Source organism: Vigna unguiculata, chromosome 3 (genome assembly GCF_037176805.1).
Source record: "Vigna unguiculata cultivar grain cowpea cultivar isolate G323 ecotype 2 chromosome 3, ASM3717680v1, whole genome shotgun sequence".
Classification (NCBI taxonomy): Eukaryota; Viridiplantae; Streptophyta; class Magnoliopsida; order Fabales; family Fabaceae; genus Vigna; species Vigna unguiculata.
The window spans coordinates 65891471-66035649 of NC_140794.1; the positions used below are offsets into that span (position 1 = coordinate 65891471).

Consider the following 144179-nt stretch of genomic DNA (forward strand, 5'->3'; position numbering starts at 1 on the left):
CAACCCTTCTCTCTGTCCATACAGTTTTTAGGTCACCATGCTCCACGCATAATAATATTAATTATATCATTAATTAAACTAATAGAATACGTAATATTAATTGATTAAAATAAAAAATTACTGAAGATAATTTTAAAAAATAAAACCAAACACAGTCCTTTAAATAAAACAGCAGATTTCGTTTTCATTTTGGCGAAACAAAGTAAATAACGCCATTCCATTCCACTCTCCAGCATATTCCAGAGCAAATACGAATCCCAATCACAGCTTAACCAGCACCAATCACAAAGAAGTAAAACATTACGCGATTTTATTTTAAATTCACCAAATATACTAATAACATTTTTATATTATTACTGAAAATCGATCGAAAACTATCAACTTTGGTAAGATTCCCTTCTCATTTAATAATTCCCGAATCGATAAATTGAAATTAAAAAAAAAGGAAAAAAAAATAATGTTATTATTAGGGTTTATGAATCGACGGTATATTATGGATACAATTTCTTTTACTTAGTAGTAAAATATAAGAAGGTTATTTGAATATAGAAAAGCTTATCATATTTATGGAAGCAAATAGTGAGAGCAATAAAGTAAAATATATATAAGCTCTTAAAAAAAAGTGATTATTATTATTTTGATTTGTGAGTGACACTAGAGAGAGAAGAGAGAGAAGGAGTATTAGAGGATGGAGAGAGCGCATTTGAGTAGGAACAACTGAGATTGCAGAAACTCAGCATCGTGTTGGAGAGAGAGAGAGAGACGGAAATGCATTTTGTGAACACTGGAGCTTCTCCTGAGTCTCAATCTCAATCTCAATAATAACAACAATATAAACAGTAATAATCCCTTAGAAATCAAAACGACGCGTCACTGAGTTTGATGTGTATGTGTGTTTCGTCGTTTCCACTTGCTGCTGTTGTTGTTATTGTTGTTGATTAGCCTCACTTGTTCGTTCGTTCGTTCTTTCGCGACCACACGTAACCGTTGGATTTCGTTGATGGCTTCGACCACCACCTCCTCCCTCTGCACGTGGCTCGTCGCGGCTTGCATGTCAGTCACGTGCGACGCCGACCGCAGCAGAACCCCTCAGGCAATGTTCCGCTCCTCCAAGAAGTCCCGCACTTCTCAATTCAATGTTTCCTCTCTTTCTGGATCCGCTCATTCTGGTATTTCATTTTATTCAAATCTTGCCTTTCGATTTTATCGCGATTTCTCAGATTCTTGATTCTTGCCTCAATCTTTAACGTTGAATCTGGCTCTGCTTTCTTCAACTCAACCCTGTGTTTTTAATTTTTATTTTTTTTATTGTTTGTTAGAGTTTGTGTTTTCGTTTTGGATCTTTGTTTTTGTTTTTTAATTAAGTGGGGCTGTTGGCGTATTTGATTCCGGTTTAATTTTCGAAGAGTGTTTGGTACCTGCTTTTGTTGCTTCGTTGGTTGAGGGAAATTATTTGGTTAGGTTAGCACTGGATACTCGCGCGTCACTTCACTAATTTGCCTCTAGTATTTGTCGTACGGGCACGCGTGAAAACCATTCCCAATCTCGTAATTATGTTTTTTATTGTCATTGCAATTTCATGGTGATTGTTCATCGTGTGTGTTTGTTTGTGTAAGAAAGTATTACTTTAAATATGACTAGGCAGTTATGGGTTTTTCTTTTCTCTTTTTTCTTTTTTTCTTTTTCCTGAAATGCCAGTAGCGGTGAAGTGTTCATGTGCCAAAAGTTGAAAGTATCGCCCAATGTATGGGCACCTCTTTGGTTTGTTTTTCTTTGGGCGCTTTTCATGCTTCTGAGTGAAACATTATGACGTGTTTTTAAGTAATGCCTTTATAATATTGGTTTTGGTATGTTAAAACACAAGGGGACAATGAACGAGTCTTTGTTATTATGGTATGAATGGAAAATAAATGAATTTTAGGAGAAACTGCATGTCAAATGGTCTGGCTTCTTGTTCTTTTGTATTTTAAACGCACTTGAGTTTAGACATGTTTATGTCTATGCTGATTCATATAGGGATGGGCTGGTTCAGCGATCTCTTTATTATTATTATTATTATTTAAAATTCTAAACATCGGATGGAAATTTAGGCCTGCTTCTATATGATGATGTTTAATAACATTTTTGTAATACAGTTCACTCAAAACCTAACGAGTATTTATTCTTTGCTGGTGGTTGTATTTCTTGCCTAACATTCATATGCACCTTTAGGATTAAGGTTTCTTGACAATTAGAAGATACATATTTTCAAGTGGTAGGCATCTACTTTCTTGAATGGTAGGCATTTACTGGTGATGTAGATAGAAGGGATCCAAATTTTTAACATTAGTTTATGTCCCATGATCCATATGTCATCTTATAATTGTGAATTTCAAGGTAAAACAATGGCTGTAGCTTTGCAACCTGCCCAAGAGGTCACAACAATAAAAAAACCTCCTACGAAGCAAAGGCGAGTAGTTGTGACAGGATTGGGAGTGGTTACACCACTTGGGCATGATCCAGATATCTTCTACAATAATTTGCTCGATGGTGTTAGTGGCATAAGCGAGATTGAAACATTTGATTGTGCAGAATATCCAACAGTAGGTTGCATTTTACTCAAATTGTATTGTTGTCTCCTTCAGATTTTGTTCTCAAATATTATCTGTTTGCAGAGAATTGCTGGTGAAATCAAGTCTTTCTCAACTGATGGCTGGGTAGCACCAAAGCTTTCAAAGAGAATGGATAAATTTATGCTCTATATGCTGACAGCTGGTAAAAAAGCCTTGGTTGATGCTGGAATTACTGAAGACTTAATGGATCAGTTAAATAAAGAAAAGTGTGGAGTTCTGATTGGCTCGGCAATGGGTGGCATGAAGGTTGAGATTCAATACTGGATATTAGTTTACTTTTGTAAATTCAATTGTATGATTTTTATGTAGAAGCAGCATAACATCTTTAAGGCATTGTGACCCCTGCTGGTGTTGTGTATTAACAGGTTTTCAATGATGCCATTGAAGCTTTACGGATCTCATATAAGAAGATGAATCCTTTTTGCGTACCTTTTGCAACAACAAATATGGGTTCTGCCATGCTTGCTATGGATCTGGTCTGTTTAAAAGATCTTTGGGCGCACTGTCTTGACTCTTTTTGTCATAGGCTTGCTCTTTTTTACATGCACATTATCCGAAGCTTTCAAGGAATGACTTCTTTTATGGATTGCAGGGATGGATGGGCCCTAATTATTCTATTTCTACTGCTTGTGCTACAAGTAACTTTTGTATATTGAATGCAGCAAACCATATCATCAGGGGTGAAGCTGTAAGTATTTTTGCTATTTTAAATTTCCCATATTATCCCTTACTTTTTCTTTTTGGGACAAAAAAAAATGGTTTAGTGGTGCTCTCATCATGTGGCAACGTCTTAACAAATTTAGTAAACATGAAATTTGTCTGCAGGATGTGATGCTTTGTGGTGGCTCAGATGCTGCTATTATACCAATTGGTATTGTTTTGTTACTCTTTCTTTCATGGCTTGTGTGAAATTATCTTGCCATGAATGCAAAATATTAATCCAGCAATCATTGGTGTAGGTTTGGGAGGCTTTGTGGCCTGCAGGGCACTCTCACAGAGGAATACCGATCCTACCAAAGCTTCACGCCCTTGGGACATTGTAATACTCTAACTTTACTAAAACTGCGGTAACATTGCAATGGTTCACGAGTTCATCAATCAAACCTTGGATTGCAAAATAAAATAAAATGAAATTTAATTACATTGTGTTCGGCTGCTAATAAGTACTAACAATTCTATACAATAGCTGAGCTGTGTTGAAGCTTTATCAGAAACAGCAAGGACACTTTAATTTTTATTTTTTAGTTTTATTTTTTTCTTTTATTTTTAAACTTTTATAACAATACAATTGAAATACCATAATAATTTGATGGAGTTTAACATTTTATTATTGTCTATAATTATTTTTTAATTTGAAAACAACAGCCATCTTTTGTAATTTAAGATCTCTAGTTTATGCTGATTTAAGGGAATCATCGTTTCAAATATGCAAAAATGATGAGATGAGACAGCCTTTCTACCCAATGAGGATTCATTACCCTCTATAATTTTTACCAGCCTACTTTTTTCCAATTATGATATATAGAGAATTGGTTGAATATCCTTTGCTTTTTAAAAAACTTGTATTCTTGGAGTTTGTGTATGCAAGTTTATGCATTTCTTCTTGATGTGCACTTTCGTTACTGACCATCGGCTTGTGGTTATGATTTCACAGAACCGTGATGGATTTGTCATGGGAGAAGGGGCGGGAGTTTTGCTCTTAGAAGAACTGGAGCATGCTAAGGTACAAAACAAGCTATTCTTCAAACTTGTCATTACCAATCCTACTACTAATTCTCTCCCAATCTTTATTTGACGTTCATATTAATAGAAATTTAAATGCATCTATCACCTTTTGCGTATAATTTTCTTTTTTAAATTGCAGAAAAGAGGTGCAAACATATATGCCGAATTCCTTGGTGGAAGTTTCACCTGTGATGCATATCATGTGACTGAGCCACGTCCTGATGGTAAAACGTTAAATGCTTAAAGCTATTCGTGTTCATATAATCTTTATGACAACTTTGAAGTAAGACATGCTCACACACGTGTTTTCATAAAGAGTTCACAACTTAAATTTTTGTAGGATATTTTCCTCTTAGTTGAAAAATTCTTGCTTAACTGATGCGAGTTATTTTGTGATAATTATAGTATAAAAGCTTAAAGGTCTGTCTATGTATATATCTTTAGGCTAGCTTTTATGGATTCATGCTATGTTTCGGCACTTTCACTCGTATGGATGCCTAAACTGCTAATTCTGAAGTATTTCAGTTTGAATTATTTAAATGAGTGCTTTAAATGTGAATCTGCTGATGTTCTGTTTGTTCATGCCATGCTCTTAAAAAAATGAGGGAGTGGAAGTGGAAATGAATTTAGCTTGTATTCGCAGGGGCTTTTCTATTAATTAGTCTGTGAACCGCATAACTGAAGTTTGTAGATAGCTGATTGAAAGTGACTATCATTTGTCATTTGGTGTCTAATTGCAGTCCGCAGTGACCACTGTATCTAATTCTTGTAACTCATGTTTTGAAGAAAATAATTGTATGTATGATTTTCTGTATTAAGATTTATCCTTTATAAACCATGCTATTCATTTCTGTTGTTACAAATTTTCAGCGTGATTGAAACGGTCATTAATCTGTCTTCGTATCTCCAAACTTTGGAATGTAATTACTCACTCTGATCATGACAATCCCAGAATAGTGAAAGATTAAATGTATCCTGCCTAATTTTCTGTGGTTCTGGAGTTAGATTTAGCTTTTTAGGGTCATGTTGATATACCTTCTAAATAATTATGATTTTTTCTTAGAATAAATGATCGTAGTCGTGTCCCTGCAGATCATTCCAGACTCATGGTTGCACTTGTTTTATTTGTTCCATCTTAAACAGGGGCCGGCGTTATACTTTGCATTGAAAAGGCATTAGCTCAGTCTGGAGTATCAAAAGAGGATGTGAATTACATAAATGCACATGCCACATCCACACCAGCTGGAGATCTTAAAGAGTACCAAGCTCTAATACATTGTTTTGGTAAAAACCCCGAGGTAAGTTTCGTTTTGGTTTAATTACTCCTTTGATTCTTATACCCTTTTAATCTAAACTTAACCTTTTAATCTATTTTAGTCCCTATGATTTTGTACTATAGGGACTAAAATGAATTGGGTAGGGACTACAACATGTAAGTTTTAAGTGAAGGAATGAAAATGTAAAGATTGAGCAAGTATAGGGATCAAAGTAGTAAAATAACGGTTCTCTTTACATGATAGTATTGCTATTTTTCTCATTGGAGCCCATTGAAAGGTAATTATGATTTCCTGTCTTAATTAATGCTGTTATTTATCATATACAGTTAAAAGTGAATTCTACAAAATCCATGATTGGTCATCTACTAGGGGCAGCTGGCGGTGTGGAAGCTGTAGCCACAGTACAGGTTAAAACTAGTAATCACTTGTGCAGTAGCTCAGTTTTCAACACCAAGTATATTTTAAAGATTTACCTTTCCTGAATGCAGGCAATTAGGACAGGGTGGGTTCATCCCAATATCAACCTAGAAAACCCAGATACAGGAGTGGTATGTCTATTGCAACAACCTTTTACTAAAATTACGTTGTGACATTATTTATTATACAATTATCTAATTTGGTGAAATGAAAAACAAAGGATGCCAAAGTGCTTGTTGGGTCAAAGAAAGAGAGAGTGGATATCAAGGCAGCCTTATCAAATTCATTTGGTTTTGGGGGTCACAATTCTTCAATCATATTTGCACCCTTCAAGTGAAACAGATTTTATAGGGAACTACTTTGTTATTTATCATAAGGTAAGGTTTATATCTGAGGTTATGTTTTTTGTTGTGACTGTGGTCCAGAGTTAAGATTGTGTTTTTGTGTGGTTGCAGTTGGTGAGTACCGAGAGAGTTATTGCATACTAACTGGAGCGTTTGGTTGGGTGAGGAGAGAAAAAAATGTTTGTTGGTGTGCCTAAAGAACGAGAGATTATCTATCTGGTGCTCTTCTGGTGGGAGAGAGTGAGTGAGTCACTATCTATCCTATCTTTTGATGGCTATAAAATCCTATCTTTACCATGCATGGCTACAGTAGGAGTTGACCCACTTTTGATGTAACCGTTTAACAACCATTTTTATGGGATACACTCTTCTTTTCTTTCATTCCCATGTACAAACAAATAGACCCAATTTCACTGCCTGGGCATTCGCCAATAACCATTTCTATTTATTTTTTACTTTTACATTTTTAAGGATTTTTAGATATCATGACATCACATGTCGTTTTCTATTCATTCAGTCTACTTGTAGGATATAATTAATAGATTATTATTTTACTGATAATTTTTTTTAAAAAAATTCAAGTTAATATTTTTATTTAAATATATTTTTAGAGTTTGAAAGAAAAGGATCAAAGGTTAAAAAATTCTATGGTTATAAAGTTGTGACAAAAAATTATATCAATTATTTAAGACCTTACTAAACTTTGAAAAAGTTCGTGACGCACTCTTTATCGTCTTCTTTTTTATACAGTCTTTCGTTGTGTGATCTTTTTGTGTAATTATATCATTAGTCTGTTATTTAATTTTTATAATTTCAAAAATGCAGTTATATAATTCAAACGAAAATATTAAAGATACTATTCTATATATTTTGTAGAAATTGGAAACAAACACATGTTTCATACCATTCACAAGATTGAGTTGACGTGAAGGAAAAGTCAACGTACTGTCCCAAAACCATTAAACCTAGTGCAGAGAGCATCACTTCGGGATTCCTTAGGTTAGGTTGAAGAAACTATTTCTACCACAAACAACCACCACCAATATAAACCATAGATCAATAATTTCATCATCAATTTTATGTTCAAACCATAGATACAGCATCTTTAGAAACAATAAATAAATAAGTAATTTCTGTAATGAGCAGAGGTGCCTAATTTCAGATAGGCTGTTGCTTCCTACACCCCCATCAAATTCTTCCTCCACCAATTAAAAAAGGCTTTCGGAAAAAAAAAATTCGGTGATTAGAACAGGGTGATTGCTTTCCAGAAAAAGAAAAATTCCAGAATTGTTTATTGTGTTGGTTCCAGAAAATAAATTTCGAAAGTGGAAGGGTGTTGGGAGAAATTTTATAGGTGTAGGAAGGAAGCAATGGCCAAATATTAATGGGTGTCTTTGTAACACTGTATTGACTATTTTGACGAAATTTAATCTAATTTTGCAAGGATCGCTACTTAATCTTTTTGATCATTTTTTTTTTAAAATTACTAAAATATTAAACTTTTGCGTAAAAAATAATTAGCTCCGCTTCATTAAGTTCTAAACCTTACAAAATCACTTAAATTTTATCAATTCCAACTAAACTTGGCTTTCAAAATTATAAAATGATTTCTTATTAAATCTATTGAAAGTGTTATTGATTTTAGGCAGAAGATAATTTAAAGGCAGAAGATAATTTAATAATATTTGTCTTCAAAAACAAAGACATCATTCGTTTAAAAACAGAAACCGAAGGCAATAAAATTGTATGCAATCATTTTTTCGTAAATTTCTTCAGACATTAATCTTGTTTGCTGTACCACTGGCTCAGCGAGTAATCCATAATAAGTATAATACTAAATAATATTTTCCAGTCAAAATAAGCAACATGTTATACACGTTCGAAAATCCGTCATACTATCATTCTTTCACATTAATTGTTTTTGATGAGGTAGAAATGGATCTCTTAAATAAATATATTGTACTAGAACACAATATTTCAAACCACCTTAAAAGGTAAATTTTAAATTACACGAAAAGGGTAAATTGTAAATTACTTCGATACTCATGTAACAACAAATATCCTTTTCATTAAAAATATTCTTAACATCCTAACATCTACGTGCCCAGAACAACAACGAAAAGCAGGAAGTGAATGCATGAGACAATCATGGATGCTGAAAGGAAAGTTGGATGGATCATAAATTTTAACTTAATTTGGAATGCTAACATCTTTCATTAGACTACAAGCAATCGAGCAATTGTAACACGACTTATCGTAAAAATATAAGATTTCTTTTGTGAATTAAAAAGATAAAAATATTATTATGAATAATTCCACACTCAGCCTGGCCTATTGTAAAACAATGAGAATAATACAATTTGTATCAAAGAAAACAGCAACCCCAAAACCTGCTTCTCTTTCTCATCAAATAAAGAATAAAACACAAAACAACACTGGTTTTAAGTTAACTGATATACATCACAGGGAGCTTCAAAATTGAAATAATGCGAATGAATGCATTACGATTATCAAAAAATCAACCTACGATCATGCGGCCTTTTTATTTCCTTTGGTGCCTTTGTTTGGAGTCCTTTTTCGCTTCAAATTGTGTAGGGAAAGTGCACCAGAGGCACTTTTTCCTTCAAGTTTCTTTGTCATCTTTACAACACTAGCCATACCTTTTCTTGCGGCGGCCCGCTGCTGCGGCCGCCGACTCATCATTTTCCGATCAAGCGGCCAATATGCATACGGCTCAAGTTTGTCTTTCTTCTTAACATCTCCACCTGCCTTTTTACTACCATATTCCTTCCCTGTGTAGGCCCAACCAGAATCTAATGTTTTTCTCCGTTTCTGGCCTTTAGTTCCAGACTTTGCAGATATGTGACTATCTGGTTCACTCCTTGAATCAAAATCATCATCCTCACGCTTTTTCTTCCTCCCTTCCCCTTCCTCACGGATAATCAGCCGTCCTTCTGAATCTATCTCCATCTCATCATCTATCCTGGACTTTCTTTTCAGATGCTCTGATGTTTTAAGAGCTGACCTTGTTTTCTGCCGATCAAGCAGATCGAGTGGCTCGTCATCAGATTCGTCAGACAAGTGCTCCGGCAAATTCTTCCTCAGCCTCATATTGGACCTAGATATCGGTCATAATTGATTTTCAGATCGAAAGCTTCTGGCTTAGGATAGGTTCTATATTACTTATCTTAGATGGTTAAGAGTGGAGATGGCAAAAAAAATTCAATATACGGCAAAAATCTTACATTGAATACTAAACGGGTACCTTTAACAGATACAATAAGTAGAGAGATTAATTCTTTTCAAACTTGTATTGTGCAGTTCAACTTATATAAATTTCTTTTTCATAAAAAACTAAATTTATTTGTACTAATATTTTATTAAGCAATTTATTTGGTTTATAATTTAAGGTTAAATTTTATTCGAGTTTATACGTAAGAGAATTACTTCTTAATAAACTTATTTAAAATTAAAAAAAAAAATTGGGTATCCATGAGTACTTTTTATGCCGGTATACTTGTTCGGTGTCATAAGACATCTCAAAATATTCTTACCCAGTTTATGAACTATCTATTGATAAAGAAAAAAGAAAAAAGAAAATGGGAAAATAGGTCCCCTTTAATTATAACGAAACTCAAATGAAGCAGCAAGTCATTAGAAGAATGAAAAAGTTAAAAGTTACCTAAATGAAGATGCTGATGATTTCGGATGTAAGGAAGCTTTGCCACCTCTAGAATTCAAGTGCTCTGCTTCGCTATTGCCACTATCCCCATCAAAATCTGAAAAAATCTTTGTATGATTCCACATGCTTTGCCTGAAAAGTAAATAAATTATTGGTTTTATGAAACGACTATTGACGTGTATTGCAATTTAAACATTGCACGAAATTCACAACAACAGAAGACTAATCATGCAACTCAACTTCAACTAAAACCTAACTATCAGAAAAAACTCATTTAACAGGTACTTTTTTTAGAGGTACCAAAAGTATGTCATTTTAAAATGATTGTCCATCTTATAAAGAGGATTGCTGGTGGATCAATCATAAAATCTTTAGAGTCCAAATTTAATTTATGGACACAAAAACTACAAGTTTTCGTGAGTTAGATACAACAAGACCTTGGTTATGAGTTCTACTCTAGCACTTCTTTTGCCATTTGTTTGCTTTTCTCACTGTTGTCAGCTCACCGACACATTTCTGCCCTTTTGTTTTCTTACAGCAGATGTTATCAACTTATCACTGACACTATGGCGGTCATAAATTTGGGTATTTTTATTTTGAAAATTTATATATGTACTGTATAACTTACACTCTTTATATCTAAACTTCAGTATAGTGGCCCATTTAGGGTGAACTTCACTACTATTTGGGATTAAATAACCATGCAAAAAGATCTGTATATACATGCATGTAAAATGCTAAAGAACAAGAAAGAAAGGGATTGGATATTCAGTATGGGATTTAAAATGTCTTCTTTCTAATAATGCAAATAAATACATATTGTTACCTGGATGTAGTTGCTTTTGAAAAATGAGATTTAGTTTCTTCAGATTTAACACTTCGATTTCTCTCTTTCCGCTCCTTGATCTGTTAAAAAAGGATTCAAATTTCAGGGAAACTTCTATCATAAATTATTGCCAGAATGACATTCAACCAACCTTGCATATATTGGAAAGAAGTTTAATATGTTCTTCAGGCATGACAGCTTTAACAGCCTCCAGCCCACACTTCGAGACAAGCATTCCCAAAAGAAGTTTAACCTGAAAACAGTGGGAATACCACAGTTTACAATATGGACAATAGTAGTTTCAATTGTGAAAATGCGGTCACCAAAACAAAACCCAAAAAAAAAAGGTAATCCAGAAAAAATCAAGTGAGACGCAAAACCACCTTTGCCTTGAAATGATTTTTTGAGTTGTCTTGCCACTTCAACAAACCTTCCACCATGCTTTTCAAGTGAGTTTGCAACCCTTCAGCTTGTGATTTGGCTACTAATACCTTTAAAAAACCAAGATTGGCCTACAGAGTGATGTGACCAAGCACATTTCATTAGTGGTTCTAGAAAATAATATAGGCAGCAATGCATTTAACTTACTAAAATGGACAATGAAACAAACCTTGATTATCTCTCTATTATTACTCCGCAACAGAGCGAGTGTGCCAGGGAGCAATTTCAAAGCAGTTAAAACAAGATCAGAGAACTCATAAGCCAAACGGGCTAAACCTTTGGCTGCGGCACTTATCATATGCGGAGTTTCACCAGCAAAGTGTCCAGCAACCTGAGCTCACAAAACCATGAGATCAAATTACTCCATGTGGGTAAAACATATAGATCGTACAGTATTCAATAATTAAGTTTAAATGTTCTAAAATCAGGCCAAATTGGTTTACATCAATTATTCAATGAAGATTAAAAAACAACTTTAAACTGGATATTTACCATCTGAAAAAAATTATTCAAGTTTTCTCTGTTTCCACCTCTCTCCTCATCCCCAAAGGCATGGGCAATTTCAACAAGAATCTCATAAGCCCTGTTCCTGGTTTTTTTGTTTGCCTGCAAGGGTACTCTTTAAATTTAGTAACAAACTTCAAGAAGTAAAGCTATGAAGCTACAGTGAGCAAAAGTAGTGCCCATGCCGAGCATCTTGTGATTCTTCGTCCACAGAATAATGCACACAACAGTTCAAATCACACAAAATAATCACTGCTTATTTCCAATCAGACGCGACGAATAGTAAGCATTGCATTGTATGAGTATATGTATAGATGGTCAAAACAACAAAAGATATACTAAAGATCTACAGACAAAAAGCAATAGGTTAAATACGTAGAAAACAATAGATAAACAACAAACACAAGTAGAATTTAAAGTATGAATTTCAAACACTATAAACAATGAAAACAGAGGCTTTAGGGACTTCTATATTTAAGAAAGGAACCACATCATGGACAAAATTTATCGGAACATTAAGCAACAACAGCTCATGAGTCATGAACAATTAATAGTAGTTTCCAGAATAGAAACTAAAACTGTACTACTAAAAACTTTCCACAATTAATATGACACTACCTCTTTAAGAGCAAGTATAATTTCTGTCAGGAAAATATCTCGCCAGTGCTCCAGGTTATCCTACAGGAAGTACAAAGTTTCAGATTATTTCTACATATACAAGAGTACAAATCAATAGTATACGAAAAACATAGAAGCAACAGTCCAGTATGGAATACCTTTGACTTTGAGACATGAACAACCAAGAAATAAAGGCAATCAAGTCTATGTCGTTTGGCAGAAAAGTGACATGGAAGAATATCAACCATAGTTCCAAGCAGCTCCTCAAACTTTAATGAAACAAAACTATCTGAGCTCTGTCAAGAATGATCCAAAGAGAAAACTGTAAGCAGAAATATTTACCAACATGACACTAGCTCTACAGTAAAATCATCAACTTCTAAAATTAAAATGTGGTGCTCCAAGAACTCTACAGTAATGACACTTTGATGATCCCTTAAAGATAAAGATTAGAGAATTAAGCAAATTAAATGAACCCAATCAACTACAGATCCTGATAATATGCATATACATGGAACCAGTTATGGAAGAGTATTTTAGCAAGGAAATAGTACCAAGAATACTGAAACGAAAACATTGCATTAAAATGGAATTAATTTGAAACTTCTACGGTGACTGGAAAATTAAATAAAACGAAGCAGAAAAATACCTTAAGAATGATTGAAAGTACTTTGTATGCCTTCTTCTGCATGACACCTTCAACATCCTGTAAAATAATAATAAATATAAACATCCTTTCCTGTTAGAAAAAGGCAATAGGAAAATTCCTTACAGCGCTTTATATCAGTCATACCTGAAATGCTGGCTTTATTGCTTCAAATAATAGAGCAATATCTTCAGCATCTAAACCAGGCAACAGTGAAACTGCCAAATCAAGAAGCTGTGCCCTGGGATAAAAAAAATATATATGAAATAAATGCAGAAACTCAAGAAATAAAATAATTAAGTAAAATAGACATGTGACGACTAAAATAAAGTTTACAACTTCGTGAAAAATCACAAGGAAAGGTGGAAGAAATAAATGATTATAAGCACCTTAAAATTGATAGAGACAAATTGTTTGATGCATCATCAATCTGCATAGAATTAGAACTTGTGGAGGTTCCTACTTTTCTGGCTTTTTGAGTGTATTTATAAAGCTTCACCATTTTTTCCTTGAACAAATTCCTTACGTCTGCTTTATCTGCTATAGAAGCTACATCACCAATTGTACACTGTACATGAAAGCAAGACCAACATTATTAACTTGTTGTACATGTTAAATGCAAAAAGAAGAGAATCAATTCAATTCTGAACTCTTGAGAAATGAAGATGCCACAAAAATTAGTCTGTTCTTGGAATGATACAGTATACCATGGAAAATTCTTCTTCTTTCCCATAACTTACCTATATATATGTGAGTGCGTGTGTGACAATATTCTACGTACTATTTTTTGGGGGGGAGAGGGAGCATTCCAGGGGAATACTTTACTGGAAATATTGCCCCGTACATCAAAGACAACACTTAGAATTCAAAGTAGCTATCTTTCAATTTAAAAAGGTCTAAGAAATGGAAATGGAAATGGTAACCCACACAATAAAATATTGAAAGAATACATTAAATTCTAAAAATCACAATCATTCTTCTAAACAGAGTAAATTACATTAATTACCCGAGGTTTCAAACAACAAATAAAGGTGACTGTAAATAAGGAGAGTTTGCGTAATATCACAAAAATTAGGAGAGGCTAGTGTAATTAATTCTTATAATTAACATCTGTGAGCCCTAGTTGTCTCAAGATTCTTCAGCTAACCTATCTATACAATATCAACCTACCAGAAGTAAATTACATGCTTTGTTATTATTTTATTAGGTATTGAATTTTTTACCAACTGGCTCGTGAAAGAGTTGTCCTATCTCCATTACATTAACAATTGAAGAGCTGAAACTTGAAAATGCACTTCTACATTAAGTAGCACGGATACTAACAAGAACACTGGACACGACACGGACGCGGACACTTTGACACACGTAGTCTCCAAAATCTAGGACACGGGAACATGGATCTATATAATAGATCATTATGCATTTACATCCTCAAAATCATCAATAAACAAGATTAGTCAAATACAATAATCTAAACACATTGTTAGTTAACACAAAAATGAATATAATCTATTTCTCTAATATCCAAAAAGCAACAAGCAGTTATCGTCATGGTAGTCAAAATCGAGATTCTACTCAAGATCGGAAAGGAAAATATAAATCGGAAGATCGTAAGATCCTACAAATTTTATTGTCACTCAAACTTCATAAATAATAAATAAATTTTATAATAAGAGAAAATTTATTTTCTAAATCTTTTTGAAGAGTAGATTTTTTACTTTAATAAGAGAAAGGAAATAAAGGAGTTATTATCTCACTAATTGATTTTCTTAACGTTAGATGTGTGATAGAGAGGGAGATAGTAACTTTTTAAATAAAAGTTACTTTTACCTGCAGCTATGATTTTACTGTGCAGTTTTACTTCTGAGTGGGCTTTTAAAATTGGGCTTGTTAGGTTAGAAAGTGCTATTGTCCCTGCAAAGCTTACTGTTGCCATTGCGAAGCCTATTGTTGCTGCTGCCACTGTGATGCAGAGTTGGTGTCGTTGCCACGATGCGAAGCTCCTGTCGTTGACGCTGCGATGCGAAACTCGTGCCGTTGCCGCTACGAGTTGTAAAGTTGGTGGTGCTGCTGCGATTAGCACCGTCACGATTGGAAGGGACCGCATCGCCGGAATCGCTGCTCCCAACCGAGTTGGGATTTACAACAGCGATCCAACACAATCCAACACAACGGCGATTTTCAAGGATTGTGTTGGATCGCCGTTGTAAATCGCAACTCGGCTGGGAGCGGCGATTCCGGCGATACGGTCCCTTCCAATCGTGACGGTGCTAATCGCACCAGCACCACCAACTTTACAACTCGTAGCGGCAACGGCACGAGCTTCGCATCGCGGCGTCAACGGCACGAGCTTCGCATCGCGGCAACAGCACCAACTCTGCATCACAGTGGCAGCAGCAACAGTAGGCTTCGCAGCAGCAGCGGCAACAGTAAGCTTTGCAGGGACAGTAGCACTTTTTAACCTAATTTCCAAAAACCCTAAATTTCTAACCTAACAAGCCCAATTTTAAAAGCCCACTCAGAAGTAAAACTGCAAAGTAAACTGCACAGTAAAATCATAGCTGCAAGTAAAAGTAACTTTTATTTAAAAAGTTACTATCTCCCTCTCTATCACACATCTAACGTTAAGAAAATCAATCAGTGGGACAATAACTCCTTTATTTCCTTTCTCTTATTAAATTAAAAAATCTACTCTTCAAAAAGATTTAGAAAATAAATTTTCTCTTATTATAAAATTTATTTATGAATTTTGAGTGACAATAAAATTTGTAGGATCTTACGATCTATGTTACGATCTTCCGATTTACGATTTATATTTTCCTTTCCGATCTTGAGTAGAATCTCGATTTTGACTACCATGGAAAGGAGTGCCCATGTTCACACACACATATATGCTTAAACCATGACTTAACCTTAGTGTCCAGTCACATAAAAGAATTCATACAATAATATATACAGAAAAGTGTCTGAAGCAAAAAAAAAGGTTGAGATAATTTCTTTGACAACTATCTACATAAACTGTCTGCATCTGTGCTACTCCAACATACTGATTGACTCAGGGCAATAAGTGTCTAGAACAATTTATAGATAATAAGTAAACCTAATGAACATTACATAGCAAAATCTGTATCAAATATGGAGTTGCAGTGAAGCTTAATTAAAACATGTCTTGTGGATAATAAAGGATTAATATCAATCACATAACTAGGCAATAAAAATCAAGGATGAAAAACGAAAATAGAGAACGCCAACATATACAGAACACAAAATTCTAACTATATGTTGTGTTAGGCAAGATTTACATTCTATTCAACTATAGTAAATTGCAGAACCATTCCTAATTATTTAAATTGCAGTACCTGCAAACAACCACCATCGTCTTTCGTAGATTTAAGGAATACATCAGATAAATCTTTCAACCAGTTCTTTGCAGATGATTTCAGAACATATAAATTTTCTCTTGCAACCTGTGGTGAATAATGAACTTGTTCCTTGGCCATATCCTCACCAATACAACCCTTGTGTTCTAAGTCCACAATATTGTTTTGCTGAATCAGAAGTCGCAAACTAGTGCATATTATTCCCCGAATATCAGGTTCTTCTTTCAGCTTACTACGCAAATGTTTCTCAAGATTCATGAAACTTGTAGCAGTGTCTGAAGGATAATTGCAAAATGAAGGCAGCAAAGACCACAACGAGTATGCAATTGCATCTGCATTCCTTGATGATACCATCAACCCTTGCTTCTCAAGCTGCAAATGCATAAATAAGTTAACAATACGATTTAATATGACACAGCACCTTTATATATAAAAAAAAGAAATACCTTTTGAGCCTTCTCCCTCATACGCTTAATCATAACCAGAATTTCTTCAGAAAAATAATTTAAAGGTGCACCAACAATATAATGTTTTAGAATTGGAAAAAGCCAGACATTTGCATCAGATAAATCTTCAGCTTCCAAATTCAGAGGTACAAGGGACAACAGAGTTGCAGGTCCCATTGCCACTAGAGCTGCTCCAAAGCATTCATGCAGCTGCAATCATAAAATGGAAAAATATCAGTAACAATCATAGCACAGAAAAAATAAAAAGATCAGACAAGTTCCACATCCCCAAAATCATAATATTGATTAACGAACCAAGAAAAAGTAATGAGCTAAACTTCCTAAAAAATTATTGAACATAAAAAAACTCAATTGTACAGCTTTGAGCAACTACACTGTACAAGTACTCGAAGATATTTAGAGAAATAAAACAGTGAATTATATTCATCGTTACAGTTTTACCACTGTATATATAGAATACGAAGAGTCAAGGTACACTCCTAACCCTAATCCTAAAGATGGGTTCCCATACATGAATAATAATAAAATACAAAAAACATTACATTTCAACACAAGTTAAACACATGCATCATGCATCAACAACATTAAATGTCCCGGTAGATTACATTTAGCAACGCCATTTAGCAACGCATAAACACAGATTTGTGACCTAGAACACCAGGGTTCACAATCAATACCTAATTGCTTTTGAATCTTCAAAATCATCATAATATAATTAAAAATACATGCAAAATTGTATGCTCTGTATAAACATGGCTAACGAAAAAAAAAAAAAGATAACCAAGAGGAGACCTGTTTCCTAAATGGAAAATCTTCATCTGGAAGCTTCTGCACTTCTTCCATGTTCTTTAGTATCCCTCTCATAAAATAAGGCGAATGGTTTCCTGAATTGAACGTGATCTCATATATTAGCATCAAGCCATCCATACCAAGCTTTCTTTATCAGATAATATTACAAAGAGACGGTAAGTAAGAAGCTAATAAAGAAATCATGAAATGAGACCAAATCAAGTTTTACAAAACTTAATCAAACTGCATAAAATAATGCATGTCACCAATGGCCAACAAAAAAATTAATAGTTAAAAAATCAAATATATAGCATATGTGGATTAGCTATGAATAATATTATTTATAATCAATTTTTGTTACAATCTGTTATAAAAATAATTTTTTTGTTTGGATAATGTTATCTCACAAGAGATTATAAGATAGTCTATTTCAATAAACAAAATGTCTAATAAATCACATCTATCATAGTTAAGTTAAAAAAAAACATCAAATTATTTGTCATAATTTGTTTTGTATTATAAATAATTTACGGTTAGAGATAAAATAGAAAAACAAATAGTTAGCAAGAAAATCACCTATTAGATTTTAATAATAAGCTTGAAGATTTTGCATGCAATAAAATAGATTTTTACTTTAGCTCCCCAAAATAATATCATTCAAATTCGCACCTAATTTCTGAAACATAGCTGAAACAACTTGGAATACTCTATCCCAGACTGCAGTGTAGTGATAATCAAGCAAGCTCTCGACAGTTGCACAAATTTTTTCAATGATGGTTGGTGCTGATCTCCTTGATTCTTTGTTTTCACTCAAACTGATCTGTTCCACTCCCTGTTTAATCAAACTTTCATCAATACAAGAACTTATCATGCTCTTGAGCGCATCGGTGGCTGCATGTATAGCCTCTTCATGTTCAGATGCCAAAATATCTGCATTTTTCAGAATAATGAGTATACCACTTTCACAATTGCCTTCTGACAACATCAACAAAATCCAAAAGCACAGCAGAATTCACAACATATTACCTTTAAGTGTATTAAAGACAATGGGGAGCTTAACAACACATATTTGCCGGTTAAGAGAATAAACTTTATTCATTCCAGCATCAAGCAAGCGAGCAGTAAATGTTAATCTGTCTCCAGACATTTTATTTGATTCGATAGAACGGGCCAATGTGTTTAACAACTCAAGTAGCGCTTCAGGGGAAACTTCTGACAATGGATAGTGACAAAGAAAACTCAGACCATCTGTAATGCGCCTTGTAACAAGGGGTTGATGCAGATCCAAGAGATATTTGAAGTAATTAAGAATGCTGGTCTTAGATTTCCGTGACAAAAAAGGAAGACATTCTTTCAAGGCATCAAGAATATACAGAATCTGCTGAGCTTCCTTAGTTCCTTCACCAGTATTTGCATTTGCCCCACCAACAAGCAATATAAACCTTTCAAGTAGGTTTGTGACTCCCTCGCTTGCAGATGCCAATAGTGAAGAATTTTGGAAGTTTAACAAGACGTCACAGTGACACAAATGTGATTGCTTTCTGACCTGTGGATAGATATAGTTAGCACAAAGATTCAAGCATATCACAATACAGCAAACATTGTATTCCTTAGTCAGCACCCAAAGAAGTCATATAGAAAACAAATAAAAAGTAATGTGACCATCCTTCAAAATATCAGCCTAGTTAGACAACCACTGTTCCCCAGAATTTGACTCCCATTCTCCCTTTTCAAATTACTTGTGCTGATTGTATTGGATTTATACTCCAGTAAAGGATTGATTCATCTGGGAGGTAAGTTTTTTTCCTCTGACAGACCTTGTGTTCTTTACTTCATAATATGCTTTAGGTCCTCCCTTTTTATTTTGCAATTTTAAATATTTCTTGTTATGGCTATTAGGTGCGAGCAATTTGTAGTCATGCTTGTATCAGAAATCTTTGAAGGCAAAAGGCTGCTGAAGAGGTATTTTAATGGCTAGTGTTTTTTAGGGGAGGAAATTAAACAGATTCATGTTCTCTCTCTCTCTAAACAAAGCTGTAAAGTCACAGCAGCAAAAACAATTGCAAGAATCCAAGCAATCAAACTCTGCTTCCTGGAGCATAGTTTCCTGTTATGATAATAGTTATAAATAACATATGAGCTCATAGTGCTGCTGACAAAGGTTATTTGTTTGTCAATTACTCAATGTACTATTATAAACACTCAAATTTATAATTGTACGACAAAATTTTAGTTTACAACGCTCTGGGCTCTCCATCAATTATCTTAAGATGATATATGACCCTCTTTAAGTGGGAAATTTAGGATCTACCATACTTTGTTAAGAGACCCTCATACGCAGAAACTTCCAAATCAAAAACCAAAATAAACCACTAATACTTTTTTATGTTCTTTTCTTCATGTGGCTGCAAGTTCGAACATACAATCTAATATAAATCACCAGGTCCTATAGCAAGTGACTTTAACAAGTAATTCTTTTCAGTCATTATAAGAGTTATCAGAAACCACACTTCCTCTGTCATCACTGAATAGCCCTCAATCACCACAGCCATCTCACTAGACCTGACCTGTTTTCCTTATGTTTTCGAAACTTCTAAAAAATGTCATGATAGCGAAGATCACCCACAATTCCAATGCAAAGAACATACATTTAATTAAAAGAAAAAAACAACGCCGAAGGCATTAGATGGCATAAAATATTAGATGAATTAACGTTTATATGATCTGAGGTTAAATTAACAAGGATGAGCAAAGACACCTATTCCTGAGATTGAATTAACTAGAATGATAATGTGTTGGAGAGTGATCAGTTACTAATAATTTTCACCCCGGCAAACAGAACGTGTAAAGAAAGTAATTGCATGCTAATTAAAATAATTTCAGAAGCAAATGGTCACACATGAATTTATCTTATTGGCCACTTTTTAATATTCATGTTATAATTCCAAAAACCTTACAGGAATGCCTATAACATACTCCATAGTCAGATTTTAAAAGATGAATAAGTACCTTTGGTCTTGCATCCGTCAGGAACCCTAACAAGACATTGAACAAGGGAGACACGTCAGACCAGTCCACGCTTTCCTTAACTATCAACAAATGCGAGAGGCACTTCAATCCGGAAACAATTGCGCTCTCCGATGCGGACGAAGATCGGAGAACTCGCAGAAGGCTCTCCGACAATGGCTGTCCCTGTAGACTCTCCTTCTTCAACAGGACGCGGGGGACTCTGGGGATGGCAAGTGAGAGAACGGTGAGAAGGGCGTCGATGATGTGGCGGGAGGGATTGGATTCAGACGTGAATTTGTCAAGGGAAAGTCGTGCAGCACAGAAGTAGGCAAACGGAGTGGAGGGTTTGTTGTTGTCTTTGAGCTCCTGCGACATGGCGCCGATGACAGCACAGAGGTGCTGGTGGTTTTCCTCGGTGGAGTTTCCAAAACGAGAGATGATTGAATTGCACAGATCATCGTTGCCTTCATCTGTGCCAAATGCAGGTACCTCCATTTCAATGCCTTCCATGGTGGATGAGGTGATAAAACCCTAGAAAACTAGCTCCCAAGGTTTATAATCAGTGTAAGCACCCAGAGAAAAGAAAATACCTAAACTGAATCATTGTATTGTTAATATTACGCGGCAAATATTGGGCCTATAGGCCCATTCCACTTCATGGATTCGCTCTCCATTTTAGTCTTTTATTAAATATTATTATTATTAACATTTTCCTTAAAATATAAACAAAATTTATTATGTTGATCTTTTATTATTATTATTATTATTATTATTATTATTATAATAAAAAGGGTTAAATATATTTTGGTTCCTCAAGTTTTACTCAAATTTGAAATTTATCTCTTCTCGAAAATGCGTGAATTTAGTCATTTTAACCAAATTTTGTTATATTTATTTGACGTTTCAAACACATTTCATGATAGTATTTGAATTATTTATACCGTTTGACACATTTTCGCTTCAATGTTAACTCAAATATTATCATAAAATGCGAATAAAATTTTAAATAAACTTAACAAAAATTGGTAAGAAAGACTAAATTCACGCATTTCTAAAAATAAAAGACTAAATTGGTATAAAGTTTCGAAGAGGAACTAATTCCGAAATGTACTGAAACTTGAGGGACTAAAAACATATTTAACCCTAATAAAAAATAAAAATATTTATGATTATTAAAAAATATATATTAAATTTTAAAAAATAACATTTTATTATAAATAGTTAATTAAATTTTAAAAAATAATTAAAAAATATAAAATAATAAAATAAATTGTATTAATAAAGATAAAATTAGTAATTTAATATGTGTTCCAAAATTTATTATAAAGTATAAAGTGATTGTTTTTTATTAATAGTTATAGATATAATGTTACCACTCTAAAATTATTTAATAATAATAACTAGTAAAAAAATTTGTGTATTTTATATATTTCTCAAAAATAATAACAATAATTGCATTAGAAGATAATCTGGGATTACACTGTAGTTAATTTTAATGTTTGAATAATTCATTTTCATTTATATCATTTTAATTTTAAATAAAATAAAAACAATTAATATGTATTTCTTTTATGTATAATGTATTGTTATAAAAAGAATATAAGATATGATATTATTTAAGAATATCAATGTGGTGCCCAAGAATAATAACAATTATAACAATGTCAAGAGTTTATATATGACTTTTGATGAAAAAAAAAATTCAAATTCAAACTCAATATGGAAAGAAGAAAAAAAGTAAAATTATACTTTGAATCATATTTTCTTTATTTTTATCATTTATTTAATTATCTGATTTAATATGTATCATTAATTTTTTAAAATAAAAAGATAATGATACATTAATTAATATCATATCAATAAATAAATAAAAGACGAGAGGAAAAAAAAGTTGAATCATATTATCATTTTCCTTTAATAAAATAATCATACATAATAAGAATGGATCCTAGCAAGTTATGAACACTCTCAAGTTCAAACAGCAAAAGAATTCAAGTTTTTCCACCCATTCTCCGTATTATAATATGAGGAAAATGAAAAATTGTTGACTGGGAGGAGAGGAAGAACTAGTGGTGTATCAACACATTAACTTTTAATGTATACTGTCATGTTAACAAATTATTTAACGTCATTAGAACTTTATTAGTTTATTCATTAATAAAGTTTGGTTTGAGATTAAAGTGATTTAAAATATAAAATTAAAATAAAATTTAATTTTATAAAAAAGTTTAGATACTAAAAATATATTTAATTTTGATAAATAACAAACAAATAGAATTTATCAATAATATAGAACATTGATAGATAATAATAATGATGATATAATGAATGTCTCGTGAATTAAAAAATCTGTAAATAAAATCTTTGTTAAGGTGAAATATTTCCAATAGCTTAGAATTTCTGATGGTTTTGTTTTGTACTATAATCTCTCAATAAATTACCTTTTAAAAAAACAATATTTTCAATTATATATTTAACAAGATATATCATACAAAGCATGAACACTATTGTAGTAAACATTAAAAAAAATTAATTATTAAATAGTCTATAAAGAACGTGTAGACTTATATAGAGTAAAAATTTATATTTATTGTAATTGGTAAATATTTTATATACTTTTTTTTTTATTTTGTAGTTTTGTTTTAAATAAATGTGAGGATTAATATTTTTATCGATTTGAACATATAACTGGAAAAAAATTTGAAAAATGAAAAATTAAAGAAGTTGATAGAAAAAAAAAATAAAGATAAAGTCAAGTTCATAATGGAGTCAAATTTCAGCTTTAAAGTCAATCGTATCATTATTGGTTGAAAATTTTGAGATTGAGTATACAAATTTTGAGATTAAGTGTGAGAATTATGAGATTCTGATAAAACATTTGAAAAGTAATTTTGGGGACCATTGAGAGGGAGTTCACACGTTTGAGATTTTACACATAGGTTTTGGAGAAAATAAGTTTCTCACATAATGGACAGGTGGAGGTTACTTTTGTATTTTCATGGCTTTTCAACATAATTTCTTCACTTTTGTATAGTCTCTTCTTCCTCTTTTATTCATGTGTAACTAAATTATTTTTTAATGGGGTTAGTCAGCATGTGGCATCGCTAGTCAATCTAAATATTCTCCCATGCATAGCTAGTCAGCACTTACGAGTATAGTATTAATAGTGTCACATGTGCCACATTTATGTATAGATCTCGCATCCATACAACACAACTCACGTGACTAAACTTTCATATATTTGCATGAAAGTATGCATGAAACGCTCTATCTACTCACAAAAGTTGCGGGTTAAATAATTTATTAGCTTAAGACCATCTAATTATTTACTATGAAAGTTGGGAGCTGGAGCAGGTTAGAAAAACTAGCCAAAATAAAATAATAATAATTAGGTGGGCAATGTAATTAATTATTACACATTTTACATTAATAAGAAAAAACTGAGTCAAGCCACGTTATATTAGTAACAGTATAATTCACACGGTCATTTAGATTTACACACATCACGTAGCAAAAAACCAATACCAAAACTTATACTGCAAACAGATCCTAACTACATATTCCGGTGCGTGCGTGTTTGGAAGAAAAAACGCTTAAACGTGGTTTCTACCTTCTAACCTCTTTCCAAACACACTCTTAATATTCACACCTAAGTACCGTGATGAACGGACAGGATCAGTTCCCGGAATTGGCGCGAGGCTTCCCCTTGACGCTATCAGCGAGGCGGCTGATGAGGTAAAGCGCGTTGCTGGTGAACATGGAGACGTCGGTGACTCTTTGCTTGAGCTCCAACTTGATATTCCCGGCGGCGGCGGCGACAGCGTTAAAGCCGGAGATGCAAGTGTCGCCGTTGGTGAGGGCGGCGCTGGTCCAGGTCTGGACGTTGCTCATCTGCCACTGGAAGGTTTCGTCGCGGAGGTGCTGCAACTCGTTCAGCGTCTTGCTCAACTCAATCACCGAATCGGATATCTGCTGCACGCAGTCACTCACCGCAACCCGCTGCCTCAGTTCGAAACCCTGCGATGCGGCTTTTAGCGTCCCAAGGTAGACGGAGAGACCGCGCGTACGGGCCAGGCTAGCTCTGACGGCCGCCTGGGCCAGGTCGAGGGGCTTGGCGGCGGGGTTGGAAAGGTTGGAGAGGGTTTGGACGCAGAGAGCGGGGTACCTGGCCTGCGCACATGATGTACGAAGTGGATCTGGTGGTGGCCTTGCGACGGCGGCGCGTGGTGGAGACAACAAGAGGAGGAAGAGCGTGAAGGCAAGAGTGGAAATTGGTTGCGTTTGCATGTTTGTTATGTATGGAAAAGAAAACAAATAGGAGAAGGAGGAATGGAGTGTTAAGTGGTTTTGTAGAAGATGGGTGGCGATGTGTAGGGAAAACCAAGGTGGTATTTATAGGGCAAACTCGAATGATCTCAGAGTCAATGCTATGTATTCTAGCAGTTTCTCCCAATATTTATTAGGTATTACATACAATGTGTTTATTTTCATACAATATAAATTTCTACTTTCTTTATTAATGAATAAAATTTATATTTAAGTGTACAAATTATATATTACAATTATAATTCAATTATTGTATAACTTATTTTAACTAAAAATGTGTTAATAAAGTAATAAAAAACGAATTAAGTAGATGAAAAGGATAATGTTGCAAAGAATCTAATAATTTTGAGGGAAATTTACCACAATAATACTGAATATTTAAAATATTCGATTCAAAGAACGATGAAGGTAAGAAGATTTTACTCTTCGTGTTAGTGTAATTTACGATATGTAAACAAATTTACATTACATTTTTAGCCACGTCATGGTATTTCTTTTTTTGTAAAGATCTATCCAAAATATTTTATATAAGTTCAATCCACACAGTATTAAAACTATTCTTAACCCAGTCAATAAATTTATAAATTTTTATATGATGTTTAATTGTCTCATTTTCACTTAATGTAAAATTTTTACTCACAATTTTTCCATCAATTTATTATATGTTTTTCATGGCATTATTAAAACCATTTTCATCAATCCCTTTTATTGAATTATAAAAAAAAAACATTTCTACAAGTGTGGTTTCTTTGCCATTTTTACAATAAATATGCTACTTGATGATGTCACAAATTAATTATTTAAAAAATAATTTGTAAATAAATTTATGTTATACTGAATTAATTATACAGAATAATTTTTTATACATTGTTAGTGTAATTTCATACAGAATACAGAATTTTATACATTTGCAAATAAATTAATGCATTTTTCGGTCACTGTTAATTAGTTAAAGTCACCTTAAATACATTCTTAAAAATTTTCACATACAAAATAACTATTTTTGCTAAAACAAACTCATTGTATTTCTATATGAAAGACAATAATCTCAATACAGGTTGAAATTAATTAAAAAGATGTAGAGAGACTAACATATAAATTACTTTTTCTTTGCTGAAAAAACGAGCCTTGTAATTTATTATTATAAAACTAACCATAGAAAACAATCTTATTGTGTACGAAAATGTATGTTTTAGGACACAAACTTTAATCGTTGTTAATTACAATGAGATGCTTTCTTCACGAAAAGTAATACACGAACACGACATTACCTTAATGTTTAATATTTTTATACTATATATTTTAATAATGGCTATACATAAAGTATTCATTAATTTTCTATATTTATATCTAAGCCGTAATTAGTTTGGCATATTATTTAAAAGAGTAATAATTCGTCAAAGTTGCATTAATAGATTTATAAATTATGTGACGTGATAACAAAATATAATAAAAGTAAACAAAATCAAAATATTCATAAATCATTCTTTTTATTTAAAATTAAATTACATCACAAAAAATGTCATTTTGTTAACCGAAACAAAACTAATTTACAATTATTCCGAATCATTTTCCTTTAACAAAATGTAAATTGTTAGCATAAACAAAAAATATTCACAGCTATAGTTTGATTTATTGAATTAACATTTGATGTATTGATATATCAACAATTTTCATTAACGAAATCACTTATTAATAAATTATATCACATCATTAACAACATAGGCACACAATACTTACATATTAGAAAATTAATTATACTGATAGAGGACAATCCAAAAGTGCGAACAAAATCACTTTCAATAAGTGTTTCCGCCATAAAACACCTAAAAGAAACAGATAACAAATAAAACATATTTATTGCTTAATTGTCTGTATATAATTTATCTTTCTGATAATAAAATGATTTTTTATTGCAAAATGTAATTATCTTTGTCTCTTTTCTTTTTATGAATAGAGATTTTAAAAGTATATACTATAGACACAGAGGAAACAACATAGTTTTCAATGTTTTATTTTATTGTAAAGAAAACGTATACCAGTCTTCATTTTTTTATTTATTTGAACTATGGAGACATATGCCGTCAAGTTGTTAACGTAGGTCGGTGCCGGTTTATCGTTAACATGAAGGTTACATAAAAAAAGTACCTCTTACAATTTGATAAAACAAAAAGTAATGATTTAAAAATACATTTTTAAATGTTATTTTTTTTTCTTTTTTAGAATAAAAAATATAAAGTATTTATTATATTTAAAAAAAAAACTTGTTTTAAAAAAATGTTAAACCTTAAACTTGGATATTATGATATATTTGAATTTTATGCGTATTTTAAAAATTAAAAACTTTTTTTAAACTTTATACACTATGTAATATTTTATATTATTTAATTAATATCGATTCAACCACCATTCAATTAGTAAGTCTTGAATTGATGGTTTAATTAATTTAATGGCTTACTGGATTCTAAAATATAAATGATTATTGTTAGCACATTCTTTTCGTATATTATATTATGTATATTAATTATGTTTTTGTTCTGTATCAAGTAATTAAGATATAAATAATTATAATGATGGTAATAAGTTATAATAATGTAGAAATGACGTGGATAGGTGTTTCTACGCTGAATTTTTGTATTGATTCTTCAAAATAAACCGATGATACTAATTTTATTATTTTAAAATATATTAAAAAAATTAATTTATTAACATCAATATATTTTTAATACTCAACGGATGATAAAAAAAAAAAAACTCAGGAAAAATTCTAAACTTGAAATAAAATAGTTTTACCCTCTAATGTATTGATTAGTGATATTTTTTCACAAACCTGTCGCCACATACGAGTTAAAATCATATCAAATTAAATCAGGATTCCATTGCTATAACATATATATGTTGGATAGAAATTTTTTTCCTATTTATTACTTTGTTTTATAAAGATTCTAGTGAAGAACTTGATCGACACTTTACCAAACAAATTCCTTCTCTTGAAAAAGAAAAAAAATAACTTCTCGATTATATGCAACCGATCAATATCTAGGTTCTACGTAAGTGATAAATTTCCTTTTATTTACGTAAATTCATATTAAAGTTGACCTAAGATGACAGTTAGATAGTAATGTTTAATTAGTGTCAAAGTAAGATAAAAATAAAACATAACACGTGAGTAATCAACTGAATAATAGGGATATGAAAACAAATTATTTAAGAAAATGAACTGTTGAGACACCCTTCAACTTGCATGGTTTTTTTAACAGGAAGCATAAGTGCAACTAACATTTAATTATAAAAAATTGTGGGATATAAAAACAAAACTTAAAAAGAGTGTCACGTGGATGCTATATATTTGAATATAGTTTTAAATCGATGCCCGTATTTTTTTTTATGAACTCTACTGAAAATCATTTTTAATGTTCTTATTATATATTCATTTTTTTTTCAGTACAAATTAAAAACCAAATAAACTTTTGATATTTTAAAATTATTAAACTTATTCATTTTTTTGTTTATTCGATATTTATATGAATTTGTTAGTATTTGATTTGTGTAAAAAGTTGGCTTTTGTTGCTTTCGTTGTTTTTTTTTTTCAACAAAAACTAAAGAAGGTCAACGATTTTTGAGTCTCACGAAATAAATGCAGTGTGCCAGCTAAAAGACAGTCCTGATGCCAAGTGGTAGATGGTCAACAGAGATTAGTACATTTTAAAAAAATTATTGAGATTAATATTATGTTAATTATTTTCTTAAATTCCTTAAATATCGGAAGATTTGTTATATATTCTCAAAAACACACTTTCTTCCACGTGTTTACTTCAAGTCAAGAGAGTTCATCGAGAAAAGAGTGCTTAATGTTGATTTTAATATTATTTTGAATAATTAAATTAATAAATGTAAACTCAAATCATTTAAATATTCCATGTCTTTGAAAGAAGAATAAATTAACATAGCTAATGTATATCCTTACTATTGAATCATAATTTTTCAGACAATAACTTATTACGTTAACATTGTAGTTGTTGAAATTAACGGGAGTTTCCCAATACCCTATCCAAAATATTTATAAGTTTTAGTTTTTGTACATTTAGCTTATAGTTTATAAGGCTTGGTTAGTTTATACATTTATAAGTTGATTTTAACGCATATTTATGCGAGAAAAATAAACAAAAATCATAATATTTTATTGAGTTTTATTTGATATTTATTGGTTTTGTAATAGAAGCATCAGTTTATTTATGTTGTATTACAATTTTTACTTGATAATATCAACGTTAGAACATTCAATGTGTATTCATGGTTAGCCACACTAACTTCTATTATGTTTTTTAAGTTATATTCAGGTTTTGTTGGTGTCTAGTATTTCAAATGGAGACAAATTATTTTTTTTCTTTTTTAAATGATTGAGATTAATATTAAGAGTGTTCCAAATATAACGATTTAAGTTATATTTTAATAGTAAACATAGTAAACGTTCATGATGTCCATGATACAACGACCTATCAATTAGATAGGAAAAATGTAAATAAATTTGACATTTTAATCATAATTTCCTCTTATACTAAACATTTTTATTTATTAATTGCATAGTAAAAAGAAAAAAAAAGTAATTACATTTCGAATTGTATAATTAAAAAAATTACATGTTAATTAATTATGTATTTTTAATAAACTAAATACAAAACAAGTCAATCACACCCCTAATAGTAAGCCATAACAATAGATTTATTAATATATTCTTAATCAATATGTAAAAATTAGGATTAAGGATTCCATTCACACAAGGATACAATTTATCAAGTTTATTTTTGTGACAAGTGTGTACTTTTATAATAATATACTAAGTGAGAAGTAATTGCTTTCATCAACTTTGGAGGAGTAACTTACTTAGTTTGGTCAAGTCATGCATCAACTATTAACTTAATAGTTTATGGTCTTTCAAATAATGTATTTATGATCGAACAATTTACAACCTTCAAATGGGTGTTTATATATATAGTTCAACCATCTACCACTATAGTCCAATTAATGGTTGATAAGTTTTTTATCATTTAAAAAATTCTTTAAAGGTCAAACTTTAAATAAATAAGTTTCAAAATTACCTTTTGTCAGTAATTAAACTTATTTGACGAAAATAATTTGTTTATAAATAAAATATTAACATAAATAATTTTTAAAAAATATTTTCAAAATTCATCAAAAGTTTTTCTTTTAATTTATAAAGTGAATTAAAAAAATGAACGAAATTACAAAAAAATCTCCTTGGACAAGGACTACCATAATTTGTTTGTCATATATGGTAAAAATTCTACTTTTATAGTTAAATACAATTTAAATTAAATATTTTGTTTTATGCATATACTATATACCTTGGTAGTAAGGATTCCAATAAAAGTGCAATACAAATTAACTATTTTGTTAGATATATTAAGTTATATAGAATTCAATTAAATCATAGTATATATAATATATAAATTTCATTTTATAGTTAGTTTATGTGGTTGACTAATTAGTGTCTAATTAACTTTGTAAGAATATATTAGAACATGTCTATCAAAGTTTAGTATTTATTATGGAAACATACGTCATTAGATCACTATTGAACTAATAATATTATCTACTTTCATATTAAAGATTGTTTTTCGGATAAATGTATTAGACAAAATTTAAATCGATAAAAAATATAATCAAATCATATTACAAATAAATGTACACATCATACAATACAAATTGAATTAAATCTAAATGATATTTTGATAAATTTATAGGATAAATGCAACAATTGAGATGAGGATAAATGAAGCAAGTCCATTGTGGGGGTATACTTCATACAAATTGCATCATCAAACTGCGTGCATTTCTTATCATAATGGTACTTGGTTAATTTTAGAGTATTTTTTTAATTACCATTTATGATAACTCTTAGATGAAGTAGAAGTGACTCTTGCAAAATTTTGTGAATATAATATATATAGTTGAAGTCCACAGAATATTGTTGAAAGAGTTATATATATATATATATATATATATATATATATATATATATATATATATATATATATATATATATATATATATATATATATATATATATATATATATATATAAATTTTGTAAAGGAATTATATTTACCTTTTATACAAAATTGTAAGATTAAACAACATCCAAAATTTTCAAATCCTTTGTAGTATTTTTTGCAGTGGTTCTAATTTCAATTTGAAAATATTTTTCTAATGAAATTATTGTGCTAATAAGTTGTTAATTTAGGTTCTGGTTTATAGAGTATAATATATAATAGTTTAATTTATTTATCTTTCATGAGAAATAATTTTTATATATTTATCATAAGTTTGGTATGTTTTCTCGTGCTTTATATTTATATTTATATTTATATTTATATTTATATTTTATTTTATTTATATTTGTCTGTGATAAAAAATAATTAATAATTTTAAAATATTAAATTATGAACGTAGCTCCTATATCAAATTTTATAATAATATCTAATGTAATTTTATTTTGGAAGATATTATCATTCTTATCAAATATTATAAGATCTAAAATTTAACTTTTAGACTTATGTATTCCACATCAATCTTCAAGGAATAAGGTACCTATTTTGGTCAACTCTTCCATCAAGACCAAATAACATTTGGTGAACTCTAAGATAACTACCAACTCAATTATGTAGTAGTTTACCTCTTTCAAACATGTATTTGTTACAATAAAATAATTTACAACTTTTCAAAAGAGCTACTCATAGTTGAACAATCTACTAGTCCAATTAAAGTATGATTGATTAAATTTTTATTATTTAAAATTTATTTTAAAAGGTCAAACTTAAAATAAAAAATTTAGAAAGTAAAAATTATTTTTCTTACAATAATTATATATATATATATATATATATATATATATAAGTTTTATTTTATAAGTTAGTTTATGTTTGCCTAGTGTCTAATAGTAAACATTGTAAAATAATATATGTAGTAATAAAGTTTACAAGATATATTATGGTATCATATATTGGATTATTATTGAACTATAATCATATTCATCTAGTTTCGATTAGAGATAAAAAATAAGTGTTGAAAATTTCAGATCATTTAAAGATGTTAGTAAATTATAATTCATGTTTTTCAGATCATTGACTTAAATTTAAATTATCTCTTAAATTTAATAGGATGATTGTAGCAATTGATACAAAAACAAATGAAACATCAAGTTGCTTGCATTTATAGTAAGAATGGTACTTCATCAAATTAAGAGTATTTTTTTTAGATTGTGATTATGTAGTTGAAGTCCACACAATATAACATTATTTACAAAATTGACACTTTTTTTATATATGTAAACACAACCTCTGTGTGATAATTTTCTTAAAGAATATATTTTGTTTTAATAGTCATCTTGTTTCAGAGAATTTGCCACATCACCCAAATTTATAATTATTTTAGTGATTACTATCTACATCAATAATAGAAGAAAACAAAATCGCATTTTATTATTCAAACATTTATTGACATGGTTGCTGATTGCGGGAAAGATAATTTACAATACAGTGAAAATAATAGGAAACTAGGGTCTGTTTGTTTAAATCTCAAATTCAATGAAAGTAAAGAGAAGTGTCATTTAAGATAAAAAAGGTGTTTGTTTTTAATAAAATACTACCTATCATTTTGGGCCTAAGAGCAAGAGTGAGTTGGGCCTACCATTCGTACTACAACTATACCTATGTCACAACATTGATTGGATATATAACAAGAAAAAAAAATTGGTGGTCAATTATCTATCATTTCATTTCAGAAAATAATTATTTTTGTAACTAAAACTAAGTTATATATATATATATATATATATATATTAAAAATAAGAAAAAAAATTTATATGAAATTTATTTTATAAATTAAGTGACGTGATAAATAATCTAAACTTATAGAAAGTTAAATTAGTTTAATTTTATTGTGCTTTCGTGAAACTACTTTTAAAAAAATGATCCAAAAAAAGAATCGTATACAGTTGATAAAATGAAACAATTTCGTTAAGAGTAAAAAAACCTTTGTTACTTAACTTTACTTTGATTTTTGTTTTTATTTAAAAGTGATTGTCTTAAAAATATTAAACATGCCTTGTGGGCCAAATGACAATTCCCTTCCACTGCCAGATGAATTAGTGGCTGTGGTGTGGGAGTTAACATGTGTGGTTGGACAAACGAGTTTCTATAAAAATAAAAATAAAAATAATAAAATTTTCTAACATTATATATAAATTAGTTACAACTTATAAAGAAGTTAATTTAATTTAAGTTTATATATTGACTAAAAGATTGGTCGGAAGAAATGGATGGGATGTATAAAACAAAAGATGAAGAAGGATGTGGTGACATCAGTGTTTTAAAACAAAATATATGTTATCTTAAATTTCATGTAACATAAAACAATATGGAAAAGACACATATAATTAAAAGTACAGAATCGGTGGAATTTGTCGTTAAATGGTTGTTGTTATGTGTGTATTTGGAGCTATGCCTCCTCCAACATTCTCCAACCTCTTTCTGCTTAATAATTTTGTTTCATGGTCTGTGTGACAGAGATCGCTCCCACATAACCATTACCTCACAAACTCACTAACTAAAATAATATTAACTATATAACTATTATTATAGGTACAACGTATATATACTATTTTATTAAAAGCTCTATATATATAGTTAAATTCTTCTAAAAATTAATGATTTTCTTTTGTGATCACGTCACTTTAAAAGTCAATAAATTGTTGAGGATTGATAATAAAAGTGAATTATAATTTTAGATGATTTTTCTTTGCACCAGTTTAAAATTGGTTTTATCGATCTTATCGTTCTAAAGTAATAAGACAGTAAAAATACGAAATTTAAATTTTAACTACAATTAAAAATGACATGAGCTTGTGATTAATTAATGCTTTTATATATATATATATATATATATATATATATATATATAATATTATGTTACTTTATTTATATAGTTCAACAAGTAGTTTCTAAAGACTATTAATAAAGTTTTATATTTAAAAAAATAATAGTTCATTGCTCTATTTTATTTTAAAATGTAAATATACATGACTCTTATCACCTGATTTGCTTATACATTTAAAAAAAATAATAATGATACAAATAATTGATTCTATAGTTACAAATTTAGTTATTAATTTATAAATTAAAAATTATCGATAATTAAAATAGTTACAAAAAATTATAATTAATCTTTAAATTTGTAACAAAAATAATTTGTATTATGAATTAATATATAAATTTGTCAATAATATTAATTATTAAAGTTTTGACTATCGAAAAAATTGTCTTTAATTAAAAAATTAATTTCTAAACATATTTCTTATCATTAAAATTAGTTAATATTTAAGAATTTTCTTGTAATAATAGATATATTATTTATATATTTTCATACTAAAAATGATATAATAGTATTTGGTAATTAAATTAATAAATATTCTTAAAGTGTGATATACGTGTTTGGACCATGTTTAGAAAAGTTTTTTCATAAAAATTAATGAGAGAAAAATTAAATAAAATTAAAATTAGTCTATGGACAAATTAAATTTTAAGTAAATCAAGTGGAAGATTTCAATTAGCGGTTTTGCATAAATTATTATTCAATTTGTTTTAGTGATTAGTTTGCCTATATATATATATATATATATATATATATATATATATATATATATATATATATATATATATATATATATATATATATATTTTGTATCTGCTTTCTCGTGTTTATAAGTATTTGCTGAAGTTGTATTTTCGAAATAAATCATTTAAAAGATTAGCATACTCTAAAATATAATTTCTTTAAATAAAATTGATTTGTGATTTAATTTTATCTATTTTTACAAAAATCCTATAAGTGATTTTTTGCAAAATTATATCATCTGAATAAATCAGAATTAAAGTGTAAGTGAAGCCTATTTCAGGGTTCTGAACTGATTTTATCATTATGTAAATAAGTAAGATAACAAAACTTCTGAATGAATAGCTTAAGTGCAATTATTGTATGTGTTGGTATATTCTCAAAATGATTGAGAATATTACTCAATTTGCGGTGGAATCCTATTACCAACCACAACAACTTGACCTAGTTACCACTTCAATCTTTCGTATACTTCTCACACTCATTAATGAAACCCATTATTTTTTAGTGAATGAGAATTTAAACTTTTTTTTGGCTGTGCTATTTTTAGATGAATAAACAAATATAATTAAGATAGTATTGAAAATTAGAAGTGAAGTTTAAGTCTAACTCAATTTTTAGGTAGTCTGTTTAGTGGTAGTGGATGAAACTGAATGTCTGTCAAATGAAGTTCTTTAGAATAGACTCTAACTTGTTTCTGATACCAGGTTAAAAATGAGATTTAAGTCTAATCCAACCTTACAACCTTACAATCCACTTATAAGATAAGGTTTACACCCCACTTTTATATATATATATATATATATATATATATATATATATATATAATGAAATTGTCTTATGTCTGATTTATTATGTGGACTTCCAACATATAAAATGAAAACAAAAAATACGTAAATGTACATGTTAACCAACATTGATATTTCCTCGGGATGAAAATTAATAGTGGGTTTATTTTATGTATAACATCTAGAATGATTAAGTAGAGAACTTTACTCTTTTTAATTTGTATAGAAAATTAATTTGATTTGTGTGGTTGATGGATGGAGAAGAGGAATGTATACCTTTATTTATCTCTTTTTGAGTTTTATAAAATCGATCAAATTACATAATTTTCGTCATTTTTACCTTTATTTTATTTCTTACGTACTTATATGTTACAAAATACTTAACCGTTAAAATATTTTTTAAATTTTGTTATTCTTTTTGAATAAAAGGTCATTCTGGTATATATTGGCGTCAATTTGATATTTTAAGACAATAAAATACTTATTCAATTCTTTAATGTATGTCAACATTTGTAATAAATTTTCTGAAATCATTTTATTATTAAATCGCAGTGTTTAAAGATCAATTCAATACTAAATTCTTTTTCGTAAAAACTAATTTAACCTTAGCTTATACTGTTTAAAAAACAACTTATACTTCTTTATCCATTCTAGGAAGTAACTTAAAAAACTTTGTTTGCTTAAAACTAATTCGTCACTACTTTATATATACATCAGAAATAAACAAGTCCTTTGGCTGTAACTTCTTAAAAAAACATAACACGAAGTAAACTGGTTTTTAACATTTGTGTTTCAAATAACCATACACTATTTCATACCCATAATTTTCCAAACCACTACACTCCTATCATATATACATATTCTGAATTATATAATAATAATAATAATTCAGCAGCACCATCTACACTAATATCTAATATTCTATGCTGATGTTATTACCAGATAAGAACACAGTGTGTGCTGTGTTTTCTGCTACCAAAACTGAACCCACCATCCCAAAACCGCACAACGCCGCCGTTAAGCGCCGCTAAATCTTGACACGTGTACCACCCTTTCTCGTTTTCTCCCATTCTCATCCTTAACAATCTTTCCCAGCTCTCCCACCATTCTCCTCCTCCGTCAATCTCCACCCACTCCTCCGTCACCGTCTCCTCGCCCTCGCATTCTCTCTCACTCTCGTAGTACAACCTAAACTTCCCCTTCCTCACTCCGTCAACGTCGACGTCAGGCCCATTACCAACCACGGTCGGGCTGGGAACACACGCTGGCGCCGTGGCAGCAAGCGGGTCGGACTCATCCAGAATGGGGTGATCCGGCGGTGGGAGGAATTCGGACTTGGGTGGTGGGTTCCTCCAGAAGGTAACGGCGAGCCAGGTCCAAAAATTGTTGAGGAGAGTGATGAAACCGAATGTGAGGTAGTTGAAGGCTTGAGCCTCAAGAGGAGAAACAACCTTGCTCATGGTGGTGGCTTATTGTGTGAGAGAGAAGGTTGAGGTTAAGACGAAAGAGAAATGTGGTGAAGATTGATTATTATTATATGAGATAAATGGTTGGAGAATGGGATCTTACATAAGATGCTCCGAATCGACACCTAAGATGCTTCTTCAATTATGGTACAGTACATCCCATCACACATCTCAAAATTATCAAAATAATAGCAATCAAATAACGACACCGTCGACTGTCACAGTGACGTGTGTGTAGTGAAATATTTCATGGTATGTTTACTGGGCGAACATTTCGAGGTATAATAACATAACATTTACTCTTTTTTTCTTCTTCTCGGAGACAGGGTCTTGCTGACCAGCATAGATATTGAATTTTATAAAGTGTGATATTAAATAAAATTTGATTTAATAATTATTAATATAGTTTTATTTTTTTTAAAAATAAAAAATGTCTATAAATATTATACATGTATATTTAATATTTTATTTAATGTTCATAAATAAAAATAAAAAATTAATTAAATAATAAAATAACTATATTTTAATGTTGCTAAAAAATAAATATAATTAAATATAAGAAATTTTAAATTAATCAACAAAAAAATAGTATGAAACATCTAAAAATTAAAAAAAGAACAACATAAAAAAGTATAAATTAACAGAAAAACCAACAAAAAAAATTAGTGTTAAACATCTAAAAATGTTAAAAAAAAGAGAACAATTAAAGTGTTTATTTGAGACTTAATTAATTTTTTTTTAGTAGAGACCTTAAATATTTCAAAGTTTTTGTTTTGCAACAGTAGTAAGTTATTTTCTAAAAATTTAAAAGAGTATTTTTGTCTTTATAAAATTTATTATGTACATTTATAATATTTTAATTATTGTATTTAATGATTGCAGCTTTCAATATAAAAATGATGATACCAAAGCACATTTATTATTTTTTAACCAGTGCCCTTAGGGTATTGTTACGGCACTGATTATGGATAATTAATATATATTGGATCTCATAAAAGTACATAAATAAGTGTAATATTAAATAAAATCTGACCTAATAACCATTAATGCAACTTTATTTTCTTTAAAAGATAAAAATGTCCATAAATATTGTACACATGCATTTAATATTTTATTTAATGTTCATAAATAAAAGTTAAAAACTAATTAAATAATAAAATAACTATATTTTAATGTTGTTAAAAATTAAATATAAGTTTAAATTAACAGAAAAATCAATAAAATAATAGTGTTAAATATTTAAAAATTAAAAAAACATAAGAAAGTATAAATTAACAGAAAAATCAACAAAAAAATTAGTATTGAATATCTAAAATTGTTACAAAAAAAAGTACATTTAAAGTGTCAATTTGAGACTTAATTAAATTTTTTTTTAGTAGAGATCTTAAAAATTCCAAAATTCTTGTTTTGTAACAGTGAGTTATTATCTAAAAATTTAAAAAGTCATTTTTGTTTTTATAAAATTTATTATGTGCATTTATATTATTTTAATTATTATATTTTAATATAAAAATACTCAAACACATTTATTATTTCTTACCCAATTTCATAGGGATACTGATAGGCATTTTCCTTAATATTAAATCTCTCTGTTCAATTTTTCTGGTTCTCTAACATTTTCCAAGAAAACATCTTTTCGTGTTAATGTGTAAAGAGAATAATAAAAGCAAGCTTTCAGTTTCTTCAAATTAATCTCTTCATTTTTTCTTGTAACAAAATGAATGACATTTATTATTTGTGAATTAACAAATTAAAAATTATAAAATACTTAACACAATGTCTTGTAATTAAGGAACAATGAAGTATTTTCAGAAATACTTTAATAACTTTTGGATTAATTAATTGCATTTTTATTAATTTGCATGATTTTTGTGCTTTATACTTTTTATGACAACTTCCTCGTTAAATTAATTGCCGATTAGTATATGGATGGAGTTTATGATATGTATAACAGAGGGACCAAATTCAAGTACATCTCTACAGTTGAATTACTAATTAATATATTCTAAATCATAGTAAATACTAATTTCTAATTTATAAAAAAAATATTTCACCTAATTTACTCTTGTATGTAACTTAATGCCTACTCCTAAAAATAACAATACTAACATGAATTATAATCCACATCCAATACATTAGATAATAACACATTCAAAACTCGTAAATCTTACTTTGGAATAAAATTATCAGAACATATGAAATATATTTTGGAATAGGATTTATGGGACAAACATTTTAAAACACATACAATGACTTATGAAACGAGTTTTTCATAACACCCCGCATGAAATACATTTGGGAAAGAGCTTTTTAAATACATGCAATGCATTTTAGAAAGAAATTTTCATAATGAGATTTTTTCATGTTTTCTTTCTTTGTTTTCCTCTACAACTTTCTCATCTTTTCTTCCTCTGATTATGATAGAAGCAGTAACGTAACAGTGGTGTGATAACAGTGATTTACTGCGATTGATGAAGAATAGCTGTGGGGGGGGTGCCGGAAGCAATGTCCTTTATGATTAGTTGTATTCCACCCAACCTGCTGCACTAAATTGGGCCATCATTACATTAGCCCAGTGTTGACAAAAGAATTACATAACTTTATTTCCTAATTAATTTATATTTTTTATTTATAAATTTTCAATTATTTATTATAATTTATTCATTATTTTATTTTATTTTTAATTTTGTTTAATTTATTTCTAATAATTAAAAAACCATAAAATTAAATAAAAACACATAAATATACAAAATAAATACATTAATTAATAAAATAAAAAAAAAACATAAAAACTAAAAGTAACTTAAATATAATTATAAAATGAGCGATGAAGGTTGTTAGAGAAAACAGAAAACTGAGAAGAAGTGTGAGGGCTGCAAGTCAGTGAGGTATTAAAGTCCACTATAAAATTCTATTTGTTACACGAAAAACAATCTGTATGTTATTTATTGAAATAGATATTTGTCATCACTTTACATGGACAAAACACTGTCTAATTTAATTTAAAAACGAATTTTAAGTTTTTATAGTAGTTTAGAGAGAAATACAACTTTTTTATTACAAGTACATTTTAACCAATAACAATAATTTGAGAGGAACACTATTTAAACAACAAATAACTAATAAAACATAATAATTTTCACTATTACTTCATAAAAATATTGTTACATAGCATCTACTATTTTGTATGCATTCAATTTGTAATCTTCTACCAATTGATTAAACAACATTTTTGTATTTTCAAAATTAAAACACATTTGAATTCAATTTTATTCTGATTTATACGGTAGATGTATATAGGGATGCAATTCAGGGCAGGTCAGACGGGCTGGCCCGTAGGTTCGCAAAAAAAACTTGGGACAGGCTGGGATGTTGAACCCTTTGGTCCGTAATGGCCCACCCCACATAGGCTTGCAGTTTGCCCGAGCTAAAGGCGGGGCGGGGGCTGACCCGCTGGCCCGCTTACAAAATTATATATTCTCATTTTTTTAGTTCTCACATCATTCACTATGTTGGTTTTCTAAGTTCCTTTTATTTTTATTTTTATTTATTTATTATTATTATTATTATTATTATTAGGTTTATGTTTATGTATAATCATTGTATATAAGATAATAATTTTAGTTATTGAATATGGAATATCTTTTTATGCATTTTTTAAATACATGTCTTGTAAAGTGACATGTTACTATTGTACTGTAGCTATAATTTTCGTTGTTATTTTTCTTATCTTTAATTAGGTAAACTAATTGAAATTATTTCGATAGAAAATGAATATCAATTATTATGAAAAAATAAAAAAGTTATTTTACTCAACAAAATTTTTTTTTCGCTCATTACAAATGCGGGCCAACCCGCAGGGCGGAACATGTAAGAAAAATTAACCAATATTAAACTGCAAAACGAACTAAAACGGACTGGACTAACCCACTTTGTCATTCCTAAATGTATAACTGATTAAAACGATAAATTAGTTAATGCTTCCTATCATAGAATATGATATTTAGCAACAAGATTAGTGGGATTTATTTTTCTATAAAGCTCATAAATTATCGGCCGTTATTATTGCAAATAAAAAACAGTCATGATTTTTATTAATTTAGGCTCAATATGTTGAAAAGTCACATATTTTTATATATTGATGCAGTGTGAATTCATAATGTCAATTTGGAGAAAATTTCTTCATAAACACCTATAAAACAAGAGGAAAAATAAATGTAATTGTTACATAACTTAAACAGTTTGTGTGCATTAAAAACAATATTTTAAATAGTTAACGTAAAACCTTATAGAGTTTAACTTGTACATAAATTCATGATAAAAAAGATAATTTGTTTTTATTTTTATTTTTCTTTAAAGGTACTAGAAGTATAACTTTTATAACTTCATAAAAAAAACTTTTTTCTTCTTATTTTTTATTACTAAATAAAGCTTTTTCCAAAGGAAATTTACATATATAGTAAATCACAGATTATTACCTTAGTTTGCCCGTGCACACTCCATAGCTAAATCAAGACCAGATTTTTTGAAACCAACCACTATCACCTTGCACCAATGACTGTACAAATTAAAAAATAAAATAAAATAAAATAGTTCAAAACACGTTCGAATAAAGTTGGTAGAACCAACCAACGTACATGGCTACAGGCAACATATTATAATTCTTCTCTGAGAAGCACTACATATTACAGAATATTGGCCAAGGCTAATTTAATGTCCAATTTGATAAATACGTTCATGAAAAATATAAAATGGGAGATATATCGAAATGGAGGAAGAAAATGGTTGTTAAGATCGTTCAAAAGAAGTTGCTAATTGTGCATGAGTACTATATACACGTTTAGTATAATTTAATTAAAACAATGGGTATGAAGAGGAGTGGTTTTGTTTTGTGCTGACCATGCAAAATTTTCAAGTGGAGTTCAAGTTTAGGGACTTGGTTCTTGCAAGCAATTCATTTATAGGCGATGAAGTCAACCCAAAGCAGTGGCACTAATTAAACAATTTTGTCTACTATTTAGATTTTCATTTTAGTTGTCCGTTGTCCAATTGTGGTTCATCATTCTTCCATCGATCGGTGTACTTGCTAAAAAGATTCCGATGCTTAAATCAATAATGATTTGATCTATAATAATAATTAATGTTGTAATAAATGTCAGAAAAGTTTCAATAACATACATTTGACTTCTATTTATAGTTTTTTACATGAACTCGTGATTAAAGTTGGCCTAATTATGACCCAATTACTTTTTAAACTTGATTACGAACTTGTTTACAATAATTACAAAGCTACTTGTTTACTCCCGTGCCGCACGTTACACAAGCGTGGTCGTCGGTCAATCAACGTTACACATGTCTTCATAATCTCCAAAGTGTAGTGATACATGTCAAACATCACTTGAACGGTCAATGTCGCACATATCTTCATATGTCGAGCATCGTAACTTGAACGATGAGGGAACATTTGGAAAGTCATACCAACCGGTTGACAGTTGACCAACCGACCAGCCCATACAGTAAAAAACACAATTCTATTAGAGATGGAAAATAAACCCGCCCCTGTGGGTATTGCCCGAATCCGTCCCCATTTTGACGGAGAATTCCCGCATTGACTGAGTATGGGTATGGGTATGAGAAATCTCCGACTTTTTCAATTGGGTATGGGGATGGGTATGTGGATGTACATATCACCGCTATAATACCCGTCCCCGTCATATCTCCATCCCGTTTAAATTATTAAAATATTCACAATTAATTAAGTAACTATATATATATATATATATATATATATATATATATATACTTTCTATTTTTTATTTCTTCTAATTATTTGGTTTGTCATGAAACTCATTCGCATCTCTAATATATTTTTCATCTTATCATAACCTTTAAGTAATTATGTTAAAATAATGCATGTCAATTAAAAAATATTTATGTCTCACATTTGAATATTTCTATTATTTTTTAATATATTTTTTTATTGTATATTTTTTCTTTCATGTGAGAATATTTAATACTCTCAATTTAAGTGTTTAATAGTATAAATCTTTCATTTAATAGGTAGTATAAGAAAATATCTTTACTTATTATTAATAAGTTTTGTTTCATTGAAGAACTTTTTTGTTTCTCTTAAATAATTTTCGTTATTTCTCAAACATTGAGAGTATATATGTTGATATTTGAAAAGTTTTCTTAGATCTCTAAGTTATTTTTCATCTTATCATACGGTTAATTATACATTCATTTTTTTAAAGATTTCTTTCAATAGTCTCTCAAATTGTTTCTAAGACACACATTTGTTAATTTTTTAATATTTTTATTTGTTGTTTATTTTCATCATGTAGAATACTATTTCGATATATTTTATCTAATTATTTTTTATTTTCTAACTCATTATCAATCATACTGTAATATTTTCACTATAATTGTATAAATAACTTTTATTTACTACAATATAAAAATTTAATATAATTTTCGTGAATATTTTTTTTATCACCATTCAACATATATTGGAGTTCAAAAGATACAAGATCTAATTCAAAATTCTATTATTATCTTTATTATTTGTTATTTGCATCATTTTGATCAAGTGATGCATTATAACTTTTATTAGTGTATAAAAAAGAGATTCATTAGAATTTAAAAAATTGAGTAAACAAACATTTAAAATATATTTTAATTTGAATATTTATTTTTCTTTTATATTTTTAAAAAAATATTTTTAAATTTTATCAACTAGGTTTCATTAATGTGTGCAAATTTAATAAATGTTTTGGGTTCTCATAAAATTTTATTTGGTATTCTAATTTAAAATGTAAATAATTATAATTTATTTAAAAGTATTTGATATCGAAGAAACAATCATCCTCCTAATATTAAATATTTGATAATATAATGTTTCCTTTACCGTAATTTTTATTATTATATAAAAATTAAGTAAAATTAATATTGAAGTAGTGAAACAGGTATGGGTACGAGATTATACTCGTTATCCGGTTGGGGATGAGGATGAGACAAAAGTTTGATACCCATTGGGTTTGGGTATGAGGATGATGATGAATTTTTCTATGGGGATGGATATGTGATACTGAAACTCGTCCCCGCCTCGCCTGGTTGCCATCCATAGAGAATAATATTAATAAATTCAGACTTTATTATTGGTAATATGTCTAGGGTGTCAAAGTGAGTCAACCTTGCTCACATGGGTTGGCTCACCACGGGTTGAGGTAGAAAGAGGTCAACTCAACCCGACTCACTTTTTGGTGAGACAGAAATTTTGCAATCCGGTCTGACCCACTACAGGTAGATTAGTGGTTGACTCACTTATGAATGTTTTTTCTTTTTGTAATTTATTTTATATATTTATTGAATTACAATGAGAGTAAATTGACTTAATTTATTTTTTATAATAGTGGAATCAAAATGTTCACCTATTCTCGAAATATTATTATAAAGATATAGTTAAAGATTAAAGTATCAACGTACAAACAAATTAATTAAACATTCAAACTATTCAAATTATTGAGCAACATTCTAACATTTAAAAATATAATATGAAATTGTGAACCTATATAATTAGAAGTAGTAAATCATTATAAAAAAAATGTTGGTGGGTTAAGTGAGTCAAGTTCAATTCAACTCACTCTTGAAAAAATTGAATTTTTCAAAACCCAACTCTCGAACCCGTGTGAGCCAGATTGACTCACGGGTTGAAACTCATTTTGACATATCTATATATCTCCCTATAAATAGTTTCAGGAAGACCCATAAAAATTATTAAGTTTATTGTATTAAGATGTGAGAAATTTAAGCTTTCCATATCACATTTTTCTTTTAAGATAATTTTAAAGAAAGAAAATAAAAAAGAAATCAGGTTTAAAATACAAAAATATAGAAAAATAAAAGAGATGGGATACAAACATCAACCTTTTTCTCTTATTGACATGTAATGAAAGAAAAATAAATCTTTCTAATTATCTTTTACTAATCTAAAATCATTCATTTTGTATTAAAAAATCATGCCAAGTAAAAACACAAACGATAACTGTACAAATGAAAACATGCGCTCGCATATATATATATATATATATATATATATATTAAACATTTAATATTTATTTAAGTCGATATTTTGATATAAAAAGTTTGATTCAAACTTTATTGAGATGTAGATTTATGAAGCTTTATGAGTTATATTACAATATAGAATATTAAAGATCATATATTAGGGTATCAAATATTATGAGTGTCAGCAATTTTTAAGAATTGTGAAAATATAAGAGATGTGAGATATAAGGGATATATTACAGGAGGAACTTGCTATTTTATGGTTAAAGTATTTTTTTGTCCTAATTTTCATCAAGTTTTGTCAAATTAGTTCTAATTTTGTTTTTGCGCTCAAATATAGGTCCAAATTTTTGTTAATTTTGTTCAATTTGGTCATTTTTTGCTAATACCGTTTAAATAATTAACGACATGAACAGTGACTGCCATGTGTCACTTCATTTTTTTTTTTAATTTTAATTTTTTTAAATGTCCACTTGTTAATTCAGCGATTGCCATATGTTAGAGTGAATGTTTTATATTCAATTTGGTCCTTATATTCATTTTTTTTGTTTAATTTAGTTTCAATTTTTTTTAACCTGAACCAATTTTGTTTCTCTCCAAATTGATACAAAATTTAATTTTTATATTAAAATTCACATTTTTTTATTAAATATTTTTACTAAATTTTTTAAAATTCACATCATTATAACTTTTATATAAAAATTAACTTTGATCCCAATTTTGAGAGGGATAAAATTTCTCAATTTTAAACAAAATTTAAATTAAATTGAACAAAAATAACAAATATAGGGACTAGATTGAATGTAAAACATTGACTCTGACACGTGGTATGCTTGGGTTGACATGTGGACATTTAAAAAAATTGAAAAAAACCTAAAACAAATTAAAAAAATAGTAAAAAAAAAACATGAACTTGGTAGTCACTATTCATTATTGTCAATGATTTAAACAATGTTAGCAAAAAAGGAACAAATTGAATAAAATTGAAAAAACAATGAGACCTATTTGAGCACAAAAACAAAATTAAGACTCATTTGACAAAACTTGACAAAAATTGGAACCAAAAAGGTATTTTTAATCCTAATTTATTTTATTCATATGACTGAGTTGAAAAATTATCCTTATTTATCATCATATCAGTTGAATCAAGTTAAAAGTGTATTCTTCACCCTTCATCGCATCTTACAAAATGGTCAATCGACACCCAACTTTGTTTATCGGCACTTCTAATGGGATCTTGACACGTGCATTGAGTTTCTACGAGTAACAAATTAATTAAAGGGTTAAGTATGTTTTTAGTCCCTGAACTTTGACCCAAAATTGGAATTTCTCCCTGTCCGAAACTTCAATATATTTTGGTCCCTAAACTTTAAAAATGAATGAATATAGTCCTTTTAACTCAATTACGTTAACTTTTTTTAAAATGTCGAACATATTTCTCAGTAGATATTGAACCAAGAATGTGTCAAACAGTGTAAAACACTCTAATACTAATATGAAAAGTGTTCGACACGTCAAAAAAAGTTAATATAATTGTGTTAAAAGGACTATATTCATTCATTTCTAAAGTTTAGGGACTACAATGTATCGAAGTTTCTGACAGGGACGAATTCCAATTTTGAGTCAAAGTTCGGGGACTAAAAACATACTTAACCCTTAATTAAAATATTGATCACTCAAAGTTTCGACTTCACAGGATCAAAAGTTATTTCACAAAATACAGTTGTAATATGGCACAAAAGTTTAATCCAGAGATAAACAATACAAATATTCTCAAGACTCCTACTTTTAGCTGGCTTGATTGCAACAACTACATCAAGTTAAAAAGAATAAAAAGTATACAATTATATTTAAGTATTATCATAATAAAATAAAATAAAATAATAGATTATATATATATATATATATATATATTATAGATTATAGATTAATATTAACAATTCTCGTATCAATTGCTTCAATCGAAAGAAATTTCTCATAACTAAAGATAATACAAATTTATTTAAGATCAACAATGTTCTAAAAAAGATTAAATGGATTAGCCTTATTATATATAAAAAAAGAAATATTAAATGAAATTAATTATAACAATTTAATAAATAATTCTTTATAAAAAAAAGCTCCAAAAATAAATTTAAAATAAAATAGTTCAATTTTTAAGTTTGTTTTAAACCTCCCAAACTTTTGAGCCACCATGAAACTAAATATCTTAAAAAAAAAATTGTTTTAGATGTGGAGGCCTAACATATACTTAAAAATTTTGTCCAGTCTTTATTTCTTCATTCTAGTTGTCCGTTCAATCCAACTATGTTCCTCTGGGTTCTCCTACCGATTGGTGTACTTGCTAAAGAGGTTACCATGCTTAAGTAAATAATGGTTCGATCGACAATAGTAATTAATGCTATAATAAATGCGAAAGAAAAGTTTCAACAAACATACCTTTGAATTCTATTTATAATTTTCTACATGGGTCCGTGATTAGGGTTGACCTAATCATGATCCAATTGATTTTTAAACTCGTTTCCAAACTGTTTACGATAATTACGAAACTGTTTGTTTACTCTTGTCGCCGTTCGGCATTGCTCTCGTGTGGCACGTTACGGTCACTCGACGTTACACATGTCTTCATAATCTCGAAAATGATCGCCACATCGTAGTGATACATGTCGAACATGACTTGAATGGCCAACGGCCGGTTGATGTCACACATATCTTCATATGTCAAGCATCGTAACTTGAATGGTTGACGATTGATCAATATCGTACATATCTTCATATATTGAGTATAGTAACTTGAACGATGAGGGGACATTTGGAAAGTCACACCAATTGGTCGACAATTGACCAGTTGACCGAACCATACAATAAAAAACTCACAATATTATTACCTTGAAACTTTATTTTGAGATCAATATTAACAAATTCAGACTTTATCATTGCTAAGTTGACTCCCTATAAATAGTTTCAAGATAACCCATAAAAATTATTAAGTTTATTGTATCAAGATATGAGAAATATAAGGTTTCCATATCACATCTTCTTTTTAAGATAATTTTAAAGAAAGAAAATAAAAAAGAAATCAGGTTGGATAAAATACAAAAAATAGAAAAATAAAAGAGGTGGGATAGAAACATCAACCCATAACAAAAAAAGTCCACCTTTTTCTCTTATTGACATGTAATGAAAGAAAAATAAAACTTTTTAATTATTTTTTATTAATCTAAATCATTCATTTTGTATTACATAAATTTAGAAAATCATGCTACACAAAACACAACTATACAAAAGAAAAAATACATGCGCTCATATATATATATATATATATATATATATATAATATTCGCTTAAGTTTATATTTTAATATTAGAAGTTTGATGTGGACTTTATTGGAATGTGGACTTATTAAGTTTTATGAGTCATATTACAATATAAAATAGTAAGGATCATATAATTACAGTATCAAATATTATGAATGTCAAAAATTTATAGGAATTGTGAAAATATGAGATATATGAGTATAAGAGATATATGACATAAGGAATTTGTTATTTTATTTTAGTCATATGAGTGAGTTGAAAAATTATCCTTATTAATCATCATATCAGTCAAATCAAGTTAAGGGTGTGTTCTTCACGCTTCGTCGCATCTTACAAAATGATCAATTGACAATTACATGTGAACAAATTGAAAATAGTTACTTTATCTGATTTTTTTGAAAATAAAGTTACAAAATTATTGATATGAGATTTTTCTCTTTTTAAATATAAATTTAAACGGGATGTGAACTTAAATGGATGTAAACTTAAGTAAATGCTTAGTGTATATAAAATAATAAATTTTATTACTATATCAATGATAACCTTTTTGCTATATGATAAAAAATAAGGGTTAAATATGTTTTTGGTCCCTTAACTTTCAGTGAATTTTGGAATTAGTCCATTTCGAAACTTTGGACCAATTTAGTCCTTCATCTTTCGAAATGCATGAATTTAGTCATTTTAATCAAATTTTCTTAAGTTTATTTGACATTCAAACACGTTTCATAATAGTATTTGACTTAACATTAAAGAAAAAATGTGTCAAACAGTATAAACAACTCAAATACAATCCTAAAATACATACGAAACATCAAATAAATCTACCAAAATTTGATTAAAAAAAAACTAAATTTACGTATTTCGAAAGATAAATGACTAAATTGGTCTAAAGTTTCAAAATAGATTAATTTCAAAATTCACTAAAAGTTAAGAGACAAAAAACATATTTAACCCAAAAAGTAATAATACATTTTCGATTATTTTGTTGCAAGCATACAACTAAAAAAATATGCATGTTTAGTATCACATCAAATAAATTTAAAAGTACTTTTATCCATGAACAGGAGAAGTCTGGCGCTGTCCCTGTCATTTTGGAAAGAAACTAATGTACATAGAAATGGTTGAATCTTAAAGAACACTAAATGTCATTAATTCTGAATTTTCAGGTTTGGAGACTAAGGAAGATGGAAGGAAATTAGACCTCACTCATAGAACATAGCATTCCAATGACTCTTAATTAGGACAGTGTATACCTACTTTCCCTTGTCGTTTTCATTTTTTTTCATACACTTATTTTTCGACTGAAATAGAAAGTTGGCCACATAAAAGTTTACACAATTTTAAATTTATACAAATTGTTGACATAAGAAAAACACTGGATATATGGTTCAATTAAGATACATCCAACTTTGTTTCCAGAGAAAAATCTTTAATGCCAGTTCTAATGGGATCTTGATCACTCAAAGTTTCGACTTCACAGGATCAAAAGTTATTTCACAAAATACAGTTGTAATATACACAGAAGTTTAATCCAGAGATAAACAATAAAAATATTCTTAAGACTCTTAGCTGGCTTGGTTGCAACAACTATATCAAGTTAAAAAGAATGAAATGAAAAAGTATACAATTATATTTAAGTATTATTAGAATAAAATAAAATAAAACTATATACTATACATACATATTATAATTAATTACTTAATCGTATCAATTGAAATTTTAAAATATTTGTAGTAACTTTTGTCGTACTATTATGTGTTAATAGAGAAATAAAATAAACACAAAAAAATATAGACAACACATTCATATCTTTTGGTCCCGAGTACATCCACAACCAGTGGCGGAACTTGGACTAAAATTGTAGGGGGGCCAAATTAGATTTGTTATATATAATTTTTCTTTAGAAGAAAAACCATTCATTTTTTTTTCTTCATTTCCTCTTCTTAAAACAAACACACATAATAGTAAAATTCAAAAAAATATTACTATCATTTGCTATTATATCATGATACCAATTCATGAATATCATTTTAGACAAGTCATTCGTATCTCATCAATTTGATTTGGTGGTATTGTCAAATTTGATGTCGTTTTTCCCAGATCACGTTATAATGAATTGTTAAATTCATTATATGTAACTCTAAGAACTTTAGATATTTGTTTTATATTGTCTTAAATTATTGGTTCTTATTAAATTTCTCAACTTTAGTTAACGTAAATGCATTTCTTTTTCATCTTCATCACAAACCTTCCTTTTTGAAAAAAAGGAATCAATTTTTTTACTTTTTATCATAATCTTTCTAATATAAATTTATCACCTTTTACCTATTTAAAAAAATAAAATTTATATTCACAAATCACAATTATCACAATGCAAAACATAACAAAACTCATACTACTTTAATTAAATAAGCTATACTGTATAAATTCAAAACTTGAAAAAAATTTTACCATAGGCAGCGAAAAATACAAAATCCCTAAATTTCATAATTAAGGGTTATAATAATTTAAGAAAAATTATAATTAGGGTTCATACCAATTTCATAAAAGAATCCCTAAAATTATAATTAGGGTTTATATTAATTTGGGATAAACTTAATTTGGAAGAAACATCCTAAAAAGAATCATAAACTAACATACATACATCATAATAAGATACTAACATTAATTTGTGAGAGATCATGCAAGAATGTATACATGAATCTCAATCTATGTGTTTCCAACCTCTATTTTCCAACCTATCTATTTGTATTTATCTCTCTTCATACACTTTCATGATAATTTACACGGTGGAAAGATCTTATAGTCAGAAAAAAAAAACCCTAATCTCTTTTATAAATTAATGTCTCTATTAATTTATTTTATTTTATCTTTTATTATAATTTTCCATAATATAATTTTAATATAAATAATATATAATATAATTTTAAAAAATATATAAATATATATAAAAAAAATTCAAAAAAAAATGCCTGTCCTGTCCTAGTTCCGCCCTTGTCCACAACACTTTTATTATAAGAGTATTAATAAATAAGAAAAGTCAAATATAAATTTGAAGTGCCTTTTACTCGGGGCAAGAAACATGAACTTAGAGTCCATTATATAGTCACTAAGACCAATTTCCTTAGTTATTCTAGACGATGTAAAACTTTTCAAAACATATTATTATCACCATCTCAACATATTTTACATATAAGATCATTTAAGATAAAATATTATATTTTGATTGGGCTCAAACCTAATACCGTATCACGTTGGAAAGACTTTCAAAAGAACAAAAAATCATTAAAAGAAAAAAAAAAGCAAAATACAATGGTTTCAATCAAATAAAGTAACGTAGAACATCTGTGTGAATTTTAAAATATATGTTATGTTGACATCAAAATCCCATTAATAATTTGTCATGGAAATTTATTAAAATAAAAACTAAAATTAAAGAATACGAAAGCATGAAACCATGTCAATTCCTTAATAAAAATTACATTTCACGAAATATAGATAAATTATATTTATTATGAAAAAATTATATACATTTCACGAAATATAGATAAATTATATTTATTATGAAAAAAATTAAATAAATATACGAAGATAAAACATTAAATCATTTATATTATTCTCTATGAAACAAAGTTAAATTATTTAACTTATCAACACAATGATTTCCTTTACGAAAAATATGAGTAACTTTAAATTGTATATACTTACAAAAATGCAAACACCGATGACATCTCTATCTAAGACTTCAAGAAATCACTCGTTATTAAAAAAAAATGACACACTAAGGAAGAATTATTTTCCAACCAAAGTTGTTGAAAGTCCTCCCTCCTAGCATGCTTCAAAGTATAAATGGTCCCCCATAAACTCAGCATAAATAAAAGTCTATACCCAAAAAAAAAAGGATAAACTACCCACATATTCATTCTGACTTTTTCTAAAAATATTGATACATTAAATCAAACTAGAACAACCCGTAGTTGCATCATCAATATTCACTTCAAGTCAATTGATAGATGAAACATGTTATATTACGTCCAAAAATGAAACCACCTGGTTTTAATCCATACTTCTCCTATGGAAGTTTCCACGTAAGTTAGGACTCAATAAACTTTGAAATTCCACACCTCTATTATTGCTCATTGAATATTATAACAAAAAAAAAAAACCTATGCTTGTAGAAACCATTCAGAATCGTGAAAAACTTACATGGAAATTTACCATTGGAGATAACATGAGGCAGAGAAGAGTCTTAAGCCTTCTGGTCTCTAGTGGATGAACTAAAATGATCTTGTTGAGAAGAACATGAAAAAAGTCAATCCCCAAATCCAATAATGGGGAACTGTCCAATGCAAAGTCCTTGCTATCATGGTGTAAGCTTCTCCTTTAGGTCCTTCAAAACATTACACCAACAACTTTGTTATGCATGTTGAAATTGAACAAAAAAAAAATGGAGATTATCTTAATTAATTATTATAAGCAAAAATAATATGAACGGTTAAATTAGTAAAAGAAACAGAGACAACCAAATTTAAATATAAATAATTGAAAAAATGTTAAGAAATAGATTTTAAGGCTAATTCAAGCCCTATAGAACCATAAGGTGATGTTTGCACTCACTTTTATTTATATATATATATATATATATATATATATATATATATATATATATTAAATTGGTCTTATCTCTAGTTAATATGAAACTTCTAACATATTTCTTCACGCTGAAGTATATACATCTCGAACATAAGAATTGATATTAATGGATAATCCGATAATAGCTTTATAATGAATGAAATAATATGTTCAACAAACAATTAATCTTGTTAAAATAAGTTCTAACAATAATTTTGATACTATATTAAACATCGTAATCTTCCATGATAAGTAAAAGTATCGGTCCAAAGTTTACTAAAGAACAGTTATATACGTATCTGTCTTGAATGTTAGTATAAAACATGAGTTATTATTAATGTTTTGAATTCAAAGAGAGCTTATTTTAAGATTTCCCCTAGGTTCTAGATTGATGTTCTAGTGCAAGAACTTTAATCGGAATGTGTGCATTTGATTTTGAAATAAGAAGTTAAAATATTGTACTTGTGAGGAGGAGGAAATTAATATAGTTTATAAAGAAACTTGGTGACAAAATATTTTAAATTTCAGTGTTTATAATTGATAAGGAATAACATAGCATGGACAACTTTATTATTATTATCATTATTTCTTTTTTCTTTTCGTGATGACTTTTATGTTATATTAACTACTCACAGGAACATAACTTAAAACAAATCACTAAATTTTTGGTAAATTTACCAATATCACTTTGGCTTAGAGTTTATTTCATTTAAATAAAATACACTTAGCCAAACTCTAAAAAGAGGTGTTTCAATTGTGTTATCTATTTTTATGTTCCATAGGTCATGAGAATATGAAATCTCTAATATATATTGACAAAAGATGGTATATGTACGTACTAAAGTTGTATAAAAAATAATTAATATGACTTTGTAATCTTATGAAGAGGTGTTGATAGATAAATATTTGATTTTGGAAATAAAATGAGACAAATAATATAATTGACGTGTGATAGTAGTTTTTAGAAAAGTAATCCTACTTTATATAAATATATAAGAAATGTTGAATTATAAAATATATGAACGTATTGTTCATACTTTAATGATAATTATAATCATATATGAATAAAGATATCAAAGTGGTATAAGTGTATGAAGATTTAAATTATCTAGTTAAGTTAAGTAGTCACCTTAAATTAATAAATATATGTAAGAGACTATCATGTTATATATATTGATTATTATAAAGATCAAATATAAATAATAAAAATATATATTTTTTTGATAAATAATTTAAGAACCAGATGTTTCATAAAATACATGACAAGTGTTGATCCCATATGTTAATATTTAATATTTTATTTTGAAATTTGTCAAACGTATTAGCTATTGATATGATTTTTGTGAGCTGGAACACAAAAAAATGGACTATTTTTTATTTGTATATCAATCATGTATATTTGTGTTTGATATATATCAATCATGTATTATTATTTTTTTCAGTATTTGCTCTAAAAATATATATTTTTTATTTTTTATATAAATGAACTATATAATTCCAGCTCGATGGTGTTTCAACTTTTTTTTATGTTGGTAATTTAGATGGGAGATGTCTCATATTTATTACCACTTTATATATATATATATATATATATATATATATATATATATATATATATATATATATATATATATATATATATATATATATATATATATATATATATATATATATATATATATATATATATATATATATATATATATATATATATATATATTCTCTCAATTTTTAGTGTGTTACTTCTAAGTTGATCTTTTAGTACTATATACAATCACATATTATATTTTTATTTAGATATAAAAAGAAATGGCAAGACAGTGATTTTAATTTGTCTACACAAATAATATAAAATAATAAACCTGAAATTTTTCATTACTCAACTTTTTAATTTTTCTTGATACATAGACAATGAACTGTTCAAAATTCAACATAAGACCGCATGCTTTTCTACATCTGAATTATTTTCATTTTAAAATAATAAATATGATGGTCATCTTTATATTTTTAATATTTGTATACTAAATATCTAATGTATTTCTGTATACAGTGAAACAGGTTTAACAATAGAAAATTCATCCTAAATTTTAATATGATTATATATACAAATATATTTGAATTAATGGCCTTTAAATATGAATGTAGCTTTTGACTTTGGTTGCAGAATGTTATAATAATTGTCCCACCTAATTTCTAGGAAGATTATATGACAACAAAATTACTATAGAAGTCAAACAGAATAAAAAGAAGTTCACGCTAATATTATGTATTTGATTAAAAATAATTAATATACATTAAATTTTACAAAAATTTATAATTAATTATAATATTAAATAATTTTTAACTTAATACTTATTAATACAATTTTATTTTATTTAAAAAAATAAAAATTTTATAAATGCTGTATAATAATATATAATATTTTATTTAATACATATCAATAAAATTTTAAAAAATAATAAAATAATTATATTGTTAAAAATTAAAATATAATTAATCGTATAAAAATTTAAATTAACAGAATAATAATAATAAAAATATTAAACATTTAAAAGTTAAAAAAACAATTAAAATATAAATTAAATAATTATATTTTAATATTTTAAAAATTATAAATATTTTTCTTTTGAAAAAAATTATTTATTTTTTTTGCAAAAAATGAAAACCTACGTTTCAAATGTTTGAAGTCTTCACATCTCAAAATTTTCCCAAATGTTTTTACCAAGAAATTTCAAGTGTCTAGAAATTTATTTTTTCTTTTTCTTTTTAGTAGAGATTTTATAAATTCTAAAATACTTATTTTTATGTGAGAGAAATATTGTTTAAAAATTTCAAATGGTATTTTTGTTTTTATAAAATTTGTTACATAAATTTATAATATAATTAACTAATAAACTTAATTATTCTAATTTTCTATAAAAGTAATGAATTTAAGAATATTAATTATATCTTAATCGATGTTTTAAGAAAATTGGTTACTATTTGTGACATCTCATTTAATAGAATAACTCTAATAAGTAAAACATTGCATATCATAATACAATATAACAAATAGTAGAAAGTATATCAGAGTTTAACCATTACAGTCATCCTAAAATATATCCAAAATATACTTAAAATATAAGTGCCATGGGCACAGAACAATGCCATAAACATGTCTTAAAACATAAATCAGATTGACAAAAAATTGTTCAAAAGAGCAAGAAATTACATAAGATCAGTTCTTCAAAAGATGCTCAAAAAAACACTAACCAACAAGCCTAAACTACAGAGTAACATCTTTGCCATCTTAATTATCATCGGGGCTCTCCACATCTGCTCACACCAACATTTGGTGATCATTGCAAAAAGGAAAGCACAACAAGGAAACAAACACAAAAAGAAAGAAGGGTAAGCTAGTGTATTTAAGCATTTATACGTAAATATATTTACATAAGTACATCACTCAAGAAACACATACATGAAGAAAATGAACAATAATTCATAAATTTTTCACTCAATTAAACACCTAACTGACTATTCACGCAATATCTGGATTATGCGTTTGATATAGAATTCCGATGAAGTATGCATTTGCATTAATTTCTAAACTCTGCAGAGTCTAGCCACAAGGAATTATCACCAAATCAATCACAAGGTTAATCCTAATATTTTTCAGACAAAAACACCTCCCAAGACTAGAATCTCCAACCACTCTCAGCACATAATCACTCTACTCTACATGAGTGTGATGTGAGGAGTGATTATTAGAGTTCAGAATACATTCCTTATCTAGACATCTCCTATATCAAGGCATACACTAACCACATTATCACCAAAAATTTTCCTTGAAACTCTTTTACCATCAACATTCTACATGTTATCTCAGAATAATTATCATCCCAAGCTAAACACATCAAGTAAAAGTAAAAAAAAAATGCACATCATTCATGCATAGCTTCATACATCATATTTTTAACATTAACCCAATTAATCACCAGTTAAAGTAAGGAATTAAAATTTTGTAGCGATTCTCGCTTAAGCTAGATTGGTCTCGCTTAAGCTAAACTTCGAACAGAGAGCAAAGCGAAATTTTGTTATTCTCGATTAAGCTAAAAATTCTCGCTTGTGCTAGACTAATCTCGCTTAAGCTAGAATAGCAGATTTTCACTGATTTCAGCATGCAAAAACCCAAAATCCAAAACAACAAAAGTAAAAAAAAAAACATAACCACGAACATCAAACTAGCATTTGAAGCACGATTCAAAACCAAAAACATGCAACAGACTAAAAAAAGTATTTTAAAGTCCTAACTTCTCTTACCTTCTCCGAGAGTTAAACTTGAGAGGGGAAAACATTAAAAAAAAAACACCACAACTCCAAAATAAATTAAAGAGCTGAAAAAAACTAAACACAAGATTGAAGATTAGGTTCCATAGAAAAAACGGTATTACTAACATGTAAATACCCTTTATCAATGTAGTAATGATAGTCATCAATAAATTAATGACAAATTTTTCATTTATTTTCTATCTATTATCTACCGGTCAAACTTCATGGTAAGAATCACATTTAAAAATAATTATTAAAAAATCAACTCATTGCACCATTGCACTGACAAAAAATTAGATCACAGCATAATTAAAAATTTTGTAGACTAACAATGTAAAGACTATTTTCTCATTTAAAATTAAAAATCATGCTAAAATTATAGTATCAGGAATTATATTAAGGATGTTTTATAATAAAAATATAAATAATGCTATTTTGATCACTTTTTTAATTCAATTTTAATTTATTTCTCTAGTCATTATTTAATTATTATTATTTTATATAATAATTTAAAATAATTGAAATAATAAATTAAAATTGAGTAAAAAAATATCAAAATATTATTATCTTAACATATTTCAATGTTATATCCAGTACTTTAAAATATTATATGAGACGAGTATCAATCTACTTATAAAATATAAGTTAATTAGAATCAATCTTAAAAAAAGTGTCAGTCTATTGACTTGACTAGTGTATATTCTCAAAAAAGTAATATTTTATATATTTTATCCATAATCAATATTATATATATATATATATAATATAATTTATTTATTAATTATTTTATACTTAAAATTTGGATTTATTTTCTATAATTAATTTTTTAAGAATATATTTTGTATAATTATTTTTTTTAAATATATAATTTTTATAAATTTAATAATATCTATAAAAATATTTTAATTTTAATATTTTTCATCGATTGAGAGAATTTAGTTTGAATAATTTAGATAAATTCATCACCCAATAATCCACTAAAAAATTATTTTGGTTGAATTGGTTAAATTTTTGTAATTCTTTATGTAAAGTCCAATAAAATGTAACTAAGTGGATTGATTAGGTCAGTCATTAAATTAAATCATAAATTTGTTCAATATATATATATATATATATATATATATATATATATATATATATATATAATTCAATTTGTCCGTAACTTAATTATAAGTGTGGATCTCAAGTTACCTATTATAATTTTTTTATCAAAATTAGTTTAAATTAGGTTGAATACATGATACTAAATAAAAGACAATATGATTGAGTTGGATTGAGTTATTTGATAATTCGACTTAATGATAAACTAATCATTTTAATTTTAAAAAAATATATTAAAAGGGTAAAATAATAAAACAAATATGGACCTCGAAAAGAGACTTTCTTTCATATACTAGAATAAAGACAAGTACTATTGTGTATGCAATTTTTTAAATATTAATAAATTATTTAAATTTTAAAAGTAGTAATTAATGGGGTAAAATTGATAAAATAAAATGTGTATATAATTCTAAATTTTAGTTATTGAGATAAAAAATATTACAAGTAGTATTGTGTAAATAAATTTTTTTATTATGAGTAATTATTTAAATTTTAAAAAATAGTTATTAAAATGATAAAAAAATAAATAATTATTTTACAGTGAGTAAGTATTTGAATTCAAAAATTAGTTACTAAAATAATAAAACAGATTTTTTTTTATTAAAATTGAAAAAATAAAAAAAGACATCAAAGTGGTGTATCCTTCTTTATATATATATATATATATATATATATATATATATATATATATATATATATATATATATATATATATATATATATATACTAGCATAAAGTTGACAAAATAATTATTTTAATTAAAAAAAAACCTTTAATTAAAGGGTAAAATTATAAAACAAATGTGGATACTAAAAGGAGGAATCTCATTTTTATATTTTAGTGTAAACACAAACATTATCATATGTGTGTACACAATCTTTAAATATTTATAAAATTTTAAAATTTTAAAAGTAATAATTAAAAGAGTAAAATTGAAAAAAGTAAAGGTGTATGTAGTTATGGATATAACTATAGATAAAATACATTTTAGTTATTGAAAAAAAAAATATTAGCATGTATTTGTTTTTATAGTTATCGCTTATGTTTTTTAATTAACACGATTTTCTAAATTTATGTAATATAAAATGAATGATTTTAGATTAATACAAAAATAATTAGAAAGATTTATTTTTCTTTCATTACATGTGAATCAGAGAGAAAGGTGGATTTTTCTTCTTCTTTTTCTTTTGTAATGGATCGATGTTTGTATCCCATCTCTTTTATTTTTCTATATTTTTGTATTTTATCCAAACTCATTTCTTATTTATTTTCTTTCTTTAAAATTATCTTAATAGGAAAATGTGATATGGAAAACTTATATTTTTCACATCTTGAGACAGTTAACGGAACTATTTATAGGGAGACACATCATCAATAATAAAAATTCAATTTATTTATACTTATCAAAATAAAATTTTAAGGTAAGAAAATTATGAGTTTTTTTACTATATGGGTTGGTCAAGTCGACTGTCAATCGATTAATGTGATTTTTTAAATATTTTTTTATTAATTAAGTTGTGATGTTTAGCATATAAAGATATGTATAATATAAATCGATCGTTGATGATTTAAATAATGTTCAAAATATATTACTATGATGTAATGATCACTTTGGAGATTATAAAAGAAATGTTTAACATCAGAGTGGAAGGAATAACAACACTTATAGTCATTGTCCCTGTTTTGTCTATTCAATAAGTTATTCAATAAGTGACTATCTCATCACTCAAATTTGTCTTCTTTTGTTTTTCTTTTTTTCTCTTTAATTTTTTACTTATTCATCCACCATATATGAAGAAGTTTCATCGAAAAGCTAATTACAAATTCCATGTATGACTTTCTATGTAATGGGTTACAACTTGGAACTTATATCCTTTACACATAATTATGTAATGGGCAACTTAGATAAAAACTATTAAGCATCTAATCATAATAATAATTATTCACAACTTTTGTTAAATAAAATATTCATAGTATTATATGATTAAACTCAAATTGTCAACCGAATAATTAAGCAATAAACCGCGTTATGATAGATTTATTTTTTCCAATTTTTAGAGTAAAATACAGAGCAATATATTATACTTACTATACTAAATTTCTTAAGCAATGACCCCCCATAGAATAATGTGATTGAAATTTAATTGGGATTCTGATGGAAAAGCACAGAAAGAAAGCTCCAAAGACCGAACAATATTGTATCCACATCTACAGTGTTACCCAATTATAATAATATATATAAAGTATTAGTACAAACTACTACACTGTGGACTTACGCATACTTTCGTGTAATTTATTACTTATTAAAAAACATAAAATATATGTAACATTGCCATATTGGAGTGTTGTGTTGTGGTGTTTTGAAACAGATATAATAGACTTTTACGTGGCGTTGAATCACAAGATTGTCAACAAAAAAATAATATAGTCCAATTGGTTGTAAGAGCCTTGACATTGTCGTGAGAAAGGAAATAATAACGTTCACATTTAAAAAAAAGAAAAGAAAAGGCAGAATATAAATGATCCATAAATTAATTAATGATTAAATTTATGTGTATATGGTGGGATGCAAAAAAAAAAAAAATGACATGGATTATATGAAGAGCCGTTTCCAATCTTCCATGCATGCATAAAAGTGAAACATATTACTAAATTTCCAAGTGTAAGGTTCCTAGCTATTTCCCACTCAGCCTCCATTAGTTTTCCAAAAATAATGCCAATGCTTGAATGTGAGAGATGCATGCATATGCATATACATTAAAATCTACCTTCCCTTCCACCTTTCTAGATCCATATGTCACAACAACAAACATCGTCATCGTATTCATTTTTCTTAACATTCTACTCACCATGTTTTGTTTTCTATTCTACGGTAAAACATGCAAGTTAATTTCGTCTAAAACTATGCCTATAAATGAATTGCTTGCAAGAACTAAGTCCCTAAACATGAACTCCACTTGAAAAGTTTGCATGGTCAACACAAAACAAAACCACTCCTCTTCACACCCATTGTTTTAATTAAATTATACTAAATATGTATATAGTACTCATGCACAATTAACAACTTCTTTTCTCAGAGAAGAATTATAATATGTTGTCTGTAGCCATGTACGTTGGTTGGTTCTGCCAACTTTATTCGGACATGTTTGGACTATTTTATATTTTTAATTTGTATAGTCATTGGTGCAAGGGAGTCACAGTCTGATTGTTCACACTCCGATTCTTCTGATATCTATATATGTATGACATATGGTCCTCGTATAATTAATGCACAACATTTCAAATCAAATCTTCCCTTAAGTTATTGGGATACTAATAATATATATGAGTTCCAATACATCAACTTAAAATTTGTAATCCCATTAAACAGGTTTGTAAGGTGAGGTTTGCACCTCACTTATATATTATGAAATTATTCTGATATCATGTTAGAAGTGAATTTTAAGTTTAACTCAACCCTACCAAACCAACTTGTAAGGTGAGGTTTGCACCTTATTTATATATTATAAAATTGTTTTATCTCTAATTAATGTGAGACTTCTAACACTCATGAAACTTCATATGTTCAAGAAAATATTTGACTGTTAAGGGTTCAATTTCTATGAATTTTCCGCATAATTATGCTCAAGTAACATGTATATAAGTATATGATGCTATAAATAATGTATCTTTTCTAAATACTTTGACCTTTACCCCTTATTGGCGTGGATTCATACATAGTCACGTTATATTCTGTTTGAAAAGGTAAATCACCTCACAATTATCTTAATCTTGAAAACATATACATAAACAAAAAGCTCCTTAACTGATTTTTTGCTTATTTCTTCAACAAAAAATTCATCTCCTAACTAAAAGGAATCGAAACTAATTTAATAAATGATGAATTTTCATAAATTTCCATTTAAATATGTATAAAAAATGAGATATTATATATATCAAGTTACATCAACGCAAGAATTTCCTAAAAATAATAACTAGTAAGAAAAGAACTAGATATATGTATTCTTAACGATAATTAGCTCTTATAAACCACACATTATTAAACTTATTACATTTATATTGTTTTATGTTTTTTCCAGGGTGTAAACAAGCAAGTTGGGTCTACATGCATTTGAATTATTTATTTTTGTTTACCCTAGAATCTAGGGTCTATGACATCACAGTGACAAGTGATGCAAATTGAGACATCTATAAATACAAGTCCAAGCCTTGCATTTTGATTGCACTCATCACTTCATCATACTTATACATACATAGATACATACACACACTCTTTATAACCTTGTTCAACATGGATCCCAACAATTATACCAAATCATATTACATGGCTAACCAAAACCAAAACCAAAATCGTCCCATGTTGGTCTCAAAAATTGGCATCATAGGGGCTGGGGTAAGTGGGTTAGCAGCTGCTAAACAATTATCTCATCACAACCCTATTGTTTTTGAGGCCTCAGATTCCATTGGTGGGGTTTGGAGCCATTGCTCCTACAACTCCACCAGGCTTCAGTCTCATCGTCGTGATTATGAATTCACCGATTTTCCTTGGCCTCAGAGGGACAACCCTAATTTTCCCACCCATTTCGAGATACTCAATTATCTACACTCTTATGCTCACCACTTTGACATTTTCAAGAACATCAGGTTCAACTCCAAAGTCCTCCAAATCCGATTCTCCGGCAACCGGGAAGTCACTCACTTTTCAAGCCTGCTTCCCGGTCAGCCCGTGTGGGAAGTTGCTGTGCGAACCAATAACTCAGACACCATTCAGGTATGCACAAATTATTACCTTCTCAAAAACCACACACTTTCGCTAGGGTTTCACAAATTTAATGTTATACATTTCAGTGGTATGAGTTCGAGTTTCTGGTGGTGTGCGTTGGAAAATATGGGGACACACCCAAGATTCCATCGTTTCCACATAAGAAAGGGCCACAGATATTCAAGGGAAAAGTAATGCATACGTTAGACTACTGTAAACTTGACCAAGAAGCTTCTACTGAACTTCTGAGAGGGAAAAAGGTGGTAGTTGTTGGTTTCAAAAAGTCTGGTCTTGATTTAGCCATGGAATGTGCACGGGCAAACCAAGGTAATAATAATAATAACCCATGATTTATACTATATATAAATTCTCTTTGGAAAAAGCTTTATTTAGTAATAAAAAATAAGAAGATTTTTTTTTACAAATAAATATTTTTCTCTTTTAAGTACCTTTAAAGAAAATAAAATAAAAACAAAATTATATTTTTTATCAGTTATGAATTTATGTACAAGTTAAACTCTATAAGCTATTTTACTTTAACTATTTAAAATATTGTTTTTAATGCACACAAACTGTTTAAGTTATGTAACAATTACATTTAGTTTTCTTCTCGTTTTAGAGGTGTTTATGAAGAAATTTTCTCGAAATTGACACTATGAATTCACACTGCATCAATATGTAAAAATATGTGACTTTTCAACATATTGAGCCTAAATTAATAACATCATCACTGTTTTTTATTTGCAATAATAACGGCCGATAATTTATGAGCTTTATAAAAAAACAAATCATACTAGTCTATAACTTGTTGCTAAATATCATATTCTAAACATCGGAAGCATTAACTAATTTATCGCTTTAATTAGTTATACACCTACCGTATAACTCAGAATAAAATTGAATTCAAATATGGTGTTTTAATTTAAAAAATAAAGAAAAATGCTGTTTAAACATTTGGTAGAAGATGTAAAAATTGAATGCATATAATATATTAGATGCTATGTAACAATATTTTTATGAAGAAAAAGTAAAAATTATTATGTTTTATTAGTTATTTGTTGTTTAAATAATGTTCCTCTCAAATTATTTTTATTAGTTATTTGTTGTTTAAATAATGTTCCTCTCAAATTATTTTTATTGGTTAAAAAGTACTTGTGATGAAAAAGTTCTTTTTCTCTCTGAACTATTATAAAAATTTAAACTTCGTTTTTAAATTAAATTAGACAGTGTTTTGTCCATGTAAAGTGATGACAAATATCTATTTCAATAAATAACATGCAGATTGTTTTTCGTGTAACAAATAGAATTTTATAGTGGACTTTAATATAATCTTTATACCATTTGTTGAAAAAAATATTTTCTACAAATTTCATAAAATAGAGATACAAAATATTTTATAATTTAATTTAAAGACAAACATATTGTCTTACAAAATGTATTTAATTGTAATAAAATTATTTATGCTGTAAAAAAAATATATGATATTTGGTAACCTTTTATGATTATTTTGAAAAGAAAAAATATATAAAAAGAAATAAGTGTTGACTAATCAATGTGAAAGCTGGCAATTATTTTGTGCACGCATTTGACTCGATTTTCTTAAAAATTTCTTCTGCTTTTCTTCCAACTTTTTATTTTCCAGTTTGGGTTATCAAAGAGGTGGCGTTCAATAGCTTCAATTGAACACGTTGCCTTTTATTTATCATGTGGAAAATAACGACATTGTTTTTCTCTTCAACCTCTGTTTCATATTGCCACTATTACTTTTTGTTTGGTTTTCTTTCACAATGTCATTTTCAGTTCCTGTGCTTATAAAGCACCAAAGACGACAACATTAATTTTCCAAATGATTTTAGGTTGTATATAATTTATTGTTTTTTTTATTATTGCTAAACACAAGTAGGGGCTTTATTTTCCAAAGTTGACCTGCGTGCTTTTGGTTGCACACTACATTTTTTTTTTATGTGTGAAAGATGTTTTCACTTACCTACTGTTCTTTTCTTTTTATTTAGTATAATATTGTATATGAAGCTTTAAACGAAACGAATTCATAGGTCAGAAGTCATATAAAATAGAATTCCACAAATCAGTTTTGACTTTGACAAAAATGTTTAGACATGGCTTTAAACACCGGTTCCAACCTTCATCTTCACCCACAGACATGAATACTACGTGTGACAGTCTTATATGAAAAGTCCACTAAAATTTCAACACCTCATGTCATCCATAACTTCAATAAATAATGAAAAATCATTGACATGTAGATGTTACCATGCTATGGATAGAGAGGGATAAGCGTTAATTATTGTTTAAAAGAATAAGATAAATTTGGTGAGAAAAGTTTGACGTGGACTAAAAATAAGAATTAAATTTAATTTAAATTATATAAGTGGATGCAAACGAAAATTATTTTTATGTTGGATATATTATTTCAATGGTTATAGGATTATAATTGGATCATCTATTAATTTTCATGCTCGAGACTCGAGATGTATATATCTCGTCGTGAGGGGATGTGTGAGAAATCCTACATCAACCAGAGATAAAACTAATTTAGATTATATAAGTGGGTATAAACCTTATTTTAGAATTGATTTTGTCTCAGTTTTTTTTTTACTAATTTAAATGTTTATATTCTTTTTTGCTTATAATAATAAATTAAGATAATTTTCATTTTTTTTTTGGTTAAATTTCAACGTGCATAACAAAGTTGTTGGTGTATTGTTGCGAAGGACCTGAAGGAGAAGCTTGCACCATGGTTGTAAGGACTTTGCATTGGACAGTTCCCCATTACTGGATTTGGGGATTGCCTTTTTTCATGTTCTTCTCAACAAGATCTTCTCAGTTTATCCACGAGAGACCAGATCAGGGCTTACTCAGGACTCTTCTCTGCCTCATGTTATCTCCACTGGTAAATTTCCATTCAAGTTTTTTCACTATTCTGAATGGTTTCTAAAAGCATAGCTAATGTTTTTTTTTTTTTGGTTATGTTATTCAATGAGCAATAATAGAGGCGTGGAATTTCAAAGTTTATTGAGTCCTACCTTCTGTGGAAACTTCCATTGGAGAAGTATGGATTAAAACCAGAACACCCCTTTGTGGAGGATTATGCATCTTGTCAAATGGCCATCATGCCAGAAAATTTCTTCTCCGAGGCTGAAAAAGGCAAAATTGTCTTTAAGAAGGCATCAAAATGGTGGTTCTGGAATGGAGGGATTGAATTTGAAGACAACACGAAGCTGAATGCTGATGTAGTGATTCTTGCAACTGGTTTTGATGGAAAGAAAAAACTCAAAACTATTTTACCAGAGCCTTTTAGTAGCTTGTTGGAGTACTCTTCTGGCATTATGCCTTTATATAGGTAAGAAGGACTCTTCCATTCATTGTGCTTTCTTCCATACAAAAAATACATTAGGAGAATGTATTACACTCTTTTAAAACTGCAATTTTTTAGATAATTAAAAAAAAAAAATTGTAAGTAACAGCTGATTCATGTTTATGATGATAGGGGAACTATTCATCCATTGATTCCAAACATGGCCTTTGTGGGTTTCGTGGAGAGTGTTTCAAATCTTCACTCATCAGAGCTACGTTCCATGTGGCTTTCTGGGCTGGTGGATGACAAATTCAAGCTCCCAAGTGTGGAGAGCATGCTTTCACAAACAGCCAAGGAGATAGAAGTGATGAAAAGATCAACAAGGTTCTATAAGAGGCACTGCATTTCCACTTACAGCATCAACCATAGTGATGAAATTTGTAAAGATTTAGGATGGAGTTCCTGGCGGAAGAAGAACTGGTTATCCGAAGTATTTGGCCCCTACAGCATTCAAGACTATGCCAAGGAAGATTGAATATACAAGCTTACTACCACTCTCTTAGTCACTGCATAAATACTGGTCGAATAGTAGTAATAATGATGATGATAATAAAAATAACTGCATGTTCTCTAAGAAACAAAAATTTAAGGCTAAGTCGAGAGCCAAATGTTGTTTAGATACTTAAGAGTCATGTTCCATGAATGCAGTCAAAACTCATTCAAGGTTACACTTTGTTCACATAAATCATATGTATTTCTGAACGGAAACTTGTTTGAAATAGCAAATTCAAATCATATAGAAACTGTAGTGGAAAAGATACATATATAATCTCACTGTATTTTTGGCAAATGAAGGCATTATTTCCATCCGGAGAGGTTATAATCTTTTTCTCTCTACATGTCATCACCTCCAAGGAATGTGATCAAAGGCTCCAAAATCAGCTATATAATTACAGAGCTTACAAACTTAAAATTCACAGTTACAAAAGAATCAAAAAGCCTCAAAGGCTCTGAAGTATTTTCAGGGTCTCATCAATATGCTTTTCTGGTTGGAATTGATTGTTGTAGACAAGCTGGACCACCCCATTTTTATCAATCACATAAGTCTCTCTTCCAGGCAATGATCCAAAGAAATCACCTGGCACTCCCCATTCCTTTCTCACCTTGTTGCCCTCATCACTCAACAAGGTAAATGGAAGTTTGTATTTGCTGGCAAATGCCTACATAATGTGAAATGCAAATCACTAAAAAAATTAATATGGTTGATTATAAAAATGAAAAACAGAAACCTCTGATCTTTACCTTGTGAGAGGAAGCATCATCACCACTAATCCCAACAACCACTGCTCCTGCTTTCTTGAACTTCTCATACGAATCCCTGAAAGCACAAGCCTGCAATAAAGAATAAATTACTCCCTCCAATCCGTATTATAAGACATATGAAAGAAGTTGTTGGTCATTTTTATGAGACCTTTTAGAATTGCTATGCAACTTTAGATTTCATTTCTTTGTTTGTTACTTCTAAATATTACAAACATTTATGTTTTGTATTAATATATAGTACTCAATAGGGATACAAAGTACCCAATCATCAGGCAGCGAATCTGGTAGATTTTCTCAAAGGAGTTATTTTCTACGCTATCTTACATGGATAAACCCAACAGGGGTTGAAGTGCTATCTATTTTTCATTACCCTCCATTTGCAGCATGCACATACAACACTGGAATTCAAGTCATGAGAACAACCTAAATCCTTCTCTCCCCTTCCTTATCAAAAGAACAATAAGACCTTTTCCTATTCCCTTTTGTTCATTCATATGCTCCATATCTAGTGCATCACACATTCACCATTCACTGTTGAAATATGTGAACTATTCCTACATTGACATTGTGTGAATTTACCTGTTTGGTACAGCCAGGGGTCTCATCAGCAGGGTAGAAATACACAACTACTGGCTTTCCCTTGAAGCTGGAGAGACTCACATTCTTCCCATTCTGATCTTTGAGTGTGAAATTCGGTGGCTTTGAACCTTTATTCACCTATCAAGGAATATAGAACACAAAAAAAGAAAAGAAAAGAGACGGTGGTGGGTGGTAAGTAAGAAGTAAAAGGCTAAGTTATTAGCAACATGAAAAAAGGTGATGATGAGAGAAATGTACCTTGGCGAAAATGGAGGGTCTGAGGAAAGAAGAAGAGGGGATTGAGGAAGAGGGAGAATGAGAGAGCTTGAGACCGAAAAATTGAGAATTTGAAGGCGTGGAAGAGAGTGGGAGGTTTTGGGAAGATGGGTAGTTGGGAGAGTGAGAACGAAGCAAGGTGGGAAGATAGTGGTTAGGGAGAGAGAGGGAAGCCATTGGTGAGGAACAATGCGAAGAAGGAAATGGTGAGTGAAGATTGGCTTTGGTGTAAGGATAGAGAGAGAGGAGAAGGATAAGGAAAAGCGTTAATGGCTGGTGAATGGTTATTGGTGATGATAGAAGATTCGCTTTGTGGCGTGGCGTGGACAAATTCTGACCCCAACACCTCTGTACTTTTTAGCTTTAACGTTAACCCTCGAATGATCTTCCATTTTAGATAAATTAAGCGAGTCCAATTCTCTATTTTTTCTTTTATGTTTTATTGAACATTAAAAATATATTATATATTAATATTTTAAATATTTTTTTAATATATTTTAAAATATTAAAATTAGTGATAATCAATATATTATAAAAAAATAATAAAAAAAAAATTGACAGAAAATTCAAATTCAAATTAAGCATTTATGTTTAAGTCTATTAAAATTTACTTTTATTGTTTGTTGTAAATAATGGAAGGATTATATAACTCTTTTGGTTAAATATGTTTTTGTAAATAAAAGTTAGATTTAATTCCTTAAGTGTTTGAGTTAAATATATTATGTAAAAAGAAAATATTAATAACTATTTCATATTCAATAAAAATATGTAAAGTTCATTTTTGTATTTAAATAATTTTTATTTATTTGTTTTTTATTATTTTATGATGTAATTAAAAAGAGAACAGAAATATAACATATATACATTAACAAAATTCTTTTATATATATGATTACAGATTATTGATTAATTAATTAATATATAATAATACCTCATTAGTAAATAAAATAGCCGGGATGGTTATTACGGCGTCGTTTAGATGAGTCAGAAGGGAATACTATGCATAGATGAGAAAGGGGTTGTTAAAGCAGCATAGTTCAGCGCCTATTGCATTTTGGAGCGATGACTGCTGCCGTCAGTAAGGTTTCCGGCGACATCATCTCGTCGAACTTCGACCGTATCCGACCGCCGCCGCCATCGCCTCCTGATTCTTCCCTTCTTTTAGCTACCAGACCTCCAAGGCATTTCTCTCTTTCTCTCTGCATCTTATCTAAGCTTATTTCAGATCATTCGTTTTCATTGTTTAACGCTGTTCTTACAGATTAGGGTTTGAAGTTTTAAATTGACATGATTATCGTGTGTGTTGTTTGTTGCAGACACGCGGTGTCCTATTGGACGTGTTCAAAGCTTTGTGCAATTTGCTTTGTTGCTGGAATGGTTTTCGGTTACTCTCTCAGAGGACGAGTCAAGCGTTGGGCTTCTAACATCCTCAAGAAGCTCAACTGAAACATAATTGAATTGCAGGTAGTTGTTTAGTTCGATCACGGCTCACTTTCATAGATTTATGTGAAAGAAAAGTTTCAATTTTTTTCTTGATGTTCCGTGACAGATTATGCTTTGTACGGATTTTGGAATGAGTTTGAAAGTTCAATTACAAACTTACACAACGGCTTGTTAATTTAGGTTATTTATTTCTAGCCGTTACGCCACAATATCAACGCCTGTTATGCTTCTAATTTCAGTTTATGTGTGGCATAACTGCAGAGTTTTCTATTTTCTTCACCACATGGTTTTGTACCAATGTTTATAAAGTGTTTTTACTGTTAATTTGATTATTTCAAACAAGTTAGTTCAATTTTAGGAACATGTTAATTATGGTGTTACAGTTTTTCAAATCCATTTCCTACTCAGTTTGCTATTATCACTCCATCATGCTCTTCTCAGGCTTTCCGGGTGAAGCATGATGACTTTTACCCCTAAAAATGTACAGTGTTGAGAGGGTTTTATTGCCTTACTTTGCTTTATAAAACTAGTTCATTATTGTTTCCCAAGTAAAAAAGATTCAAACTGCTTCTTTGCTTCAAAACCCCCTCTCTTTTTCCTCTCTAGATAACCACGACAAGTTGAGTTGAATTATACTTTATTGGTAAATGAGTATGGTCGCTGGTATATATAAGTTGATGATGTTGCACCATTTTCAATTATGTGCATGGCTGTTTTCTTTGGTTTTTCATTTTTAGTTGATATTTCAAATATTTTAACTCAATGATACGAAAATTATTTAGTTTTCAGGTTTTAAAAAAAAATAAAAAATCGGAAGACAAGATGTGGTAACGGACCTGCAAATTATACTATATTTTCTACTTTTGAAGTTCAATGTTCGGGAGACATTTCCTCAGTCCTATTACTATTTAGGAAAATATTTTATCAATCACAGACATTTAGGAAAAACTTCTAAAAATACGTTTAGGAAAAACTTCTAAAAAATACATTTAGGAAAAACTTCTAAAAATACGTTACTATTTCTTAAAATATTTTATCAATCACAGACATAGACTCCTTTTCCTTTTCTCCTCCGCCACACTCCAACCTCCAAATTTTCTAACATGTCACATTTTGCCAATTAATTCCCGCAGTGCCACACTTTTCACCTTACACAGTTTTTGCAAATTGTTGATTGAATGTCAATAGCTTTTCCTGCAAACTAAGCATTTATCCTAAAATATGTTTCTATTATTACAATAGATGTTATGAAGAGGAAGTGAACAATAAAAAGAAACTATTGAAAGTTGTACCAGAAAAAAAAAAAGAAAGGAGAGAAAGGTTGTGATGGACAAGAAAGACACAAAGACTGACAAGACGGAGCAGCTATGCCGACAAGCACCAGTCCGGAGGAGCATGACGTGACACCACAGATGGGGAAGTGCACTGACACGAACACGATGCCGCAGAGGCTAAGGAGCACCGAGGCAAATTAGGACTCACTTTGAATCAGTCTGCAACCCTGGGTTCTTATCTTCAGAGAGAGACAGTGAGGGAAATTAAATTAATTATGTTAGTTAGTTTACCTATTTAATTTTAATTTTTCTTTTAAATATAAGTGGATTGTAGTTAAGTTCACTAGGTTGAAACCGTTGAATCCACAGTGACCCGAATCAATTATGACTCATTTTGGCATGTGTCTATAAACAAATGTCAAACACAAACTCAAGATGCAATTCAAGTTTTTGTTGTTTTAGGTTGCAACTTAACCAACACAAGAAAAGTACAATGGTTTGAATCAACACTCGTTCGAAGACATAATTAATTTTTTAGGTGTTCACTCAGTCACTTGTTATTGGTACAAAAAAGTACAAACAATTTATTGACATCCAAAGTGTAGCCCGTCGAAAATTACACCATGATCTCTGTCATTGATAAATCGACGTGCTCTGTGATCACGGAAAATACAAAAATAGTGCCGGTGATCAATAAATGCTAATTTATCTAAATCAGTGAGGCTACAAAACCGAGAAAGCTACCCTCTTTTTTTTCATTGAACCCAAGTCATTTGCTAATGTGGTTTCGGCACAAAACCATCAACAGCGAAGTTCCGAGTAGCAGCAGGAATGGCTAACCGAATTCCATCAAGTTCAGGTTTTGCAATAACTTGGCAACCCAGACGTGATCTGCATATTTTCCATAATTAGTCAAGGTCACATTTAAGGGTACCAAAAACGGAAAATGAACATTTCAAATCCTAAGTTCATGAATGGTTAACCCACGTTTCAGTAAGTCCAAAAGCTAGATCTAACATGTCGTTTTCCTCATCAGTTGGATCTTCCAATTTATTGTAATGTTCTACGTCCTGCACAAAAATCAGTAATTTGTCCCTCTTGTAAATGGAAAACGGTAGTTCAAAATATAAATTAATAATAACTTCAAGCAACATTTCACTACATAGATCACCCATGATGTACCATGACTATAACATGGCAAGTTGAACACGCAAGCGAGCCCTCGCATGCTCCTGCAGTAACATTAAGTAAGAAATCATCTCAAGAAAAAGGAAAAATAAGCCAATTATGAATACGCTTGGCCACTTCAAAAATGGCCCTAACTACTTGACAGGATGCAAATCGAAACGAAACATTATGTCAACAGAATTCAGAAGAATATAATCTAGAGGAAAATAATAAAATTCAAAACTTAAAGCTCTTGCCTTCTAGATCAATGTCATTTTCATGAGCAGCTTCTAACATAGACATTCCAACAGGGACTTTGATATGGTTTTCCTCACCATCCTTATCAATAAAAGTTACAGATATCCTGCACAATGTTGCCTCAAAAGAGTAAGGTGAAAAATGACAACTGTGTAAGACTTTTAATGTACTCACATGATCAACAATTGTCATCTAACAAAATATATGGCAAAGTACGACAGTAATGATGTAATCTGTCCTAACGGGAGTTAACACTAACTGATTACTAATGGTGTGGGGAAGCATTTGACACGTAGGAGGATTACTTCCATCTTACAGGGACTTGGAATTTTTCAGGGAATGCGACCAGCTGCAACAACTGAGGCTCAAAGATTTTGCTATTGTTGCCATTTTGGTTAAAGTATTAGAATCACACAGCAACCTAACTCCTGCTAAGATATCATACCATACCCCCCATGCTAAACAATATGAAATCATGGTTGGTTGCACAACAAACATGGAACGCTAGAGCAGAGTGCAATCCTCAATATTTATGTGATATTACATTCTCTGCACTTTGAAGTTCCCACTTAGATACCTTGAGCAGTTTAAACACTGGAAGAAAAATATATTAAACTCCCATCAAGCTCACTACATAATGTCAGTTCTTAAGCCTTTCATTATGGGGTTTAATATATTGCATATGCTGTATGATAAAGTAGATAGACAGCCGCTGCCTGACCTTAGATTGTAACTCAATAACCACTTATCTAGCTAAAAATTAGACAATAAGAGAAACGGCAAATATATAACACTTAGATTTGGTGGGTCCATGTTAAATGACTAAATCATGATTATTAGCTAGAAACAAAAAATTGGCAGTTAACAATTAGTCAGCATAGTGTACCCATGTTGCGTGTCAAAATATAACATCAATACTAAATAATTACCAATTTTGCCTGGGGTTCTAACACGATTCAAAGTCTTGTCTTTTAAGTCGGTTAATCATAAAAATAACATTTGAGTCAAAATTACAATTATAACACAAACACAATAATAGTAAGTTTTTGAATGCTATATTGACCTGATATTTACACATACGCAAAAGGATCACATGCTCCCACAAATCTGTCATCTCAAATAGAAAGAACTTACGTTTCTTTTTCTTCACTGCCTTCCTCAGTAGTGTTATTTGTAGTCATTGTTGAAAGGAAATTATGTCTTTCCATCATGGATCCCTTGTATAACTTAGTAAATGAATGCTGTTGAAACTAGTCAAAACAAACACAAAATAATCACTCATAAAAACAGATAAGCATAAATCAATGCCATAAGAAAGTAAAAATTTAATAAAACAATTTCTCCAGTAATCTGGATGCAAATGTACACATAATTTCCAAAAAAAATTTGATCGCACAACCATTTTGCTCACACACAGTTGCCAATTAGACAAAGGAATGTGATATTTTGACATCTACCCAAAAAAAAAACAATTACTATATATTTATTATACTATTAAAATGAGTTGTAAAATGAATGTTTTTTGCTTTGGAGGGTGTCGAAGTATCACTTTTGTTTGACAAAGGGAATATTTAAAATGTCAAGTATTATAATCCCTCATTAACATAATCAGTCCTCACTCCAATCCAAGTAATTAAATTGATAGAAGACTTTCAGATTTCTGGGTTACTACGTATACAAAATGCTAATTGTTCCAAGAATTCAAAGACAAACAAATCCCTTCTAGTATTAAAACGAATGAAATAAATAAACTAATACAAGAAAAAAGAGTACAATGTTAAATTATCTTCATCTTCAGAATAGCCAGTATCAGAAATAGAGCAAAACATTGCCAAAATAGGGTCCAATTTCTCCCATCCTCTGCTAACCACAAACTTGTTGGCCAGTTTCTTTAGCTAAAAGATGGAGAGTCCATTTGCACTGATGGAAAAGATTAATGTCACTATCATACTCCCACAACTCATTCCATATCACCAATCTTTATAATTGACACAGAGACGTCCAGACCAGTTTAACAGTTATTTTTTCTTATTTCATCAAAGCACAGATGGCCTCACATTTCAAAACACGAACACCCACTTATCATAAGACAATAAACTACAATTTATATCCACTTTTTCATTAAAACAAATATAAAAACCAGGCTGGTAACTCCCATGATAAGCATCCATCATGCACACTTATTTCTTGCTACCTATTGAGATCCTAAAACCAGCACCAGATTGCCAAACTTAATAGAAATTGAATGCTGAAATTACAATTGGAGGAATAAGAAAATGAAAATACAAATTCAGAGTATTCAATTACTAACCGGAGATGGCAGGGAACGATATCTTCCGGTTCGAACATATCCTACTCCACACAAGGAGGTACAATTCCCTGCCAAATTAAAAAACAGAAAAAAAATTAGTTGAATAGATTCAATATAATTAGATGTTCTCTTCATGCTATGAAGTACGGGAGGTAGAGAAGAGAAAATTAACAAGCAAGTAGAAGTACTTGTACAGAGGTGTTTAGCAATCGAAGCTCCGACTCTAGCTAGTTTGGAATTTAGCATAGTGGTTTTAGGGGTTTAAGAAACCCTAGAAATTGCAGAGGAAAAAAATTGATATAAAAAAAATGTTAACAAAAAAATTGAAACAAGTTGAGAGGCCGAGAGAGGCACCACTATTATGCGACGAAGAATGAGAAAAACCACAATCAGGGGGAACAAGTTGCCGAACAGAGAGATCTTACATTTTAAAAGCCCAACAACGAGGCCCGAAAAGCCCAACCATGAAATTATGCACAACTTAATATTTTTTTAATATCCTGACTTTGGGTATTTTCTAGTTCAAAATTATAAACTAATTCTTGAAATTTATGGGTCCCTTTTTATAATAGTTTTTAGTTGTAAGTATTTTATTTTTTAAACTTTAGGATAATTTTGTTTTATAAGTAACTTTTTCTTTTAGTTTTCAGTTTCGATTTTTTTTAAAATTCCATACTAAAATGAATTTAAATGGAGGGTAGCACAATTTATAATGGCGAGAATGCTTACAACATAGGTAGCAATGTTAATACCAATTCTAGCCTTGTTGACGACAATTATGCTAGTCTTGGGTAGGGATGTCAAATATATTTGTACCAGCGGGTATTTACGGATAAAACCCGCAATGGATAGGAAATAAATATTAAAAATGAATACCCGCTATCCACGGGTACGGGTATTTTTGATATCCGCATGTTAACATAGCGGGTATGGGTATTTTTTATACCGTATCCGTGGATACCCGTACCCGTTAAACTTTAATTCACAAAAATACCCTTTTATATATATATATATATATATATATATATATATATATATATTAATAAAAAACATTTTGACAATTTCTTTTCAAAAATCAATCGGATAAAGTGGGCTTGTTGATCAAAACACCAATTAAAGAATTCTCATTGTGTTGAACATCATTTTATATTTATTTGTATGATTATTTGGACTTCTATGGACTTGAGTTTGTTTGAACTTTATTTGAAATTTATGACAGTGATGTATTTTATTTTATTTTATTTGAATTTATGATTAAATATTTATTTTTAAATAATTTTGTAAATACCCACAGGTACCCATGGATATCCGTAGATATGAAAAAAATAGACGGATACCCACATAACGGCCCGACGGATATAGATACGAGTACGAGACGGATATTTATCCAGCAAGTAGAGTGCGGGGGAGTTACTATCCGTACCCTACCCGCTCCGTTGACATCCCTAATCTTGAGAACAAGACAATGACATCATAATAATAATAAAGTAATAAAAATGATGATAATAAAATTATTTAATTGTTCATGATACTTCTTAATTTTGTAATGATATTGATAACCTATACGTTATGTAAAAATTATATACTTTTTTTAACTGATTTGACAGTTATTTTAATTAGATATTTTTTTCTTTTATTAAATTAAAATAATCTCACTGATGAAATACTTAATCATATAATATCTAAGTAATCCATAACCCTCAGCTTAGAAGTCATGGTATAATTCCCTACTTGAAAGTAACTTCAAATATTTAAAGTCATAATTTTTTTTTCATATTATCAAATATTTTCATTTTTTTTCACATAATCTTTTGAAATATTTTTAAAAAATTTATCCATTTCTTATACTTTTTGGAATTGCATTATTTTGATATAATAAAAATGCAAACATATAAGAATAGAAAACACATATGTTTCCACTAATTAATAATACTAATAATAATGCTGATTTTTTCAACAATAATGATAATTAAAATGATAAAAAATCAATAATAGAAATAATAATAATGATTATAATAGAACATGATAAGATGGAAGTGACAATGATAATAATATAAGGGTTAAATACGTTTTTATCTTTAATTTTTAGTGAAAATTAGAATTAGTTCTATTTAAAACTTTGCCTCAATTTAGTTATTCAAATTTAGAACACGTAAATTGAGTCCTTTTTTTTCAAATTTTGTTAAATTTATTTGATGTTTCAAACACGTTTTATGATAGTTTTCTAGTTAAAGTTAAAGTGAAAATATGTTGAACTGTGTTTCAAACGTTAAATAAACTTAACAAAATTTAGTTAAAAAGACTAAATTCACACCTTCTAATTAATTGACTAAATTGAATAAAAGTTTCGAAAAAAGACTAATTTCAATCTTCACTGAAATAATGATATTATAATAAAAAGAACATTATATATAAGTTAAATTACTCTTTTGGTTCATCTATTTGTCATGAAATTTCAGTTTGGTCCTCAAGTTTTTTGTTGTCTCAATTTGGTCCTCATTTTCTTAAAAATGACTGAATTTGATCCTCACCGTTAGTTTGATCAGACGGTGTTAAAGTCAACGCCACATGTCAATTTCTGATTTTTTTGAATTTTTTTATTTTGACACGTGGCACAACTATGAAGTGACACGTGATACAACTATGAAGTGACACGTGTAAAAAAAATTCAAAAAATCCAAAAAACTAAAAGAAAAATTCAAAAAAAACCAGAAATTGACACGTAGTGTTGACTTTAACACCGTCTGGTCAAAGTTAACGGTGATTACCAAATTGAGTCATTTTTAAAAAAATGAGGACCAAATTGAGACAACGAAAAACTTGAGATCCAAACTGAAATTTCATGACAAATAGAGGGATCAAAAGAGTAATTTAACCTTATATATATTACTAAAGTAAATTATCTTTGTTTAAAAAATGGTTATAGATATAAATTAAAATAAGTTAAAAATTATTATAAACATATTTTAAAATAATAAGTTAAAAATAGTTTCATCTCTATATTGTGTTGATTGTGTTTTAAAAGTACTTCTGCAAATTTAAAATTAGCAACCCTCCAAATGAGACTTGAAGATATTGATTTTACTAGATAAAATTGTCATGTTCATATATGGATCATACTTGCACAACTTATTGACGACGTTACTTGATTTTGTCAAAAAAAAGGAATTTGACTTTACTTAAGTTGAACTTGTGAATAAAATAACATATCAGATTTCATATAATTGATAGATAGTTAGATAGTTTAAAGTATATTAAAGGGGTTTGATTTTGAAGTTGTGTATAGAGGGAGAGAAAAAGCTAGGATCTACTACTAGATGTGTTAAAATAAATAATAATTCAACGATAATATAATTAAATTTATAACTATATATTCACTGAATTAAAAATTCTGTGGACAAAGTTCACATAGAAAACACTGTAATCTCGAAGATATTTTACTTACTTTGGTAATCCATCTCTTTCTATAAAGGAAAGAATTAGTTTTCACCTGTCACCAATAAAATATCTCATTGCACTAAAAAAAAATTAATGACATCATAGTTGCATCGAATTTAAAGAGAAGAGCTTTGAAATTTGTTTTTGTTTTTTTAAGGTGAATTTACAACATGCTTTAGTGTGTTCCCAAACAACCTGGTTTATTAGAAAAGGAGACGCTTACAGTTCAATTAAACTGTACAACTTTAATCATATACCATGCATCATTCAAAGTCATCCAAATGGAATCACCGACATATTAAAAAAATTAAATCAATTACATTATACAATTATTTTAATTGCACTTCCATTTTCTACTACAAAAGTACATGCATATATTAATGACTTGAATTCCTTAACTTTTTTTTTTAAAGAAATGAAAAAATCAAACCAAATTTTGAGGTAGTGTTAGTCTCAACAAGATTTCACTTGCGTTTGATGATGTCTTCCCACACCAACGCATTGTAATTAAGTTCAATTAAAATGATTTACGTCTTTGTTTATATATATATATATATATATATATATATATATATATATATATATATATATATATATAACGGTTGGGTTTTGCAGGAGAACACTGAAAAACAGATAGATGGAGAGTAGCGTGTGAGGGAACAGAAGAAAGGAAAGAGAAATACGACCAACAAAGGCAATGCCAACACAACTAATGATTCAGTGTTTTCTAACCATAGATTAGACATAGTTTTTGTGCAACCTATCAGACACATTAATTTCTGTAAACCTAAAACAACATTTCTAATCTCCAGCAAAATCACCTCTTCTGTAACAGGTATCAATCTTTCCCTTCACTTGTTTTTGTTCTTATTCATTTATGTTTATTCATCTTCTCCATGAATTATTACTGTTATTATGATGCATGATGAAGAAAAAGATGATACCTTTGATGTTTGATTGAAGAGAGTGCATAGTTAGGGGTTGGATCTGGTGAGTTGATCAATGGATGATGGTGGAGGTTCCAAACTGAGTGGGATTAGGCAGATTGTGAGATTGAAGGAAATGTTTCAGAAGTGGCAAACTGTGACTCTGGGCTCAAAAGATTCCAACCATGACTCTGATGTGGCTCCTCCTGGGGGCATTCCACCCTTGATTAACAAAAGGCTAACCAATCTTTTGTACTGTGACTCCGACGAGGATAGCTGCTACAGTCCTCAACCGCCGCATGATGTTCCCAAAGGTTACTTAGCTGTCTATGTTGGACCCGAGCTTCGCAGGTTTATCATCCCCACAAGCTACCTTAGCCACTCTTTGTTCAAGGTTTTGTTGGAAAAAGCTGCAGAGGAATTTGGGTTTGATCAGAGTGGTGGACTCACCATTCCATGTGAAATTGAAACCTTCAAATACCTCTTGAACTGCATGGAGAATCACGACGACACATCCGGTCAGTTAATTGCATTCTTTCTTTCAAATCAATTCCAATTAGTTTCATGTTAAACCTTCGATTGTGTTTTATGTTCATCGTGTTGCATCTTAATGGATCCAATTTATTCTTCTTTTGTTTTCACCTTTATCTCACTGCTTATAATTGGAATTGGCGAGATCATGATACAGAGGGGACACAAGAGAGAGAGAATATTTGTCTATTTTTGTTTGTTCTTTTCGCCTTTTCCAATGATAACAATAATTCTATGCCGTTTTCATTTTACCATTCTCACACAGCAACAAGAAAACAAAAAAAGCACGCACTGATTCAAAGGCATATTCTGTCTATTTTACGTTTTGGTAAGTGTGCAGTGTGGTATCAGTAACCCTTTCCTTTTTAACTAACTTTCAGACTCTTGGTGGAATTGCAGCTGGAAACACAGGAACTGTGGAAGAATAAAAACTTGCTCTGATCTATATAGAAGGAAAATCACGGTGCTGGTTTCTGGGCTTTCTTACATGAAGAATGATATAACTCCCCAACAAGAAAGATTTGTGATGGGTAATTTGTTTGTAGAACAGGTGTTAAAAATCTATGTACTTTTCATCCAATGTTCCCCCAATACATGTACTTTGCCAACATATTCAAACAGAACATTTTTGACATTCAATTGAAGAATATATCCATTCAGGAATGCGAAAGTGTGTTTCTTTTGGGGATCAAAAGTACTTGAATATGAGTTGTGTTGTGAGATTGAGATTCTCACGCATCGTCATTAATTATGTTCATGCACCTCTAATAGGAGATGGTGAAGACTTTGAATTCGTGCTGCAGAAGGTGTTTTGTTGTTTAAAAAGAATGTGATGATGGATCATGTGCTTCTGTAACATAATCTTGAACGAAATCCGGGATTTGAGCTGTCCCAGGTTCCACTGAGACCATATGCGAATTTATTATATAGTATGCGATAATTGAGGTGTTGTTGGTGTCCTCAAAATAAAGCATCAGTTATTCTGTTTTTGTCGTAGCATATGCGCACATGATTGATGGGAGACAGCGTGAGTGTGATTGCTAACGAGATCTCATATTTTCTGTGTTTAATATTCCTTTATTTCTGTGCTTCTATTCATTACGTTCAAGAACTGTCCTTGTTTTTCGGCCACCAATGAACAAACATACATTGGCCCTCTCTTTTTCTTAGTTTTATTGGGCTTGCGGTTTTCAATGCTCATCAAATCGTGGTGGGCCCATCCGGGACCGCTTCCCATGGCCCAAAACTATAAGTAGATTTTAATAAAATTTTAGTATAGGTATGGAACAAGTATGACTTGGGAATATCATTTATGTTGCTTTCTTGTCAAACTAAATTTCAACTTCCATACTATATTATATCAATTTTTTTTAATTCTACCTTTAATAAGAAAAAAAATTGGAAAAATATAGATATTTTAGTATCATTCAAATATAAATTACGTATCATATTTTTGTGAATAAGTAAATTAATAATAAAAAAAAAAGTGTTACTATTGTTCACTTCTGTGTCTTAATCGGCCAGCCAAATTTATCTGCACCGTACCAACTGAATCGAGTCATGCTAACTTAGAATATCAAATGAACGTGTTTTATATATTATCATCTCTTTTTATCTAAACTTAAATTTTTAATTTTATCACCTTGATACATTCAACTGATTCAAGCTACCATATTAGCGATACTTTTATATTCACTGACGAATTATGATTTCTTAGTATTATAATCATTCAATATAATTATAATTATTACCCTTCATTAACAATAGTTACATCTCATAAATATTATTTAAAAGTTTCTTCATGGTAGTTATTTAACTTGATAAAGATATAGGAGTTCAATCTCGAAGTATTGTTGGCATAAGAAAATTTATATTATTTATTAATAATGAAACTATTATTTATACCATTTATAACATTATTATTATAAAATTCGATAAATTTTTAATATATTACATATTATAGTTATATATCAATATATTACATATTATAGTTATATATCTCAAGGTGGGCATGAATATCGGAAATGTCCAACTCGGAAGTAGCAACCCAGAAGGCAGTCGAATGAAAAGAATCTTAAGAACTTGAGAAGGCCAAAAACTTTGAAAAAATCGACTGAGAACTTGAGAAGGATGAGAAGATCGAGAAAGTCAGAATTTGAAAAAGTCGGCACCATGAGTCCTTTCATAGGGTTTGTGGGAGAACCAGAGGATGAAGTAGGATTCACCATGCCAGGAAATTAATAAGAAAGGAGAAAATGTGGAAGGTGATTAACTCTGATATATAAGAGGTGTTTGATGAAGAGTAACTCAATGAGATCTTTCATATCAATCTATTAAAAACTTGTCCAATATATAAAGTACAATATCTCATATATGAGGAGAAAAATAAAATCTAATTAATATATCATCATAATACATGTGATAATAATAAAGGGGAATAAAATACATAACATCTCTATTAATAGAATTAAAACCAAAAGATATATGATATCTTTATCCCAAATCACAAATTTTGCTTACTAAAATGAATGCAATACTATGTAAAACCATTAACTTGGTGCATTTTTACCCACATTTTTTTGGCAACCTATTTTCTCTACGACCATGCATATCTCTAACGAGTAAAGATATGGCAAGTTTTCGATAACTACGATGTAGCATGAGAAGGGTAAGTTTTAGCCGTATCTATATGTTCCTAACTTGTTCGTTTTTTGCATTAACTTTATGGCCATACTTTAATTTTGATGATACATATAAAAGGAAATTTGTACAGCATGTTATAAATCCTTTCTTACAAGAATCAAGTACACCCAACAAGGTTTTCAAAGTTTTACGTAACACTTTGTTTGTTACACTAGTAGACAGGTATAGTAGCACAGCACAATGATGATACAAGCGTGTATATGAGAAGTTTCTCTTATAACAATTAATGCTCACATGGTCACAACTTTGGAGGTGGGACAACCCACTTTCCTCCATGAATATAGGCCATGCTCATGAACGGCTTTGCTTCTTCATAAGACAGTGTCTTCCGAAATTTTACACGCCCTGAGGAAACAGCTCCTGTTCCCATGCACCTATATTCTCCATAGTAGATTGTCCTGTATAATAAGTCAAATATATACCTTTGTCAAATTATATAAAACATGAAAATTTATAAATTTTTAGATTTTTCACAGGGCGAATTTGCTTGGATAAAAAACGTACTGGTTAGAATTGCGTTGAGGAAGTTGATCGGTGAACCATCCCCGGGCACTGATGAGGGAGCCCATGTAAGTGTGAGCAAATACTACTCTAGGGCTCTTCTTCCAGGCACGTCCGAGGTAAGTGTTCCTGTTACCACTCCCCGTAATGTTGCAGTGAAGGAAACTGAATCCAGTATCTTCTGCAATGCTTTCCCTAGCTTGTGCTGTGATAACACTCAAACCCTTTGCAACCGATTCTATGGTACTTCTCTACAGCCATATTCATATATCATCATACATCTTGTGAACTACCCTTTCAACATAATACATGAAATTAAAGAGGATACGTTGAAATACGAACCAAGTAGATGGATTTTCCATTTCCAAAGATGAAATCGTAGGAGCCTTTGATGTAGCAGTCCTTGAAAAAATGTCTTCCTTTATCATCACATAAAGTGTCCTGAAAACTCACGAACTTGCAGTTGTAGAATGCAGCCTTGTCCCCTGATATCCTCATAGCTACGGCCTGTGCTCCAACACTCTTTTCATCTGGCCTTGGAGACGAGTTCTGCATGTATGTATATACGTACATAACAATTGTAAAAGTTTTTTTTTTTCCTTTAATTTATTATCGGCATAGTAAAAGGAGAGGGAAAAAAACGCACCACAAAAGCGACATTGACAGCGACGAAGTAGTCGGATTCGACAGCGACGGTGGCGCTGTCGACTGTCCCATACCTTAATGCGGTGGCGTGGTACGTTATGATGGGCATGGTGTGGCTGTCGCTCTCATTTCTCTCTCCATAAAACGTGACGAAAGGTTTGGTCCTATCCACGGTGACCTTCTCCCGGTACTCGCCGATGCCAATCCACACCACCACTCGCCGCTTGTTCCCCGAAGGAATGCTGTTCACGGCCTCCGTTACCGTCCTGAAGTCCCCTGCGCCGTCCCGGCGAACCCTGACGATTCTAACGGCGCCGTTTAAAGAAGAGTGGGGAGGGTAAAGAGTGGTTGCTGTTACGAGGTGGAGTGCGAGTGTAACTGCAGCAAAAAATGAAAAGCCATTTTCAACGTGACCCATCATCTTATGCTGCAATGCAACCGTAGTAGTAACTTGTGTATGAAGAGAACTCTATATATGGAGAGAAAATTAGAGTACGTGGAGGTTAATTGGGCTCAATGTTTCGGGCTATCAACTTTCGAGGCCCATGTTTCAATAGTCTTGTTCTGACTTATAACGGAGCTATATGGAGAAAAATTGGAGTTTGTGGAGGTATAATAAATACTAGTACACTGCACAAGTTAATATTTTCAAGGTTTAATTAAGTTTTATTTATTTTTTTAAAATTTCATGGTTTTTATTTAATTTTAATTAAATAATTTTTTATTAAGTACTAAAGTTTTTTATAGTTTTCAATTAAGTTATTGGTATTAATGTTACTTGGATGATATTATCTAGTCATGTTCTTGTATCTACGTATTAATAAACAGTGGCGGAGGATTGTTAGAGCAGTCAGGGGCTACGCACTCCCAACTTTTCCAATTTTTTTTAATTTTTTTTTTAAATTATACATATTTAAAATTTGTTAAATTATTTATATTTTTAAATTTTTTAAATTATATGTATATTTTTAAATTAAATAAGAGTATATTGAAAAGTTAATAAAAATAAAAAATTAGATGTTTTTTATTTTTTTTTATAAATTATAACATTTAATGTTAATAAATAATAATATATAAAATTAAATATAATAAAAGAAATAAAATTATTAATGTTATGAATTAATGATTGTCTATACATTTAGTCATATGATTGATAGTCATATGATTTATGACTTTTTATGTAAATATTTGTATTAACTAAGTTGATTTGTTTCCTTTATGGATTACATGTTGTATCCATAATTAAGACTCTCCTATCAATGATAATACACAAATGAGTTGCTACCTATTCTCTCATTCTCTATACTCTATTGTTTCTTGTTTCTTCTTTTCTTTATTATCTATTATTCTCTCTGTAATTCCCTTTATTTCATAACAATTAAGATACTTTTTATTTTTTTATTTTCATTGTCCTTTTATTTCCTTTATGTCTCTCAATTATTGATTATATTATGATAAAAAAAATTTAGTCTTAAACTTGTTTGTTAAATATGTATATTGATGAAAAACAAAAGAATAAATTCATTTTTTAGAATTGATAAAAGATGAGTGAAGACCAAAACATGATAATATGGTTACTCATCGCATAATAATGAAATGAAATGTGAATTTGAATCGATATATGTACATTAGAAAAATGGAAAATGAATGTTGCAGATAATATGATTATTTATATTGAAGGAATGACAGTAATGTTAAATATGTAAATTTTAAGTATGTAATTTTGACTTCCCCAGAAATTTTGGTCAAGATCTGCCACTGTTAATAAATATACTATTTTGTAGTTAATATAAAATAATAAATGTCATTTGCTATTTTAATTAATCATAGTAATTAAATCTTACGTTTCTTAACAAATAATCTTAACAAATAAAAAAAGAAAAACAAGATGATGGATTAAGATAATATCACACGGTCCAATGAATAAAAAAATTAAATGATAAGAACTTAAATAAAAATAAAAATATTTAAATATTTAATATAAATAATTGATAAATACGAGGATTCACTAATATACTAAGAGATGTGTAAAAAATTATTATAATCAATCCTTTTAATACAATTATGACATCCATATCTCGAAATGTCATTTAATTGTGAACAATATTTGTGTTATAGATAACTAAAAAATCTACACCGGTAAGCACAAAAAATTGGTAATAACATTTTCAAATCTATTTTTCATGCACAAGTAGTATAATAGGCAAGTGATGACAAATACACGTCTCATCAAAATAATTTACAAATAATCTTTTAAATAATTAAATTTTATTTTATCGTAACATAGAAAAAATTGAGACTAGTCAAAATAAATAAATCAAGTATCTTACTTTAGTCGATTATTGTTGATAGTCAAAGAATCAAAGTAATCCTTTCTCTTAACACATACAACAAGGGTAATTAGATGTCAACCCTCTTGATCTTAGTGGCTATATATTTTGTTTATCTATCTTGAATAATATTTATTTATTTAAATCATCAAGGTATTAAGTGAGAATTCACCAAAATTCCACATAAAATAATATAAAAAAAGATGACATAAAAAAGTACTAAAAAATTAAGTATTATTTTTGGAATTGTAAAGACAACTAGATATGTTTATGAAAAACTTTGGTAATTTTTTAAATTACAATATACTAGTTATTATAAATAGGAAAGTACTAAAAAAATTTGGACACTTCAATTTTTTGACTTAATGTAAGATTAACTTTAATGAGACTATTAATTCATTGGTCTTTAATTTAAAACCAACTCTAGGTCAAAATAATACTTACATACTATACATTTATTTTATCCATATGAAAATAATAATGATAAATGTGAAGAATAATTAAATTTTTCATTTGAAATTGACGCTTATCATGTATCAAATGATGTTATTTATGTATAAAACAAACCTCCTTAGCTTAAGATATAGAATGAGGTATTTAGAATTGGATTTTTATGAATTATAATGATATTTTGTTGTTTTGTAGTGAATATAAAAGAAAATATCAAATATACAACTGAGCCACAGTACTAGAGTTGAGCCATAAAAATAGAAAAAACAAGACAACATATTTTAACTTTCTGGCTTAGCATAACAAATGAAGCCGAGCCTGGTGAGGAAACCCTCTTTGCAAGTAAACATGGAGCCCAAATCCATGAAGCTGAACAGCCAAGTAAACCCTTCCAAAAAGGAAATGTCACGTGTTAAACACTAGGACAATGAGCTGAGCTGAGAAGGAAACTCACTTGTGAAATAACCCTTGTGGCTGAGCACCACCTAAAATTTCTATAAATAAAGACCTTGGGTCTTCATTATAGGCATGGAGTGGAGGTTGAAAAATGTAGTAGTAGGAGAGAATATGGTCTGTGAGGCACGAGAGAGATGCTCTTAGTGTAAATCTTATGTGTTGATACTGCTGAAATTGCATTATAATATATATTCTGAGTAGCTGAACTCTCTTGTGTCCAGGTTTAATGTAATCAATTCTGATTCTATTCACTTCTTGTTCTTGGATATTTATCTTTGTTTCATTCAATTGTCTGTGGTTCGATTTATGCTTAATGATGACTTGATCACTCATCTATTTAACGAGTTTAGATTGAGTTGGGAAACCGGTCTCAATCTGTGGTCCAATCAAATCATCATACTTGTATTGATGCTTATTTAGTAGCCAGAGGGGATGCTGGAGGAGAGAGTCTTGCACATTAAAGCAAGAATTCATCCTACTAGGAGTTGAGGAATGACATTAGGTTTGAAGTCCTTAGGTTCTAGTGTATCATAGAAAGAGTGCTTATAGGACATTGAATTATTTGCATAGTAAGTAAACAAGATAGCAATTGTGTAGTAGAAGAAAATGAGATGAAATCAATTCATAGCCCCTACTCCACTCAATCTATATAATTACTACTATTTATTTTTACTTGCACTCTTAATCAAAAACCAAAAAAATTAAACTATCAATATACTTACTAAATCTATGTAAATACAACACTTGTTGATACTAGTACAGTTGCTTGGAAAATGGTCATCGTGAAACAGTTGTCAAATAATAAAATAAAAAAAATATTGTCGGGTAATTCTTATTTTTGTAATAAAATATTGATAAAAATATAATATGTAGAAATATAGTAGAGCACATGTAGATATCTTTGTGAGTATGCATGGATGTCGGCAATATTCTGATCAAAACATTGACGCGAGTATGGTCCCGTCCCATAATTTCACATGCTCTCTTGGCTCTTTTCTCTTATTTTTCTCAACTTTATCCTTAAATCTTCTTACATATCATAACTCCCACAAGATAATTAACAAATATACATATCTTCTTTTTGGATGGTGAAAATGTACTTCATCCACCCTGCACATGGAACTGTCTTCTGCTTTGAACGTCTTTTGGAATTTAGTGCCTACAACGTTTTCAAATTAGATCCTGTTAGATTTTTCTTTTCTTTCAGGGGGGTCTCTGCAATGTCCTTAGACGAAAGCAACAACTCATTTTTTTCCTTTTTATCTTTAACTCCATTACTAATCCACTCCTTCATAATTACAACTCACTTATTCTGCTGTTTAAGTTTTCATATCATATGCCTCACTTTATTAATTAATTCCATTGCAAATCAGTGCTTACTCTTTTCACTCTTCCCATATTCTCCTCTTAATTATAAAATTTATTGCACGTACCATCATAGGCACATGTGTGTGTTGAGTAAAAAAGAATTAATGTGTGTTGGACCATAAAAATAACTAAGGGTGGTAAAATGGGTTAAACCCAACGGCCAATCCGTCAGTCCGTGTTAAACGGAACGGGTTGGATTGAAGGTTTCAATCCGTCAATCCGTTCTGGTCCAGCCCGTTAACTTGATGGACCAAGGTACGGGCCGACCCGTCCTGACACGTTGGCCCGTTTTAAAAAAATAAAATAAAAGTAATTAAAAAGAGTAATTTTTTATATTATATATTTTAAATGTATAAATATATATTAGTATTGTAATTTAAATCATTAACACTTTCAAATTAAATTTGAATTATTAGTGATAATCTAGGAAGTGGATGTTAGTGACTATATAATAGACTCTAAGTCCATAATGTTTCTTATCCAAAATCAAAAACACTTTGAGCTAGTGTTTAACTTTTCTTATTCTCTTGTAATAAAATGTTGTGAGATGTAATAAAATTATTGTTTTGAAGGATGTGAGCGTACTTTGGTCAAAAGGTTGAGATTTCGATCATAATCATGTGAATGGATAGATTTTGTTGGTTTTTTCTCTTCCATTCTAGCTATGTTTTCATTAAAAAAAAATATATAATTTCAGAAAAATATTGAAAAATATTTCTTTAGTCAAAGATAAATGTAGCTGTAGTTTTAGTTTTCTTATTTTTCTTTGTGTTGAATGGAGGTCTTCAAAGTCAATAATAAATTGTAAAATTCACAGCAATCCTTACCAAAACCAGAGAGAAGAGTCAATGTCATGCAGCCATTACTTTAATTCACAGTGTACAACTCAAACTTGTCTCTTCACACTTTTGCTACATTTCTATAAGCAAGTGACTTTTACATGTTCCTTTACCATGCAAGTTAGTGAATTTTATTCTTGTTTCATTTTTATGGAATCATTGCTACTCATGTTACACTCTTCAAATCTTTCACCTCGTACCTTAATTATTCCCTTTCGACACGAATCTCAGAAAACAAGAGTATTATAGAGATAACAACACAGTGACACATCATTCATCTTGGTTTTCGCTTTCACTCCATCACTTCTTTCAAATCTCACATCAATTCCTTTTTCCTTCATGTCATACTCATAATTGTCATTGTCTTCAATATATCACTAATGCATGAATTATTATTCCCTCGAATTGTGATGCTACTAGTGAGTCCATTATACAAAACCAACGTACAATCAAAGCACCTTGTAATTATGATTGTTAAATACGTGATGAATGTGACAATGGTGCACTCTTTATTTTTCTTACAATGAGTATCTAAATTTGGATTTATATTCTTTTAATGGTTTAATTTGTGACAATAATGGTAGAAGTTCACTTCTAGCTAGTTTTCTTTTCATTAATTAAGAGGGTGTGTTATAGATCTATTAAGTATTAAAGAATGTCGTCAGTTTGTATTAGTTTGAGCAAACTATACTTACATAGTTGTTGAGTTTGATTATATCTTAATAGGTTTAATTAAGCTTTAAGTTGTTTATAAATTTGAATATTTTTAATTAATTTTTTATTAAAAAAATTGTTTATCAAGTATTAAAAAATTTATATTTTTTAATCGAGTCGTCAAAATTTATTTATTTTTTAATTAATTGAGTGAGATTATCTTGTCAATCGCATTGTTTTCTTGCCTCATTTTTGCAAAGTTTTGTAATTAATATCAAACATTAATAGGGTTAATGTAAGATACTTTTGACTTTTATTTATTTCGATATCATTTTATATTAATCATAAAACATTACATGTATTAAGAAGTGAAAATAAATAAACAATATAATACAATAAAGTAACCATCACGTCATCTAATTAACAAACAAACAAATTAATAGCTGAAACTCAAATATAAAAACTTTTATTATCAATGGTAAAAAAAATTAATAACAACAATGAAAATACCAAAATTCATGAAAGACATAAAACTTAACTAAGCCAACTTTAATATATTATTATTAATATTAATCTTCATAAATAAATAATTTACATTATTATTAACTGATAATATTTTGTCCTTCATTTTTCCTATGTGGTTTTTTTTAATTGATATAAAACAATATTACAGATAATATAAATCAACAATTGACTATTTCTTTAGAATTATTATTTTTTATTAAATGTGGCAAGAAAGCAAAACGATATAACAATCACATCAATTAAGAAAAAGTTAAACAATTAGGACTTAAGGGAAAATATAAATTTTTTTTACTATCCAATATAAAAAAAAAAAATCATTACAACTCGATGAAAAATACCCAAATTTGTTAGAGATTTAAAATTTAATTAAACCAACTTATTATTAAGTTTTAGTATCAATATTATCGATGAATAAATAATTTACATTATTATTAACCAATATGTAATATTTTATGTTAACATGACATAAAGTAAACCAAAATAATTTAAATTTTAAAGTTTATGGATGAAATTTAAAATCAATTCTTTCGACACTACAATTACATATTTGCGAAAAACTTTAAAGAGTAAAAGTATATTTAAACACATTATTTGGGTTTCATGTGTAATTTTAATTATAATAGATACATATAGTATCTTACAAAATAAACTAACTAATCATTGGGATAATTTATGTATAAATTTTATCATAGCATTTCAAATTGTGTCATGCTTACTGTATGCTGACAACCAAGTGGAAGTAAAAAAAAAAAAAACTATACAAAAATCAGGACTCTGCTATTTAATTGAAAGGCACGTAGTGAGAAATAAAAGTATGAAAATGTTAATAACATTTTCTTCATATATTTTTTATTAGTTGAAAATCATTAAAACACATAAAAGATCACGAACGAGTCTCACCTTTAATGAACCTTATCTATAATTTTATTATTTTCGATAAATTTTAGTAATAACTGGTATAGGATTTTTTTAATAAGATAAAGATGGTATTAGATATTTCTTTTTTTTTAGTTTAATGGTCCAGTCATGTTGTGCCTCATTAATCAACCACAAGTCATTAGTGTGACTTTTTAGTAATTTTTATAAAATAAAAAAAAATGTAATAATTTTTAATTGGATGAAAAGTGTAAACAAAATTAATTTCGTACATATTCACGTGTAGTCCACCTTGAAGTCAAGTTTGAAAGTTGAACAATGCCAGTTTTGAAAAAAAAAAAAAAAAACAAATTTATTAGAGCAACATCTTCAACATACTGTACTTGCAAGTGATGAATACATTCCATAAATGAAAGTTTGATTTTCCCAACACCAAACAAAAACACACCCCCAAACATGAGTCTTAATTTTATCAAAGTTCAACACTTCAACTTCTGACACCCAACAATTTCTTTTTTCTTTTTTTCCATTTTGGACATTGAATACGGATCCAACTTCAAAAAGTCTCTAAACATCCTCCTTAGAACTCACACCACTTCCATCTATCTTGGAACCTGCTCCAATCTAACCTTCCCCTTAACCAATACATCAAAAATCTAATCTTTAAGCACGTTTAGTACCACTTACATCTTCAACTTTTCATATCTTTCAAAAGTTACCCACCACACAATCTACGTTTATAAAAATAAAAAAACCCATAAATAGCCACATTATCTTCTCCAATTACGTACCCTGTCCACTCATGCCATAATTGACTTCAACATTGGATGTGTCTAATGAACTCTCCCTTTAACTCAAAGGCCACCCATAGAAAACATTCATTTCAACGTTGTAGAGTCTGACCAACGTTGGTATAACAAAACTCCCATGATGTTTGTCTGGTCCATATATATGGTCAGTCTATGACACAAATCATGATTACAAAGTCTCTTTGGGGTCGCAGATAACTCTATTCAAGCTATAAATTCAAACGCCAAATTGCAAAAAGACATTATGATTCAACATTATTACATATACAGTTGGAAAAATAATATTTCAACAACTTTCTTTTATGATTTTAGATATTATTTTTTAAGTAATTTTTTATTATTTTTATTTTTTTATATTTTAAAATCAGTTAAAAAAATACTAAGTTAGGTTATAAGAGAAAGATATTAAAATTTAATTGTTAAAATATCAGTGTCTATTTTGTTGGCATCAAGTTCAGTGATTAATCAATATTCCTTTTCATTGGAAGATTTATGGTTTTCAATGAGGCAATGATAGTTTGGGTTCAGAAAGGCCTTTGCATGAGATTGGTAATAGCGAGAGCAATAATTAAGGAAGTATTGGACAAGATCCAACGCGATCAAACCGAAAATCCCACTCCCTAATAACGAGTCAAGATCAGCCACCAAATCTTTTGAGTCATGGCAAATAAACCAATTATTGCGAAGGGAGAAAACAACATACATGCATGTTGAAGGAATCTAATTTCGTGGATCATAATAATCATTAGGTTTAATAATGAAAGATATCTCGTTGCATGATGATGATGAGTGTATTTTTTTTTTGGGATGCGAGAAGACACTTAAGATGAATATGGTGCAGTGAGATGGCCCTCCACGAGGAGGAGGTGATTCCGATGAGGCATGTGAGGGGAGAGGGGGTGTGAAAAGACGAGAGTAGGGTGGTGATGATGACGGTTAAAAGTTCAAGATCAACCGGAAACAAGAAAATTTTATCTATGACAAAAAGTGAGATATAATCTTTATCTTAAAAATCAATGACAAAAAGTAAGATGAGTGAATAGAGTGTGTGGTATATAGTGAGTGGTAGGGGGCATCTCCACCAAACCCCGTAAAACGCGCCCTCTCACTCACCATTTTCGTCGTTTTCGCTTCTCACCGGTCTCCATCTCATCCCTACCACCAACCTACTATTATTGTCTTCGATTTCTACTATCCAAAAACAAACTACTATTTTCTTTTTACACCACTTCTTTTTTTATCATATCTACACATTCACTTCCTCTTATCCACAACTTTTATTCTTACATGCCCAAGGTAACATCAAGTCTTTATTTTTTGTTTCTTTCTGATTAATCTGAGATAACATCTTACACTTCCTCTGTCTGGAATGGAAGTGATTGGTTCACAGTCGCTTCTCAGTATCCATTTTATCTTAGAGGTGAGGTATTTTAAAAAATATTCTGATAATGAAGTTACTTTTTGTTCATCACAATCGATAATTCACTAGGGAAATACAAAATCAATAAGATTTGAGTCTAATGACATAAGACATTGTCACCCCTCAACCTAAATGTGATATTTAGACTCACATTTGGATTCCTATCATTTATTAAATCGTATAATGATCCATCTTACTCTCTGAAATTGTGAACCGCGTAGTACACTTGTTTTTGTTTCAAACAACGTTTGAGAATCATAAGACCATTGTTTATGCGAACACTTATTCTCATTAAAGAAAAATTTCCTTTTGAGAATTGAGTTGTGGCTGTGGTGTATATATGCACGAGGTAAGGTAGAAAAGAAAAAGATTGGTTATCTATCTATGTTCCAGTGTAATTTGCTTTTTACTAGCAAACATTGGGCGATGGGAAGTGTGAGATGAGCATATCTACCATATGTTATGGAATATGTTGCGACCTAAAATACAGAATAAGGATACAGCTCAGTTGCCAAAAGCAGTGAAATGTCTCACAAACCACATTAAACTCTGCGGGCAATGTGGAAGGAAACTTCATTTCTAAATTATAGTACACTGTCTGAATGCCACCTATATATTGGGTAGAGGTTTGGTTGGAATAAGGCAAATCTAACTAACAACATTGTTCAGTTTACATTAATCACAAAGTTGGCATTGGTGTGAACAATATGGAGAATTTGTGATCATCCATTCATACCATCTTTACAACCTTTTTTCAATGCTAATTAGTGTGTCAAGGATATATCAAAATAGACCAAGAATTAATGTCATTCTTTATATTTATATATATATATATATATATATATATATATATATATATATATATATATATATATATAATAGGTTTGATAGAAAGAAAACTAATTTCTTTATAGGTGCATGACATTGACCTCCATTCATTAACATGATTGATGTGCTCTTTCGTATCTATGTTTTAAACACAAAAATTTAAATTAGGATTAGTATTCTTAAATTATAATTTGATTTTAAATTTCAATCTTACTTTCAAAAATAACTAAGCAGCATATTCTTCTTTATTTATATAAATTGTTTCAATTTTAAGTTTATCAAGTAATTTTTAAGAATCTAAGTGTGAGTCTAAGTTTTATATTGGCTAGAAATGAGAAAGTAGAGCACTATATAAGAATAAAGATCCATAAACTCATTGTCTTAAGATTTTGGGTTGAGAATGCTGTCAATACCTTATGTGATTGGACTCAGGTCTCATTAGTGTTGTATTTTTTCAATAATACTCCTTTATAAACCTAACAGTAATATCGTTAAGATAAATTATTATGCATTCGAAATATATTCAACTATGTTACGGTCCGATTATTATGTATGAGATATATTTAACTTTTATTGACATCGACTCTTTAAGTAATACGAGATTATCATATATTTGATAACATTTTAGGTTTGCTGATTTGGTTGGAATAAGAGGCATGCGTGGATTGGATATTGTGAAGGAAGATGGTAGATAATAGGAGACAAAATTGGACAACTGGTGACACCAGTACTTTAGCATGATTTGCGTGAAATGGTTTGTTTGTTATTTGTAATACATGAATTAATTAACCAGTGGAATTGAAACACTTGGGGTTCTTCGCTTCTGCCTAACACTTTGGTAATGCTCTTTTTTGCTTTAACTTTTAGTGGTTCCTTCCAATCATTATTGTTGGTCAAAACACGAGTGGTTTTGTCAACATTGTGAGTTGTACATGATGGATATATAATGAGATTCACTTCCATTCCTCAAATCTTTAAGCACATTGCCTCTTTCATTCTACAGTATATTACTTTTCACTGCATCTACTACATATACAACTCATTTTTTTTTTTTTAATTTTAAACTTCTTACGACATTTATAATTTTGGATGTGTCAACCAATCCAATTGAATTCCTCTGAAAATTATATTGTTACTGATTTTAAACCCTCAAAAATAAAATTAACCTAACTAGTTATTCTAAGTTTTTTTTTCTTTTTTTTATGTTCAACTTACGGATACAGAAGGAGTTTATTTCGTATTTGTATATAATAAAACGATTTTAAATATTTGATATCAATGTGAGTAAAACTTTATGTTTGTTTGCTTAAGAGGGTGTATGTTGACAACATATATTTGGAGGTTTTGTTTTGGTGACTTTATAGAGGGAAGTGTCGACAAGAAAGTTGGTTTATGAGTTTTTTTTTCTTCCTCTTTTCCTTACTTTTTATTATTATTTAGTTTAGGTTAATTCTATTTTTTCTATTTAATTTATTTGTTATTGTTGTTTCAAACAAAAGTATATATTTATTATATTAGAAGTGGTATTTGTTAAAAATTTAAGTGTGAATCTAAGTTTTACATTGAGTAAAAATAAAAAAGTGGAACATCATATAAAGACGAAGATTTTATCAAAACCTTATGTGGGGTTGAGGTTATGTCTCATTGATTTTGTATATCTTCAGTAATTATCTCTAAAGATCCAATCTTTTACATTCTACTAAGTTATCTTGATTCCATCAAAACTCATGTACAATTAAAGTCGATGAAAATATATCAAAATAAATAATAAGACAAATATGTCTTATTACAAATAACTTACATTTTTAAAATGCGATCAATTTTCTCTTATCAGAATAATTGTTATAATTATGTGTCATTATATTTTACTGAGTTATTAACTTAATTAACTTAAATGATATGATAATAGGTGCATCAGGATTAGGATTATTTTTTTTATATTAAATTATAATTCAAATTAAATTAGTCAATTTTAATTATACGATATCCTACTTTTCATAATTAAACTTTCAACACTTATAAGAGTTGAAAGTTTTCCTATTTCTGAGAAATGTTTATTCTCAATTTTATTTTAATGGCTATTTTTAACTTTAAGGTAAAAATAATAACTTTAGGACTAAGAAAGTATTTTTTTAAAAAGTAACTCAGAAAATGGTAGCATCATCTAATAATCTAATAATGAATAATCTTTATTCGGAAAAACATTTATTACTCAGTGAATATAAAATATTAATGAATACTTAACATTTATTGTTTTTAGATATCTACGATTATTTATTTTTGACTAATTTAAAATTGTCAAAATTAAGGTTATGTAATGACGTTAATATATTTTTAACTTAAAGCTGCTAACAATTAAAGAGCGATGACTATTATGTGAGCCGCTACAACTATTTTATAATATCTTACTTTAATTTCTGTGAAGAATTTTATTATTTATACGTCAATTTTAAAAATATTTTTGTAATTTTACTTCAATGTAGCAAAGATTATATGTAAGAATCTCGCTTTTAATAATGTTTTATTTGATTGTTGATAAAAAAAATTAAAAATCATATTTTGTTATATCATATCAGCACATTCTAATTAAGAGATTTTATAATTTTATATCTTTTATATATATATATATATATATATATATATATATATATATATATATATATATATATATATATATATATATATATTATCCTCGTCTAGAACTTAGTCATGCCTACGTTATGATGACATAAATCAAATAATAATAATCATATTCAAAAGAATTGTCGATAAAAAAATATATATTCAAAAGAATTACTTTATTTACTAAACTAGAATAGTAAAAAAATAAGATTAAAGTATTACAAACTTTACAAAGAAACTAATTAGTGTATGAATTAAAACCTTTATAATACAATTCACTTATCTTAGAGTAAATATATGGAATTTGTTTTATTCTAACTCTTCTACTTAAAATATTACCATCATTTTCATTCCAATTAAATAAAATATCATCGGAAAACAATAATATATTTTAAAATCAAATGTATTTGAAAAAAAAATTTATAACTTAATCCTTTTAGTAAGTCTTTCCTTTCATTGTTGTCCTTACAATTACAATTTATCAAAAAAAAAAAAAAAAAAACATTAATATGCATCTAACAATGGAGCGTGCAAGTAGTGAAAGAAAATCAATTCTTAATATATTAATTACTAACAAAAAGTAATTAGTGACTTTAGGTATCAGATTTATTATCGTTGATCCAGATTGTGTGTACTAGAGTTTAGTAATGGAAACGTTTTCTTTGCTAATCTTCTCTGCCAGATGTTCATCTTGAATCCTAATTTGTGATGACTTTGAATTGGTTGACTCTTTTAACTTCTTCTTGTTAGATAATATAGGACTCTAATCAATTTTATTTTTTTATCAACTTATAAATACCACACTTATAAAATATTATTACCACAATTTTCCTCTAATCAACTTATTGGTTTATTATTCTTTTCATTCCCTATTTTAAAAAATAAATAAAAAAGACAAAAGATGAAAACAAAACTAGCACAAATTCAATTACCGAAAAACCAAATTCATATTATTTTTTCCGGCAAAATACTCATGAATTGCAGGTCAGAATTCGTGTCCTATTATATATTATTTCCTCTACGTGATCGTTCAATTTTTCATCAATACTTTTTATTTGTAACATAATCGACATGTTCATTATTTTCACATATCATATTCATATAGTATAACTCTTGATAATTCTCAAATTCATAAATAACTCTACTTTAAAGAACAAGGACATAACTAATATGCCACTCTAAAAATGATTATGATTCTTATTCTAATATATAATTCATATAGTTCTACATTGGTTTAAATAAATATTAAAAAATTAGGCGTACAAGCTAAAATTATGATAGTGTTAGATTGTTGAACACATAAATTAATATATTTAATTGTACTGTCGGTTTGAAATATGCTGACCATCTAATTAACACCATTATTTAGTAGCTAACTCCAAACATGTTCCTAGTTTACCTCTTTCCCTTTTGTTCCAACTCTGTTTTCCCCTTTGGTTTATGTTCATATTCTCCCTTTTGTTTATTCCTTATCCTTTTTGCTTTTCCTTATTCAGTATTCTAATGGTGTGTTGTTAATTCTAAAGTTTCCAAACACAAAAGATACAATATAGCTGGCACGTTGCTAACTACTTCATCTTCAAACTTCAAACCCCACCCTTTCCACAACCCCAAAAACATATAAACCTTACATGACCCTGCCAAATGCCAACAATTAATTCCATTACTCATAAAAAATACAATTTTATATAGGATAATTAGAGATTTATCTAAATTACTTTTTTATTTAAAACAAGTAAACTAGACCCACCGATGATATATAATTGATATGTACACATGTAAGAATTTGAAAGGTTAATCATCCAATTTCTCTTGCTTAATTTCTCATGCTAAAACTTTTGATCATAGATGAATTGCTGAATTTATAATTAATCAAATTGATAACTTAGTTGATGTGAAATCTTCAACATATTTTAAGTTGAGTGATATACATTCTTAGTACGAGATTAGACGTTAAGAATAATGTGATAAAGAATGACACAATAGATCTAATCTAACAAACAAAAAATCACATTAGGATAGATTTCGGATGATTCCGAAATCATCTTCAAAAATTGATTTTAAACCTAATTTAACCTTACAAAACTATCTTATAAGTACTGTAAATTTATCTTATATATAGTTGATATGCAATTTTCATCAAGTTTCTGTTGGGTTATATTTTATCATATGGGTTGTAGTCATTAAAAGATTGTGATTTCATTAGTCTTACATATATAAGGCATTTGATACCATTTGTAATCCAAAACTTGAAGGCAATGGAATTATGGGTCTTTCATCTTGTATAATGTTTAACTTTGTCTATTTTATCTGATATGAAACTATGACTTACACTTGAACTATTCCAAACATTTTCTACCATTTTTTATGTAACATAACTAAGTACTATGATGTATTTTGTTTTAAATTTAAAAAATTAGATAAATGTCACTTGGATAAACACCTTAGAATTTACATAACTTTTTTCCTGGCTAACTTTTACTAATGGGTCATATCATAATCTCTAAAAGGAGGTTGAAGTTCTTGAGCAACTTTTACATGATTATATTGTATGCAATTTCTAAGATGTGGATTTAGGATGGTTACCCAAACACACTATTTTTTATCTTAAGTCCTTGATTTACAAGTACAAAAACTCACATCTGGAAGATTTTTCATGAAACACCATATGGGCAATATTGTTATGGTGAGGCTGTAACTGAAAACGGGCTTTTGTTGGGTGGCAATGGCAGCTTGGCAACGCGTTTCACCCATCTTAATTACCGACACTGATGCGTGCACTACTATAAATAAACGACCAAATTTTCGTGTCATCCACTTAATGTCCGATTTAAAGTCCTGAATGAAGATAACCAAAAACTATGTTTTGTTTTTCCCTTTTTTGGTTCACTAAGGTCAGGAATTTCCTACAGGGAGCGTGTGAGAGCGTAATGTAATGAGAAAAACAAAGGCATCTCTAACAACCCAATCATTTGTATGCAAAAGTATGCGTATCTCTGCCACACAGTGCTATATCTATTCCTTAAAACCCTTAGTTTAACAACATTTTTTCAGACCCTCTTTATTTATATATTAAGCTCATCCACTTTTTGAATGCAAAGCCTTTGAATTCTGCTGTTTGCACCCTTAAAAGCGGTTGACTTCACTGCTGTCTCAGAATATGAACTTTTTTTTTTTTCTGCAACTACCTCTGCTTGCAGATTTCCCATATTTTATGTATAAAACATTTTTTGGAATTATTGGCTTAGATGCATCTCCATGTTCTCTACCCCAGCTAACAACCAAGATACAGAAATTTATTTCCTTGACCAACCCATGAATGTTTTGGTGCAGTGCCTTGTAATTAATGCAAAATTTCAGATTTTTCAGCAGGAGGGGACGTAACTTCTTCAATTTCAAATAGAAATCATGACGCAAGGCCAAAGTCACTCATGTCTGGTTGGGTAACATTTTAATTAATTGGGGGGTCCTACCCTAGACCCAGTATATATCTATATATCTATATATATAGTATGTACTAATTCTTTAATTAGTATATAAGGAAACTACTATACATTTTAATTCAAACTATTACTTTGTTACCAGCAGCAACTGGGTTGCGAAAAGACATACAACTTTTAATTGTGGGGTTGAGTTAAGATCGTAAAATTAAGGCAGCATAAACAATAATAGTTTACTGTTTTTTGACACGTTACTTTTGTTATTTGAATGAAAAAACTATAGAAAATGAAGGTATGAATATCCTGTGTCATAAATATACCTGTTGGAACTGTTTGTACTTTGTGCACAACGCATGTTACCTTGTCCCAGTTAAACTGTAGATGATGTAACTAGTGAATGATCTGGGTTTTGTGCAGTTGAATTTTGGAAAGATGAAAGAGTTTGCAGGTTGATCCTGTTGCAGTGATGAATATGTGAGGGGCCAATGGATGAAAAGTGTGATGGTATCTTGATGAAGTAGGAGAGTAGTCACCATGTCAGCTTCCATTTTCTTTAATTAGCAAAATAAGTCTCTCTCGACCAATTTGTAAGCAGTTCCAATAATGCTCTTTTGTTATAACCAAACACCCACTTCGGGAATCTGATGAAGAGCTTCCAAAATTGAAGCTTTCAATGCGACACATGATGATTCGTGACAAAAAAAGTTTCGGTGTCGTCCCAGTCACATTCTACTCTGACACCACCACTCACACAACATAACATAACATAACATTTATCTAACAAAAAAACATCATCCAAGGTAAAAATAAAAAACAAAAACAACACACATTTTTTTCCCTTCAAGAACAAATGAACAATTAATTAACCACTTCACTTACACTTACACTGCGTACAATTTCCCTTTCATCATCAACTCAACCAAACCACTACGACCAACTCAACTCAACACAACATCCATCCCCACCATATCTCGCAAAAATCTAAATCCTATCATAAAACCGATATTTACTAATGGATCCACCTTACTTAAATTATTGACAACATATCTATGGATGAATGTTAGTTATTACAACTAATCAAATTACAGTCACGAATGGACGACGCAAGTATTATATATGTGTAGATACAAAACATAACATTATACGTTCCTTGTTTCTTTTCGATTTTTTTAATGTGGCATTAGCATTTGGCTTAGCAGGCGTAGAAGTCGACGAGTTCGTTGAGAGACTCGGGTTGTGGGTCGGCGTTGTCGAGCATCCAGAGCAGGTGTTCGAAGAGGACAACCTCGCATGCGACATTGATGGTGTCGTCTTGGTGGTCGGAGTCGTCGCGGGACCTCTCCACGAGTTCCCGGAAGACGGGGTTGTCGAGGACGCCGGAGGAGACACGGTAGAGGCGGCGGGACTTGCCGACGTAGACGGCGTGGAGATCCGATCTGGAGGAGGACTCGTCGTCGGCGACGGCGCTGGTGCTGTGGCGGCTCTGCCTGCCGTTGCCGAATGAGTTCCATTTCTTCAGCACTGATTTCAGCCTCATTAGTTTTCCACCTTTCGCCATTACGTCAAATCGTGAAAATTGAAATTGAAAAATTGAAATTGAAGAAGAAGAAGAAGAAGAAGAAAGAAGAAGTGAGAATGAGAGAGAGTGCATGTGGGAAAAGGAAGGAAGGAGGAAGGCGCGAATATAAAGGGGTGGGGAGGGGTAAAATGGTCAGAGAAAGGAATAGAAGTGGGGGCCACTTGTGTGGGACCCACTTTTAACAGTGGAGAATTCTCTTCTGTGTTTGTGTGTGTAGTAAGATAATGGTCAAAAGCAAAGGCAGAGATGGAGGGGTCTTAATTTTGGCCCTGAACTCAACATTGGTTTCATTTTCCTGTACTTCTTTTTCTGTATTTTTGTGATGTGTTTCTATATTCATTTATCCCCATCAATCATTTTAAGTTTCGATAATAATTTTTTTTCTTGCAAAATTTGGAAATTTTTATGATAAAATATCATGTTTGGATTAATTAAATTGTTCAAAATCAGAAAATCTCAAATTTTATTTTATAGAAAATAAGAATTTTTTTTTTTTTTTTACATTTTTAGCTGAATTCGGTTTTGATTGTGGATATATATTATTATTTTTATTAAGATTGAGATATTGTTAGGATTACTGCTTTTCAAATGATGTGGATTATTGATATAGACAACTATTGTTTTTTTGCTTGATATTAGTTATAGTTTTGTAACCAATGTTGAAAGAATGTTTTCTATCATATTTGAATGAAATACTTTTCATTTGATATCTATCATAATTTTTTTTTATAAGTAGTGCCATTTTTTATCATTATTCCTTTGCCAATAGTTTGTTAGGCTTCTTTTTTTCTAATGTTGATGGCAAAACTTCTTTTGCGAACATTAATTATGATTGTCTTTTTACCATATGTCAACTAAGTGGTAAAATATTTTAATCGTATCGATAAAAAAATTGACAAACAACCTCAATTATCGACATTATAAAAATAGTTTTTTCAGTGTCAGTCTAAATAAATATGTTTGACATAAACTAAAAATAATATAACATAAAAAGTTTTTATAAATATCAATTAAAAGAATTTGAAAATTAACATTAACCCATATCAAGTACAAAATATAATTAATTTTGATATTTTTAACTTTTAACAAATATTTTATATTTAAATAAATTTTTTTATTTAATAACAACTAAAACACTTTACCAAAACAACACAATTAAAACCCATTAAATTTGAATGTCTTATCCAGAGAAACTATTTAGAAATTAAAATAATTTAAAATTAAATTAGTTCAAATCCAATGTTTTAAAAATTCTAAAATCCCTTATCCAATACCTTATTATGACAAAAATTTTATTTACCACCTCAAATACTTTTTTTTTAACATTTTCTAAAATAAAGTAGATCAACCCTTTTTAATTAAAATTTTCCTATATTAAAAAAATTGCAATTAAAAGAACAGTTAGAGATACTCTAACTTATTTAAATATCAAATATATCAATGTGAACTTAAATAATTAAATATTTATTCTTTTATCAATTTATATTGGCTTTAATGAAAATTTTGTATAAAACAAAAATAAAAGATAAAAGATAAAATTCAAGAAGAGAAATGTAAAACTCTAAAAGACATTGTTTTGAAAGTGTAAGAATTAATTATTTTAATATTAAAATGTTTAAATATAAATAAATAGAATTGTTATAAATAAGTTTTATTATTTTAAAATATATTATTTTTTTATAAATCATTTCATTTCTCTAGAGTTCTATAAGTTTTTTTTTAAGGATTCTCCTCTTCATATTTACCTAGTTGAAGATCTATGACCTTAGGAATAATTTTCGCGACAAACTTTCAATTTAAATCGATCAATCTTTTTTTTTTTCGTAAGTTAAGTTTCAACCACTTTTTTGTTTTTTTTTTTGTTTTGCATGCAAGACTTCTTTTGCTTGCAAAGTTTTTTTTCTTGTTACTTTTTTTATTTTGTATTTTTCTCCCTAAAAGTTATTTAGAATGTAACTATATCCATTTTTTCTAAAATAAATATTATTTATTTACCTTGAAATAATCAATAATAACCTAAAGACATTGCTTTTACATTTTGGAGAGATGAAAAATAAAAAAACTTTCTACAGTCACGAAACTAAAAATTTATTATTTTACAGAGGAAAAAATGGATTTTAAATTTTAAAAACTGAAAGATAAATAAAATTTGGCAAAAACTAAGTAATAACGATAAAAATGCACGAATTAATCAATAAGTTAGAAATAAAAATAGTGACGAATCTTGTAAAGGAACACAGAGATCTCCATCCATAACTCCTAAAAATTTTCGCTTTTAATTTTTTAAAAGTAAATATATAAACACGAAATTATATTTTAACTCTCAAAAATTATATTTCAAGTTTGTCGTGCCTAAAAAATATTTCAATTTGATGTGTCATCATTAGATGGGAAAATGTAAATAATTACCATATAATCTCGTTAATAATAATAAGATCGAATAAATTAGTAAGTTACTGAGAAATTGATTAAACCTCACAATACATTAAATATTTAAAATTTCATTTATTGTATCTTATATAAGAGAAGATGACTATGATAGGAAAAAGTAAATGAGTGAAGAAAATTAATGTGATAATTTTATGAACCTTTTACTTATCGATAAATTTAATGGTATTAACTAAACTAATTACCTTTATTAAAAGGTGAAAATTAATTAGAGGAATGATATGTTTATAGAGGGTGGTACCTAGTATATAGAAAAGAGTCAGAGACAGATAGACATGTCGCAGTGCCTCAGATAGTGTTAAACAAAAATCATTCGTGGCCCACACAACTAAGTTGTCAGTAATTTTCACAATTACCAAAAGGAAACAACTTTCTTCACAAACTTTTCATATCTCAGCTGTTGTACCAGGAGACATACATAAATATTAATCATAATAAACTAATTAATGCTTAGACGATGAGGAAATGGTTACTCCTAAAATAATAAAGGAATTTTTTTATACGAAAAAGGAAAAAACAACAAAAATATGAAAATTACATTGTGTGACATACCCAATTTCACGAGTTAACTACAAAAGACCAAACTAATTTGGACAATCAGACCAAATCTTAAAATTATCACTGTAAGTGGCATCATAGTTGATGAGTCAATGCATTTCTTCCCTTCTATGTTTTTTTTTTCTCTCTTTGTTAAACCTATAAAGTAAAATAATATACATTAGTTTTAAAGTTTTAAAATATTTTTTAAAAAGTTTTAATTTATCAACATCAGTGTATTTTGTATATTTAAAGGGACAACATAAAAAACTAAAAAATAATCCAAAATTTTTCTAAAAGTTTCTAAAAGCAACATAACATTATCTATTTGTTCATGGCTTTGATCGTGGTTAATAAAAAAAAAATACATGTTTTAAAAGATGAAAGCGTTTTACATGGAAACTACCATAAAAAACTAATGTGATAATGTGAACGACGTCGTCATTGTTTTGATAGCCATCAGCGAGAACATGTCCTTTGTGTTCAAACTTTACCCTCTGATTGGATCTAAGCTGGAAAATTAGAAAAAGGAAAGAATGTCACCAAAAGAAAGTTTAAAATTCTAAGAAAATAAATATTAAAAATCATGAAACAAATGTTTTATGTATTCAACTTTTTTTCACAATAATAAAGAAATTTGTGAAAAAAAATGTATATGTAATCAATTATATTTTAAATAAGTATACTACAAATATTTTTACTATGACCAAATTAATTATGTGTAACTTTTGAAAAGTTTTCCAATACATTATAACAGTGGGAGAAACACAGTATAAGTAAATAATTAAATAATAAATTAAATACTTTTTTTTATATTTTATGAAATTATTTTAATTTTTTATTACAACAAAAATTATTAATATTTTTCAGTGATAAATTAGTTTAAATTTATTTTAATTCTAATTTATAATTCTAAAAGTATTTCTTATATTAAATTTTTTATATCATTTATTAACTTTGCACTCATTTTTTCTATAATTTCCATTTTGTTTTCAATTTAAACAATCTCATTTACGTTATATATTTTTTTTTCACTCTGGAATCCATCATTTTATCCAAACGAACCTAATAATAAGAAAAATGAGTTATATTACTTATATAATAAATTTATAATATTTCTATATTTCCTAATTTATATGATGTTTTTCTTTATTTTATTGGAGAAAATTCTAAAATTTATATAAATAAACTTCATCAAATAATTTTAATCATGGTACAATTTTATTATCATCCAAAATGATTTTATTATTAGTCTTAATTGAAAAAAAAATGATTTTATAATTTTTTTATTTCCTTTTTAATGCACATATACATTAATTTTATAGTATTTTATATCTACAAATCAATAACTAAATAAGTGAGTATACAAATCAACGTTGATTTAAAAATCTTTTATTATATAATGAAAATATATAATTTAGGTAACCAAATATCTTATATCAACATTTCTCTCAAGTTGGTAAATGAATGTCATACATTTCTAACTTGTCTAATAATTTTTCAAAAAGTTGACTTTTTATATATTTGTTGCTAATTGATCTTGAAATTGTATATTTTATTGGAGAGATACAACACCATAAATCTTGAGTCCAACTATATAAAGCATTAACACCACTCTCAACCCAAAATCTTAAGACATTGAATTTATGGGTCTTTATGCTTATGTAGTACATTTCTATGAATTTATGGGTCTTTATACTTATGTAGTGCTCTAATTACTCATTTTTAGTAACGTGAAATTTAGACTCACTTGGATTCTTAAATCAAAATTTTCCCTACATTTGAAAATTGAAGATTTTTAGAAGTATCGATGAACCCTACAGACAACAATTTCAGATTTGATGCAAATGAAAGACCAACAACATTATTCGATATAAACACAATTTTTGAAACTAAAATCAGGTTCGATTTGCATACCTCTGCACAGTGAATAAAAATATGATGGTCAGTGAAGTGAAGCAACGAGGTTTTCAGTGATGAACTTTGTGGGAGAAAACGCGAAGGAATTCCACCGAAAAGCATGAGAAAGAAATTTTGAACAGTGTTGAAGAAAATGGAGAAGGTTTAGAAAAGAATAGGAGGGAATGAGCGAAAAAAAAGTAAATGTTGTATTATAATTTGTGTAAATTATAAATCTCTCTAAAAAATAATTAAAACACCTATTATTATCATTTTAGGCAATCCACTCTACCCTTCTAAATCATGTTAGTTTATGTGGTTTTTTTAAAACTCCGTAAAATAACTTCCATTAAATATCATTTTTTTTAATGCTTCATGAAATTCTACTAGGTTTGAGTAAGTGATCTACACATTTTTATGAATTTGGGATAATTTAGTATTGAAATTATAAATTTGGTGTTATGTGAACATAACTTTTAGTTATAACTTTTTCAAAATTTATACCAAATTTGTAATTTTAGTGTTTAATTGTCATTGTAAAAAATTCATCAGTGATCTTAAGAAGTGAATTTTAAGTCTAATTTAACTTTATCAAATCAACTTGTAAGGTGAAGTTTACACTCATTTATATATTATAAATTGTCGTTATCTTTAGTCAATCTAAGACTTCCAACACATTTCATGCTAAGACATGTACATCTCAAATGAAACTAGATATTAATGGATGGTCTGATAGCAACCCAATAATGGATGAACCAATAGATTCAACAAATAACGAATCTCATTAAGATAAACTTTAACTCATGATTATGATACTATATTAAAAAATGAATTTTAAGTCTAATTCAACTTTATAAAATCGACTTATAAAACTAGGTTTTCACCCAGATATATATTATAAATTATTCTTATATTTAATCAATATGAAACTTTCAATAAGTGATCAATTGCAACAAATGACAAACAAATGACAAGACTCCAAAAAGAGGAACATAGGGTTTGATAAAGTAGGTTGAGGAATTTGTTTGTTGATTCATCTCTATCGTGAATATTTAAACATGTACTATAACATTAATAAATAGCCTCATATTCCATAACATGGCAATGTACTTTACAACATTTTAAATTATTTACACGGTTAAATATAACGAATATGCATGCACTACCTTTTCTCGAACAGCAAAAATAAGTGCTTCCTTTGGTATGCTTGCTAAATTTAAATGGAGATGGTAGTTAACAACCGTTTGGTTGTTGGCACTCCCAAATAAAGCATTGTACTGTTTCTGTCATTATCTTTGCATCCCAATTTATAAATGTAAAATCCAAAATAAATAAATAAATAAAAGAGTAAAAAAAAAAAGAAATGATATATAATATGGTCTTTGATACTTAGAAAATATTGTGGAGTGCAAGGTGGTTGATTAGAAAAAGATAATATAGGTTAATAGGTTGAAGACCTTGGCAACATATTTGCACATGTCTGTCGCTTTCTGTGCTAGGAGATAATTAATAATTAATAATTAATAAAAGGGATAATTCACTAATTTTAGTTGGAACAACTTCAATGTGACTCATAAACATTCAAAATGAAAAACAATGATTCCCAGAGACAAGGCAGAGAGAAAATTGGATCAGTTGGTTTGACAAATGTTGCATTTTATCCTAGGACTACCCAATTACGATTAAAACGTATTCATAAACACACATGTACTAGGTCATAGGTTTTTTCAAAGAGTACTTATGAGTTGTGAATAAATTCGTAATAAAAAATTTCAACTCAAAATTTTAAAACAATATTTTAGTTATATGTTATTTATTTTATTCATGTTTAATCGATATCAAAAATTAACTTAGAATCTCTAATAACAAATTTTAAGTGCCTTTTATATTAGAACAACACTTTTCTCTCAAGTAAATATATTATGGGTATTTTAACGATGATTATTCATCTGTACTACTGTTCTATATTAAAAAAATGAAAGATTTTTAATACAAATTTTATGCTTAAAATTATTACTGGAAAGTATTAGCATGAATTTATTATAATTTTGTGTTAGAAAATTATATCGACAATTTAAAAGATAAAAATGTTTATAAAGTGTTCTTGTATTAGTTTAAACTCATACATAACGTAGTATACAATGTTATGGTTTACGAAGACATGTCTCCAATCATGTTGAGACTATACAAATCCAAATTCTTTTTCCTTTCTCACTAATGTTCTAACCTCTTCCTCCCACCATTGTTTGGATCACCTTAATAATTTTTATGTTTTGATATCAATTTTATCGACATGAAGTTTAAATAATTTTTCTAGTTTTAATGTTCTGTCATTAAAGTTGTCGTTATCATTAGAATTATTAGGTATTGTATATTGTTTGTTATTAAATTTGTTGATTTGGTAACAATTTTTATTATAATGTGTAAAATCTGTTTTATAGGTTGAGAGAAAAGAGTTTAAAATAAATAGGAAATGAACAAATTAATTAAAACTAGGGTTAAGTATGTTTTTAGTCTCTGAACTTTGGCTCAAAATTGGAATTCATCCCTGACTCATTAGACCATTTGTAGCACTCATAGCTACAGCCCTAATTCGATTATTTCCTAATAATTGTTGTACTTCACAAGTTACATTAATTTGTTGACCAATAGTATCTCGACCCTTAACTAACAGAGCATTGTAAATATTAGGCATCTTTCTCGGGGGAAAGGCTACATCTAGTACCAGACCAATTATTTGGTCAATATGTCCCAAGATTTTTTTTTTCAATCAAAGAAACTTCAAGATCGGAAGTAGGAGGATTTATTCGCATATCACTTTGATAAATTTTGGTCCCTAAACTTTAAAAATGAATGAATATAGTCCTTTTAATCCAATTTTGTTAACTTCTTTTTAAGTTTCGAACGCATTTCTCAGTAAATATTGGAGTTGTTTACGCTGTTTGACACATTCTTGGCTCAATATTCACTGAGAAATGCATTCGAAACCTAAAAAAAAGTTAACAAAATTGGGTTAAAAGGACTATATTCATTCATTTTTAAAGTTTAGGGACCAAAAATTATCAAAGTTTCGACCAGGGACGAATTCCAATTGAGTCAAAATTCGGAGACTAAAAACATACTTAACCCTTACAACTATCATAAACGAAAGATATAGCTGTTCATTTTTCATAAGTTTTTATTTCTTTAAAACTATATTCTCTCTAACAAAAAGGTTGTTTTGAGAAATTGATTGTTATGTTTTGTTTTCTTGAATGAACCGTGAATTAATATATAGACTAAATTTCTTGATTTTATAAATACACTCCCGGTTACTAATTTCTAAAGTTGTATTAAAACATTGAATGAGCTGTGAATTATTTTATATATATATATATATATATATATATATATATATATATATATATATATATATATATATATATCATAATCTAAAATTTTTATTAAACCTTTTTTATGACAAGTTCTTATCTGCCTTTTTCGGTTTGGCTTCACTTTTGGACTCTTCTTTAAACTTTTGTTCAAGTTCCACGTGGGTGGGCCTAGCATGTAAAGGAGCAAATAAAATAAAACTAAACTACGTGTTTGTCCTTTAAAATTACTATTGTTTTTTTACTTTTTAGAGGTTATTTTAGCTTTTTTTTTTATTTCTTGTTCCAATTGTTTTATTTGTTGATTACTTCTATGATTCTAAAATATAAAATATTTAGATAGTGTCTTCCACTCTAATGCATTAATTTTTTTTTCTTGTAGGTGCAAAAGCTTGACTCATTTATATATTAAAAACCTAACATATTGTTCAAACTACACAAATTTCTAATCATTGAGTTGATTTTGGTGGATAAATTTTATAATTGTTTAAAATGGTAAAATTACAAAATAATGAAACGAAGTATTCTTTTTATTTTTTTCACCAACTTAGCACATTTGGCTCTTTAGTTTGAGTCTTTTATAAAAATAAAATCAACAAAAACAGTTTATGAAAAAGACTTCAAAGTAAGAAACACAATAAATGTTTCATAGCAAAGGAAAACATAAAATGTCTTCAACAAATAGGATAATATTTGGTTTTTGTTCTTGAAAAGTATTTTTTTTTTATCTCCCATCAAATAAAACTGTCAAATATGGTCTTTGTTCTCAAAAAAGAAAAAATCATCCCTTTCATCCTTAAGTCACATTTTTTTTATAGACGATGAACAAAAGGATACGTTAATTTTTAAAAGAATTAAAAAAATATTTAAATTTCTTTATCCTAATCATCAATGATAATTTTAGTAAAAGATAAAATTTGATGTTAAAAATATAAAATGGTTCAATATGATATTAAATTTTAAATAGGGATTCATTAGTTGATTTGAAAATTGATATCAGAAGTCAATAAAAATCTTTAGTATATAAGAAGGATTTGGATAATTGTGTAATTGCAACTTTTATCAGAAAAACTGTACCAAAACTTGTAGTTTTTATAAAAGAAAATTAGATGTTAAGTAATAATATTTTTTTTAATATTCGTAAATATAAACTTTGAAATATTAAACATGTGACATTTATGTTGTATTTTTATATATATTCTCATTTATGAGTGTATTTATGCTTGTTTATTAATTAATTCCCAGTGTATATTATTGAAATTAAACAATCGATTTTATATTTCACGATTTGAGGGAATAAAAGAATTTATATTATGAATTATAATATATAATTTATATATTTAAGCTTTTATTTTTATATATATTATCTTAATTATTTTTCAATATGTTTTTCTAGTGTATTTTCCTATATATTTTAACAAATACAATCTGTTCCATCTCTAAATTAAATTTATCTTTTTGCGAAATATATAATAATTAAAAATAATTGTATATCATGATTAATTTTGTATTATAAATCTAATTACAATTTATCAATAAAATATACTTATTCATTGAATTTTTCATAATAGTAAAAAAGTAGTTACTAAAACAATTATTTATTGTAAAATCAATTACTTCAAAAATATATCATTCACCACTGTCTTCCAAGATACTATTTCTATTAAACAAGTGAAATAAATAAGGAGCAATACTTGTTTTTAGAAAAAATAAAATAATTTTTATTTCTTCAACTTTCATGACAAAAGAGTTTCTTTTTAATAGCTAAAGTGTTCATATTTTATAAAACAATTCTCTAACTATATGAGTATGTTATGAATACAAGTTTCTTGGTCTATCTTTGTAAGAAAATCCAACACAGTATGAAGATTATTTTTCTCACGAAATCAACTTTTTTTTCTTTCTCTTAATTTTACGTTTTATCTATTAAATGGGAATATTCTTAGAATTAAACAAGCTATGTATTAATATTGCAGATAACTTTTACAAGTAGCTAGCGAATTTTGAAAATAATTTTAAAAATCACATTAACCCATGTATGTTAAAAATATTTCAAAATTAACATGTAAACCGACGAAAACAAAATCTATATCAATTTTTTTAAAATAAATAATATGTAAAATAATAAAATGCATAAAACAGATAAGGAAAAAATCAACAAACACCAACATTTTATAAGATGGAAAAACTTCAATATGGAAGAAAAATCCACAAGAACTAATTGAGTAAAAGGGTACATCATAAACTGTCTTAAAGATTCAAAGAATAAAAAAATATTATTCACTTCACCAATAAAGTGGACAACAAACGACGCCAAAGAGTACTTTAAATAAACAAGAGAAGGAACCTTAATATATGATATGAGTAATAAAACGTTTTTTTTTTTCAAGGTAGCTTATTTGTACAAACTGGATAAACTGATTGTTTTTTTATTATTCTTCACTCTCTGATGAATTCTTTTTTTTTTCTCATTAGAGGCACTCACAACTTTTGTCTTTTCACACTATTTTCTCTAGTAAAAAAACATAACCTCATGCAAAGATTATATATTTTAAATTGCATAATGGACTCAAAGTCCATAAAAACTACATAATTTTTATTTTTTTTCATTAAATTAGTGCCGATTAAATAAATTGGTAACCCATGTAACATTCCAATTTATACTACAACGATTTCAGTATAATAATATCTAAAATTTTATTATATATTACTTTTCATATATGATGTATTAAAATTATAACTAAAACTACATAATATAATATAATATAATATAATATAATATAATATAATATAATATAATATAATATAATATAATATATATAGTTAATAAATAAAATAAAATAAGTTTAGTAAAAATAATAAGATACAGAATACTAGTATTGCAAAAATTAAATTCATACCATCAGAATGACAATAATATTATGGAATAATATAATTACAAGTATATTAACAAATACATATCCGATTAATATATATATATATATATATATATATATATATATATTATAATATTATAAATATTATATAAAAATATATAATGTATATGTTTTTTTTTAAAATATGCATATAGATAAATTTATCTTTTGTATTGTAGGAAGCGACAGAGAACTCAGAAGTTAGCAGTTAGCAGATAAGAATTAAATTAATGAAATTCTTTTGGTCGCAAATCTTTGGATAGAATCAAGTGTAATTAAGGAAAGAATATTTATCACTTACCACATAATGATGGTGCACCACAAAACAACGACAAAAAAAAAAAATAGGGAGAAGATTAGATAAAAGGAGAAGGATCGGTAACCATAACAAAAAGGAAACATAACGGTAAAAAGCAAAAAGGAAATAAGAGTGAAACATGCTTTTATGCATATACTTTTTGATATTTGAGGGAAGGACGAGGAGATATTTATCATTTTTTTTTGTTTTTATTATTTTTTATGTCTTTTTGATTATGTTTATATTTAATTTAATTTATATTTAGTTTTTATGTTTATTTATTTATATTCAATCTTCAGTTGTACATTTATTTTATTTATTTAATTTATATTTACTCTCTTTTATTTATTTATAACTATTTTCGATAACGTATTGATCCTCTTTAATTATTTATATTATCTCATATTTACCTCCAATTACATACTGGTCCTTGGTCCTTCTCATTTATTTATATTTATTTTCAGTTATGTATTGGTCTTATTTATTTATTTATACAATTATATGCTTTAATATCAAAATAAAATTTATTGATAAATAAAGATTTGATTATTGTAGTTGGAGGTATGACCTTGAGAATTGAAATGAGTGGATATTACTCAAGATGAGATGTTTTTGGGATACTTTGTTGGTCATGATGAAACTCATTTATCCTGACTAGTTACTACAAAATTAATCAAAATATTTATAAAGTATGATAAAAAATCCAATTTCATGAATTTGAAAGAGGTTTTATTTTGTTTTATTTTATTTTATTGAGATATGCTATATTTTTATGTGATATTTGTCTCACTTCCCTATTTGATGATTGTGTATAAAAAAAATAAAATCTTATAATCTCATCGTATATGGTTGCCGCTAAAATGTCTGACCAATTCTTTGCCGATATCGTAGCTGTCTTTCCAGGAAACGCATGACAAACAAATGCAGTAAATAATTAGGTAACATTTCAAGGAACGAGAAATTCTATCATCACTTTCCTAAATGCTCCAAAATGCACCGATTATCCTTGAAGGATAGATTGAAGTCACCTTCTATTTACTCCCAATAGTATAAGTGAACCCTATTCATAATCTTTTTTCCACCACATGTTTGAAAGTCGGTATATGAGGGGGAAACTGTAAATAAATCATAATCCTTCATCTTCTAGTGTAGAAAATATAATATGTAACAAATGATGTAAATATAAGATGCATATAGGACTGTAAAATATATAAATAATATATGTATATATGAATATTTCAAGTATGTTATATGTTATTGTAGAATTATGTGTTAGAATTTTATAAGTGTAATATAGAAAATAATAATAACAAAAAAAAAAATTGATCGTCACAACCCACTTGACAAATCTCTCTCTCAATAATTAATAGGGGTTATAGTCAACCAATATGACTTTCTCCTTGTAAATAGCATATTTGCTTGCAGGTCAAATCTTTGTCATCATATCTGACCAATTCTCATGTATGAATTTTCTCTAATGAGAATTATTTCATCTCTAATGCTACTTGTATCTAAGGCTGGGCATAATTTACTAAATTATACTAAACTATAGTTAATTGTACTATATTAAACTAAAATATACTAAACTATTCATAATAATAATTGAACTGTATTATAAAATAGTTTAGTTTTAAGAAACTAAACTTATATTAAGTTAACTAAATTAACTATTGAACTATAGTAAATTGAAAGAGCAAACTACCTCAAATAAAATATTGATATTAAGATAAGAATTTGACTTATGTATTTTGTGTCTTACGTTCTATTCTTTCTCTTTCATATTGAAATATTTATTTTATTTTGTCTTAATTTTTTTCTTTACTCTTTCTTTGAGAAAAATATAAAATATCTATAATTAATTTATTAAAAAAAATTATAAATTAATTCAAGATCTTATTTTATTTTGAATGAATTTTACAATGTAATGTTATTTTTATGTTATGATTTTACAAAAGTTATTTTTAAAAATTAAATTTTGTGAGAGCTAACATTTTTATAATTTTTTATTTATATTCTTAAATATTGAAATTAGTATAATAAATATAAATATTGGTACTAACGTATTTTTTATTTTAAAATCTTATGTAATATTATTTTTTAGTTTTAAAATATTTATTATGTAACGTCAACTTTTTTAAAGAGAATTTATTTTAAAAAATTCTTAAAAAATATAAAAAGTTATTGATTAGTTGCTTCAAGAAATATATTTTAAAACTTCATAAAATTTGTAGAACATTTTTCACACAAATATTAATGAATACAAATGTTAAAAAAAATATTAATTTTTGAGAATTTTCTAAAATAAATCCTTTTAAAAAATTTGACACAACATAATAAATATTGTAAAACTAAAAATTAATATTACATAAGATTTTAAAATATAAAAAATAAGTTAATACCGATATTTATATTTATTATATTAATTTTAATATTTTAATTACATTTTAAGTTACGGAAAACTTTAATATAAATAAAAAAATTATAAAAATGTTAATTGGTGTATTGAAGTATGATGCATATTTCAAGTATTATTTCCTAAGCACTTTCAAATTATAAACTTTAGATTATTATTGCGTAGTACAATCATATGTAATTAGTGCAATTCGATTCAAAATAGTGTAATTAAGTTCAAAAATAGTGCAATTCAGTTCAAAATCAATGCAATTTGGTTCAAAAATAGTACAATTCAGTTCAAAAATAGTGAAGTTTATTCAAAATCAGTGCAATTTGGTTCAAAAATGGTTCAAAAACAGTGTAGTTAAGTTAAAAATTAGTGCAGTTCAGTTCAAAAATAGTACAATTCATAAAACAGTTCAATTTATATCATAATGCAGTGCAATGTAGTTCAGTCCAGTTTATTTTTAAGAATAACAGTTCAGTTCAGTTCATCTGAACTATTTTTCAGTTCAGTGTAGTTCATGAGAACAGTTTTAGTTCAGTGCAGTTTTTGGTAGTGCAATGCAGTTTGGTTTATTTTGCCCAGCCCTACTTGTATCCAATGATATCAGACTTCGATATGCTTTAACCTTTAATGAAAAGTTGAGTGCTTGTTGAGATGAATTGCACTTTGATTATCACAATACAAAATATATTTTTCTTATGATAATCCCAACTCCTGCGGGAATTTTTGCATCCATAAGTGCTCCTTAGCAGCTTCTGAAAGATTCTGTCTTTGTAGAAGATAGAGCAACACATTTTTATAGTTTGGATTGTCATGATATTGATCTCCTTGCAAAAGTCATCATATAACCAGAAATATATTTTCTATAATCCACATCACTTGTCATGTCTGCATTTGTGTAACCATTCAGCACAAGCTCACCACTTCCAAAGCATGAACAAACTCTAGAAGTACTTTTGATATACCTAGGTATCCATTTCACAGCTTGTCAATGCTCTTTTCCAGGATTAGCAAGAAAATGACTCACGACACTAATAATATAAAAAATGTCTAGTCTTGTATGCACCATGACATATATCAAACTACTAACTGTAGATGAATATGAAATATTTTTTCATTTTCTCTTTCTCATACTCACTGGTAAGATACTGATTTAAACTCAATTTGAAGTGATCTACAAATAGAATGCTAACACACTTAAAAAATGTTGGACAATGAACAAAGATAAAGAATATCGTTTGTTCTGCCCTGTGTACACTAAGAAATAATTGTCACTTTGAGAAAGAATTGTCATTTTGAGGTGACTCTCTGTTTCTTCAATTTCCCTCTACATTTTATTATTGTTGTTTTTATTTTAATTACCCATTTAAAAAATTAAATTTCTTAATTTAGGTAAGAAATTCATTCTGTATTTTGAAACACATGTTTTGTTCGTTTGATTGTTCTAAACATTTAAAAAAAAATAAGAATGTTTTCTTAATTATCATCCGTTGTTGTAAGATATTAGTTTGTGTACCACACTTTTATTACATTTTTTTTTTAATTTACCGGACCAAACATTAATCATGTTGGTAGAGTATTAATATTAATTATAATTAGTTGGGTAAATTTTACGCATAATACATGAATGCATGACAAATATAACCAAAAAGTGAATATATCAGATTTTTGTTTTCTCTATATGCAGTTAAAACAGCTTAAATATGCTGGGTTAAAGAAACAGTACTTTTTACAATGATTGACAGTGACACTTGGCATTCAGGGGCAGACCATGTGAGAAACACATGGATTCAGCATGTTCCATATGGTTGACTTGAATATACCATGAATCGTGAAAATTCATGGTTTCATTCTCATGTGATTTTTGTACAACTCATACAACTACATTTTCTTTTGCAAATTTCAAATTCAGGTGCCAAAATTCTTCATATGCTACTATATTCTTTTCTATAAAATTTATCTCATATAACAAATAGTTTCATATATATATATATATATATATATATATATATATATATATGCTTATATGACTTCATCATGTCACATAACATCTATTAGAACAGATGATAAGTTAGTATCGTGACTAAAAAAATTAATTCCCTTATATGCGACTATTTTTATTTTCTTTGCAATAATAAATATTTAAAGTGATGAATCTAAAAATCGCCAATTAATTTATATTATTATTCTTATAACGACCTTTAAAATTTATTACTACACATTGGAATAACTATCACTTTTCTCTCAGCAGTCCTTCCTCCATTTTTTGTGTGCCATAATTTGAAGTTGTTTTTTAAAGTACTGGATAAATAATTTATTTTTCTTGATATAAATGAAATAGTTATGCGGTGTCTACTTTATATTAAAAAAACAGATAAAAATGAACGCACAATTTGTAATATTGCCTCAAATTTTGAATATAATATTTTTTTTTTTAAAGTTCAATGTCGAAAAGTATATATCATTTGAAAATTTATATTGACATATTACATGTTGGAAGTTTTACATTGATTAAATATTATAACATATTTTAAGGAAGTTTGTTATTTATTAAATTTATTATTTTATTTTTATCGTATAATTAAATTTTACTTCTTTAATAATTTGAAAAAATATATATCATTTGAAAATTGATATTTGACATTCCTAACGCACTCTTGGATTATTAGACGTTTTTCCTTTGTGCTTTGAGTTTCATGCACTCACTATTACACGATTTCATAATTAAAGAGATAAAATTTACCTTTATAAAAAATAATAATATTCTACAAAGTTTGACATGTAGTAAAATTTGATCCAACAACAATAATAAAAAATAGTATCAATATGAATAATAATAAAGAAAAATTGATGTGATGAATTGTGAAGACGCCGAACATAACGTTGTCATCTTATGTGACTAAACTCCAAATGATAATTATTAAGGAAATTAGAAATACCTAAGAATAGTATTTTTCTTGAGTTGTGTCGGCATTTGGCCAATGAAAGATAAGCATGGCACAACGTTCAAAGTCACAAACCAAGAAGAAAATAAATCATGCGCACGTTTAGTGAAGTTTCTGAATGTTCATATGCATATTATTACACATAGATTCTTCTTGTCATGTATTATTGAAACTCCACATAATTATGTGCCACAAAACCTAAACATAATTATTATATCTAAACATAATTAGTTATAGTCTAACTCCACGAGGTTAGAGACAATTTGATTTTTGTCAGAATCAGAGTCAGGAAAAGAAGCTAATCAATTCATTTGGTTCTCCCATGGAACATAACAGCAATCTAGTTTTCAATTATTAATTCATGCTTTAACCTACTTTCAGTTTTGTATTATTCTCTCTCAAAAGAATAGTCCTAATCAATGGTACCAACATTAAAAACATTGTATTTGTATAAAGAGACAAGGTATGAGGATTTGAAGAAAATGCAGAAAGAAAAGAAGTGAAGAATATTAAGCACTATCATTCCAAGAGAGCGAATCATGTGCATCTGCATGGCTTTTTAAACTTTAAACTAAAACTTACCTAACACAAATGGTTAACAAATTTTTAAATCAAGAACTATAATTAAGCATCATAAACTCAATAAATTACAGTTTTAAAGACTAACTGATATTGAAAATTTGATGGTTTCAATGCACCCATATCATATCCATTGGCATGACATTGGGATCATTGTTGGATTAGCAATCTCTTTCCCATGTGCATGATAATGCTGCCAAAGAATCAGCATAGCTACAACATGCTCACTTGGTAGCACACATTCACCTTTATGAATTCAAATATTTTCCAATAATCAGGGTTGTGGAGGCACCATAGTTATATAATAATGCTTCTAAAAACATGTATTATATATGGTTGGAGTCGAGTATATTTATACATAATATAAAGATGCTAATTATATATACGCATTATATCATACATTATTATATCATGTCAGTGGTTGAGAAAATCTTTTCATCGGATTCCTCGTTACTATTTTTTATAACGGATAAAATGTTCTTTTATAACTATTTGTGATTTTTTATAGCAGATAAAATGTTTTTTCAAAACTTTGGTCTAATTTAGTCTTTCATTTTTTTGAAATACGTGGATTTAGTTTTTATAATTAAATTTTTTTAAGTTTATTTGATGTTTCGTACGCATTTCAAGATTGTATGTATGTTGTTTATACTGTTTGACACATTTTTGCTTTAATATTAAGTCAAATACTATTATGAAACACGCTTAACATGTCAAATAAACTTAACAAAATATGATTAAAAGGATTAAATTCACGTATTTTAAAAGATGAAAGACTAAATTGGTTCAAAATTTCGATATGACTAATTTCAAAATTTACTGAAAATTAATGAATCAAAAACATATTTAACACTATAATATAATATATAAATAAAGACGATAGAATTTTATACTTCAAAATGTAAAGTACTATTCGAAACGGATCGTTGGTTGTAGTTGAACATTTATCGTTCACAAAAAAAAAAAAAATACTTAAATAAGATTTCAGAAATATGTTGGGTGTTGATTCTTGTTGTAAAATCTTATTTTGATCAGCACATCTTTTCGATATAATTAATGTAAATTCTTATTGGTTTTCTCACGATGAATGAGATTATTTACTTCACTTTTAAGATAAGATGGATGCTTTAGATAAGTTAGAACTATTATGAAGATAATAAGACAAACAACATAGTAATATAGTTTAACATTTTTTTTTGGTGGTTGTGGTGTTGTCTTGTCTTGTGATTCCAAAGCAAATTTATATTACCATGTTTAGACAATGACCAGTGCAGATTCATTCTATTCTGAATCTGGATATGAAGCTGCTTATGGCATACATGGTGTACGAAGTTTGCAGTGGAAAAACACTGCATATTTATGAAGAAGACAAGGAATGCGTAATAGAGAGAGAGAGAAGAGAAAGAAAACAAAAAGGATATGAAAAAGTGTTTTGTGCAGGAGATTATGACTGAAACAGAGCATGTGCTTGATTAGGACATAAATGGGAATCTGCGCATGGATCACTGCTAAATTAATGAGCTTAATTAGTTTAATGTCGTCCATGGATTCAGATGAATCAGATTTCAAAAAGATTTCATTCATTACCACGACACATATTACAGCTGTCGCTTTACAACTGAATTCAGTTCCTCGTGACAAATTTTCCCATCTCAAAATTCTGCATAATAAAAAAATCAGATCTATCTATTTTAAAAAATCATTATTGTAAAAATTTTTAAAACGATTTTTTTTTAAACTCTTTCTTGTTATAAAAAAGTTATTGTTTAAATTTTGTAAATTTACTTAACTTCTTAAAATGATATCTTAAGAGTTTTTTAGTCAATTTTTGTTTTTTTCCATCTTCAAAATGATTACACAGTTGATTTATGTAGCGAGTATAATTGGCAGATTATTTTCAATAATATATATATATATATATATATATATATATATATATAAAATAATAATAATAAAATATATTGGAAATCCTACATCGATTAGAAATAAAGTCAATTCATAATATATAGAGGTGCAAATCTCACCTTATAAACCTGTTTGGTGGGTCGAACTTGTTTATTTTTTAATCATGCCATATTTTTTTTAAAGATTAGTGATGTATTTTATTGGAAACTAACAAATGAGATGAGCAATAAAATATTGTTTATTTAATCATGGACAAAGAGAATATACATAATTACGAAGAATATATATTTAGAAAAAAAAAATTAAATATTAAAAACAACGAATGAAATTAAAATTTTCGATCTTTATTTATTTTTATCATATTTTAAAATTAATTAAAAAATATGCTTAAAAATTATCAGTTATAGATAAAATTACCAGATAAATGTGATTTAATAAGCTAATTTAGAAAAAATAAATTTTGAATTATATCTGTTAACTATCGACTAAGTTTGCAGTTGTAAGTTAGTTTATATATTTCTTGTGGGACGTACTCTAAGAAAAATATTAGCTAATAATATACTCTATAATATAGTTTTAATACATTTATTATTATTGGTTAAAATATATAAAGTATTATATGATTATAATTATATTAAAATTAAGATAAAAAGATTTCATAATCCCTGTATTATTCAATAAATAATAAAACGTGTGTCGCAAAAAATATATCAAACAGAACAGTGTGATGTTATATTTTTTATGAAATTGCAACGAACCTAGATAAGAAAGAAAAGTGAAACTAAGGCAGAATTATTATTATTATTTATATTCTTTTAATCAACCGTATTAATAAAGACGTGTTTAAATTTGAGTTCCAAAATTTCAAACCAACTTTTATCTTTCATTCAATATGTAGATATTTTTTCTTTTGTATCTATATTTTAAAATATAAAATTTACCCTTTGAAGTATAATGATTTATTAAATTTTTAAAAATTAATCATTATTTTTATAAATTTTTTATAACACCGTTTATCTCTGTTTCTTTATTTATCAATTGTTCTCTTATCTTTTCTGATATATTTCATTTTATTTATAATAAATATAATTTTATTTATATACTAACTTAATAACATTATATCATTATCATCTACTAATATAATATTATACAAATTTAGAAAATGTGTAGCGCCTGTATTTACGTTAATTTTCAATAATGTATTTAGTAATTTTTCTTCTCGCAGGAACATAATTTATTTCAAATTTAAATTAAAACTATAACAAATTACTTTATTTTACCTCTAGTTGAATTTAATTCAACTCAACTTTGTAACTCAAATTCATAGTCTCACAAAATAAGCGTAGTTTGGGTGGGCTAAGATTTCACAAATTTGAAAAACGTAAATTTAAGACGGGCCGCAACCAGCAACGTTGGAGATAAAAATGGGCCTTTCAGTTTATTTCTTGTAATGGCTTATGTACTTTTTGCACCTCCTTTTGGGTATTTTATAAGAAACTTTTATTTATTTATTTCTTATACTCCTATTTTTTTTATTCTTCAGAACGGTTAAATATCTGCACTCACTTCAGCTATGTGGCTAATGTTTCATGGCTTAAATCATATTTTCCATAATTATTTTTTTGAAACACTATTTCTATTAATATTGTTTTTTTTAATATTTTAATATTTATTAAAATGAGCAGAGTAAGATGAAAGGGGAAAGTTATACACTACAATAATTTTAATTCACATAAAAATATACCATTTTCACTCGGGTTCTCACAGTCAAAATTTCAAAATAATTGTACAAGACTAAAAATGAACACACATTTCTTTACTGTTTTCCTTCTTTCCAGGTTCCGGAAAACTTTATCATTTTTTTTTTCCTATTTTTCAATAATGGTATTCATCTTGGATGTTCTAATTTTGTCCTTCATTCTTCATTGTTCTTCTTGAATCTTTCACTGTTACAATCATTACGCCTGCTGTTCTTTGTCTTCTTCTTTTTCAATTGACGTTGATTTGAATTTTCGGAGTACACTTAAGGCATTTCCAGAATTTTCTTCACTGATAATAACTGGTATACATTTCAAAATTTTGTTAAATACATTTTAGATACATTCCAGATTGATTTTTACACATTTTGGCTGTATTCACGTCATAAGTCACAAGTTCAGATCGCATTGTTTTCCAGAACACATTTTTGTGATTGTTTTTCCAAAGTGAACACCAACGATGAACAAAACAAAATTGTGGACACCAATGATGTTTAACTTGTTCCTACTTTTTGCACTCCTTGATGTTGATCCATGCAATGACAAGTAGAAACCCTAAATATCCAGACACAAAGGAAAAAAAAAACTAGACTAGAGTGACTCAATTTTTAACGATCCACATTGGTTGACTTTGACAGCATGATTACTTGCTAATCATGCCACATTATTAGAAAGTAAAGGACATTTCTAGAACGATGAGAGTTCGCATTCTTACTCTTGTTAAATTAAACCACGTCATTGCCATCATTTTCAGTCTTTCAAATATTTTATTAATTATGATGAATGAAGTAGAGTCTTGCACTAATTTGATTTTCAGTGATGACATCAACCATAATTTTTCTAAAGAAGTGCATGTGTTATCTTTATCATGAAATAAAATTTAAAAATGGAGCAATCTAGGAGATAGCAACTGATAGGTAACGGCGGTGGAATAAACACACTATCCGACAACACAATTTCAACCGTTGAACCCTCCGTTGCGGCGCCGCTCACCGGAATGAACCATATGTAATCAAGATTCTCCTCGTTCAATAAAACACACTGTACCATGACCGTCACCGGAACTACATGATATATGTGTTACGTTCCCATTTCATCATTAATGATTATTACTATTACTAGTTAATGATGGTGGTGCTTGCGGTTACTTCGTTGGTACCCGCGAAACCCTTTCCACGGCGCGCGTTTCGCGTGTACAGGCGCAGAAGGCTCAAAATCAATTCCTCGCTTCCGCCTTCACCCGCTCCTTTCGAGAATCTCTTCCGCAGCTTAATCGCGCACTATCCCTCCGTGAATTCGCTGGATTTGATAACTCCCGCTCTTGGCTTCGCTTCCGGCGCCGCGCTCTTCTTCTCCTCGCGCGCCAAATCCATCGCCGGCGGTGGTCACCGTTCTTCCCTCTCCGACCTCGGCGAGTGGATCCTCTTCGCGGCCCCGACTCCGTTCAACCGCTTCGTGCTGCTGCGGTGCCCGTCGTTGGTGTTCGAGGGGAGCGACGCGACTGAGAGGCACTACGTGAGGGGGAGGATTGAGGTGCGGAAGGGGAGAGAGAGGGAGGGTTTGGTGGAGGAGCTGAGGTATCAGAGAGTGTGTGTGAGTGGTGCTGATGGAGGTGTGGTTTCGTTGGATTGGCCTGATAACTTGGACTTGGAAGAGGAGCGTGGATTGGACTCCACTCTCTTGCTTGTTCCCGGTACGCCGCAGGGTAGTATGGACGCCGACGTTAGGTTGTTTGTGGTGGAAGCTCTGAAGAGGGGCTACTTCCCTGTTGTCATGAATCCCAGAGGATGCGCCGCTTCTCCTCTCACCACTCCCCGGTAACATTAACAACACTCTTTTCTTAAATAAGTATTGTTAGGTTAGGCTGCTCAGAAATTATTCATTCTAGTTATATTATTTGGAAGGCTGGTTCATCTAGGAATTAGTGGGTTGAAAAGAAGAGTAGTGATAGCAACACCCTCTCTACTCTAGCACTTTCTTGCGTAAAAAGAAAAAAACTAGCTTACTCTAGTGTTATAAGGCTTCTCTTCTCGCTATGCGTAGATATGTGGGAGAGTCATTGTAAGCTACATTGCCCTGAAATATACAAAGAGGCTACTTTTTATTTATTCAAAACCCATTGGTAATCGATCACGAGGACACAACTTCACTGTTGTGTTGGGCACACTTCACGCTGATGCTCTTTCTGGCATACTCCATGTTACTTTAAAGCTTATGGCAAACTAAAAATCATAAATAGGATTCATCAAGTATGAAGTGAGAGTCGTTGTGACTTTCAATAAATTTCAGTAAGTGACATAGATCTTGTATGCTTAAAAGAATGTATTAAAGAGTTAAGTTGTTAACATTTATTAGATAACAAAGTTTTTTTCATAGGCTTAACAGTGAAGAATGTGTTAATTACGGATTGGGATTTTAACCGCTAAATAGTTTTAGATATGTGTGTTTCAATCACAAATGTAATGGTTGATTTTCTAATCAATAATTATAACCCCTCTCATATTATCCTTTAATAAAGTGTACCCTCACTTTACAATGTGATAGGGACGCTAAATCCTTCATAGGATCTACACTTAGGGACAGGGGACTGCTACTCTTCCTTTTCATCTTCCATTCCCATCCAACTAAAGGATTATATACTTCTCCCTCTTTCTCGTCTTTCTCCAATCCTGGTATTCGGAATTTGTTTGACTTATAATGCATCCAGACCGCCTTTTTCTCTTTACAGATTTGTGGGACAATGGTGACGACTTCTTAACTACTTCATTTTCTGTAGGTTATTTACAGCCGCTGACAGTGATGATATCTGCACATCTCTAACGTATATCAGCAATGCAAGACCGTGGACAACCTTGATGGGTGTTGGCTGGGGATATGGTGCAAACATGCTAACAAAATACCTTGCTGAGGTTGGAGAAAGCACACCATTGACAGCTGCCACATGTATAGACAATCCTTTTGATTTAGATGAAGCTACAAGGTCCTCTCCTTATCATATTGTTACCGATCAGAAGCTCACTAATGGACTGATAGATATTCTACAAACCAATAAGGTAGATTAATTGCTTTCAATCTTCACCCACCTGTGCCTCCTTTTCACCCAGCTTGCATCAAGATGTCGCGTGCAATCTGTTTTTGTGGTCATACATATTTTTATCTGTTATATTTGAAATACTCTTAATGACTGCAATTATGACTTAGTTACGCACGTAATGATTCTGTAGGCACTATTCCAAGGCAAAACCAAAGGTTTTGATGTTGAAAAAGCTCTTTTGTCAAAGTCTGTACGTGATTTTGAAGAAGCAATATCTATGGTATCTTTTGGGTTTGAGGCTATAGAAGATTTTTATTCAAAATCCAGTACAAGAAATATGATCAGGGATGTTAAAATCCCTGTTCTCTTTATACAGGTACACATGCCACTATCTCAGTTAATGGCATCCTTTGCATGTTGTTAAGTTTTAATTTATCAAAAGCTGTATTATTTTGGGAGAAAATAGTATACTCCTAGTTACTCACAACACGCTGCAGAATTGTCTGCAATCGTATTTTTGTGCTTATGGCTACTAGGATAGTGAAGCAATTGCAACATCATTGAATTAATACTAAAGTGGATAACAAAAATAGCTATGCAAATCACGTCAGGTGTAGTTCCTATTTAGTTCCTCATGACTTATTTTTGTAATCCTTTGGGCATTAAGGTTAGAAAAAGAAATATATTATAAGCATTGATACAATTTTGATTGAATGGCATCATTGCGTTTGTTTGTATTTTTTGTTCAGTAGATAGATAAGTATAGAATTTAGAATGAGATCAATTTGGAAAATTTAGGTATACTAGAACGAGTTGAAGTAGCATGATTTCGAATAGACATAGAATTTAATATGCATACATTGTTAGTGTAAAAAAAAAATTATTGTCATTCCATCACATGGTGCTACGTATGCTAAATCTGTAGGCTTCTATATTAATTTCTTTAGTAATACTCGGGATGATTTCTGATTAATTTGATTATGTAAAAGTTTTTACATTGACAATGCATGAAAATTAAGCTCATAGAAATATGCAGCAGAAATAAAAGTTCAATTTTAGTTTCCTTTGTAATCACTTTATTTGGCACTTTTTCCTCCATACAAACAATTATCACAAGAAAAATGTATATTAGAATTATTGTACCCTAATTGTACAACTGAGAGAAGATTCTCATGGAGTCCATTGTGTTGGTAATTTGATTGATATCTCTGACAGTAGTAATTCTATAGTGTTCCATCGACTATCTGGATGTGTGCTGACTGCTTAATCTGACATGGGCTTCTTAAGGTTTTCAGCAAATTGACTGAGCTAGTCATAAGATTTAGTGCCACAGAACCAACAAGCCAAGATTTAGATGAATGAAAATAGTCATTTGTTGCACCATATCAGTAGTAAAAACTGTTGGCACAACATTGTTGACTGTAAAAGTAGTTGAGGTCCTAGCTGTAAACTTACAAGCTGAGGAATAGCAATACATAATAGTAACTTGGAAAGAATAGTCTGACGAGTTTGGGGTAAATTGCCTTTTGTTGTCATGTTCTGGCTTGCATAACTTGATATAATTTGTAGCAATGTGACTATAATTCTTGTAAATAAACTCTACTCTTGTATCTTTTCCTTTTTAGCCAAAAAAGTCATAGGTGATGTTACCAACTGTTAGAATGTATAGGTTTAGGCCTAATTCGATCCAGCAGAACTTGCTCCTAAAATGTGGTTTGCACTTATATACTTCATTTTAGTCATATCTTTAAACAATATGTGATATTTGATACATCCCTCATGTGAAGGACCAGACATCTGAATGGAATCCTAAGTATTTGTGGGTGATCTCATAGCAGCTTCATAAAAGCTTATCATATTTGCGAACCCCATGAACAGATAAGACTTTAAAACAAGAATACTTCCAGACCGATAACACAGCCAATGGTTGAAAATTTAGCCCATAATTTTTTAAAACCAGAAATATTCTGACAAAGACTTGCTTCCCCCGTGTGCCATTTTACACTCCAATTGAAATCATCTAGTCAATTCATTTGATTAATAAACTTTTTTCAAATATTCTCACATTGTTTTTGTAGTTTCATATAGGTGTAAATTTAAAACATATTGATTATTAACCCAATAATCCAATAGTCTTTGACTTTCCATGGAACAGATTTTTATGTCTTCTGTTGGAACTGGATCATTGACATCTGTATGCCCTCATAATTCCTTTCAGTAGCAACCGATTGAAAATGAAATTCTAATTCCTAGTGACACAAAATTTAGATACTACCAAAAATTTCTAAGTAATGAAAAAGTTCTACCAGATTTGTGTATAGTCCAAAAGATTGCTCAGATCAGATAATACCCAAACAACAGATAGAGACTAGGCAAAACCCAGACAAGGGAGATCACAAACAAGGAAATAACAGAAGTGATTCCATTGACATTCCATTTGCATTTGCAGCAGAGAGAAAATTAGGCTCTTGATACAATGCATATTTGATTGAATGGCTCTGATTGTCATTATTTTATATAAAAGTTTAGACTTGTTTTTTAGATAATATACTTGAATGTGAGACTATTCAAAGCTAAATAAATTTGTCTCCGCAAATACGGTAACTGCCTAGCTTCTGCTTCTTTAGGCTCCCTTGCCCTTTTATGTAGGATTCTTAATCACTAATAATCTATAGACATCCGTTCATTACATGTTTTAACTGTTTAACAGGAATAAATGTTATGTGCTAATCATGGCATTTTCATATTAGTTTTTTTTCTATTATTAATTCCTTTATGCATACATGCAAATGCAAAAAGTCTTATAAGAGGTATATTTTATCAGAGTGATAATGGGATGGTTCCCATATTCTCAGTTCCAAGGAACCTGATTGCTGAAAATCCATTCACAAGTCTGCTCCTATGTTCTTGTTTGGTGCCTAGTGTTACGGATACTGACATGTCTGCTTTGTCATGGTGCCAGCTTCTAACAATTGAGGTAACTATTTCTCTATCTATTTAAGGAAGTGGCTGTTCAAATTGGGAATTTTAATCCTAAAAGTGGAAGTCTTTGTCAGGGCCATATTTGTTCCATTTATTTACAGGTTCTAACAATTAGACTGGATTGACCAGTTAGACTTGTTAGAAAATATGATAAATATATGATGATATCTTTTTTATATCAAATGTTTTGCGGTACCCTAGGATTTTTTTGGAATCACCAAATGTTAAGTGGAGAGATTCAAATCTACAACCCACCCCTCTCTTCTTTCTATTCTTACTACCAAGTATCCCCAGAGTATCCTAGATGAGCTTTTAAGATTTATTCTTCTTTTATTATGGTTTGTTTGCCTAATTAGGATCTTTGTAATTATAGACATATCTTAATAGAATAAGATTTATAGGCAAATCATATCATGTACAGAGCAATAAATCTCCTGTAGGTATTTGCATTTATTGCAATTAGCCTATATAAAATGGAATCTATTGTGTAGTTCAGACACTTAGATTGAGCAACTTTATGCCTCTCTTTTCTCTCTTTTAACATGGTATGAATTCCCTTAATTTGTGAGGTAGAAGTTGCTTTTATCATAATTAATTTTTTGTTTCCCTTGTGTTGAATGTGAGATTTTCGAGTATATTCTTGCAAGTGATAACCTGAGAAGTTATATATGTAGTGGCTTACAGCAGTAGAGTTGGGACTCTTGAAGGGCCGTCATCCTCTTCTGACAGATATAGATGTTACCATAAATCCTTCTAAAGGACTAGTTGTTGTAGAGGAAATAAGGTCAAACAAGGATGCTGAAGTTGGCAAACTGTTGAATCTTACTCGGTCAGATGCATTTAATGGATACTCTATTGATCCCAGTAGTGACTTGCTTGAAGAAAATAAGAATAACACTGGCCTCCAATTTAGGTCCCAACAACGTCTACAACGGAACTTTGAGCAGGATAATATGAGCTTACAGGTAAAAGATGGTCCATCACAGCAGACTAGCTCCAGTGAAGCAGATTTGATTGAAGAGCAGAATGTTGTCTCAGTAGATAATGTTCAAGTTCTACAGACAGCACAAGTGGTAATAAATATGCTGGATGTTACCATGCCTGGTGCTCTAACAGAAGAGAGGAAGAAAAAGGTAAAACATATAGTTTTATTGCTAGGTGTCGTTTTCAGGTTTGGATATCTCGTTTCCTGTTCTTTCTTAGTGTCGTATTGACTTTTCTGCTAAAAGAACAAGACAGAGGGAGAACTTGCAGGTATGCCCTCAACAACAAGTGGGTGACAGGAACGGGGGGTGGGGTTGAGGACTACAATACTAGCTTTTTTCGCATATTTTAATTTTCTAAAATGGATTATAATTCATTTCTCAGCAACTTGTTCTTATACTCCTGGTGAATGTTTGCTTTAAGGGGGAGGGGATTTTCCAGGAATCTTGTTTATTGTGTCAGTTTGTCAAGAAATAAATTTTTAAAATGCAATATTTATAATTTGGATTAGTCTGTACCTATTTACATTAAATCACGTAGCAGCTGTTGCTAAAGAAATTTTTTTGTGGGGTTTCAAAACCTGTAAATATTTATAGAAATGGAATACAGAAATAGCCAGGATTTGATGCAATGTTTATCTAAAAGATGTAACCTCAGGTAAAAGTTTTAAGGCTTCTGTGGGGTTTCAAAACCTGTAAATATTTATAGAAATGGAATAGAGAAATAGCCAGGATTAGATGCAAGGTTTATCTAAGATGTAACCTCAGAGGTAAAAGTTTTAAGGCTTAGAAGAAAATATTGTCAAAATAACTTATGCGTACGGATTCTTTTACGGATAACAGATACATTTTAAATGACTACGGTAGTTTGTTTCTTGCTGTTTATCAAGCATTTTAACAAAAACTTTGGTACTACGCCACTGTTTGAAGGGCATGTAACAAACTCTTTCCACTTTTTTATTTTATGAAATTTCAAAGCTTGTTAAATTGTTGAGAATCAACTAAATTAGGCTCTCATTTTCTATATAAGTTGTTAGCTTCTCAATTTCTGTGAACTGTGTGTCTGTTTCATGTTGTTAAGAATATGTAAAAATAATAGTTACAATTTTCACTATTTGGGCTTTATTTATGCTTAAATGTTTGGTAAGCGACTACTTGGTTTTCACTATTCTATTTTTATGTAACATCTGAAATACTTTATCTGGATCTTTTGCTAGTTTTAGAATTTTGTAATTATAGTGTCATTTGTTACAAACTTCCAGGTATTAACTGCTGTGGGTCAAGGACAGACACTTATGAAAGCTTTACAGGATGCTGTTCCAGAAGATGTCCGTGGAAAGTTGACAGATGCAGTGAGTGGAATTTTGCATGTAAAGGGCTCTAACTTGAAGGTAGATAGAATTGTGAATGTTTCTCAGTCTCCTGAACCATTACAAGGGCAAAAGAACCAAGAAAAATCCGGAGTATTAGATGCAGAAGTTATGGCTGAAGACCAGCCCTCTGTGAATCAGATGAAAAAAGCTAGTCCTATGGATGGCTCTGATAATGCTCCAGGTAGCATTGGCGAGCTTGCTGAAGGAACAGAAACAGAAGTTATTCCCATAGAGACACCAAATTCTACAAATTTAGCCCAGTCTCAAGCATTAAATGATGAAGTTGGTTCTTCCATTTCTACCAGGAAAGAAAATGAGTCTAATGACAATAATGACCCAAATGAGGAATTGAAAGGAAAAGCTGTTCCTATTGTTGATTGTAGCAAGAACGAATTTGAAACAGGTTCTACACTATACAATCCTGGCCATCCTGATGGAGCTGGTGGCTTTCAATCAGCATCTGTGGGCGAGCAGAATAGCCAAGACAGTGGAATCGCTCAAATAGACCTAAAGGATGAACAGAAAAATCAGGGTTTTTCTATGAATCATAATAAAAATACTTCAACTGACACAAAAGAACCACCCTTTTCACCTTCTATGTCAGGGGAAAATAATTCCCTGGAGGATGAACAGAAAAATCAGGACTTTTCTATCAATCATAGTAAAAATACTTCAACTGACGCAAAAGAAGAACCCCTTTCACCTTCTATGTCCTCTGAGGTCCCAGCAATGGAAAGAAAAGGTAATGACAACGAGAAAAAAAATAACAAGAATGCACATGTTGCACCTCAGACCAACTCCAATAATTTAGATTCTAGTGCCCCGGCCTTCAGTGTTTCTCAAGCATTAGATGCCTTGGCCGGGATAGATGATTCCACCCAAGTGGCTGTTAATAGTGTTTTTGGTGTGATAGAAAATATGATATCTCAGCTTGAGCAGAGTTCAGAGAATGAAGAAGTCAAGGATGGAAAAGATGTTGAACACAAGATAGAAGAAAAACAAAAGACTAATAGCCAAAGAAAGGATTCCAACACATCTGCTGATCCTTCAGTAGATGATCACCATAATGAAATGTACTTGAATAATGGTTCTTGTCATACAGAGGAACAACAACCTCAAAATGTCAGTGAAATTAGTGGGAACGGTGTATTTGATTCTCACAGTTGTAAGTCTAACCTGCACCTAGTCCAGAAGGAAAGTAACAGAAATACTCAACTGGTTGACAAAAGATTACTTATTGATAAATGGGCTGGACCGAGACAGGTGGGTAGGGTGCCAGAGTTCCTAGCTGCAGGTTCATACGGGGGCTCTCCTTACAATGAAAACCTCAGCAAATATCTAGTTTCAAAGATTCCTATCAAACCACTTGATTTAAACACGACGACTGCATTACTACTAGATTATTTTCCAGAGGAAGGTCAATGGAAACTCTTTGAACAACCACAAAACGTGGGCATTGCTTCTTCTAATACTGAAACTGGTGAGGAGGCTGGGCCCAAGTTGAAGGCTCCCCCATCTTCAAAATCTTCTAATGCAGAGCATTATATTGAACAACCATATGTAATATTAGATTCTGAAAAGCAACAAGAACCTGTCAAAGAGTTCATTACAACAGATACTGAGAACAGAGTCACAGATACCAGTGTTGATAGGTCAGATGAATTGATACAATTTGTGAAAAAGAAGGTATTACATTCTTTAAAGAGAGAAGTTGGTCGCAAGCTGAATGCTGCAGAAATGATAGAAATGAAGTCAGATCTTGCTGAAGATCTGGAACATGTGGCAAATGCAATTTCACAGGCTGCTCTTCATTGCATGGTGCAACAACTAGATACTGAAAGTCAAAGTCTAAATGTTGAGGGTGCTATAGAAAAGGTTGGTACTCTTGACGGGGAGCATATTGTTAGCGTAATTTCATCCTCTGTTCAGAAAACAAACTGTCTGAGAAAAGTTGTTCCTCTTGGTGTTATTGTTGGGTCCATCTTAGCTTCCTTGAGGAAATATTTTGATGTAACTACACTTCATGATGATCAGAGAAGATCTCTGATCCATGACGATGGGGGAAAACCTAGCAAAAAGAGCCATGGCATTGGAGGTGCAACAGGGATAGATGGAGAACTTGAAGAGAAAACTAGTTTGGACCATCCTATTCAGACAGTGACAGTAGATGTAGAAAGTGCATCGGCAGATACAAGCAAAAATACTGTCATGGTTGGTGCTGTTACTGCTGCTCTTGGGGCTTCTGCTTTACTTATGCAACAGAAGGTATTAGTTTCAATTGGTTCAGATGGAAATGGGATGAATAACAGTTTGCTATTTTAAAATTGAACTGCCAGTTTCATTTAAGTAGAGTTGTGAGAGTTTCAAACTTAAAATTGCTCTATTCCAGGATTTCCAACAAGAAAATGTAACTGCTGAAAGCTCAGCTTTGAAAATGGAAAATCCCCATCAAAAGGAGCCAGATCAGCTTCAGGAGGAAGTCTTTGAGAAGAACCAGAATAACATAGTCACAAGCCTTGCTGAGAAAGCCATGTCGGTTGCTGGTCCAGTTGTACCTACTAAAGAAGATGGTGAAGTGGATCAAGAAAGGTCTGAACACACGTTTTAACAACATCCAAGTGCTTCACTGCTTTTCTTGTTCTATGCAGAGTTAACATGACTTCCCTCTGTTGACAGACTGGTTGCGATGCTAGCTGATTTAGGACAGAGAGGTGGATTGTTGAGGCTTGTTGGAAAGATTGCTTTGCTGTGGGGTGGTATACGTGGAGCAATGAGTTTGACAGACAGGCTTATCTCATTCTTACGTATTGCTGAACGCCCTTTATTTCAGAGGTAACTTGAACTGGAAGTGTTCAATTCATCCTATGTTACTAAGTAGTGCTAATAACTCCAGCCTTTCCATTTTTGGAATTACTGCTGGTTGAAAATGGAAGCTGCTTAGATTTAATATATCATAACCTGTTGAATTACAGGGTCAGATTTAAAGAAAAGATAAAATTTAGAGAAGGCCTTCTTATTCACTGCAGCTTTTTCAAAAGCATCCAATGTAGTTCTTTCTAACATGCACTCAAGTAGGAATGTATATCTTCCCTAGGTTCTGCTATCTATATGGTTAATAGCTAAGAGTGTGAACTTTTATCTTTATATAACTCTCAAACTCTGCGTTTTTCTTCTCTTCTAGGATTTTTGGGTTTGTTGGCATGATCCTTGTTCTGTGGTCTCCTGTTGCCATTCCATTACTTCCAACAATTGTTCAGAGCTGGACCACAAAGACTTCATCCAAAATAGCTGAGTTTGCTTGCATTGCCGGCCTGTACACTGCTATAGTGATACTTGTTATGTTATGGGGGAAAAGAATCCGTGGATATGAAAATGCATTTGAGCAGTATGGGCTGAACTTGGAATCACCACAAAAGGTAAATGTTAGAGATAAAAAATAATGGGCAAGTCCTTGGATATTACTTCTAAGTTTTCACTCCTGTTTTTGCCTTTGCTTTCCTTTTTTGTTTGAAATATATATGTTAAAATTGAAATTACGTGTAGCATTAATTCAATATCATAGATAATCTTTACAATGATGTAGAAAATGACAATTAACAATATGCTAGAATTTGCTTTGAGGGGTGGGGGACAGTTGAGGAAACCCTTGTTACGTTTGTAATAACTACATGTTAGAATGTAGCAAATGGGAATTGATATGAAAATGGTTCTGCTGTGTGCATTTAATAGGTAAACTAAGATGATACTCATTGAAACATTTATAGTGATTCTTACTTGCTCTAATTTAGATGTGATTTATTGTTAATGCCCAACATTTACATTTTACTTTAAATTGCAAAAGAATAAGAGATAAGAATAAAGCGAAACATGATGTATAAGAGACTAGTAAGCAACATTCTTCCCTTCTGTAAAGTCAATTTGGCTTCATTCTTCCTGTGTTGCTTGTCTCTAGCTGGAATTAATGCTCTGGTTCCCCTTTGGCACATTCTTTTTTCTCCAATTTTTGAATGGGAATAGAGCGTCAGGAAATAGGAAATTTTATTGAATATATTATTCATTAGCATTATTTGTGTACTTGATTCTTAAAGCAAGCTTATTTTTAAATCCTTGCTGCAGCTATTTGAGTTCTTGAAAGGTTTGGTTGGTGGAGCCATCTTCATTTTTTCAATCCATGCTGTGAATGCATCTCTTGGTTTTGCAAGTTTCTCTTGGCCTCATATTCCAACATCTTTAGATTCCCTAACTCGGCTAAAAGTGTATGGACATATGGGTCTGGTAGTTGTTCAAGGAACTGTGATGGCAACTACTATTGCACTGGTGGAAGAATTGCTTTTTAGATCATGGTTGCCCCAGGAAATTTCAGTTGATCTTGGATACCATCATGGAATTATCATTTCAGGGATGGCATTTTCTTTCTTGCAGAGGTATGTCTTCTTTTCCGGAATCAAAATTTGTGTACTGTATTAATAAGTTCCATCTTTTAAACAGGTAAGGCCTGATTCATTTATAGATTCGCAATTTGCCTAATTTGTTAAAAAAAGGTTCATGCACCTGAATGAAAACCAATTTGTGCTAAATAGCAGTGACGACTACATAAAAGTTGTATGCACAAGAACAATTTGTGAATTATTATCACTTGGAAAAGGTTACCTATATGAGGGGAAAAATATCTTTATTGAATTGACTAAACAGTACTTAAGTATATATAGAAAACTCTACCCGTAGAGTAATGATAGATGTCTAGTACCTTAAGGCACCACACTCATAATGATTACAAGATCTTGTATTTCAGCAAAATATTTTCTCCTAACTCAATATAATCCTCTACATCTCTATATACTAAATGTCATAGAAGTATTGGAAGCTAATTATGTTTTTGGTTCAGCTCTCGGTCCCTAATTAATCTATTTAAGGATCAAGTCTCATTAGACTGTATTTAATAGTTTATCATACATCTTAACAATCCAGCCAATTGCATTCAATACAAAACATAGACAAACTCATGGACATTAAGTCCTTGTTCAATCTACAAAACTAGTTTATTTGGTGAATTTTTCTAAGTTTTATAAGCCCTTTTTAAGTCATATATCGAAAGACTCTAATTAAGATGAGCCAAGGGTGACTGCATTCTTTCTTAAACTTTCTCCATTTGTGTCTGTGGGTCAAAGCATTCTTTCTTAAACTTTCTCCTCTTATGTATAGTTCTTCTCCACTTTTTGAAGTGAGATATGTCCTTTTAATGAAATATCCCCTTTTTCTTTTCTAGCTTTGTGTTGGTATTTACCAGACTATATTACAATCCACTCTCATTCTGTCAAAATCTTTTCTTCTCTTTTATGGAATATTCAGGTCTCTACAATCAATACCAGGACTTTGGCTTTTAGCTTTGTCTTTGTCAGGTGCCCGACAGAGAAACGGAGGTAGCCTCTTCATCCCCATCGGGCTACGTACAGGAATGATGGCATCCACTTATGTGCTGCAAAATGGTGGTTTTTTAACATATCATAATAACTGCAACCTTCCTCTCTGGATAATAGGGAGTCCTTTTCAACCGTTTAGTGGTTTAGTTGGTTTGGTATTTTCTTTATCATTGGCTATACTTCTCTACCCCAGACACACTTTACAAAGAAAGGAAGCTCAGGAATAGGTAAACAATTTAGAAGTAATATCACTACAATTTTGAATTTGGCGATGCTATCGTGTTAATATGCCAAAATTGGAGGTGGCCAATGGCCATTTTCGATTGTACTATATCTGTACTGTTAACTGGAGAGTAAAGAATGAGAAGACAGCAATTGACGGCCAACAAAGAAAGATAAAACTTAGGAACCTTAAAAGCTTCAATTCTGAGTACCGTGTAAAACTCTCATGTGGAACCTAGTGGCAAGCACCAATCATGATGTGGGTTTTAGATTTATAGATTATAGGTATAATGTAGAAGATGAAAGTAGAAAAGCTACAAGTTTGTACATATGTTTTGTGTTATATTTTGTAGTCCATCATCCAATCAAAGTGTACAGTAGGTTTAGTGTAAGTTTTGGTAGTTGTATCACTATTTTATCACAACAGAATATGATGCACAGGAATTAGGATATATATAGATAGCTCGGGTAGATATAAGTGCTGTTTTCGTTTTCTTTCTCCTATGTCTGCCATTTTCAATGGCATATTCATATTGTAATACTTGTATCCAATGATTTTGCGAAAAAATTTAAATGTATCCTTGTCATAATATCATTTTCCGTGTTATACTGCACTTCCTAATAAATGTTTATTTTTATTATCATTTGCCATGGGTTTAGAAAAACCTAAATCACATTTAACTTTGTTCCTGCTTCATGATTTCTATATGCATGAGTTAAAGAAAAACTGTTTAAAGAATTGAAAATTCAATCTAAATCCTTTCAATTAAAAAAGTAATACACTATTTTAAATTTAAACAAAAAGCTTAAAATTAGTATCATTTTCTTTCAATTGTAGATATAGACTTGTTATTATAAAAGGGTATATATACAATTAGATGAGAAAGGAAAAGGATATATATATTATTCAATTTGTTTATAAAACTATGATAATTCAGTTCTTAATTAAACGCTAATAGTAAAATAATTTTGCCAAAGGTACTAGTGATGAATTAATTAATTTTTTAAGAAATTGCTTAAACCACATCATAAGTGCCATGAAAACAAAACATTATAATGGTCCATAGGTATTGCGTTTGCATAAGCTACTTGAAAATAATTCTCGTTCCTCAGATGCACTGACAAATTACACTAACCTTTCAAGTTTAAATAAAAAATCTACAAGGGTTTTAGAATACACCAATTTTTTTAAGTTTAAATTAATTTGACAATACAATTTGAAATAAAATTTATTTTTATTATAGTGGTTTAAAATATAAATAAAAATAAATTTTCACAATATTAATATTATTTTACTTTTGTTATAACTAGTAAATATGATAAAAATAGTCTAAATTATTCTTAAAAAATAATAAGATTTATAATAAGATTTGATAATATTATAATAAGGTATGATGTTGAAGATTTAAATAAGTAAATATTTTTGTATTACTTATTAATAACAATTTTTATTGTCCTTAAATGTTTATTTTCTTATAATCTTTCTAAATTTTGTCATCAACTCTTATCAATTTTCTACGGAAATAATCATTATATCGAAAATTTAGGCACATATTGTCTAAACATAATTTGGGGGCAACATATAATATTATTTTTAATAATTATATATAATCGTAAACAAATGCTAATTTAATTTAGATTCAAATTTCGGTAAGCCAAAAGAAAACCATAAAACGCCGTTGCCGGGGATCGAACCCGGGTCGTCCGCGTGACAGGCGGAAATACTTACCACTATACTACAACGACATGTATGTTGATTGGTTAGAAAAATATGTTCATGAACAATTGCTTACACTTGTTTTTAGTGAGTTTCGTTGAAGAGCATTAATGGCTACCTGCTTAAATTTGAACAGCTTTCTGTGTAATTGTTCAGATTATTGATTAGTTTTTGTTTAAGTAACTACCGCAAAAACTAGTTATAAGGAATTGTCGTTTTTCATGCTGTCATTTAGTTTTTTCCTTCCTTTTGCCGATGGTCAGCAGTAATAAAGCATTACTTTTGAATTGTGATTAAAACTAAAATGTTTTTTCTTTTCTTCAATCTTCTGTAGATATGGATATTTCGTCCTGGATTCAGAAAATGACAAGAAAAAAAGTGAAGGAACTAATTCTCAAGGGATTCAAACAAACAAAGATTCGGAAGCATACAACATCCTAAATAGATATTTCACACCTTCAAGGAGTTGTTACACAAATTTGTTCTTTCTCACATATTCTAATAACTGAAGGTGATGTCTGTCATCACTACTTCTGATCTTCGTTGATTAGTAAAGTTCTTTGGATGATAAAAAAATATAATTGATGTGCCATTTTCTCCCGCTGGAAAAAAAATACAAATCTTTTTCCAGAAAAATCCAATTTGATGACAAAATAGTTCACACTGTATGTGTATGACAAGAAGGAAGCAAACAAAAAAGTTAGTAATTTACGGGTTAAGTTTAACTTTCTTTTGAACTAGGCCCGTTGATGAGAGGGCCCAAAAAAAGCTACAAAATTTGACGTTCACGTCCATTCCCAACAACTCATAAGATTTTATTCATAAATTGGTAGATCCTTCGCATGACGAAAAATATTCGTGACCAAGAAAATAAGCCCGGTTGAAAAGGAGTTGCTTCACCGATTGCTACTCCAGAATTATATACTTATGCAACAATGAGATTTGACAAGGACAAGTAAATCTTTAAATTCCAACGTCAATTTTCACTTTTTTCGTATTCATAGGCGAGGGTCCCTCTTTAGTCCTACAAAATACTATACTTATTATGATGATGTTTTTTTTTCCATGGTTTTGTTTTGAGTTTATTAAAGACAGCATGAAAGTAAAGTTAGGGGAAGGATAAGATGTACACGACAAAGTAAGAAGGCACGGCTTAAAAAAACTGAATTGATGGGCAAAACACCCCAATTCCAAGATTTTTCAATCAAAGATCCAAATCATGCAAAAAGAAAAAAAACAAAAGAGCTTTTTTTTTCCTCTCTCTCTCTCTCTTCTTATCGAAACTTAATCACAGAATTAACATGATGGACATTATTTATGAAACTCAAGTACGACAAACTCCAAATGAGAAAGAAAAAGCCGGTTCCTCCACTTCTTCATCATCCTCAGTTTTTTACTCAACAGCAAGGGGCACAGACTCAGCCTGAGGTAGTAAAAAAACAACGAAAACATAAACATTAACAAGTTGAAAGACATTGCATAATGTTCCATACATAATATGTAACATACTAAATAAACATACCAATTTGCGGTACTTGAGAGCATAGAACATCTCAAGATAGCGGCGACTCTCACGGCGATCGAGGTTAGAAACATGCTTCCAGAAACCATAAACACCAGTGAGTGTGAGAAGCCTCTGGGAGTAAATCTGCCATGTGTACCTGTGGAGGAGGAACAAAGAAAGAGGTTAACTTTTTGATTTCTGATTTCTGATTTCTGATTTCTGATTCATAAATTTTTGCTTACTTCTCTTCAATACGTTGGAGACCAGCTTGAGAGATTTTGTCCCAGTGAGATGGGTCAACCTTGCACTTCTCGAAGAAGTCAACAAGGAGATCAGCAGCACGGTCACCGTGGTAAGGATCAATGTGGAACCCAGATTTTCCATGAACAATGATCTCAGCAGGTCCACCATTGCATGTTGCGAATGTTGGCAACCCACAAGTCATGGCCTCCACCACTGTCAAACCAAATGCCTCATACACCGCAGGCTGAACAAACGCACCCCTCGTGTCACAGATCACACGGTACAATTCTCCGTTCCTCACACGGTTCATCTGAGACGATATCCATCTGAATTGTCCGTTCAACTTGTACGTCTCGATCAGGCCATACATCTTCTTCATCTCCGCCTTCTCTTCCAGGTCCTTCGACTCCTTCCTCCTGTCTCCGGCCACCACCACAAGGTTCACCAGCTCCCTCAGCTTCGCGTTCTTACCGTACCACTCCACCAGTCCCGTGATGTTCTTCACGCGGTCCAACCTCGCCATCGTGAAGATAATCGGCTTCGTGCGGTCCTTCAGCACACATCTGTTCAATTCAAAGTCGTCACAGTTTCATTAATTAAAACCTTGCATCATATAATGATTAGATAAGACAAAGGAAGTGAGAGGAGACACTAACATGTGTTCTTCGTTCTCGACTGAACTGTAGAGAAGCTCTTCGATTTCGGGGTGGAAAGAGGTCAACCTGCGGCTAGTTTCGGTTGGGGGGAAGTAAATGGTTTGATCGGCTCCGGGAGAGACAATGTTGAATTTTGGATCGAACACATCGATACCGTGCACAACACGGTAGAGTCCAGGAAGGGTGAAGGCTGTGTGAGACTCATACTGTCCAACAGTGTCCTTGCTGTAAACGATTCAAGAGATTTGGTAAGTCGATCAGTAAGAAAATTGGGTGAAAGAACAAAAGAACAAACTCACCTTCCAGCAATCTCTTGGAATGTACTGGTGATAATGAAATCAGTGTGGTTCATGGCAAAAAGATCAGCTGTGAATTGGCAAGAGAAGTGGTATCTCTCTTCCAGTTTTTTCCAGTAAATGTCGGATTCAGGGTATTTGGTCTTCTCAAGTGCATGAGCAATGGTACACTACATTGATAAACATAAAATCTTAGGCCAGGATGTTCCGATATATATCCATAGTTATCACAACTTTAACAAGATAATCGTGGACCAACCTGAGTGACACCTAATTTATGTGCCAACAAAGAGGCAACAATGTTTCCATCACTGTAGTTTCCAACGATCAGATCTGGCTTGCCCTGCAACTCTTTGGCAAGCTCATGAGCAACATCCTGTTAACAAGAGACAATCGATTAGAGAAGTGAAAACACAACAAAATGCTTAACCGCTGTTAAAATTATGACGAGGTAAAAAGTTTACCTCGGTGTAAGTTTCCAAGTATGGCCAGACTTCAAATCTTGAGATCCACTGGCGAACAATTCCCTTCTCAGTTCTAAAGGGAACTCGAAGAATGTGAGAGTGTTCGGTTCCAAACACCTTCTCAAGACGTTGGCCGCAAGTAGTACCTACTGCATCTGGGAGAAGACGGGTGATCTGCATTTAACAAGCATCAATTAGAAGAACAACATATCCCACATGCCACTAATAAGACATAAAAAATGTACGTATACTAGGACGTACGATGAGAATACGAGGAACAATGTCCAATCCTTGTTGCTTAATGCGATGGAGCATCTCATTCTCCAAAGCACGAACTTGATCCAAGATGTAAACAACCTGACCACCAGTGTCGGGGTATCCCAAGACATTATCTTGGGCAAAGTAACCGTGGGGAGAAAGAATAACAACATTAAACACCATAGGGATTCTTCCAAGGAAAGTCTCAAGGGTGCAAGGATCAGGGGCCTCAAGAAGATCCAAGAGAAGTTGAATTGACTCCAGCACACGCTCAGCGTTGTCACCCCACCCTCTCTCCAAACCAATCTCCTGGAACTTGTGCTCAAATGCTGAGTAGGGGGTTTCAGGAGGCACCGTGCCCAGATACTCCTCAGCTTTCCTCAGAACATGTTGAAGAGCATCCGGGTTTTGAATTCTGTCATTCAACATCAAAGTCTGCATACCAACAACATAATCAGTCAGCAAAACAACCAACTAACTACATGCCTTGTGTTTAACATGTTAGAGAAACTGTTTCCACAACCATAATAGATTTCAACTCCAGATCTGGTTACTAGACATGGTACAAACATGGATGCAGATACTCAACTCATTGAACTACTGAAGAATGTGCCTAATGCATATCACTCTAGTTTAAATTAAAGGCCAGAAATAGATCCCTACCTTTCCCTTGACGCTGTGAAGCCTGAGGAATTCCAAAAGCGGGTGCAGGCTCTCCTTGTCATGGAAGAGTTTGGCAGAAAGGTGACGGTTGAGGAACTGCACGCCATTTCCAATTGACTTGTTAAGAGTTGGGCGAGGGAAGGATGCGGTAAAGGGTTCAAAGTCCAACTCAAGCACGAAGTTGCCATTAGAACTGCAGTAAGAGTGAAAAAGACGTTTACAAATAGTGTAAGTAACATAAGAAGTACACCATTTAACACAAACTCCGAACATTTTCTTCACCTTCCATCAACAAGTTCCTCCTTGAAGCGCAGGTACTCAGCAGGTTGCAACACCTCAACAACAAGAGCGTGCACATTCACTCTCAGATACTCCCACACACCAGGCCTTGGACGAACGGCCAGAGCAACCCATGGTGGCAAAACTATGGCTTCCTACAACATACAAAGAGAATAAACAACGAAATGAGAAAACCAGAAAAACAGACACCATACATCATAGCTAAAAACCTCATGTACAAAACTCAAAAGAATTGGTTACCTGAGTAGATCTCAAGACTTCTCCAAAAGCACCATCGGTAAGCTTCTGTCTGCTCTCCTCGGGGATTTCCTCGAACTCGGCAATGACCTGATGGTGTTGCAAGATCCCCTTGCCCTTGCCTTCGATCCTGTCAAAATTCCGTAAATTTGTTAGTGTTACACGATTTGCTTCCCGACACATACGTAGTAGAACTTTCACCACCTTTTTACGACACAAACACAGACACAAACATAACTTGAGCTTTCCTTGAACCAACTCACTGTCTAAACACAGTTAGTGGAACTTCCACTAGAGAGAAAACACACACACATACACGAATTGAACAATTTTAAACAAACTCATTGTCTAAACATAATTAGTAGACCTTCCACCACCTTTAAAGAGAGAAAAAACACACGTACAAAAATTATGCAACCTTAAACAAACTCACTGCGTAAAACCCTTTGACCATGAAAGAACTCTTAAACCAAAAACTGAAATGATGAGTTTACCTTGACAGAAGGGCCAGAATTTCGTTCCTGTTGGCAGACAGGGTTTCATCGAGCCTCTCACGGAGACTGTGGACACGGGTCAAACGATCGGTAGCCATTGGCTTGGAAGATCACAGGGAAAGACTTCAACTGCGACAACAAAAAGCATTGTAAGACGCGGATCAAGGATATACAAAACATGTCATCACGAAAA

General features: G+C 29.7%; 11 protein-coding genes, 1 non-coding gene and 2 pseudogenes across 20 annotated transcripts in view; 5 read left to right on the forward strand and 9 right to left on the reverse strand.

Annotated features, from left to right (window-relative positions):
- The first annotated feature begins 735 nt into the window (after positions 1–735).
- Positions 736–6830, forward strand: FAB1 (fatty acid biosynthesis 1). Its single transcript, XM_028064245.2, has 14 exons — positions 736–1169; positions 2377–2582; positions 2655–2858; positions 2978–3088; positions 3205–3300; positions 3438–3483; positions 3572–3651; positions 4267–4335; positions 4477–4561; positions 5481–5635; positions 5941–6021; positions 6103–6162; positions 6252–6408; positions 6487–6830. The coding sequence occupies exons 1-13, from the start codon at positions 1001–1003 to the stop codon at positions 6366–6368; spliced, it is 1479 nt and encodes a 492-aa protein (XP_027920046.1). The 5' UTR covers positions 736–1000; the 3' UTR covers positions 6369–6408; positions 6487–6830.
- A 1815-nt stretch (positions 6831–8645) lies between these two features.
- Positions 8646–21314, reverse strand: LOC114177789 (ARM repeat superfamily protein). The gene is made up of 18 exons (XM_028063321.2): positions 20738–21314; positions 18755–19274; positions 18398–18658; positions 17732–17823; positions 16919–17128; positions 16452–16844; positions 13482–13660; positions 13240–13333; positions 13096–13152; positions 12605–12742; positions 12447–12506; positions 11817–11930; positions 11494–11655; positions 11267–11395; positions 11035–11136; positions 10884–10963; positions 10058–10189; positions 8646–9493 (listed from the first exon to the last, which is right to left on the reverse strand). The coding sequence occupies exons 1-18, from the start codon at positions 21245–21247 to the stop codon at positions 8905–8907; spliced, it is 3822 nt and encodes a 1273-aa protein (XP_027919122.1). The 5' UTR covers positions 21248–21314; the 3' UTR covers positions 8646–8904.
- A 2842-nt stretch (positions 21315–24156) lies between these two features.
- LOC114179253 (pectinesterase inhibitor 3 pseudogene) lies at positions 24157–25117 on the reverse strand (annotated as a pseudogene).
- An 11183-nt stretch (positions 25118–36300) lies between these two features.
- LOC114179208 (uncharacterized) lies at positions 36301–37053 on the reverse strand. Its single transcript, XM_028065458.2, has one exon. It carries the CDS (start codon positions 37001–37003, stop codon positions 36479–36481), a length of 525 nt encoding a protein of 174 aa, XP_027921259.1. The 5' UTR covers positions 37004–37053; the 3' UTR covers positions 36301–36478.
- Positions 37054–62688: 25635 nt separating this feature from the next.
- On the forward strand, positions 62689–67398 carry FMO1 (flavin-dependent monooxygenase 1). Its single transcript, XM_028061078.2, has 5 exons — positions 62689–63208; positions 63286–63526; positions 65932–66110; positions 66211–66560; positions 66708–67398. The coding sequence occupies exons 1-5, from the start codon at positions 62729–62731 to the stop codon at positions 67048–67050; spliced, it is 1593 nt and encodes a 530-aa protein (XP_027916879.2). The 5' UTR covers positions 62689–62728; the 3' UTR covers positions 67051–67398.
- PRXQ (Thioredoxin superfamily protein) lies at positions 67285–69016 on the reverse strand. The gene is made up of 4 exons (XM_028061079.2): positions 68676–69016; positions 68418–68555; positions 67818–67907; positions 67285–67735 (listed from the first exon to the last, which is right to left on the reverse strand). Exons 1-4 carry the CDS (start codon positions 68868–68870, stop codon positions 67517–67519), a joined length of 642 nt encoding a protein of 213 aa, XP_027916880.1. The 5' UTR covers positions 68871–69016; the 3' UTR covers positions 67285–67516.
- A 691-nt stretch (positions 69017–69707) lies between these two features.
- Positions 69708–71878, forward strand: LOC114179565 (uncharacterized). 3 transcript variants are annotated; one of them, XM_028065953.2, is made up of 3 exons: positions 69708–69873; positions 70009–70156; positions 70242–70344. In XM_028065953.2, the coding sequence occupies exons 1-2, from the start codon at positions 69755–69757 to the stop codon at positions 70136–70138; spliced, it is 249 nt and encodes an 82-aa protein (XP_027921754.1). In that variant the 5' UTR covers positions 69708–69754; the 3' UTR covers positions 70139–70156; positions 70242–70344. The 3 variants fall into 3 exon arrangements, with proteins under 3 accessions (XP_027921754.1, XP_027921753.1, XP_027921752.1); XM_028065952.2 differs by lacking the exon at positions 70242–70344 and adding an exon at positions 71378–71878 and having other exon boundaries at positions 69709–69873; XM_028065951.2 differs by having other exon boundaries at positions 69710–69873; positions 70009–70344.
- Positions 71879–71906: 28 nt separating this feature from the next.
- On the reverse strand, positions 71907–75570 carry LOC114179564 (uncharacterized). Of its 4 annotated transcripts, none has more exons than XM_028065948.2 (8): positions 75500–75570; positions 75334–75416; positions 75146–75213; positions 73969–74084; positions 72834–72940; positions 72592–72641; positions 72397–72479; positions 71907–72300 (listed from the first exon to the last, which is right to left on the reverse strand). In XM_028065948.2, the coding sequence occupies exons 2-8, from the start codon at positions 75389–75391 to the stop codon at positions 72186–72188; spliced, it is 597 nt and encodes a 198-aa protein (XP_027921749.1). In that variant the 5' UTR covers positions 75392–75416; positions 75500–75570; the 3' UTR covers positions 71907–72185. The 4 variants fall into 4 exon arrangements, with proteins under 4 accessions (XP_027921749.1, XP_027921751.1, XP_027921748.1 ...); XM_028065950.2 differs by having other exon boundaries at positions 75340–75416; positions 75500–75559; XM_028065947.2 differs by having other exon boundaries at positions 75334–75507.
- Positions 75571–79025: 3455 nt separating this feature from the next.
- Positions 79026–80734, forward strand: LOC114176878 (SAUR-like auxin-responsive protein family). Of its 2 annotated transcripts, XM_028062062.2 has the most exons (4): positions 79026–79086; positions 79199–79418; positions 79547–80027; positions 80421–80734. In XM_028062062.2, the coding sequence occupies exons 3-4, from the start codon at positions 79586–79588 to the stop codon at positions 80681–80683; spliced, it is 705 nt and encodes a 234-aa protein (XP_027917863.2). In that variant the 5' UTR covers positions 79026–79086; positions 79199–79418; positions 79547–79585; the 3' UTR covers positions 80684–80734. The 2 variants fall into 2 exon arrangements, with proteins under 2 accessions (XP_027917863.2, XP_027917865.1); XM_028062064.2 differs by lacking the exon at positions 79026–79086 and having other exon boundaries at positions 80440–80710.
- A 2111-nt stretch (positions 80735–82845) lies between these two features.
- On the reverse strand, positions 82846–84319 carry LOC114179826 (putative pectinesterase 63). Its single transcript, XM_028066292.2, has 4 exons — positions 83891–84319; positions 83587–83793; positions 83248–83495; positions 82846–83141 (listed from the first exon to the last, which is right to left on the reverse strand). The coding sequence occupies exons 1-4, from the start codon at positions 84308–84310 to the stop codon at positions 82982–82984; spliced, it is 1035 nt and encodes a 344-aa protein (XP_027922093.1). The 5' UTR covers positions 84311–84319; the 3' UTR covers positions 82846–82981.
- A 16994-nt stretch (positions 84320–101313) lies between these two features.
- On the reverse strand, positions 101314–102160 carry LOC114179187 (auxin-responsive protein SAUR78 pseudogene; annotated as a pseudogene).
- Positions 102161–123975: 21815 nt separating this feature from the next.
- Positions 123976–137749, forward strand: LOC114175094 (alpha/beta-Hydrolases superfamily protein). Of its 3 annotated transcripts, XM_028059852.2 has the most exons (12): positions 123976–124957; positions 125917–126193; positions 126365–126550; positions 128999–129151; positions 129831–129985; positions 130070–130289; positions 131402–133777; positions 133902–134101; positions 134189–134344; positions 134694–134928; positions 135629–135936; positions 136862–137749. In XM_028059852.2, exons 1-12 carry the CDS (start codon positions 124266–124268, stop codon positions 137157–137159), a joined length of 5256 nt encoding a protein of 1751 aa, XP_027915653.2. In that variant the 5' UTR covers positions 123976–124265; the 3' UTR covers positions 137160–137749. The 3 variants fall into 3 exon arrangements, with proteins under 3 accessions (XP_027915653.2, XP_027915652.2, XP_027915654.2); XM_028059851.2 differs by having other exon boundaries at positions 129831–130289; XM_028059853.2 differs by lacking the exon at positions 123976–124957 and adding an exon at positions 125687–125812 and having other exon boundaries at positions 129831–130289.
- Positions 137750–138828: 1079 nt separating this feature from the next.
- TRNAD-GUC (transfer RNA aspartic acid (anticodon GUC)) lies at positions 138829–138900 on the reverse strand. The gene has a single exon. It is a non-coding gene; the product is annotated as a tRNA-Asp (tRNA).
- Positions 138901–140010: 1110 nt separating this feature from the next.
- LOC114178360 (sucrose synthase) overlaps positions 140011–144179 on the reverse strand; it is a 5235-nt gene continuing 1066 nt past the window's right edge. Inside the window, exons 2-13 of the mRNA XM_028064205.2 lie at positions 143987–144115; positions 143496–143622; positions 143238–143389; positions 142956–143148; positions 142296–142727; positions 142035–142208; positions 141830–141946; positions 141574–141740; positions 141275–141499; positions 140618–141181; positions 140394–140532; positions 140011–140294 (exon numbers count right to left, since the gene is read on the reverse strand). Of these exons, the coding sequence (XP_027920006.1) occupies positions 140265–140294; positions 140394–140532; positions 140618–141181; positions 141275–141499; positions 141574–141740; positions 141830–141946; positions 142035–142208; positions 142296–142727; positions 142956–143148; positions 143238–143389; positions 143496–143622; positions 143987–144084 (2418 nt within the window). The 5' untranslated portion in view covers positions 144085–144115 and the 3' untranslated portion in view covers positions 140011–140264. The remainder of the gene's footprint in view (positions 140295–140393; positions 140533–140617; positions 141182–141274; positions 141500–141573; positions 141741–141829; positions 141947–142034; positions 142209–142295; positions 142728–142955; positions 143149–143237; positions 143390–143495; positions 143623–143986; positions 144116–144179) is intronic.

Excerpts from the sequence above, each read along its gene's own strand:
- LOC114177789 (XM_028063321.2), bottom strand. The coding sequence starts at position 21,247 with ATGGAAGGCATTGAAATGGAGGTACCTGCATTTGGCACAGATGAAGGC. Across the intron at positions 19,275-20,737 it reads TGACGGATGCAAGACCAAAG|GTCAGAAAGCAATCACATTT; the intron begins GTACTTATTCAT and ends ATCTATCCACAG. Across the intron at positions 16,845-16,918 it reads TGAGGGAGAAGGCTCAAAAG|CTTGAGAAGCAAGGGTTGAT; the intron begins GTATTTCTTTTT and ends ATGCATTTGCAG.
- FAB1 (XM_028064245.2), top strand. The coding sequence starts at position 1,001 with ATGGCTTCGACCACCACCTCCTCCCTCTGCACGTGGCTCGTCGCGGCT. Across the intron at positions 1,170-2,376 it reads TTCTGGATCCGCTCATTCTG|GTAAAACAATGGCTGTAGCT; the intron begins GTATTTCATTTT and ends GTGAATTTCAAG. Across the intron at positions 3,652-4,266 it reads CTTCACGCCCTTGGGACATT|AACCGTGATGGATTTGTCAT; the intron begins GTAATACTCTAA and ends ATGATTTCACAG.
- PRXQ (XM_028061079.2), bottom strand. The coding sequence starts at position 68,870 with ATGGCTTCCCTCTCTCTCCCTAACCACTATCTTCCCACCTTGCTTCGT. Across the intron at positions 68,556-68,675 it reads GACCCTCCATTTTCGCCAAG|GTGAATAAAGGTTCAAAGCC; the intron begins GTACATTTCTCT and ends ATTCCTTGATAG. Across the intron at positions 67,736-67,817 it reads ATGATGCTTCCTCTCACAAG|GCATTTGCCAGCAAATACAA; the intron begins GTAAAGATCAGA and ends CACATTATGTAG.
- LOC114179565 (XM_028065953.2), top strand. The coding sequence starts at position 69,755 with ATGACTGCTGCCGTCAGTAAGGTTTCCGGCGACATCATCTCGTCGAAC. Across the intron at positions 69,874-70,008 it reads TTAGCTACCAGACCTCCAAG|ACACGCGGTGTCCTATTGGA; the intron begins GCATTTCTCTCT and ends TGTTTGTTGCAG.
- LOC114179208 (XM_028065458.2), bottom strand. The coding sequence starts at position 37,003 with ATGAGCAAGGTTGTTTCTCCTCTTGAGGCTCAAGCCTTCAACTACCTC.
- FMO1 (XM_028061078.2), top strand. The coding sequence starts at position 62,729 with ATGGATCCCAACAATTATACCAAATCATATTACATGGCTAACCAAAAC. Across the intron at positions 63,527-65,931 it reads ATGTGCACGGGCAAACCAAG|GACCTGAAGGAGAAGCTTGC; the intron begins GTAATAATAATA and ends ATTGTTGCGAAG. Across the intron at positions 66,561-66,707 it reads GGCATTATGCCTTTATATAG|GGGAACTATTCATCCATTGA; the intron begins GTAAGAAGGACT and ends TTATGATGATAG.
- LOC114176878 (XM_028062062.2), top strand. The coding sequence starts at position 79,586 with ATGGATGATGGTGGAGGTTCCAAACTGAGTGGGATTAGGCAGATTGTG. Across the intron at positions 80,028-80,420 it reads GAATCACGACGACACATCCG|ACTCTTGGTGGAATTGCAGC; the intron begins GTCAGTTAATTG and ends ACTAACTTTCAG.
- LOC114179826 (XM_028066292.2), bottom strand. The coding sequence starts at position 84,310 with ATGATGGGTCACGTTGAAAATGGCTTTTCATTTTTTGCTGCAGTTACA. Across the intron at positions 83,794-83,890 it reads CTGTCAATGTCGCTTTTGTG|AACTCGTCTCCAAGGCCAGA; the intron begins GTGCGTTTTTTT and ends ACATACATGCAG. Across the intron at positions 83,496-83,586 it reads ATGGAAAATCCATCTACTTG|AGAAGTACCATAGAATCGGT; the intron begins GTTCGTATTTCA and ends ATATGGCTGTAG.
- LOC114179564 (XM_028065948.2), bottom strand. The coding sequence starts at position 75,391 with ATGCTAAATTCCAAACTAGCTAGAGTCGGAGCTTCGATTGCTAAACAC. Across the intron at positions 74,085-75,145 it reads ATCGTTCCCTGCCATCTCCG|TTTCAACAGCATTCATTTAC; the intron begins GTTAGTAATTGA and ends TGTTTTGACTAG. Across the intron at positions 72,941-73,968 it reads GGCAGTGAAGAAAAAGAAAC|GATATCTGTAACTTTTATTG; the intron begins GTAAGTTCTTTC and ends AACATTGTGCAG.
- LOC114175094 (XM_028059851.2), top strand. The coding sequence starts at position 124,266 with ATGATGGTGGTGCTTGCGGTTACTTCGTTGGTACCCGCGAAACCCTTT. Across the intron at positions 134,102-134,188 it reads GGTGAAGTGGATCAAGAAAG|ACTGGTTGCGATGCTAGCTG; the intron begins GTCTGAACACAC and ends CTCTGTTGACAG. Across the intron at positions 135,937-136,861 it reads GCATTTTCTTTCTTGCAGAG|GTCTCTACAATCAATACCAG; the intron begins GTATGTCTTCTT and ends TGGAATATTCAG.